Source organism: Felis catus, chromosome E1, assembly GCF_018350175.1.
Source record: "Felis catus isolate Fca126 chromosome E1, F.catus_Fca126_mat1.0, whole genome shotgun sequence".
NCBI lineage: Eukaryota > Metazoa > Chordata > Mammalia > Carnivora > Felidae > Felis > Felis catus.
In genome coordinates, this window is record NC_058381.1 from 17,519,600 (window position 1) to 17,630,078 (window position 110,479).

Genomic DNA, 110,479 nt, shown 5'->3' on the forward strand with positions numbered 1-110,479 from the left:
TGGGGTTTGATCTCATAAACAGTGAGATCAGTGAGATTGTGACCTGAGCTGAAATCAGGGGTCAAATGCTTAACTGACTGAGCCACCTGGGGCCCCTAAAATTGTATCTTTCTATACCTAGTTGCAGTATAGGTTTTTAGATTATAAAACATGGTTACTGGAGGTGCCTGGCTGGATTCTTGATTTCAGCTCAGGTCATGATCTCACAGTTTGTGGGATAGAGCCCTGCGTCGGGCTCTGCGTGCGGAGAGTGTAGAGGCTGCTTGAGATTCTCTCTCTCTCTCTCTCTCTCTCTCTCTCTCTCTCTCTCTGCCCCTCCGGACTCACTCTGTCTCTCGAAAATAAATAAAAAAAAAAAAAAAAAAGAAACATGGTTACTGTAGTTTTGTATGCTAGAATTTGTCTGTGTCAGACAGGACTCTATGTTGCAAATGTTAGAAAATCCAACCAGAACTGCCTAAACAAAAATATAAAACAAAACAACAGAAGTTTATTGGTTCACATACCGCTCAAACGGTTTCTTGCTTCTGATAGAGTTTGATCCAGGACTCAAACAATGTCTACTTCCTTGGTGATGACTCCATTTTCAGGCAGGCTCTCTCTTCTTGGTGCCAAGCCAGCTGTTAACAGGTCCTGGAGTTATGTACATCTATCTGGCAGAAAAGATTTCCCTGATAGCTGGAACAACAGTCCCAAAACTTAGGTCTTATTAGCCCTGCATATCCTGTCTTGGGACATATGCCCGTTACTGGACCAATTTGGGTGTTAGGGGAGTTAAGGGGAATATGAGATATGGTAATTGGCATGAGTTGTTATCCAAGAGTTGCATATGCACAGAAAGAGGAAAGTGAAAGGGAAAATATTGGATCAGCCATTATTTTAAAATATGCTTTCCATAGGAAAAACGCCATAGTCATCAACCACAATATTTATGGAGCTTCTAATTTTAGAAACAGCTTGGAGGTCATTAGACTGATTTTTATTGCTTCTGCTTGCTTGCTACAGGAAATTTATTAAGGAAAAAAAAGACAATCAATAATTGTCTTGATATTTCTTGGTAAAGTGTAAAATTATTTTTCTTTAAAAAAGATTTTGTTCTCATCATTTCCTCCAATCTTTCTGTTTTTCCGTTGTTTGGAATTTTCATTTCTGCCAGCAGGAATTTCATCTTACACAGGTCGAATACTGGGAGTGCTGTTAGTAGATTTCCGGGCAGTATTTTGAGTTCGGTTGGATTGCAGAATAAGGATGGCTTCATCAACTCGGGCATGGAGAGACTCAGGACATTTGAGCATATGAAGAACTTCAGCATCATCCATCTCCAATAATATGCCAGAGTTTTCTCCAGCCGGAGTTGGGTGAACAGATTGAATCAGAGGAACCAGCTTCTCACCCAAGATCTTCTGAGTAATAGCTGATGCTAACACAGATACATTCAACATATCATGACCTTGTCTACAAACAGGGTTAGGCTTCTGGATGGATGATGGTCTTTCTACTTTAAACTTTAGAGGCCTGTGAACACCTGAAACACCTGCAACTTTTTTGAATCCTTGAGTCAGACATGGTCTTGAGGCAGGAGTTAGAAGGTGAATAGCCAAGGTCTGGGTTGTTGGACTGGTGATCTGATAGGCTGGCTTGACTGCTAGAACTTGCGGTGGTCTGCAGGTGCTAAATGATGATTTAGGTGCTGCTGCTGCTGAGGGGATAACACCGCATATATTGGGATAGATGAGGTTTGGCCCTGACCACAGGCTTGCAGAGCTGTGCACTTCCGTGTTGTCTGAAGGACAATTGGCATGAAGTTACTTGATGTTGCTGCTGCCCGTGAGAGTTGATGATAGCATTACCTCCAATTCCCATAGTCTCCATTTTCTCCATTTAGTGCTTGGTGAGAGCCTGGCACTCCTCCTTGCTTTGTGCAATGGCCACATGCAGCGGTTTGGTGCTCACAGTTCTTCCATCCATTGCCATGATGGCTCGTTTGCTTCCTCGGGAGATGTAAAGCAAGTGAAGCTGAAGCCTTGGCTGCAGCCAGCCTCTCTAGTGACCTTGGCACTAGTGATTGTGCCAAAGTGGGAGAATTCTCTTCTTAGCCATTGATTAACAATAGCATCTTCAACAACTTTCACATAAAGATTAGCACCCTTGCACCTGGTGGGTTTACCGTTTTATTTGCTCAAATTTGTGCTTTAATTCAGATCGTCTCTCTGCTTCGTTCTGTGCCCTACCGGCATAAACTGGTTTCCATTAAGGATTTTTCAGTGTGTGCCTTTGATGGCTTTCTGAGCATTTTCAAAATTCTCAAAAGTTACAAACCCAAAGCCTCTGGAGTGTCCACTGTCATCAGTCATTTGGTGTCAATTTATGTATTATGTTTCAAAACCCTAAAGACTTCACCAAAAAAAAAAAAAAACCCATCAGAACTAGAAAATGAATTCAGTAAAGTTGCAGGATACAAAATCAATGTACAAAAATCAGTTGCATTTCTATATATTAATAACACACTATCAGAAAAGAAACTAAGAGGGGCACCTGGGTGGCTCAGTCGGTTAAGCATCCGACTTTGGCTCAGGTCATGATCTTGCAGTTCACAAGTTCAAGCCCCACATCAGGTTCTGTACTGATAGCTCAAAGTTTGAAGCCTGCTTCAGATTCTTTGTGTGTGTCTCTCTCTGCCCCTCCCCTACTTATGTTCTGTCTCTCTCTCAAAAATAAATAAAAGCATTTTAAAAATTAAAAAAAAAAACAAAAGGAAACTAAGAAAATAATCCCATTTGCGAATGGAATAAAAAGAGTAAAATACCTAGTAATAAATTTAATCAAGAAAGTGAAAGACCTGTACATGGAAAACAATAAAACACTGATGAAAGAAATAAGGAAGGCACAAATAAATGGAAAGATATTCCCTGCCCATGGATAGGAAGAATTAATATACCTAAAATGTCCATATTACCCAATGCAATATGCAGATTCAATGCAGTCACTATCAAAATTCCAATGGTATTTTTCACAGAAACAGAACAAACAATCCTAAAATTTGCATGGAACTACAAAAGATCCTGAATAGCCAAAGCAATTTTGAGAAAGAAGAACAAAGGCATCACAGTTCCTGATTTCAAACTATATTACAAAGCTATATTCATCAAAACACTATGGTATTGGCATAAAATGACACATAGATCAATGGATCAGAATAGAGAGCATAGAAATAAACCCACACATATATAGTAAATCAATTTATGACAGAGGAACCAAGAATATTAAATGGGAAAAGGTAGTTCCCTCAATAAATGGTGTTGGAAAAACTGGACAGCCACAGAAAAGAATGAAACTGGACTGCTATCTCACCCTATAGACAAAAATCAACTCAAAATGGATTAAAGACCTGAAACTATAAAATCCCTAGAAGAGGGATGCCTGGGTGGCTCAGTTGGTTAAGCATCCAACTTTGGCTCAGGTCATGATCTCACAGTTTGTGCCTTCAAGCCCCATGTCAGGCTCTGTGCTGACAGCTCAGAGCCTGGGGCCTGCTTTGGAATCTGTGTCTCCCTCTCTGTCTGCCCTTCCCCCTCTTGTGCTCTGTCTCTGTCTTGCAAAAATAAACAATTACAAAAAAAATTTTAAATCCCTAGAAGAAAATGTGGATGGTAAGCCCTTTGACATTAGTCTTTGTGATGATTTTCTGGATTTCACACCAAAAGCGAAGGCAGCAAAAACAAAACTAAACAAGTGGAACTACATCAAACTAAAAAGCTTTTGCATAGCAAAGAAAACCATATGCAAAACAAAAAAGCCATCTATGAAATGGAAGAAAATATTTGCAAGCCATATATCTGATAAAGGGTTAATATTCAAAATATATCAAGAACTCATAAAACTCAATAGCCACAAAACAAAACAAACAGGCAAACAATCCAATAAAAAATAAGCAGAAGTTCTAAATAAACATTTTTCCAAAGAAGACATACGGATAGCCAACAGGTACCTGAAAAGGTGCTCAACATCACTAATCATCCAGGAAACGCCAATCAAAACCACAATGAGATATCACCTCACAACTGTCAGAATGGCTGTTACTGGGGAACCTGGGTGGCTCAGTCAGTTAAGTGTCCGACTTCAGCTCAGGTCATGATCTCACGGTTCATGAGTTTGAGCTCGGCACCGAGGTCTGTGCAGACAGCTCAGAGCCTGGAATGTGCTTCAGATTCTGTCTCCCTCTCTCTCTGCTCCTCCCCTGCTCACGCTGTTTCTCTCTCTCTCAAATATAAATAAACATTAAATAATTAAGAAAAATTTTTTTAATCTTTATTTATTTTTGAGAGAGAGAGAGACAGAGCATGAGCAGGGGAGGAACAGAGAGAGAAGGAGACACAGAATCCGAAGCAGGCTCCAGGCTCTGAGATGTCAGCACAGAGCCCGACGCGGGGCTCAAACCCACGAACCGCGAGATCATGACCTGAGCCGAGGTCAGATACTTAACTGACTGAGCCACCCAGGTGCCCCAAACATTAAATACATTTTTAAAAAAAGAATGGCTATTACCAAAAAGAAAAGAAATAACAAGTGTTGGTGAGGATGTGAAGAAAAGGGAACCCACATGTGCATTGTTGGTGGGAATGTAAACTGGTGTAGCCACTATGGAAAGTAGTGTGGAAGTATGGAAGTTCCTTAAAAAATTAAAAATAGAACTACCATGTGCCAGCAATTCTACTTCTGGGTATTCATCCAGAAGAAAGGAAAACACTAGCTTGAAAAGATATCTGCACCCCCATGTTCACTGCAGCATTACTTACAATAGTCAAGAGATGGAAGCAACCTAAGTGTCCATTATGTATTAATAGATAAAGAAAACGTGACACAGGTGCACGCATGCACACACATACACACACACACAATGGGATATTATTCAGCCATAAGAAAGGAATCTTGCCACTTGCAGCAATGTGGAAGGACTTTGATGGCATTATGCTAAGTGAAATAAATCAGAGAAAGACAAATACTGTATGCCCTCATTTATATATGGAATCTAAAACAAACAAACAAAACAAAATTCATAGATATAAAATAAGTAAGTCCTTATTAGGTTGTGATATGCAGCATGGTGACTACCGTTAATAATGCTCTACTGTATACCAGAAAGTTGCTAAGAGAGTAGATCGCTTAAACATTCTCACCAGAAGAGGGGCGCCCGGGTGGCTCAGTCGGTTGAGCATCCGACTTCAGCTCAGGTCACGATCCCGCGGTCCATGAGTTCGAGCCCCTTGTCGGGCTCTGGGCTGATGGCTCGGAGCCTGGAGCCTGCTTCCGATTCTGTGTCTCCCTCTCTCTCTCTGCCCCTCCCCCGTTCATGCTCTGTCTCTCTCTGTCTCAAAAATAAATAAACGTTAAAAAAAAAAAAACATTCTCACCAGAAGAAAAAGAATTGTAAGAATGTGTGATGGTGGATGTTAACTAGAGTTATTGTGATGATCACATTGCAATATAGACATATATTGAGTCATGTTGTGCACCTAAAATTAATGTCATATGTCAATTGTATCTCATTTTTAAAAAAGCAGGCAAAATAATATTTCCAGAAATACAATTAAGATCTTCAGGAATTAGGAGTCAGAATATTTGCCCACTTGCCATCCACTCCTTTCACTTAGTGGCTACTCCAAGCTATTTTAGTTTCTGGTCCCATGTTCTAGGTTGAACTTCGATTTCAACCCATTCTTCTGTTCAAACTTACTTCTTTTTTTTCTTTTTACCTTCTTTCTTTCTTTCTTCCTTAGAGAGCACGTGTGAGCAGGGGAGGGGCAGAGAGAGAGAGAGAGAGGGAAAGAGAGAGACTCTTAAGCAGGCTCTACACTGTCAGCACAGAGCCCAATGCAGGGCTCCATCCCATGAGCTGTGAGATCAGGACCTGAACTGAAATCAAGAGTCCCAGGCTTAATTGACTGAGCCACCCAGGCACCCCAGAGGGGCAGGGGTAGAGAGAATCTTAAGCAGGCTCTATGCTCAGCACAGAACCAGATGCAGGGCTCAATTCCACCACCCTGGGATCATGACCTGAGCCAAAATCAAGAGTTGGAAGTTCGACCGACTGAGCCACCCAGAACCCTTCCGGAGACATTTTGACTGTCACAACTGGAGGGGTTGTATGTTACTGTTATCTAGTGGGTACAAGCCAAGGATGCTACTAACCATTCTAGAATGTAGAGGACGGCCCCCTGAAAGAAAGAATTATCCAGTCCAAAATGACAATAGTGCAGAGGTTGAGAAACCCTACAAATAACATCCTGTTATTATTACCTGTTTAAAGTGGCTTTATTTCATTGCCATGTTTATTTCCTTCACAGTACTTACCATAATATGAATTTATCTTATTTCTTTGTGTGTTAATTCTTTGCATGTTCCATTAAAACATGAGCTCCATGGTGTCCAGATCCTCATTTGCTTTCATCACTGCTGACTAAATGAATGAAGGAATTCCATGAACCTGTAACTACTCAGTTTCCCCAATAATTTAAAATTTTATTTTACAAATTAATCTAATTCATTACCAAAAAAGCATCTACTTTTATTCATTAATTCGACCATTATTTTGTTCTGAGTACCAACTATGTGCCAAGTAAGAAGCTAGATGCTGGATCTATAATAGGGAATAAGACATGGCCCTTGGTCTTAAAGAACTTATAAGTCAAGCACTGGCTGGGGAGGGTTACATATAAGTAAAAAGTCCATTTATAGTTTGGGACTGTGGGGAATTAAGGAGAATATATGGTCTCTGCTCTCAACAGGCTTCATTTCTTCCAAGGGCGGGGCTGTGGAATGAAAGATACAGATGAAATAAACAACTACAGATATCAGAAAAGAACACAAACAAGAAAAGCAAGATCCATACCAGCTATGGAAATCAGAGAAGGCTTTGCGGAAGAGGTGTTATTTGATTTGAGACATATAAAACAGATGAGAGGTTGATAAAATAGAAGGAGGAAATGGAGAAAAGGGGAGAGGGCATTCCAGGCAGAGAGAATAGCATGAGCCAAGGCACAGAAGCGTGTGCGCCAGGAACAAGTAGACGTGCTTGGCTAAAGCACAGGAGACCAGTGAGAGCTAAGGCTGGAAAGGGAATCTGGGTCCAAACTGGGTCAATTGACTATGAATACAAATGACCCAGATCTTGCCCACATTTCCGCTATTTCAGAGCAGCATTTCCTTCATGCACACCGGGAAAGGGAAGCTTAGAGAAATCGGGTGACTCACAAGTCATTAGTAGACCTTTATTGTTTTGACTGTCAGGATTTGGGGGAGGTTCCTGGCTTACCATCCCTCCCAGGACCTTGGTATGATGACACATGTGAAGGGACAGAGCTCCTGATTTATAATAAGGACACTTCCTGTCTCAGTGTATAAACAATGTATTGCCAGATTGAATTTGGCAGGGGGGGTAGATAAATAGGCTCGAAAACAAGTATTATTTTTCCTTTAATTCTGAGGTAAGATAGGAATGGGTGTACACTAATGAAGGAAGGATAAGGAAACAGGAGGGGGACCCAATAACGGAAAGAATAGGTCAGTTTGTTTGAGAAACAAGCTATGCTGAAGTATTTATTTGCAAAATTCCAGTTGCCATAGCAATTGGATGCTGTTCTTCCCACTGTTCCTCCTTTTATCCTTTGCACGGCCTTTAAAGAAGTCATTTCCTAGGCGGATGTAGTCCTTGCCGTTTATCTTAAAGCTTTGGGGTCATTTCTTGCCTTCTGCTTTCCCCTTTCCCTTTTAGCAGTCCAAATCCAGCCACTCATCTGGGAAGAACTGGATGGTACTGGCCATTTCAGGAGCAGGATCTTCAGTACAGAGGAGGTTTACTCAGCCAGATCCTAGTGGAAATGCCCAGCTGCTGCCTTCTGTAGCATCCCAGTGTATAAATAAGTGATAAGTATAGGGACTAAGTAAAATGTGGCATGGCTTGAGAAACACACACACGTACACACACACACACACACAACTTGCAGGCTATAGACACTATAGTCAAAACTCTCTAAAACCCAAGAGTGCCTGGGTGGTTCAGTTGGCTAAGCGTCTGACTTCTGCTCAGGTCGAGCCCCACGTTGGGCTCTGTGCTGACAGCTCAGAGCCTGGAGCCTGCTTCAGATTCTGCATCTCCCTCTCTCTCCGCCCTTCCCCCTCTCGTGCTCTGTTTCTGTCTCTCTCTCAAAAATAAATAAACATTAAAAAAAAATTAAAAACAAAAAACAAAAGCAAAAACCACAACACTCTAAAACCCAGAGTAAGGGGTGCATGGCTGGCTCAGTCTGAAGAGCATGCACGTGACTCTTGATCTTGGGGTTGTGAGTTCGAGCCCCATGTTGGGTGTAAACATTACTTAAGTAGATAAAACTTTAAAAATTGTTAAAAGAAATAAAATAAAATAAGACCCAGAAGAAGAATTATCCCTTATTGGAGGAAACAATAATGGTTATGAGTCACATTGTCTTATTCCCCTGGGTCCTCCCAACAACCCTGTGAACCGATTGTAGGTAATATTTACTGAGTGCTTACTTTGTGCCGGACACTCTTCAGACCCTGTGTTATCTCATCTAAGCTATCCCAACAACCTTTGTTCCAGATGATTATCATTATTTCAAAATTGAAAAATAACATAGACTTAATTATTGGATACAGATAACATGCCAAGGTACTGGGTAAGCATTTGGCATGCATTTTCCTGTGGCAAAGTGGTTCTATATTTTACTGAGGATCAAGGAAGTTAAATAGCTTGCCCTAGTCTATATAGGGCAGAATGGGAAGAAGCAAGATTCAAAGCTAGGCTTTCTTATTCCAAAGCCCATGAGCTTAAGCTCTCCAAAAATAGAAATGGAGGTTCAGAGAGTTTAAAAGTCTTGCCCAAGTTTACACAGCCAGCAAGTCTCAGACTGAATCCAGGTTGATTCCACAGTTGAAATGCTGACATTTCACAATAAGGAAGATAATAGCAAATAATTCAGTTCTTTCGTTTGAAGCTAACTCTGAGAGCAGAGCCATCTAACTGGGTTTGATTCTACTATAGTCTTTAAATATAGTTCCCTCTGGGGCACCTGGATGGCTCAGTCAGTTAAGCGTCCACTTTGGCTCAGGTCATGATCTCACGGTCTGTGAGTTTGAGCCCCGTGTCAGGATCTGTGCTGACAGCTCAGAGCCTGGAGTGGAGCCTGCTTTGGATTCTGTGTCTGCCTCTCGTTCTCTGCCCCTCCCCCACTCGCACTCTTTGTCTCTCTCTGTCTCAAGAATAAATAAACATTTAATAAATAAATAAATAAATAAATAGATAAATAAATAAATAAATAAAGTTCCCTTAGAAGTTAGTGGGTGAATCACTAGCCAGACTTTTTGGTATCTGGCTACTAAACTGTAAACTTACGGGGCAAATGCTTCCTATTCTAAAGGTGTTTACCAACTATTTAGGGGAAATAGACTTTAAAAAGGAGAGAAGGAAAGGAGGAAGGGAGGGAGGCAGACAGGCAGATAGGAAGAGAAGAAAGAAGTAAGGGCATAAAAAAAATAGTATAGGAGGCAAGATACAGTATTTTTATCTTTAACTTCTGGAGCTAGTGAAGATCGACTTTTACTATGTACATTTCGTAAGATGAGACCAGGATGGATTTTGCTACTAACTGGTGAGTGTTCAAACTCAGTGCTTTTCAAATTTTAATGTACAGATGAATCACCTGGAGGATCCTGTTAAATGCAGATGCTGATTGAGTCCTCTAGGGCAGGGTTGCGATTCTGTGTTTAGAAGATGCTGATGCAACTCTTTGTGGGTCACACTGAGCAGCAAGGCTCTAGCTTAAGTGGTATGATTTATTTTCATGTAAAAATGATGAACATAAATCTGTAGAAGAGAAAAAAGCCGAATTCACATTAAACTGTATTTATACTTACCTTATTACTTAATGATTGCCATGAGGATCTGCTTCCTCCAAAATAAAATTTCCACTGGCCTGTCAGAGCATCCAACACTTTTCACTATAGTTCTGCTTTGGGTTAAAATATGTCTCCTAAAAGTTTTATTCAAAGGCAAACATATGGGAGTGCCTGAGTGGCTCCATCGGTGGAGTGTGTGACTCTTGATCTTGGGGTTGTGGGTTTGAGCCCCACGTTGGGTGTAGAGATTACTTAAACAATCAAATCTTAGAGGCACCTGGGTGGCTCAGTCAGTTGAGTGTCCAACTCTTGATTTCGACTCAGGTCATGATTCCAGGTTTGTGGGATCCAGCCCTGTGTCGGGCTCCACGCTGAGCATGAATTGGGATTCTCTCTCTCTCTCTCCCTCTACCCCTCTCCCTGGCTTGCGGGTGCACACGGGCTCTCTCTCTCTCAAAAATAATAAGTAAACTTAAAAAAAAAAATCTAAAAAAAAAAAAAAAAGGCAAACGTGCCTCCCTGACTGTCTTCTTGCTTGCCTTCCTGTCCTTCTGACTCCCTCTCTTCCTAAATAATCCAGTCCAAAAGCCATTTGGTGGCGCTGAGCAAAGCAGGTGTCCACATAAAGGGCAGTGTCAAATGGGTGAACATTGTTGCAGTGGGAGTGGGGTGGGGAGAGTGTTTGCCTGGGGAGGAGGCATCATGGATATGGGTGATTAGCCACTTTGCAAAATGAGGGAGAATTAATTCAATAAGTAAATATCGAGGATATTTCGCTGTGGGAGTCACAGATACAGAAAGGGAGAAAACTAGAATGGCCCTCTAATATTATATTAGAATTGGACTTACAGTGTGAACTCAAGGTTTAACGTGTATAGAAACGGACATAAAAACAAATATTATAGATGCAAATGTCTGTGTACGTACATACACATATATGTACACAATATATACATGTAAACAATATTATATATTGTACACAACATAAATTCTATACATATATATGTATAAACAACCCTTAGCTTCTAGAGGGTCTGGGAACAGCAAAAACCCAATAGCAATGAGCACACAGTACCCATATCTTGGTTTCTAAATAGTACTCTCTGTTAAAAGATATCAGGGATGCTGGGAGAAATAGCTTATTCCAAGGCTGGGATATGGAAAATATAAAATAAGCTTGGAACATCTTACTCTGGCAAAAAAAAAAAAAAAAAAAAGTACTCAAAAGAATGATAGGGTATGTCAAAAGGACACAGAAATCAGCTCAAAGGGACTAAATAAATAAAACAAATAATGACAGTAATGTATTATACAGAAATCTGTAAGTCCATATTGATATAAATAAATAGATGAATAAACAAACCGGAGGACTAGAAAGATTTTCTTTACATTCAAATGCTAACTAATAACCACAGAAAGAAGACTAGAATGAGAAAATCACCATTTGGCAACCATTGTAGCCATAGTTAATTCAGCCAGGAAACATCGTGAATACTAAAATTAATGGGTGAAAATTTGATGAGGAACAGAATTTTCACATAGTCTCAAAATACTTCCCCATAAAATACTTAATTACAAAGTGAAAAAGAGAAACTTTAGGGTGGAGAAACCTGGCAGATACAGCATTAATCAAGTGATCAAAGTTACCATCACCAGTAATGGCACAAATTGAAATTGTGTACCATTTGATAGGATGCGATGAGAAAAAATACAATGTTACTTCTGTGAAAATTCTACCAAAAATGCATTACCTGAATCTAATTTTTTAATTGTTTATTTATTTTGAGAGACAGAGAGTGTGAGCAGAGGAGGGACAGAGAGACACAGAATCCAAAACAGGCTCCAGGCTCTGAGTTGACAGCACAGAGCCTGATGCGGGGCGCAAATCTATGAACTGTGAGAACATGACCTGAGCCAAAGTTGGATGCTTAGCCAACTGAGCCACCCAGGTATCCCTGCCTTACCTGAATCTAATCATTAGGAAACATCAGTCAAACCCAACTTAAGAGGCGGTCTACAAAATCATTGGCCAACAGTCTTCAAACGTGTAAGATATTAAAAGTCAAGGAAAGATTAAAGAACTACTATTCCAGATTAAAGGTCACAACTAAAGGCAACATAAAACCTTAGATCTAATCCGTAGCTACAAAGGACATTATTGGGACAATATGAATAGATTGTGAGTATTAGGTGGTAGTCACGTATCAGTTTTGATGATGGATTGTAGTTATGTAGGAGAACATCCATGTTTGTAGGAATTACATTCTAAAGTATTTGTGGATAATGGGACATCATGTTGGCAAGTTTCACCCAAATGAATTGGGGTGGGGGAGGAGTTAGTCATATTATTCTTACCAAAAAAAAAAAAAAAGTATACTTAGGATGTTGAAGTGACTTATTAAAGAGCTCTATTATCAATTAATAACACCTAAGTATACAGGATATTACTATCCAAACAGTATATTTTCTGGCTGTAGCCTAAGGGTGTGATGACATTAAATAATCACTATTTAGTAGTGTGGTTGACCCTGTTTGTTGCCTTCCCAACTGCTGCTCCCTTCTATTTTTTATTGCTAGCAGAACCCCAACTTTATTGAGATATGGACACCTCGGTCCTTCCTATCTCCAGGAGGTGAATTTTTATTTGGTCTAAGCCAATCATGGTTTAGGCATGGGCATGTAATATAATTCTAATCAATGATGCATGAAACAGGTATTTTGGGGTGAGAGATAGACCCTTAGGGAAAGATACAGACATACAGAATGAAAAGTTTCTTTTGATGCGGCCATGTCTACATGTGATACCCTAGAACTGCAGCAGCCATCACACAACCATGAGGAGATAACCCTGAGGATAAAAGCCAACACGCTAAAGATGACAGAGAAGGAAGGGAGAAAAAAACAAAACAAAAAAAAAACCATCAAACCTCCTATATCCATGATAATGTCATCTGCTGCTAAATTAAACATCTTAGTAACTACACTACCTCCTGTCTATTACGTGAGATAATAACTTTTCTTATTTATTTAATATTATTATTATCATTATTATCATTATTATTTTAAATAAACTCCAACCCCTAACGTAGGGCTTGAACTCAAGGTTCTGAGATCAAGAGTTGCATGCTTTACTGACTGAGCCAGCCAGGCGCCCCTAAATTTTCCTTACTTAAATCATTTGAGCTGGAGTTTTCCGTTGCTTGCAACCAAAAGCAGCTTAATTGAGAAAGACAGCCCAGAGGAATTTTTAGTCCCCAGATTTTCCAAGATGGACCTCGTTGCCCTCTGGCTAGGTAAACTAACATGTACCCCATTCCCACAAATTTGAATGGAATTTGAAGACCCCTCATGGAAAAAGACAGTTACCTGAACACTTATGTAGCTCACACATGAAACCTGACATGCTGTTTCTGAAAACCTAATGGCATTGCACTGGCTGGAATATAAGCCTTTGATTTAACACTTCCTACAATCTGGACTGTTTTGCTTACTAGACAACAAAAGTTTCTGTAAAGATTTATATGGAACATTCCATTCTTTAGCATATTCCCAATGATATATGCTATTGTTTATTCTTTCTCATCCCTTAATCTGTTGATAAAATTTTATGTAAGGGTCAGAAATTAAAATTTTGTAAAAATCTCTGTTAACTGCATACTAAATAGATTCTCATTGAATAAGCACATCTTTCTCTTACCCTTCCTTTGTAGTCATATACTATGAGTGCTTGAAAAAGTTTTGTGTTTCTGTCTTATTTTTTTTAATAATCTTCACTTGTTTTTTTTAAAAAAATGTTTAAGTTTAGGGGTGCCTGGGTGGCTCAGTTTGTTGAGCACTGACTTCAGCCTACGTCATGATCTTGCAGTCCGTGAGTTCGAGCCCCACATCAAGCTCTGTGTTGTCAGCTCAGAGCCTGGAGCCTGCTTCAGATTCTATGCCTCCCCCTCTCTCTGTCCCTCCCCTGTTCATGCTCTGTCTCTCTATGTATCTCAAAAATAAATAAATGTTAAAAAATGTTTTTAAATAAAATAAAATAGGGGCGCCTGGGTGGCTCAGTCGGTTAAGCGTCCGGCTTCAGCTCAGGTCACGATCTCGCGGTCTGTGAGTTCGAGCCCCGCATCGGGCTCTGGGCTGATGGCTCAGAGCCTGGAGCCTGCTTCGGGTTCTGTGTCTCCCTCTCTTTCTGCCCCTCCCCTGCTCATGCTCTGTCTCTCTCTGTCTCAAAAATAAATAAACGTTAAAAAAAATTTTTAAAAATAAAATAAATTTTTAGTTGATTTATTTATTTTGAAAGAGACAGAGAAAGCATGAGCAGGGGAGGTGCAGAATGAGAGGGAGAGAGAGGGAGACTCCCAGGCAGGTTCTCCACTGTCAGCGCAGAGCTGGATGCAGGGCTCAAACCCATAAAACCATGAGATCATGACCTGAGCCGAAATCAAGAATTGGACGCTCAACCAACTGAGCCGCCCAAGTGCCCCTAATCTTTACTTGTTTTATCAGATTTTTCCCAATGTTCAATTTCTGTCTTTTCGTTGCTCTTTTGGTCACTTGCTCATTCTTGGATTTAGAATAATATGGTGGTTAAAAGCTTGAGATAGGCTTTTCTTATTTGCTGTATGATCTTAAACAAGTTACATAACTCTTCTGGGCCTCAATTTTCAAATCCATCAAATGGGGATTCAGACAGCACCTACCTCACAGGGTGATTATTAGAATCAAGTGAGAAAATGAATAGAAAGATCTTTGTAGAACACCTATGATTTCATTTGGTAACTCATTAAATAATAGGAATGTAGTACTAAGGTATCACCTATACATCACCTTACATAACTTTCTGTAGGATTTTACTATTATAATTTGTTTAACTGTTTCCCTATTAATAGACTTTAGGAGATAATAGTGGTTGGAAGCATTTGGCTTTGGAGTTGAGCAGAACTGTTGAATCCTATATTTACCGCTATTTATTTATTTATTTACTTATTTATTTATTTACTTAAGATTTTATTTTAGGTAATCTCTATGCCCAACATGGGTCTTGAACTCACAACCCTGAGATCAGAGTTGCATGCTCCACTGACTGAGCCAGCCAGGCACCCCTAACACTTTTTATTAGAATGATCTTGGGAAAGTGACTTCGCCTCTCTGATCTTCAGTTTCTTCATCTGAATAATGAAAATCATAAACCTACAGTCGATCCACATTATTTATAGATTCTGTATTTGTAAATTTGCCTGGTTGCTAAAGTTTCTTTGTAATTCCCAAATCAGTACTTGTGGTGCTTTTGTGCCTCTTTGTGGACACGTGCAGAACAGTGAAAATTTATTTTTTATTTATTTTTAATTAAAAAAAATGTATTTATTTTTGAGAGAGAGAGAGAGAGAGAGAGAAAGGGAAGGGGAAGGGCAGAGAGAATACCAAGCAGGCTCTGCGCTGTCAATGTGGGGCTTGAACTTACAAACTGAGAGATCCTGATTTGAGCTGAAATCAAGAGTCAAATGATTAACCGACTGAGCCACCCAGTCGCTCCCAGGGCAGTGAAAATTTTGAGTTGTCCACCTTGCAAGTTCCCAGCTTGAGATCTGCCTTCTCGCTTCGGCTCTCACACTGTAAACATGTGTCCTTTTTGTGGTCTAAATAGTGTGGTCTAACACTAAATAGTGTTACATTTTTTTGCATTTTATGCTTTCTGTTGATTTCACCAATTAGATGGCCTCCAAGCATATTGGGGAAGTGCTGTCTACTGTTCCCAAGTACAAAAAGGCTGCCAAGCAGACGACGGAGAAAATACACGTATTGGATAAGCTTCATTCAGGCGTGAATTATAGTGCTGTTGGTTAGGATTGCAATGTTAAGGAGTCAGTATATATTAAATATGGTATCTTTAAACAGCAACACACAGAAAACAAAGTTACGTATTGTTGATCAGCTGAAAAAAATATTATGACCACAGGTTCACAGGAACCTAATCTGGCATCTACCTTAGTAGCATTGGTTTCCACATTATAGAATAACTACTGTAAATAATGAGAATTGTTATTTATAATAACTGGATAATTAAATAATGAGACTGGATTTCATAAGGCTGTTACGGCAAGGCTTAACGGAACTATTGCGTGCAAGCGTTCAGCATTATGCCTGGCACATGGAAGTTAAGACAAGTGTAAGATGGACGGGAAGACTTTGGATAGATTTTTGTCATTTTGATTGTGACACGTATCTAAGTACCACATGGTTAAAAGTAGGAATATATTTGAGTGAAAACCATGAAGATCTAGAAATTTCACAATGAAACTCTCAGGCTAAGCCACCGGATTCCCCTTAAGGTTCAAATAGACCATTTCCTTGTAAACAACAGTTTACTTTTACAAAAATAGATGACCTAGCTCATGATCATAATTAGCCTTCTGGAATTGAATGACAATTGCACATGAGTGACTATTGTTCCTTCTTCTCACTTTCCTAAACTGCTGGAGAGTTCCTACTCCTTTTTCTCAGAATGGGCATTTTAAGAGTGAAAATGCCACATTTTGTTGATGATTCCATTATAAATACGCTTAAGTAATACAATAAAAAGGGCAAGTATTTTACAGATGAAATATATTGCACTTTCACAAGCTCCAGAAGGAAACTCATAATTCTCATTTCAAGGATGTCGAAACAAGGCTCAGCAATAAAGTTGAGCAGCTAAGTGACAGATCTGAGTAAGACCTATGCCTCGTATCCTGCACTGTGCTGTGCAATTACTGAGATTAGAAACAGTGGAGCCTAGACATGCCTTTCCGTAAGAGATTGCACTGATCCTCTCTCAATTACCCCAAGGCTCCAAACTTTTTTTCCCCTACCTTATGGGCTCTGCATATGCCATTTTCTTTTCCTGGAACACTCTTCCCCATCTTTTCCCCTAACTCTTACTCATCTTCTGGGTTCCGGCTGAAATGTCACTTACTCAGAGAGGTCATGTTGAACCACTCCCTTCTCCTACCCTAAAATATCCCCTCCCCCAATTATCTTTCATAATATTCTGTACTCTTCTCTGTAATCCTCATCACAATTTGCAACTATATGTCCATTTGTATAAGTATTTGTCGTCTCCACTAGGCTCTTGGCCCTATGCGAGCAGGGACCCCGTTCTCCGCTGCAAATCCACTCCCTAGTACAGTGCCGCATGTATAACAATAGGCTCAGAAATAAATATTAACTGAAAGACTAAATGAATGAATGAAATGTCGTGTTTCACACACTACCTGGTGAAGATCGCTTGGAGTGGAAATGGATGTTACTAATAACACTTTAATGATTGGTGGTGGGCTTCAACATTCTCTACTCTCCCTGCCCCCCAAACCTCTAACCTCACCATCAAGTAGTATTTGTCCAGTACATCTTAATCTCCTAGTGCCAGACCTAGTCTCTGTAAATTTGGAGACTGGTTTTTGGAACAGATACACATACCAGGACTGATTCAATTTGTAGGATTTTAGTCTTAAAAATCCTTTCTGAAATAAAGTTCGATTTCATATTATTTTGGAGTAACTCCAGGCATTCACCATTCAATGTGAATAATTCAATATTATTCTGGAGTAACTCCAAGGCATTCACCATTCAGAGAAAAAGACATTTGTTTTGTTTTGCTAAAACTGAACTCAGACTATTTGAGAGACACTGCTGCATTTACAGATAATTTTGTGCATTTTAGGTATCTAAGAATGGATATTGCTTTTGGATGGTTATAATATATTCTTTCTATTTGTACTGATACCCTACAAACTTTTTATCATATATTTTAATTATAAATGATAACTTTTTTCTAATTGCAAAAGCAAGCATATTCTCTGTAGAAATTTTGGAAAATGCAGAAAAGCAGGAAGAGGAAATAAAAAGTATAAAGAAACAAATAAAAATCACCCCAAATTCTACCACCTAGAGATAACCATTGCTAACATGACACACACAGATATTATATATGACTTATTATACATAACATATAAACACATTATATAAACTATATATTAGTGTGCATATGCAATATATGTACATACATACATGTATAATCTGAATACTGTATAACCTCTGTCTCTATATAATACACACACACGTATATATTAGTTATCATTTACTGAGTATGCCAGTTACTTTGATTTCCTTTTTATACATTTATCTCTTGTAATCTTCTCAGTAGTTCTCCAAGAAGATACTATCATTCTCACTTTACAGGTGAGTAAATTGAGGATGAGAGTTAATTGTTGGCCTAAGGTCATCAGTTAGTAAATGGTAGATCTGAGACACAAATCTAGATCCAATTCTAAAGTCTATAATCAACCATTATGCTGCAGGACTGCCTGTCCATTTCTATATCTTCAATTAAATTGGAATTAATGTAGAAATAATGTTGATCTTGCTTTTTGTTATATTTTGTATGACATTCCATATACTTTGCTAACCTAATTTTTATTTACTTATTTTTTAATGTTTATTCATTTATTTTTTAATGTTTATTCATATTTGAGAGAGAGAGGGAGGGAGAGCACTAGCAGGGGAGGGGCAGAGAGAGAGGGAGACACAGAATCCAAAGCAGGCTCCAGATTCTGAGCTGTCAGCTCGAACTCAGGAAAGGTGAGATCATGACCTGAGCCGAAGTCAGATGCCTAACTGACTGAGCCACCTAGGCACCCCTTTACTAACCTAATTTTAATGGCTTTATGATATTCCAGAATATTACTGAAATAATAAGTGAATAAATGAAATACTGTTTATCATAAACAGTCAAGGATAGATTGGATAAATACTTTGATGTTTTAGAATTTTTCTGTCATCTTATTTTCTTTAAAAAAATATTTTTTAATGTTTATTTATTTTTGAGAGAGAGAGAGAGAGACAGAGACAGAGAGTGAGCAGTGGAGGGGCAGAGAGAATGGGAGACACAGAATCTGAAACAGGCTCCAGGCTCTGAGCTGTCAGCTCAGAGCCCGATGCGGGGCTCAAACTCACAAACTGTGAGATCATGACCTGAGCTGAAGTCAGACGCTTAACTGACTGAGCTACCCAGGCACCCCTCATCTTATTTTCTTAATCTTTTTTTTTTCATATTCTGCATAATTTTCTCTTTTTCTCGTCTCTTACTGTCTGGACTATGTATTCTTTGCTTTTTATTTTATTTTTTAATTTTTAATTTTTTAAAAGTGTATTTATTTTGAGGGGGAGGGGCAGAGAGAGAAGGAGAGAGACAACAAGCCCAAGTCAGCTTCACACCTCCTCACTGTCAGCACAGAGCCCTGTGGAAGGGCTCCATCCCACAAACTGCGAGATCATGACTTGAGCCGAAATCGAGAGTTGAGCGCTTAACTGACTGAGCCACCCAGGTGCCCCTCTTTGCTTTTTAAAGTCTGTTTGGGACGCCTGGGTGGCGCAGTCGGTTAAGCGTCCGACTTCAGCCAGGTCACGATCTCGCGGTCCGTGAGTTCGAGCGTCGCGTCGGGCTCTGGGCTGATAGCTCAGAGCCTGGAGCCTGTTTCCGATTCTGTGTCTCCCTCTCTCTCTGCCCCTCCCCCGTTCATGTTCTGTCTCTCTCTGTCCCAAAAATAAATAAACGTTGAAAAAAAATTAAAAAAAAAATAAAGTCTGTTTAATGATTTGGAAGTTATATATATCCTGTTTTTATTCTAAAATTATCTACACTTATTTTTACTTTATTATTATTTTTTTGCCTACCTTTAAATTAAAGAAAACTACCTCTTTTCAATATCACAGTGAAATCACAGCTCTTGATTTCTCCAGTGTAAGATGCAGTATTTAGCACACTTTATTCCCCCTCATTCTTTTTTTTATTAAAATTTTTAAATCTTTATTTATTCTTGAGAGAGAGAGAGAGACAGAGCACAGCAGGGGAGGAACAGAGAGAGGGAGACACAGAATCTGAAGCAGGCTCCAGGCTGTGAGCTGTCAGCACAAAGCCCGACACGGGGCTCGAACTCACAAACCGTGAGATCACAACCTGATCTGAAGTTGGACGCCCAACCGACTGAGCCACCCAGGTGCATCCCCCCAATTCTTTTTCTTTCTTTCTTTCTTTCTTTCTTTCTTTCTTTCTTTCTTTCTTTCTTTCTTTCTTTCTTTCTCTCTCTCTCTCTCTCTCTTTCTTTCTTTCTTTCTTTCTTTCTGTAAGGTCTATGCCCAACATGGGGCTTGAACTCCTGATCCCGAGATCAGACATCTCATGCTTTACTGACTGAGACAGCCAGGTGTCCTCCCCTCATTCTTTACCTCCCACTCTCCACCTCTCCCAGCTTGATTTTAGTGCAATCTGGCCCTTTCTACCTTGATTATTCTTCTTGGAAAAACAAATTTCTTTTTTCTTATATTCTGTATTTTCTCTCATTTTAGACACTCAAAGATCTTTTTTTAAAAATTTTTAATGTTTATTTCTGAGAGAGAGAGACAGAGCACGAGGAGGGGAGGGGCAGAGGGAAAGGTGACAGAATCCAAAGCAGGCTCCAGGTTCTGAACTGTCAGCACAGAGCCCAATGAAGAGCTCGAACTCACAGATCATGACCTGAACCAAAGTCAGACGCCCAACCAACTGAGCCACGCAGACGCCCCTGACACTCAAAGATCTTTTAAGCATAAGTCCTTTCATCCCATGACTTTCTTCTCTCTTCTTGAGTTCTAATTCAGCAGTATGTGTTTGAGCCATTTTTTCTTTCAGAACAGATAATCTGGGTGGTTTAATTTTTGAGACTTTAAGCCCAAGCACTTATTTTTGAGGCTCTCACAACTGCATGACAACTTGGCTAAGTCTACACTTAATTCTTAAATTATAAACATTTACCCTGAGAATTCTGTGGGATATGCTTTGACTTGTGTCCTACAGCGTTGCAGAATTCTGAGGCCAGCTTGAGTTCAGTTCCTTTGGAGATAAACTGTTTTGTTTTTGTTTTTCCCTGGCTGGATTCTTGAAGGCTTTTTTCTTTATCCTTGAAATATTTAATAATGTCACCTGGTTAGTCTAGATGTTGGTTTCTTTTCATTCATTTTACCAGCAGGCTTAAGTCTGGGGACAATTATTTAATTATTGTTTCTATTCCTACCCTGTTTCCCCCTTCTGAGATTCTTTTTTTTTTTTAGATCTTTTTTAAAATGTAATCTCTATCCTCCACGTGGGGCTTGAACTCATGACCCCAAGGTCAAGAATCGCATGCTCCACCAAATGAGCCAGCCAGCATCCCCCCACACCTCCCCTCCACCAGATTCCTAATGTAATCAGTCAGCTTATTCAACAAAGATTTATTGAGCAACTACTTAATGGTAGGCACTATTTTCTTTTTTTTTTAATTTTCTTAAATGCTTTTTTATTTATTTTCGAGAGAGAGAGACAGAGCGTGAGCAGGGGAGGGGCAGAGAGAGACAGAAACACAGAATCTGTGCTGACAGTTCACAGCCTGAAGCAGGGCTTGAACTCATGAACTGCAAGATCATGACCTGAGCTGAAGTCGGCCGCTTAATCCACTGAGCCACCCAGGCGCCCCTAGACACAATTTTCAGTAGTGGGGAAATACTATTAGGGAATGCAAATGCTTACATTTTTGTTGATTGGATTTCCTGAATCTGCTCTATATATTACCCGCTTTTGTTCTGATTTTTCTTTTTTTAAAAAAAATTGTTTTTAACATTTATTTATTATTGAGAGACAGAGAAAGACAGAGCATGAGCATGGGAGGGGCAGAGAGAGGAGGAGACACAGAATCCGAAGCAGGCTCCAGGCTCTGAGCTGTAACACAGAGACCGATGCGGGGCTCGAACTCACAAACCGCGAGATCGTGACCCACGCCAAAGGCAGATGCTTAACTGACTGAGCCACCCGGCCGTCCCTGTTCTGTTTTTTCAAGGGAACCTCGTACCTTGAGCTGTGGCATCTTTGTATATGTGTTTTTTAAGTAAACTGTGCCCCCAGTGTGGGGCTTGAACTCACGACCCTGATATCAAAGTCACATGCTCTACCAACTGACCCAGCCAGGCACCCCAAACTGAGACACCTTTGAATAGTCCTTTGGTTTTTCTCCATTTGCTCATCTTAACATAGAGAGGTCTATGTGTGTCTAGCTTTGGTTAATATTTAAGTAGGAATTGCAGTGGGTTCAGTTAGAGATTGAAATGGGTCTGAGCGTAAGGCTTGACTGTGTCTCCACCTGCCCTCACCTGGCCTTCAATCCTAAATAAGGGAATGCTCATGGATTTCTATTGGGGTGATAGTACATTTTACAGAAGTGGAATCTTGAACTGGCCCTTCCTTGTAATTGAGTCCTTTTATATTCTAACTAGCAGAAGTTCCTCAAAGTTTTTGGCACGTGGAAGACTTTTCTTCTATGTTTATTCCTTTGATCTTTTCTACGTAAACTTAAAATGAGGTGATTTAGAAGCCTTGTCCTCATAAAGACATTTTATTAAAGAAACCACAAAATAATATTTTTTCTTTATGTGAAGAGGGTGATAAAAAAATGCTCAAGACTCATAATTGTACGTAGTCTTGAAAGTTTTAGTAAAGGGTCTCAAACCCCGTGTGGGAGTCAGGAGGATGGAATTTGATGATTGTGATAGGTAATTTCACTTGTGGCTTTGAACAAACTATTTGAACGTCAGGTTCTCTAATCTCAGATCTCCTTACGTCATAGTGTGACAGGGAAAGCACCAGAAAAAAAAACAGATGTGGAATGAACTGCTCAAAGACAGACACTAAGGAAATCTGATTGTTTGTTGCTGTTTGAATGCTATTATAGCTTTGAGCACTTTCAAGCTAGCCCAAAGAGTGTCTGGGGGAGGGATAGCAAATGAGAACTGGTTGCTGGGAAGCTCAGATATGAAAAGCATTTCTGAAGTGTAGCTGGGAAGGAACGAACACTGCTTTGGACACTGTCATGTAGTGTAAGCCCCACGAGAGTGGTAAATGTGGACCCACACTTCTGTTAGGTCAAATTACTATTCAAGACTTATCTGAAATTAGTTTGCCCTTCCTCTTCACGAAAATGAAGGCCTCTTGGTGGGTGAATCATGCCTTAATAAATGACTTTAGTACTTCTGGCCAGAATAGACAGCACGTGTTGTCTATCTTTCCGAGATGATTTGGAAGTGTGCAAAAGGAAACATCGGTACAGTTACCTCAGAAACTTAAAGAAAATATCTTGTTGCCCCAGGCCAAACTTTCCGGCTTCTACCTGTTTACACTATTAATTCTTTCTGTATTTTATGATTCAATTTCTTTTTTTTTTTTTAAGTTTTTTTAAATGCTTGTTTTTAAGAGACGGGGAGAGAGAGAGAGAGAGAGACGGAGTGTGAGCGGGGGGGAGGGGCAGAGAGAGAGGGAGACACAGAATCTGAAGCAGACTCCAGGCTCTGAGCTGTCCACACAACTGTGAGGACAGCTCAGAGCCCAACGCGGGACTCGAACTCACCAACCGTAAGATCATGACCTGAGCCACAGTCAGATGTTTAACCAAGTGAGCCACCCAGGCGCCTCTATGATTCAATTTCTTTATGCAATTCCTGTAAAATTCAGTATGAAATTTCCTAATCATGGGAAAAAATATTGTCATTACTAAGATCCATAACACTGCAGCTGTTTCTGCACTATGGAGATAAATGGCCTTCTGTGTCATTTGTCATTTTCTTTTTTTAAGTAATGGACATGAAATGGAAGGATAAGAATTTCTCCCTTCTGGGCAACATTGTGCAAAATACACTTGTAACACAGAGACCAAAATAGAATAGGACACCTTAATTTATTCAACAATTGGTTCATCTCCTGCCACGTCCCAGACACTGCACTAGGAGCTAGAGATACATCAGTAAACAAGACACAGTTCCTGTCCTCATGTAGTGTCAAATCTAGTGGGGAAGACTAATCAAGTATTTTATTTTTTATTTTATTTATTTTTTTATTAAAAATTTTTTTAACGTTTATTTTTGAGACAGAGAGAGACAGAGCATGAACGGGGGAGGGTCACAGAGAGAGGGAGACACAGAATCTGAAACAGGCTCCAGGCTCTGAGCTGTCAGCACAGAGCCCAACGTGGGGCTCGAACCCACGGACCGTGAGATCATGACCTGAGCCGAAGTCGGACGCTTAACCAACCGAGCCACCCAGGCGCCCCCTTTTTTTATTTTTTTAAGTTTATTTTATTTTATTTATTTTTTTAATTTTAAAAATTGTGTTTCCATATTTATTTTTTGAGAGAGAGCAAGCTGAGGAGAGGTAGAGAAAGAGGGACAGAGAAATCCCAAGCAGACTCCGTGCTGTCAGCACAGAACATGATGCGGGGCTCAAACTCACCAACAGAGATCATGACCTCAGCCAAAACCAAGAGTCGGAAGCTTAACCCACTGAGCCACCCAGGGACCCCCCCCCCCACTTTTCTCTAATCAAGTATTTTTTTTTTAATGTTTTTACTTATTTTTGAAGGAGAGAGAGAGACAGAGCGTAAGCTGGGGAGGAGCAGAGAGAGAGGGAGACACAGAACCCAAAGCAGTCTCCAGGCTCTGAGCTGTCAGCACAGAGCCCCAAGCGGGGCTCGAACTCACGAACCGTGAGATCATGACCTGAGCCGAAGTCGGATGCTTAACCGACTGAGCCACCCAGGCGCCCCTCTAATCAAGTATTTTAATTGGGAGAAGGTGCCAGGAAGGAAATGTATGGGATAAAGTAAACACAAATAAGAGTAGAGGAGGAAAGATCTGCTTCAATAGGCCAGGAAGGGAATCTATGAAGTGATGCTGACATTCAGCTTTAGAACGAGAAGGAACCTGCTATGGGAAAAGCTGGAGGAGAAATAATTACACCAGAAGAAACAGAATGTGCTGAGGTTCCTGACTTGTGCAAAGAACTGAAAGGCACAATGGATGGTTATAATACAGTGGTTGAACAGAGAATGACATAACATGAGTTTGGAAAGAAATGCCATGATGGGATTTATATGTTAAGATTACCCCACCTATTTTGCTGAGAATGGAAGTAGAGAGACAAGTAGCTTAGACTAGGAAGTAGTACAGATGGAAAGAGGTAAATGCAATTCAAATATATTTGTAGGCAGAGTTCATAGGACTTGTGAATGATCTAACTGTGGGGGATTAGAGAAAGAGAGGAGTCAAAGAACCCAGAAACGCCTGGGTTTCTGGACTTAGTCACTGGTGAATGGCAGTGTCATTACAGATGGAGAAGCTCAGAGAGAAAGGGGCTTGGAGGAAAAAACAAGAGTTTGCTTTTGGACATGATAAGCTTGAAATGCCTGTGGTATAATGAAGAAGGTATAACAAGTAGGCAGTTGTGTGTCTGGAGCTCAGGGGAGAGGACTGAGGCCATACATCAGGAATAACCCTGATGGTTATTGTTTGAGTCTTGGAGATGGGTGAGATCTCCTAGGAAGACAGTGTAAAGAGAGAAGAAAAGAGAGCTGAAGATTAAGCCTGGAGAACTAGCCAGGTGAATAGTTGTGCTACTAAAAGAAATACTGAAGGAGATTGAGAGGAGCACGTGGTTTGAAGAGGAAATGGATGCTTTATCTGTGGAACTTGGTAAGTTTGGGCTACTGGCTGGATTCTTGTCATTTCTAGTGTGCCACTGGGACAAAATGTGTAGGTCCTCTTCATAATGTTAGTGCTGTATTTGTATCTTATTCTATGATTCAGTCTTAGGATAACTCTGAATTTTTCAGAATAAAACATTCCTAATCACGCCTGAATTCGAGTTTGGAAGAGGAGAAAACTCTACTAAGATCCATGACGCTGCAGCTGTTTCTGAATTATGGAGATAAATAGTTCTCTATGTCACCAGTCTTAGACAAGTGGCTATTTCTTTTTAGTATTGGGCATGAAATGAAAGAATAATTTGTTCAATGTTTAGCGAGTCCGCTTTACTGGTAGCCCACGAGCTGGGGAGAATGCAGTGGTTACTACACATATATTGAGCACCTACCAATGTGTTAGGCTCTGGGGATAACTCAAAGAATAAGACATACAGGACTTGGGGCTTACAGACTAATAAAGGAGATGGAAAAAAAAATTAATCTACAAACAAAATAACTACAAAGTGTGGCAAGTGCTGTGAAAGGAACAAATACAGGAAATAAGTGGGAGGTGGTACTTCGAGTCTAGATATTTAGGGAGATGTTCCTTGAGTAGGTGACATTTGCTTAAGTTGATTCCTAAGTCAGTCATACCAAGATGAGGGGGTGCGACTGGCCACTGATGATCCACCAAATGGTTTTATGCAGTGCTTGGTCCTGAAAAGTTAAGGCAGGCTGAATAGCTTACATTGAACTATTCAATGATGGCCCACCAAAAGTAGGGGGGTATGGGGAGTGGGCTGCTCCCATGGGGAGTATTTTATCATTGACATTGCTTGAAATTGCCTGCACATGGTAATAATAAAAAGTAGACTGACATTTAGTCAGTTTTACTATTATTTTAAAATTCTTTACAATGTCCTGTTGTGGGATGAATGGTCGCCTCCAAAAAGATGTGTACATGTCCTAATCCCTGGAACCTATGAATAGCATCTTATCTGGCAAAAGAGTAAAGATTACCTTATGTGAAAAGATAGGATTGAGGATTGAGAGTGTATATCAGATTATCTTTTAGTTAAACTGAAGGCAGGTATTAGACTGAGAAATTAAGTTCCCCAGTTCTTAAGGTAAATAGGTATATATATATATATATATATATATATATATATATATATATATATTTTAATGTTTATTTTTGAAAGAGAGAGAGAGAATGTGTATGTGTGAGAGGGGTAGGGGCAGAGAGAAAGGGGGACAGAGGACCCGAACTGGGCTCTGCGCTGAAAGCAGACAGTCCAGTGTGGGGCTTGAACTCACAAACTGTGAGCTCCTGACCTGAGCAAATGACAAAATTCAAGTGGTTAAGAATATTTACTAATTTACTAAGTACTGAACCAAAACTTGTGACCAGGCCCAGGGCTATCGTCCTGTCTTGAGAGGGCCAATGTAAGCTGCCAGGAAGGAGGCCTCCTTGGAAAATAGGAATGCAAATATAAAATGCCTTCATGGGCCAGGCAGGTAACTTAACTTGGGTTGAGTTACTTGGGTGTCAGCAAACTTAGATATAAGAAACATTTCTCCCAACACAGCATCAAATTCTACAGTGATAGCTCTATTAAAATATATACCTAGGGCGCCTGGGTGGCTTAGTTGGTGGGCATCTGACTCTCGGTTTCTGCTCAGGTCATGATCTCACGATTCATGAGATGGAGCCCCACACATCAGGTTCTACACTGACAGGGCAGAGCCTGCTTGGGATTCTCTCTCTCCCTGCCTCTCCCCCTCTCTCTCTCCCCCCCACCCTTAAAATGAATAAACTTAAAAAAAAAAAAGAATATTTACTAATGTAAAGATAATGAGGAACTTGTGTGTGCTATTAGTGTACTTTCTCACCTTAAAGGCAAGTCATATATAATATGAGATTATATTCAGAATATAGCTAGGTGATGACATCAAAGCAAGCAGAATAAGTTTGATGGATGTTTTTATCTCTGCAGTAGGCAGGCTCTGAGATGACCTTCAATGAGAGTGTGGTATTCATACCCTCCTGTGTTCCTCCCCCCTTCTGTGTAGGTTGAACTCACGTCGAATGAATAAAATGAAGCAGAAGTGATGGGATGTCCCTTCTGAGAATAGGTTACAAAAAGACTGTGGCTTCATCTCGAGGGCTCCCTCTTGTTCTATTGTTGATTCTTTTTATTTATTTTTTATTTTTTTTTAATGTTTTATTTTATTTTTGAGACAGAGAGACAGAGCATGAGCCGGGGAGGAACAGAGAGCGAGGTAACACAGAATCCTAAGCAGGCTCCAGGCTCTGGGCTGTCAGCACGGAGTCCTACGCGGGGCTGGAACTCACTGACCGTGGGTGGGATCATGACCTGAGCTGAAGTCAGACGCTTAACGGACTGAGCCACCCAGGCGCCCCCTATTGTTGATTCTGAGGGAAGACAATTGCTATGTCCTGAGCTGCCTATGGAGAGGCAACAGCCAGTGAGGAACTGAGGTCCTCAATCCAACACATCCTGAGGAACTGAATACTACCAAGAACTACGTAAGTGAGCTTGGAAGCAGAACCTCCCAGCAATTTCAGGAGAGGCCGTGAGCCGGCGCTCAGCTAAGCAGCACCTGAATTCCTGACCCTCAGAAATGATGAGATAATAAATGCTTGTTTTAAGACGACTAGGTTTTGGGTAAATTGTTACATAGCAATATGTAACTAACACAATACCAATCATATAACTTCTGAAATACTAATTTTAAAACACCAAAAGAGAATGGGGTGGGGGGAATAAAATTGATATGTTGTAGTTTTCATGTCTATTCTATTTATTTTCTTATAGCTTCTTAGACATTCTAATCATGCTGACTAGATTCCCTATTAGTGGTTAATTTCATCCAATTTATGCAGAGTCTTACCAGTTGTTTTTTCTCAGGGAGTGACCTTTTTAAAATTTTATTTTTATTTATTTTTTTTAATGTTTATTTATTTTTGAGACAGAGAGAGAGCATGAATGGGGGAGGGTCAGAGAGAGAGGAGGACACAGAATCTGAAACAGGCTCCAGGCTCTGAGCTGTCAGCACAGACCCCAACGCGGGGCTCAAACTCACAGAGGGTGAAATCATGACCTGAGCTGAAGTCGGATGCTCAACCGACTGAGCCACCCAGGCACCCCGATTTTTAATATTTATTTTTGAGAAAGAAAGAGAGAGGGGTGGGGGAGAATGGGAGAGGGGCAGAGAGAAAGGGAGACAAAATCTGAAGCAGGCTCCAGGCTCTGAGCTGTCAGCACAGAGCCCGACACAGGGCTCAAACTCACGGGCTGTGAGATCATGCCCTGAGCCAAAGTAGGACGCTTAACTGACTGAGCCACTCAGGTGCCCATATTTATTTTTATTTTTTAACATTTATTTCTTTTAGAGAGACAGCGCATGAGCAGGGGAGGTGCAGAGAGAGAGGCAGACACAGAATCCAAAGCAGGCTCCAAGCTGTCAGCACAGAGCCTGATGCAGGGCTCAAACTCACAAACCGTGAGTTCATGACCCAAGCTGAAGTCAGACACTTAACCGACTGAGCCACCCAGGTTCCCCTAGGGAGTGACCTTTTATACAACTTCTGGATGCATCTAATTATGGACTCCAACAAACTGAGTATACATACTGACAACTGCAGATGTATTGATTATTTCAAACTTAAATTCATTTCATCTACTGGGGACTCAAAAAGGAATCCAAAATGGCATATCAATTCTCTTGGTCTTTTGGGGGGGATTAATGTTCACAGGATAGTTGGATGTTGAATTCATTAATTTTTTTTTAATTTTTTTTCAACGTTTTTATTTATTTTTGGGACAGAGAGAGACAGAGCATGAATGGGGGAGGGGCAGAGAGACAGGGAGACACAGAATCGGAAACAGGCTCCAGGCTCCGAGCCATCAGCCCAGAGCCTGACGCGGGGCTCGAACTCACGGACCGCGAGATCGTGACCTGGCTGAAGTCGGACACTTAACCGACTGCGCCACCCAGACGCCCCGAATTCATTAATTTTTTAAAGATACTTTCTTCTTTTCACAAAAGGGATAAATGCTCAACATATAACATTTAGAGAAAATAGCGAAGCAAAAGAGAAGAAAATGAAAGTCAGCTCTGAGCCTGCTGCTCAGAGAGGACTGCTATTGAGACTGAATATGCTACTGCTTTTAGTTGACAGCATTTGCCTATCTATTTTTTTAACATTACTAATGACTTTTGTCACATTAAAAGCCTGAATTTTAATGGGTTTTTTTAAACAATTTTTTTTAAAGTAGGCTCCACATCCAATGTGGGGCTTGAACTCACGACCCTGAGATCAAGAGTCAAATGCTCTATGGACTGAGCCAGGTGCCCCAAAAGTCTGAATTTTAAACAGCTTCTTGGACTGGTGGCTTATTGCTATTAGCTTGTTCAACTTCAGCATCTGTCTCATCTGAAGCAGCTTTTTCAGAACTACCACCTTCATCATGAAGCCCCATGAGTTTTCCCAGTACAACTTTAGGGTTTTCAACATTTTCATTTTTCTAACAAATGTATCATGGAGTGGAAAAAACAATTGGGAAGTTTTTTCTATGTCTTTCCCAATGCTGTCTGGAACCAATATTTTTTTCAAGTTTATTTACTTATTTTGAGAGAGAGAAACAGACCATACAAGAGGATGAGGGGCAGAGAGAGAGAGGGGGGGAGAGAGAGAATCCCAAGCAGGCTCCCGGCTGTCAGCGCAGAGCCCGGTGTGGGGCTTGAACTCACCAACTGTAAGATCATGACCTGAGCCGAAGTCAAGAGCTGGACACTTAACTGACTAAGCCACCCAGTGCCCCTAGAATCCGTTTATTAACCACTTCTTTCAAGTCATTTGTCTGCACCTCTCAGGTCATGATTTCCATCACCTTCTTCTGGATTTGGCAAACCTACTGGTGCTTAGCGGGAGAGGTCTTCCAAATCTGATTATTGAGTTTTTAAGTAAAACCACCAACTGAATAGACAGAGAAAATAACCATCGATAGTCTTGACATCAACCTGAGCTTCAGTTATGGTCTGCCATTTTCTGACCACGGAGCACATTTGGCACTGGTAAAATCCATGCCATGGAAGTAAGGCAGTTTCTGCCCTGAACATCCTAGTAATTAGCTTGGATTTTCTAAATGCGACTTCATCATTCTGCAGATCAGCAAGGCTTCCTTCAAAAACTCGACCCTTGAGGCCATGAAATGCAATTTTCATTCCTTGAGTTCTCAAGACCAGTGTTTTTTATTTCTTATATTGAACACAGCTGGTGCTTTCACATCATACCAATATTTCTAGAAAATGGATTAGCCACTTTCTTCTTGGCAACCTTTTTGCTGCCTTTCTTAAAGTGCTTATTCTTGCCTAGTGCCATGGTGTTGCTCAGAGAGCCAACAGGGCTATTTGCCTATCCTTTCAAAAATTGGGGAAAACACTCTATTCTTGGTTAACTTGCTAATTGATTTCTCTGAAACTCAGTTTCTTTAATGAAATATATCTGAGAGTTTACCTTTATATATCGAATATTTAATAATTTAGTATCAGTAACATTTAATATTTAGTACCACTCACTAATATTATAAACACTATACTCAACAACTTTGTTTATATTATCTTACTTAAAGTTCACTACATTTTGTGAGTTAGGCATTAATATTACTTCCATTTTTCAGCTGAGTAAACTAAGGTTTAAAGAGGTTAAATAATTTGCCCAAACAAGGTCACTAATCTAAGCAGTTTCAGAATAGGGATCCTATCTCATTTCTGACTACAAAACTTATACCATTCTGCTGTAGCTTCTCCCTCAAACTTTTCTCATAATACTCTTCATAAAAGCAAACTGTCATTTTTGAAAACTTTCATATTTGGAAAAGTTGTCATATTCCAGTTATTAAAAGACTAACCTAATTTACCCATACCTCTGTTCAATTCCTTTGAAAGTTTTTTGAAGTTAGTGTCTCTAGGCAAAAATATTAAGATCTAAAGGAAATATACATGAATAAAATTATTTCCCTGCTGAAATAAAACAGTGGATGTTACCAGTGATTTGCCCCATTTTGAAACTGGAACTATCATCAGAGAGCCAATTTCCATTTATATAAAATGACATAATATTGTTTCTGATTATAATTTCTGTAAAGTTATAATCAATTGTTACAGTTGAAAACTTAACTTTTATCAGCTAAATTTCCTGCTGTTGTATAGTTTTATTATAATGAAATAAAGGGATAATCTGGGAAGAAAGTGCAGAGTTATGATCATGACATGTTAGAGTGGGAAGAAATTTGGAGGCCTCTTTACCCATTCTCCATAATTTAGACAGGAAAAAACTGAGGTCCAGAGACTTAAATATTTCTGTATCTCTTAAAGTTGTCATAGCACACAAAATGTAAGATTAAAGGTATGTAAAAAGTGGTTTCCATTTGACAATTAAGACAGGCTTGCAGATATATTTAACCAAGATGCAAAACTGTGTTAATAAGAGAAATGGATTGAAAACACAAAACAAGGGGCACCTGGCTGGCTCAGTCAGAGGAGCATGTGGCCCTTCATCTTGGGGATCATGAGTTCGAGCCCCACTTTGGGTGCAGATATTAGTTAAATGTATAAATAAATAAACTTAAAAAAAACAGAATGAGGGGTGCCTGGGTGGTTCAATGGGTTAAGTGTCCGACTCTTGATTTTGGCTCAGGTCTTGATCTCACCATATGTGAGATGGAGCTCCACATTAGGCTCCATGCTGACAGCGTGGAGCCTGCTTGGGATTCTTTCTCTCTCTCCTTCACTCTCTGCCCACCTCTCCCCCCTTCCCCCCGGCCTCTAGCTTGCTCTTTCGTGCTCTCTGTCTCAAAATAAATAAACATTTAAACAAAGCAAAATGAAACGAAACAAAGCAAACAACACCCAAATAACAAAAAGCATAATTCCTGGTACCTCAAAAGTGCCTAATTGGGGGCACCTGGGTGGCTCAGTTGGTTAAGCATCTGACTGTCAATTTTGGCTCAGGTCGTGATCTGACAGTTCATGAGACTGAGCACCACATCAGGTTCTGTGCTGACAGCGTGGAGACTGCTTGGGATTCTCTCTCTCCCGCTCCCCCCACCTCTCAAAATAAACAAACTTTAAAAAAAAGTGCCTAATAAATGTTTGCGAATGAACAAATGAATAAAAGGCTTTTTGCTTTCATTTTTCAAGTTCTCTGATAGTCCTTGAATTCATATTTTATATGTAATAATAATGTGTACATATAATTTGTTACTTTGCTTTTTGCACTTGAGTTATACTGCCAACATTTCTCCATATTATTATAAAGTATGACTATAATCTTTCAAAATACCTCTGAAGTTACAACACTTCTGAGCCAGATTCCCAAATGACTGTTAACCTGGGTACTCCTGGGTTTGGGGAGCCCTTCCTCATTAAGGAATAAAATACAAAAATATATTGCTTTAACAAATTTTACAAAATAATGAAAAAATATCTAGCTCTTTCAAAAGGCCATTTCTAGGGCCCCTCCAGGGCCTTAGATGGGCCTGTGCATTGAAGGGCTGTGAATCTTCATTAGCTTTGCAGTATGGATCTGCCTCTGTTAACCAGATACCATCTTCGTGGTGGTTATAACTTGAATGTTTTTCAGAGATGTACTAAAATTTTAGAAATGTACATCACACTTTGGTAGGGTTAGATATTCTTTCTATCCAGCCAACCTGGAAGCTATTTCAGTCCCTGCTATAAATTTGGTGGCTTTTAATTATAAGCAAGTCTCTTAATGTCTTCAGGCCTCAAACTCCTCATCTGTAGAATGGGCTTAACATCTACCTTAAGACTTACAGTGAACACCAAGATAAATACTTGGTACAGTTCCTGGCACATAGTAAATGCTCAATAAATATTAGCAACTGTGATTATAGCAATAGTTAAAACATTAACCTACCACACATAGGAACCTCCTATCTCCTTACAACTTCCCACATTGACTGTAGGTACAATATACTGTAAAATGAATTTCAAAGGATGGTGCAGATTCAATTTTTTATTACTTTAATTTTTAAAAATAATGTTATTATGCGGGGTGCCTAGGTGGCTCAGTTGGTTAAGCATCCAACTTCAGCTCAGGTCATGATCTCATGGGTTTGTGAGTTCGAGCCCCATATCGGGCTCTGTGCTGGCAGCTCAGAGTCTGGAGCCTGCTTCAGATTCTGTGTCTCTCTCTCTTTCTGCCCTTCCCCCACTCATGCTCTGTCTCTCCCTCTCTCTCTCTCTCTCTCTCAAAAATAAACATAGAAAAAACAAAAATAAATAAAAATAATGCTATTATGAAAAGTAATAACTACATAACAGAACATTTGGAAAATAGAGAAAAGGAAAAAGAAGCATCCATAATTTTACCAGACTTGGTATATTTTCTTCCTTAATGCAGATGCATTTTATTGAAAAAATGAATTAAGTATACTCTTTTATTTTTAAGTTTTAATTTAGAGAGAAAGAGAGAGAGTGTTAGCTAGGGAGAGGGGCATAGGATCCAAAATCAAGAGTCAGATGCTCAACTGACTGAGGTTAGCCCTACAATTATTCTCTTTGATATTATGGCATTATTGTTTTCAAATACATGGCAAATCTCAAATATTTCACATAAAACTTTTAGAAAAATCAGGTGGAAGAGAAGGTACACATTCTCCTGTTATATTTCCATACTTTATATTTTTAATGTTTATTTATTTTTGAGAGAGTGTGAGCAGTTGGGGGGGTGCAGTGAGAGAGGGGGACAGAGGATCCCCAGCAGGCTCTGCACTGACAGCAGTGAGTCCGATGCAGGGCTTCAGCTCATGAGCCTAACCATGAGATCATGACCTGGGCTGAAGTCAGACACTTAACCGACTGAGTCACCCAGGTGCCCCTTCCATACTTATTTTAAAATATTTATGTTTTTACAAGGTTATGATGCTAGTGTACATAAAATTTAATATTCTGCATTTTTTCTTAAACTATATCACAAGCCTTTCTCCATACTACTACATGCCACTAAGGCAACATTCACAGTAACTAAAGCACCTGAAAGCAAGACTTAATTTCTGAAAATTCATACAATATATGTGAAGAAAGTAAGTCCAGCTAAGGTGTGATAAGTCAGAATAAATGCTTTTGGTTTGCCTGCAACTGTAATGTGGAAAATGTAGAAAGAGAAGTTAGAACTCAGGAATTCTGGCCTTCCAACTAAAAGTCTAAGTTAGCAAAGAATATAAAGCCCTATCAACATAATTCTTTTTATATACACTTTTATTTCTTCTTTAATAGATGAGAAAGTGGTGGAATATTGCTCAATGGCAAAGACTTTTTGTTATGATGTTATTATTGGGGTTTTAGCTCTCAAATTTGGGTAAATGTACTCCCCACCACACCCCAAAGGGGTCTTTCTTCAAAATTTTGCAAGGCAAAGCCAATCCTTACTGTAAACAAGTCAAGAGCTGGTTATGGTTGGATTCAGTGACATATGCTGTTGTAAAAAGGCTTTTACCTTCTAATTATGCTTTTATGCTGACATTCATTAATTTCAGAGCACAAATTTTTCCTTTAAAGCTTCTTTATGCCTTTATTTAAAAAAAATTTTTTTTAATGTTTATTTATTTTTGAGAAAAAGACAGAGTGCAAGTGGGGGAGGGGCAGAGGGAGAGAGGGGCACAGAATCTGAGGCAGGCTCCAGGCTCTGAGCTGTCAGCACAGAGCCAGACATGGGGCTCAAACTCACAAACCCACAAACCGTGAGATCATGACCTGAGCTGAAGTCAGATGCTTAACCGACTGAGCCACCCAGGCACCCCTCTTTACTCCTTTAATATTGTCCTGCTATGGGAAGTCGAGCCACTTATTTATTTATTTATATTTTATTTTATTATTTTTTTTTCAACGTTTATTTATTTTTGGGACAGAGAGAGACAGAGCATGAACAGGGGAGGGGCAGAGAGAGAGGGAGACACAGAATCGGAAACAGGCTCCAGGCTCTGAGCCATCAGCCCAGAGCCCGACGCGGGGCTCGAACCCACGGACCACGAGACCGTGACCCGGCTGAAGTCGGACGCTTAACCGACTGCACCACCCAGGCGCCCCTTATTTATTTATATTTTAATGTTCACTTACTTTTGAGAGAAAGAGAGAGGCAGAGCATGAGTGGGGAGGGGCAGAGAGAGATGGAGACACAGAATCCAAAGCAGGCTCCAGGCTGTTAGCACAGAGCCGGACGCGAAGCTCAAACTCAAGAGCTGTGAGATCAGGATCTGAGCCAAAGTCAGATGCTTAACCGACTGAGCCACTCAGGCACTCCAGTATTTATTTATATTTTTAAGTAATTTCCACAGCCAATGTGGGTTTCGAACTCACAATCCCAAGGTCAAGAGTTGCATGCTCCATTGACTGAGCCAGCCACTTGCCCCCTAAGCCAGTTTTAAAAACTGTAAAATATACATTGAGGAAACTATCCATGTGCCCATTGCCAAATGAATGGATAAACACAATGTGGCATATACATACAATGGGGTATCTTTTAGCATTGAAAAGGAAGGAAAATTTGATTCATACCACAACAGAGATGAACGTCAAAGACATATTAAGTGAAATAATCCAGACACAAGAGGATAAATATTGTGTGGTTCCACTTGTCTGTGGTATAAGGTATCATGGACACAGAAAATGAAATATTGGTTAAAAGGGGATGGGGGAGAGGAGAGTGGAAGAATTGTTGTTTTATGGGTGCAGAGTTTCAGTTTGGGATGTTGAAAAACTTCTGGTGACGGACAGTTGTGATGGTTGCACAACAATGTGAATATACCTACTTCTAGTGAACTTAAAAATGGTTAAAATGGTAAATCATACACATTTTATGCTAAATAAAAAAAATCCGCTCAAAGAACATACACTGAGAATAGTGTATTATACATATACGTATATATGTATATATATATATATATGTTCAGTTTAAGAAATAATTATGAAGCAAGTATATGGATCATCGCCATCCAGGTCAAGAAATAAAATATTATCAAAGAGTACCAGTGTGCCCCTTTCCAACAAAACCCTTTTTTTTTCCTTCCTGAGTAATCACTGTCACAATGTTCCGGACTAACATTTGCTTTTAAAAAAATCAGGCTGTGATGTAATAATGCAGGATAAATTAAATCAACATTACAAAAGCAATAGAGTATTTTTAATTCCAATATTTTCCATACATGCAATTATTTTTAACTCAATAACGTTTAAAGTGCCCTTTCCCCTGTCTTTCGCTCTTGAAACCACATATTCTAAAACTTATCTTGGTTCTACAGTTGACCTCACCTGCAGAGTTAAAAACAACAACAACAACAACAACAACAACAACAAAACTACTTCACTGTAGATTTTAGATTTTCATTCCTCCCGCTCTCCCTTGCCTCCAACTACAAAGAAACAATGATTTAAACCCTTTGTGCCCTTTTAGAAAATTACACAGATACCCCATTGTGGAACCCTATAATCCCTTCGTGGAAAGGAAGAGATTAGCATATGAATACAAAGCAAAATGAATCCAGAATACAAAATGATCTACTGGATTGTGAAGCTCTTGTATTCTTTTTTTTTTTTTTTAATGCATTTATTTCCTCTTTTTGTATTGCCCCTTTAGTGGTCTCAGGGTTAAGGGAACTGAGCTTCCCCTCTGGTTACCCGGAAAAGGGTGAAAAAAAAAAAAAAAGCAAACAGATTCCAGGAGCTGCAAAACCAACAGATGACTCCCAGAGCCAGTGGAATTGCCAGTGGAATCGCCAGTGGAATCTGCTACACTCGACGTGAGTTTGCTTGCGGGCGAGGAGTGTAGAAAGTGCTGTTCGCAGAATGCGCGGTGAAGGAGAGAAAGCGACAGAAGAGAGAGCCATAGTGCTGACGTTGAAAGCCCGGCCCTGTGAGGTTGCACAGGGTAAGTGGCGTTGGCCAGGAGGCAGTGGCGAAGGGGAAGGAAAGAGGATTTGGGCTAGGGGCGGGGCCTGCGGCGCAGCCTGTCTCCTGATTGCTGGAGCGCCGCTGCCAATCTCGCAGAATCGCTCGGTTAACCAGTGCGCTGGCTAGACGCGCTCAGATATACTGAGTGTGCCCTGAGAAGCAGTCTCAGATCCTGACGGTGCAGCAGCCCGCAGCCTCAGCCAGGGAGTCCCAGCCGCTTTCAATGGAGGAGAAGCCCGGCCAGCCACAGCCTCAGCACCATCACAGCCACCACCATCCGCACCATCACCCCCAGCAGCAGCAGCAGCAGCAGCAGCAACAGCAGCAGCAACAGCAGCCGCACCACCACCACCATTATTATTTCTACAACCACAGCCACAACCACCATCACCACCACCATCACCAGCAGCCTCACCAGTACCTGCAGCATGGAGCCGAGGGCAGCCCCAAGGCCCAGCCAAAGGCGCTGAAACATGAGCAGAAACACGCCCTCCAGCAGCACCAGGAAACGCCGAAGAAGAAAACAGGTCTGGGAGGGAGGACGAGTGGGGGAAGGGGAATGGGGGTGGGGGGTAGAGAAGATGGGGGTGGGGCTGGATCTGGAAAGCGCGGACGCGGTCGGAGTGTATGTGTGTGTGTGTGTGTGTGTGTATGTCTGTGCCCTGCGGGTCTGGGGAAGCCCCCTTCCATTCTCCCAAAGCCCGAGCCAGGCCGCGGGGTTTGCAGCGCCCTCTCCTTCCCCTCAGCATGGGAGAGGCCCAACCAGGCCAGTATGACCTTCCCGGCCCCCGCCCGGGCCAGAGGGAGACCCGGAGGGTCGGCCTTGGAAAAATGGCCTCATTATTCCTTTCTCGTTTACCTTCGTGAGGCCCTGGAGGAACCTAAATTTGGTGGCCCTGAGTTGGGGTGAACATAGCTCCCCCCCCCACCAAAAAGCCTTCGGGGTGTTTCTCAAGAAGGCCTACCTAATTCCGACTCGGGTGGTGTCGCGAGACCCTTTTGCAGGCGGCGAGGCGAGGGTAGGTGGGCAGAGTTGAGGAAGTGTCCTCCCTCACCCGCCACCCCAAGCCCACCTGTGGCCTTGGGGTTCCCCGTCTGGGGGGGGGTGGCCGGGACCCCCCGTTTCTTGGGTTATTTCCACCTCTAGACGCCCCTTTTGGGCACCGGATCCGGCAGTGTGCCCTCGCGCCTCCTCCCGAGGCCGGCGCCCCGGGCCCGCTCCCCCCAGAGCCGGCGCGGCTGGAATGTTCTCTCCTCCTCGCGGGGCCGCTTCCTGTCCGCCATGTTGGAAGCCGATTCCTGTCACCGACTCCGGCCCACTGAAGAGCGGAGGGGGAAGGGTGTCGAGGGGCGCTCGGCGCGGCGGAGCTGGGGGGCTCGGGATCCCCACCGGCGGTCGCCTTGCCCCCCGCATTGCGGGGGCGCAGTCGCCCCCGGCCCGCGGCCGCCCCTCCCCCCGCCGCCGGCCGGGTTGTGTAACCCGGTGGCGGCCGCGCGGCCCCGGGCGGGTCCCTGGGGTGAGGGGCGGGGGCGGTTGGGGTGGGGGAGGGAAGCGGCCACGAGGGGAGCGGCCTGCACCGGGCCCCGCGCGCCGGCGGCCGCGTTTCCCGCTCCCGGTGCGGCGGGAGGCGCGGGCGGTCCGGGCGGGGAGCCGGCCTCGAAGTGGAGCCGCGGGAGGAGAAGGCCGCGGGCGGTGGCCGCGGCGCTCCGTGGGGCAGGAGGGCTGGGGGTGGGGTGGGGGGGATACATTTTGGGTAGAGGCGGTGCCTGAAGGCCGGGTGGGGTACCCAGCGGGAACCAGGCTCCCCGGTCACGAGTTTCTCTGCCACAGGAACCTCGTCTCCTGCCAGGTTCGCTCACGACTCCGCCTCTCAGGCTTTCACTTGGGCCCTTTCCTTCTAGCAGCTCATTTTTACAAAAAAAAGAAAAAAAAAAAAAAGGCTTGTTCGGGCTGCCTCCAGCCCCCCAGCATTTACCCTCTGGGCCTAAGTAGTGCTTTCAGGGAGAGCGATTAGGAAAATGATTGGATGGGGGAAGAGGGCGAGGTGTTTTTTGACCCCTATTTCTTGTCCTTAAGGAAGAACCGCGGTGGCCCATCCATGAGGTTGGTTCACTACCATCTTGTCTCGGACGAGGCTTTTTTTCCATGTTAAAAGGAAAGGTGTTTTTCTATTTTTAAACTGATACCGAACCCCAAATGCTTGGTTCTAACAAATGTTCAATTGAGGGTGAAAGTCATTTTAGAAAACATCTGAGAAGAAATGAACTTAAAAGTTTGTTGCCAGGCAGATTTTTACCAAATTGAAGGTTCTTTATAAAAATGAAGGGAGTAATAAGAAAATGGATGTTAAACCCAGGCTATCAAATTTAATGCAAGCAGTTACTGAGAGCTGGAGGAAAATTGCTTTAATTTAAAGACTGAAATTGGAATATCAGACTTTCCACTTTGGGGGGTAGGGACTGATGATGGCGTGCTGTAGCAATGAACATGTAAATATGTTCAGTATTTAATCTTAACGGATTTGGAACAGTTTAAAAACTATTAGAAAGTGTACAACACTAAATCTTTTAACTAGGTCTTTTTCAACTTAGAGATAAGAAAATCTTACTTTATTATCGTTGCTTGGAAGATCAAACAGTATTACTGTTCAGATTCGAAAATTTTATTTTGTTGTCTCTACGTATAGAAGCAGCCCCTGAACCATTCAAGGTGGCATCCTTCAAATCAGTAGGTCTTGTCCTGGAAGAGAATAAAGAGGGGAAACTGGGCTTAGCAGTTTTGAGAGAATGTAAACAATTTGGGATGAACAGTTTTTTATGTGTGGCCTGGTCACAATACTGTTGCTTCAACATGTATGATGCTAATTTACTAAGAAAACTTCGGAGGGTTTTTGAAATATATCTGTTGTATGTTGAAGTGGGCTTTTATGACCCATTACCCACAAACCTATAAAGAGGAACCTGTTTTCTTTATCCAGAAGAGGGCGCAAGAGAGGGCCAAATGTGTTCACTAATTTCGGTTTCTAATCCAAAAGCGAGATTTATCAGGACTCAAGTTTTGCAGTCCATTTGAAGTAGTATTAGCATGGCAAACCTAAATAATAAAAGTGCAAAGAGCCCTGTGATTTCTCTCAGTAATTCTGTGGTGGTCGCATTTCTCTTAAATACCTAAGTTTTAAAAAGAAAATGTCTCTGGTACACTTTTTGCATACCAACAAAGTTGCCATGGAAAAATTTTAAGTAGTTAAATGAAAAAATGTTTTTTTGTTATTAAAACTTGGAAGTATAGTGGCTCTGAGCTGTTACAAAATTGGTGATTTCTGATATCGGAGCCACTAAATACTAGTAATTTTAGGAAAGAATATCCTGGTTCACTTAAAAATCTTGGCTTTGGTCCAAGTCAGTTTGGACATTGAATTTTTTTGTGTTTAAGACTGTTTACTTACCTTTGAGAAAGTTATGACTAATGGGCTCAAGAGTACAAAACTTTGTTTAGCTTGTTAGCATGTTAAATGGTATGTTTTTCTTTTTGGTCTAGAGTTGTATACAGGTAAACTTGTATATGTTAACGTTGAGAGCTCCTGTTTAGGAACTTGCTGCTTCTCTAAAGAAAAAAGAACCTTTCAGAAAACATCCTACCTAAGCAGAGATTTCTTCTTTAGTAGTTTCTTTCTTCAGTAGTTGTGTGGTTAGAATTTTTCCACCAAAAGTTTGACTTGATTGACTGTCACAGCTCTTTTCAGCAGCCATTATATTCTATTATATTCTATTCTATTATATTTGGCGGGGGTGGGGGTGCCTGGGTGACTCAGTCAGTTGAGTGTCTGACTCATAATTTCAGCTTGGGTCAGGATCTCAGGGTTGTGGGATCAGCCCCTCATGGGGGCTCCACACTGAGGGTGGAGCCTGCTTAAGATTCTCCCTTTCCCTTGCCCAGCTCCACCATGCGAGCGCTTACTCTCTTGCGCATGCTCCCTGTCTCTAAAACAAATTTTAAAACAAAATTATTTTATGGTACAAGTTTTGTATGGTTCAGACTTAGGAATGATTATGCCTTAAGTATATTTTCTTGAATTATTTTCTGAAAGTTAATACAGTGGAATAAAATGCCTTTATTTGTTCATTTTTAGTGCCCTTTCTCTGATACAAAATGAGTGCCTTAAAATTAATAGTAAATCCTGTTGTGAATCTTCCCAGACTATGTTCTGTTCCATATCACATTCTTTTGAAGCAGTGATTCTGAAACTTAAAAAAAAAAAAAAAAACAACTTAGATTCCTTATGCTTTTTTTCCCTTTATTTTCAAATTTACATTTATTTATTTTGAAAGTGAGAGAAAGAGCACACAGGGTGCAAGCACAAGCCGGGGAGGAACAGAGAGAGGAAGAGAGAGAATCCCAAGCAGGCTTCGTGCTCAGTGCAGAGCCCAACTTGGGGCTTGAATTCACAAATTGTGAGCTCATGACCTGAGCTGAAACCAAGAGTCAGACACTAAACTGACTGAGCCACCCAGGCGCCCCTAGATCCCTTATGCTTTTAAAATGCACAAAGAGCTTTTATGGGTTATATCTATACCAAATTGGGAATTAAAACAAAATTTCAAAATAAGACTATACAAGTTCACATGCCTTTTAGCCTTCATAGGCTAAAGGACCACAAGGATGAACGAAAGTGACAAATGTAAATTAACTTGGTCTTATTGGACACCCTTCTGAAAGCTGCCTTAAATGAATATGTATCCTTCTATTTATCTGTTTCTAATGACCTCAAAATGCTTTTGGGAACATTTCATAAAAAGGTAGATAAGTAATATCTCTATTTTACTGGTAGGGAAATGGGAATGGTTGTTACCAATTGAATAATGTAGAGTGATGAACTTTATGGCAGTTGAAGGTCTTAAATTACGCTTGAACACGTAGCAGTTTTTAAATTAGATACCTTTCATTGTAGTTTTGTTAGTAATTATTACAGCATCACTTGTGTAGGAAGTATTACTTAGTGATAGAAAACCATGTTCCAGGCTGACTGGAGTTCAGGTTTCCAGTTATCTGACTTAGGCAAGTTAATTTCTCTGACAGTTTTTTTACCCAGATGTAAAATGAAGAAAATATATCTTAGAGGAGTTAGAAATATTGGTACATAGGTGGTCTAGTTTCATACATTAACAGTATGATCTAATGTCTGGGAATTAATTGTCAAAAGAGATTGAAGACTACTTTAGAAAAAGTTCACAATTGTTAGATTTTTGTTCAGCAGAATGCAGTAGAAACTGCTTGTGACTGCCAGTCGTTTGTGGTTTCATAGAAAGGGATTCTTTAATTTCCCTGAAATACATACAGTTACTGTATCAGTATAACTTGATTTGTGCCCAGAGGGTAGCTCTGATGTTAATTGTAAAGGAATTTTTATAGCAGCCTTGTGAGAACAGTGGGGAAGTTGATTTTGTTAGGTGAGAGATATTATGGCATACTACTTAAGAGGTCTTGTTCTTTCTGACCTCAGACTTCGGTTTGAATCCCAGCTGGTTCAGTTTCTTGCTTGGCAGACTTCTAATCGGTAATATGGGGTGACAAGTGTTCTCATAGTTGTGAAATAATAAACATAGTAAAGCTAATGCTCATAGCATAGTGTCTAGCACATAGTAAATAGTCTTTAAATGTCAGGTAGTACTGTAATTTATGTTTTGTAATTGTAAATCAAAACCTTTCTTTTTCCCCTTTTCTAGGCTATGGTGAACTAAATGGTAATGCTGGAGAAAGAGAAATATCTTTAAAGAGCCTGGGTTCTGATGAAGCTACCAACCCTATTTCCAGGGTCCTCAATGGCAACCAACAAATTGTAGACACTAATCTGAAGCAGACTGTAAAGGCCAACACCTTTGGGAAAGCAGGAATTAAAACCAGGAATTTCATTCAGAAGAACAGTATGGACAAAAAGAATGGGAAGTCTTACGAAAATAAATCTGGAGAGAACCAGTCTGTAGAGAAGACCGATACTGTAGCAATTCCAAATGGTGTTGTAACAAATAATTCTGGCTATATTACTAATGGTTATATGGGCAAAGGAGCAGATAATGATGGTAGTGGATCTGAGAGCGGATATACCACTCCTAAAAAAAGGAAAGCTAGGCGCAATAGTGCCAAGGGATGTGAAAACCTTAATTTAGTGCAGGACAAAATAATGCAACAAGAGACCAGTGTCCCAACCTTAAAACAGGGACTTGAAACTTTCAAGCCTGACTACAGTGAACAAAAGGGAAATCGAGTAGATAGTTCGAAGCCCATTTGGAAGTATGAAACTGGGCCTGGAGGAACAAATCGAGGAAAACCTGCTGTGGGTGATATGCTGCGGAAAAGCTCTGATATTAAACCCGGTGTGAGCGGCAAAAAGTTTGATGATCGGCCCAAAGGAAAACACGCTTCTGCTGTTACCTCCAAAGAGGACTCTTGGACCCTATTTAAACCACCCCCAGTTTTTCCAGTGGACAATAGCAGTGCTAAAATAGTTCCTAAAATAAGTTATGCAAGCAAAGTTAAGGAAAACCTCAACAAAACTGTACAGAACTCCTCTGTGTCACCATCTTCATCTTCATCCTCTTCGTCATCTGCTGGGGAAACTCAGACCCAGTCTTCAAGTCGGTTATCCCAGGTCCCAATGTCAGCGCTGAAATCTGTTACTTCGGCCAACTTTTCTAATGGGCCTGTTTTAGCAGGGACTGATGCAAGTGTGTATTCTCCAGGGGGTCAGCCACTGTTAACTACTGCTGCTAATACTCTAACACCCATCTCTTCTGGGACTGATTCAGTTCTCCAGGACATGAGTCTGACTTCAGCAGCTGTTGAACAAATTAAATCTAGCCTTTTCATCTATCCTTCAAATATGCAAACTGTGCTGTTGAGCACAGCACAAGTGGATCTACCCTCTCAGACAGATCAGCAAAACCTGGGGGATATCTTTCAGAATCAGTGGGGTTTATCTTTTATAAATGAGCCCAGTGCTGGCCCTGAGACTGTTATTGGGAAATCATCAGATCATAAAGTGATGGAGGTGACATTTCAAGGGGAATATCCTGCCACTTTGGTTTCACAGGGTGCTGAAATAATCCCCTCAGGAACTGAGCATCCTGTGTTTCCCAAGGCTTATGAGCTGGAAAAACGGACTAGTCCTCAAGTTCTGGGTAGCATTTTAAAATCTGGGACTACTAATGAGAGTGGAGCCTTATCCTTGGAACCCAGTCATATAGGTGATCTGCAAAAAGCAGACACCAGTAGTCAAGGTGCTTTAGTGTTTCTCTCAAAGGACTACGAGATAGAAAATCAAAATCCTCTGGCGTCTCCTACGAACACTTTGTTAGGCTCCGCCAAAGAACAGAGATACCAGAGAGGCCTAGAAAGAAATGATAGCTGGGGTTCTTTTGACCTGAGGGCTGCTATTGTATATCACACTAAAGGTAACTCATTTGTTCCTATATGAAGATTCTTACTGCTCAATTTAGTATATATTTATAAGCTATTGTGTTAAGGGTGCATTTTGGAAATTACTATGAGATTCTTCAAGACTTAGAACTAAATTAAGAATAACCATGGATAAGCAGTTGATAAACTATTCAGGGTCTTTGGAAATAGTACTATTTAGAAGGAATGTTCACTTTTTCGACTTAAAACATTTCTTTTCATATTTACAAGTATAGTTGACTTCCTACCTGTTTCAAATAGTGAAGAGGAATGGGGTGGTGCCTAAAGGGAGGACATTATATTTTCTCTTGTTATTTTTAAAACTTCTTTGAACAGATGTCCCCTCTTTTTTGCTTTTTATATCATACACTTCTTTATTAGCTCACTTGATTCTTCTAATTTGTGTAAAATGAGGAGGAGTCCAAAAAGATGGAGTGTCAAACTATTTTTTCTGGGTGCTGAATGGGAACTAGAAAATAATTTAGACAACTGCAGTGGCAAGCCCAATGAGCATTGTAGGAACCAGGCTCTTGGGTTCTGTACTTTTCATAGCCCCAAAGCCTATGTTAAGAAAGGAATCCGGTATCTTTCAAGTTCCATGAGAATACGTTTTTTAGAATATGGTTTATTTGTATCTTAAAGATTTGCTGTATGGTATAACTTCTTTAAATCCCTACAGCAAATAATGAGGTTTAATGAATGATGTTTAAAACCTCAGTGCTATTGGGAACACTTCCATCACTCCCTCTTCTAATAGAAATCTATACCCCACGTGTGCAGACACACACCTAATACATGCTGCACATTCCGATTTTTAACAGTGGCTCATTTAGGCAGTGACTTGGAACTGCAGGGAAGGGGCAGCATATCAGCTAAGTGGAGATGAGGTAATTCCCATATTTTCCCTGGAAGAATCACTGCCTCAGAGATGAATAACAAAGCTATTTATGTGACTTTTAAGCAAATTACCTCTCTTCATACCTTTCCTTATCTGCAAACTGGAAGACATTTAGTAAAATGAACAGATGTACTTTTTCTATTTTTCTTCCTTTAAAAAATGGGAGTAAGTAGTAGTATTGCCTTGTGGCAGTTTAGGGGCAGAAATCCTGGCAGATGAAATTACCTGTCTTTTTAGGAAAGTTAAGGCAAAACAATTGCTTAGTTTCTTAAGACTTGTGGTTAATTATAAGTTAAATCCTGCTGGGGGAGTTGGTGTTTTTGGTGTTATTTTCCGTGCCATCTGCCCTCCAGAGACCATTGGGAAATTTTACCTGTGTATTTTGTACTGGTGGTCATTGTGTGAACCTGAGAGGATATCTGGTTATGTTCTTCCACAACAAGCGAAAAATTCTGGGACAGGTTCCCTTAAATGGTTGGCTGGTGGTTTTATATAGATTTTTATTGTGAAGAATTGCAGGCCTTTTTTCAATGGGAAATTAATTTCTATTTATTACTAGGTATTCTGTGTGCGTTTTCCCTATAGATGGGCTAACTAGATGTGAAATCAGTAGTATTTAAATAAGCTAAATGCCTCAACGAGGATGCAGTTTATATTTAGTTTTGCTGGCATTACTGAAATACTTGCTTTAGTTGAGTGCATCAATTTGACTTTTATATTTGGATATTGAAATTAAATTGATATTGATTGCCCAGCCTCCCCCAACCCCCAACAAATAATGTTCAGTTCAGTTAGGTCCCAAAGTGGCAGGTTCTTTGAATTACTGCCAAATGTGGATGGTTCATTAGGTCATTAATTTCTCTTTTCTTTGAATTTGTTTTAAATCACAACCTTTTGAAGATCTGAAGATCTTTTTCATAAGTGAAGGCTGGCTTATTATTTTTAAGTTGTCTTAAACTCTAAAGGAGGTAATAATCATTTGGGCTTATTGGAATATCCTTTAAAAGGGCCACCTGTATTTTCTTGTACCTTCAGTGTAGTCTTTTCTTTAAATGTTCAAAAGTAATCTCTTGGTTAAAGTTAAGCTTAGAAATGGAAGTTCTCTGCATACTTCCCAACTTCAAAAATAAGTCCTTCAATTTTATTTGGAAATAGGTAAGAACGTGCTTGGTATCAGTTCTGTAGGAATACTGCATTTTTTAGGTTAAACATTATTTGCAGCCTTAGAAGTACTGCAGATTTTTAAAAAATCTGTTCAGTATAATTGAGGAGATGAAAAAAAGATACAATGAGGCATAAAAAAGGGATTGATGAGAATTCTAGTTCTTGGGATTTTTCTTTTACCTTTTGACACGTTATGGTGTAAAGTTTTAAGAAACAAGAGGGTTAATCTTTCTATTACCTGGGGGAATAGTGTACCATTACATAGCAGTATTAATATTGACTGAGATGTAGGTCCTATTTTCTTTTGATTTCAAGTGGCACTTAAGAGGCAAACTTTAAAGTGATACCTTTTTAAGTTGATTATGAAAAAAATTATATTCTAAGTTTTAAGTTGATTATAAAAGATTTATACTCTAAAGTGGAACCTGTAACAAACCCCAGTGGACTCCTCATCCAGCCTGAACATTTAAATAGCATTGTCATTCTTGTTTCACCTATCTACCTTCACACTTCTTTTGGTAGGAGTTTTCAAAAACAAATTCCGGGTATCCTAATATTTTGCTAGTTGACACTTTAGTTATGTTAGAGTGATGGCTTTTAATGCACATACCCAAGACAGAACTGTTGCCTTCTTTAAAACATTTACTTTCAAAGGCTTCTAACATTAGACCGTAACTTTTTGAGGTGAATCTTTGATTTTGAAATAATCATTTGAAGTCATTGATTTGAAAAAGTCATTTGAAGCCAAGTCTGTTGAAATAAGGTAGGTTGATGTGAGTTGTGTGTTTGGTCAAAGTGTTCGTTTAAATGGGTTGATTTATCATGCCTAATACTGCACTGAAGGTTATCAAGCATTCAAAAAGCATTTGTGTGTGTGTGTGTGTGTGTGTGTGTATTTATGTTAACATCTTGCTATTTTGGAATATTCATTAAAAAATAATTTGAGGGCCGTCTGGGTGGCTCACTGGGTTAAGTGTCTGACTCTTGGTTTCGGCTCAGGTCATGATCTCGCTTTTCCTGAGTTCAAGATCTGTGTTGGGCTCTGGTCTGTCAGTGCAGAGCCTGCTTGGGATTCTCTCCCACTCTCTTTGCCCTTCCCCTGCTCGTGCTTGCTCTTTCTCTCAAAATAAATAAACTTAAAAAAAAGATAATTTGATAGGTAAATTATACCCAGCATATAGAGATGCGAGGGAGATGAATATGGTAAGATATAATTCTTGATAGTTGAGGTGAGTTAACATCAAAGTTATCTAGTATAAAATATCCCTGAGGTAACACTAAGCTACTACATGAAATTTAAAAAATTTATTTCTCTGTTACTTCCATAGGTTATTGGCATAAATTATTTGATTCACTAGATCTAGGCTACACCCTGGAATAAAAATGTATTTTAACTCTAGGTGGTTCTAATTGCCTGCTAGGATTGGGAACTCCTGAGTCTAGAGAGCTTTCATCAGCTTAATCCTTTTTTTCTTTTCTCTGCCACAGTTGTGCAGTAATAAGAGTGTGTGTGTGTGTGTGTGTGTGTGTGTGTGTGTGTGTGTGTGTTTTCCTTTCCCTTAAGATGTACTTACAGGCAAAGTACTTTGCTTAGTTGAGGAAGATTTTGACAGGGTGAGTCTTTTTCTTTGAAGAGCTTAAGTAGAGGAGAAAACAATACACAAGTTTATAAGGCAAGATTTGAGTGTCATGGATATAAATAACTAGAAGCTTTCAATGGAGGGAGAATTTCTAATGGAATAAAGGTGGGAAGAGTAAGTGCAGGCAGGGTATGTTTTCATTGACGCAGCATCATTTAAACTGGGTTTTGATGGGTGGGGAAATGCAAAGAAGAGGAAGATAATAGATAAGTTGGAGAACCTGAGTAGATGTAAATGTTGGAAGGGATCCGCTTTGGATGTGGTGAGGAAATATAAAAGAGAAGGAAGGTAATAAGTTGCTGCCAGATCATCAGATCAGTCTGGAGGCAGTGGGGGAGCTGCTCAGTATCAGTGATAGGCTGGTGAGATGGAAGTAACTTAAACACAGGGATTTTAACACTGCTATTCCCAGTTCCTGTGTACCTGAAAAGATCAGTTGTCATTTTTAAGCCTGGGTTTCCTAATTTATAAGTATATCAGTCTTTGTTTCATTCTATCAGATTGTACTACAGTGTTTCAGAAATTGAGTTGAGGGGCACCTGGGTGGCTCAGTGGGTTAAGCATCCAACTCTCAGGTCATGATCTCACGGTTCATGAGTTTGAGCCTTGCACTGGAGTCCTTGCTGATAGCACAGAGCCTGCTTGGGATTCGGTCTCTCCCTCTCTCTGCCCCTCCCCTGCTTACTCCCTTACTCTCTCAAAATAAAAAATAAACTTTAAGAAATAAAAATAAAAGTTGAGTTAGTATTAAGTAATTGACTTACAGATCTGCTTTCTGGTAGGTTATTGTGGCCCATTTGTTGGGTATATTGAAAGCCATTTTTCTGATGAACTCTTGGAATAAATAGTTCAGGCAGAGAAATGACAAAAGGTTTTCCCTTTTGTATTTGCAGTCAATGTGAATGTATTTTTTACCTGAAAATAAACATTTACTTTTTAAAAAGAAGGTTTTTGGGTTTATGAATGAAGGAACTGGTAAAGACCTCTTATATGTACAGGGTGTGATGAGACCGGAGACAAGTTATGGTTAGTCCATAAAAGGGAGAGGGGGATTATGTATACAGTTTAGACTTTTGTTCATAGAATCTGAATACTAAATTTTCTCCTTTAAACACAATGCTGAAGAAATATTTTCACCTTTACTGCATTTTGCTCCATGATTGCTTATGGCATCACAGCTATCTTACAATCTTATTAACAATTGCCTGCAGATTTGACTTTGGTTTCAGCCCTAGTTCAATTTCCTAGATTGGGGAAGGGTCCTTTTTTCCATCCTCTCTCTAATATGGGACATATAGGAATGTTTGTAACAAGTAATTTAATATGGTTGTGAGATCCTTTCTTTTGCCAGTGACTTAACCATTTTAGTATCTATATAAGATGCTTGATGTTTCATTAAGTGTGTTTTATGAGTGTAATAATTATGAATTTACTTTGGTATTAGTCAAAAAGGTAGCTTACCAGGAATTTATGGAAGGTAAAATTTAATCCTCAGATTTTAGTAGTTTACCTCCTGAAGGTGAGGGAAGTAACCATCCATGCTATAACAGCAGAAATTGTCTATTAGTATCTTAGTAGTAGCAGTTTCATTCCGAGCAACTTGAATTTGATATTTTACCTTAAAAGTAAACGATTAGAATAAGTATAGCAGTAGAAATGAACAAAACCCCTCAAGCTCCAAGTTTCTAACGTATGTATTTAGAGATGGTCAAGACAGTTCTGTTTAGTCGTTAGCTCCAAATTGGGAATGTAAGATTGAAATTGATGGGGTGAAGAGTTCATTAAGCATCTCCTGAAAAGGTGATGACTTCTAACTAAGTACTTGAGTCAAATTTACTTGAAAATAAGCTGTTACCAGAGTGCCTGGCTGGTTCAGTTGGTAGAGCATGCACCTCAGTCAGTCCTTAGGGTCATGAGTTGGAGCCCCATGTTGGGAATAGAAGTTACTTAAAGTTTATTTTATTAAAAAAAATTAATGTTTATTTTTGAAAGAGTGCAAGCAGGGGAGGGGCAGAGAGAGGGAGACACAGAATCTGAAGCAGGCTCCAGGCTCAGTGCTGTTGGCACTTAAAAAACTGAGATCATGATCTGAGAGCTGAAGTCGACGCTTAAACAACTGGGTCACCTTGGTACCCCTTACTTAAGTTTTTTAAACATTTATGTATTTTGAGAGATCCCATGTGAGTTGGGGAGGGGCAGAGAGAGGGAGAGAAAATCCCAAGCAGGCTCTCTGCTGTCAATGTGGAGACCCAACTGACTTAGCCACCCAGGCACCTCTAAAATTTATTTTAAAAAAGAAAATAAGCTGTTAATTCTCTGGGTATAGTCAAAATGGAAAAGGAAAGGGTGAGAAGTTTCTGGCAGCCTTCTTTGCAAAAGAATAGGGAGGTACAGTGGACTGGTTGGGAAAGGAAATCAGAAGAGCAAAAAACATGGTGGTGAGATAGCCAGTAATCATCAAAAATTGGGTAAATCTGGAATAGAAGGGGGAAAAGTAGAATTTAATAATGTCACTACCCCTGCTGGATTTTACAGAATTTGATCTAAATGGCTTGAATAAGGATTGGAAGGCAAGATCCATAGTAAATTGATCTGGGGATACTTAATTATGGGAGTCTTCTTTTTGACCTTATATATTTTGTTTGTTTTTTTGGTGTGTGTGAGGGGGAACCTGTGCTTTTTAAAAGTAAAAATAATAATAAGCCTCAAGTTGGCTTTAACCCTCTTAGCTTGTCTTTTTCTTTGAAGAATTAAAAGCTGAAATTTTGACTGGACCATATGAAATGACTGTTTTTGTAGGTCACAGAAGGTTGAATATCAGTTTCAAATGGGCCTACCTAATACTACTTTGTTCTATTATTACTTCCTGATGACTGATTTACAAGTGGTATTTCATTCAAAATCAATATTCACATATGGCACCAAGCTCTGTGCAAAGCAATCGTGATAATTAGATGAAATAAGGATTCATGTCATTAAAGTCTAATAGGGAAACATACATGGAAAGAAATATATTACTAGTGTGATTGCTCTGTAGAAAAAATATATAAAATACATTTGGAACATAGAGAAACCCTTAAGGTGGGTGGTGGGGTCAGGGTAGGCTAGTCAAGACTCAGAAGAAGTGGGACCAATTTGTTGATGTACATCTGTGTCCAGTGCTAGAAATGTAATACAAGACAAACAGATTCATTCTCCCTGTAGGCAGTGAGAATCCACTGAAGTGTTTTGGTCACTTTCAGGTTTGTATTTTTATTTATTAAAAAAATTTTTTTTAATGTTTATTTATTATTGAGAGACAGAGCATGAGCATGGGTGGGGCACAGAGAGGGGGAGACACAGAATCTGAAGCAGGCTGTAGGCTCTGAGCTGTTAGCACAGAGCATGATGCAGGGCTTGAACTCATGAACTGTGAGATCATGACCTGAGCCAAAGTCAGTCGCTCAACCAGTTGAGCCACCCAGGCGCCCCTCAGGTTTGTATTTTTAGAGGAAAAGAATGTTAGCCATGGTGTAGAAGATAGAAGTTAAGGGCAAGAGAGGCCTGTTAAAAGATTACACTGCAGAATGTTCTGTAACATACCATTGCTTGAACCAGGCAGTGACATCTGGCTAGAAAAAAAGAGGGTGACTAGAAAGTTAAGTGTCTTAACTTTGAGTAAGGATTGCAGTAGTTGAACACTCCCTCCCTAAATTCTCTGATTTGCATTTCCTTAACAACCCACTTTCCTACTTTGTACATCTTCAGCATAACCTTCCTTATATCATTCTCTTTTCCTCAAAGGTTTATGTTCTTTTGGTCTCCTTTTCATGCTACTCAAACTCCTGGGTAATCTCATCCAATTCTGCTGCTGTGTGTTAAGCTCGAAACTTCAATTGCTTTTACTCTGAGTTCAGACCATGTATATTCAGCATCACCTTTCCCAATTCTTTGTATATGAAATGGAATTCCAAACCCTGATTGTTAGGTTATATAGATCCTGTCTCTAACATATCCATTTTTTCCTTTCCATCTCTAATACAGCTGTCCTAATTTCTTCACTTTTGCAGTAACATTTACTGGGCTCTTTTTCTGTACAGTAGTCCCACCTTATCCGTGGTTTTGCTTTCCGCGGTTTCAGTTGCCCACGGTCAACTGTGGTCTGGAAGCAGATGATCCTTCTGAATCGTCAGAAGGTCAGTAGTAGTCTAATGCTACATCACAGTGCCTATTGTCATTCATCTCACTTCATCTCATCATGTAGGCATTTTTTCATCTCACATCATCACAAGAAGAATGTAAGTACAGTACAATGTTTGAGAGAGAGCCCACACTCAATATAACCTTTTTTTACAGTGTATTGTTATAATGGTTCTATTTTACTGTTAATCTCTCACTGTGCCTAATTTATAAATTAAACTTTATCATAGGCATGTGGTATGTATGTATAGGAAAAAACTTAGTATATATAGCGTGTGATACTATTTGCAGTTTTAGGCATCCACTGGAGGGGAGGGTCTTAATGTATCTCCTGCAGATAAAGGAGAGGACTACTGTATTTGCCATTTCATCCATACTCTCTAGTTGAAACTTCAGTCATTACTAATATTTAGTACAATAATCTCAGATCTCTTCAGTGACTTCCTTCACCTATATGATTAAACAGTAAACTTTCCTTCATTTGTGCCTTTGTGCTGTCCCCCGAATAGCAGAATAGCATTTATCTGTGTGTAAATCTTTCATTCTTAGTGACTTTCAGCTCTGCTCCTGAATAGTGTTTTTTCTAAATCTTTTTGTCTTAGTGACTTCAGCCTTACTAAATTAATTGTGACCACTAAAGCATAGATCAGTAAACTTTTTATGTGAGTGATCAGGTAGTAAATATTTTAGGCTTTGTGAGCCATAGGGTCTCTCCTTGGAATTCTGGTTACTTGATTCTGCCTTGTACACAAAAACAGTCATGGGTAATATATAAAATGGAGGTGGCTCTCTTCCATAAAACTTTATTTGCAAAGACAGAAGTCAGTTTTGCTGACCCCCTGCTTTTAGAACACCTCATACTTCAATATCACCAAGCTTTGTCCATGCTGATGCTTCTACCTAGAAAAGTTGTATATTCTACGAAGTTTACAGAGGCAGAGCCTTTGTTTTTGCGTCTATATTCCTAGCCCCTAAATAGTACTTTTTAATCCACTTAGAATTTAGGATTTTTAGGTTATTGGACATTTATGGTAGGGAGCTCTGTAGAAAGTAATCTGCTTTAGAAAGTTGAATGTTAAATTTTCTTCAGTAACTATTTGCATAATTGGGTACTGGGATCCAACTCTAACAAAAACTGGGAAGTTAAAGACCAGGGGTGGGGAGCATTATTAAAAGTAGAAAGATTAATTACTGTGTAATGATTTTGTATAGTTGGATGTATCTTATTCTTCAACTTCTTTCTGTTGGGGTAATTAAAACAGTTACACAGAGTAACTCATTTTATATTTAGAATCTGCATTAAGACTTGTAATTTAAAAGAGGGCAAAATGTAATTTACTTCTTTCCTATATATTCTCTCTTACTAGCTTCTTGTTAGCCTTAGTAAGGTTGTTTAAGGGTAGCAAGTAAACATGCAAATAGTATTTGATTTATTTCCCTTTCTTTTTGATTCATGGAAACTTGTAATTCTAATCAAGGAAATCAAGTTGCTACTTGTTATAGAAGTATTTAATATTAAATAACTAGAAGGGGAATTGCATTCATTGTTCAGTTCAACACTTAAGATAATGCGGATTTATTTCTTGGCCAGAAGCTAAGTTGGCCCATGGCTGATTTTTAGCTAGGTCATATGGCTCTTTCCTCTTCTCAAAAGGCATAATCAAATTCACTATTCCAGAGCCCTGTTTGAAGGTAATAAAACTTTCTTACCAGAAATCATTTAAAATCTATATATTTAAAACCTAAAGCTGAATGTTCTGGTTTAAGCTAAGGAAACGTCTTCAATCCAATAAAGAAATTGGGTGACTGCAAATAGTTATTTTCATTTTTACTCTAACATTTATATGCTTGCCTTTAAAGTAGTATAGTTGGTACTGTGACAATCTTGAGTGTTGTCCCCTTCCCCCCCCCAAAAAAAAAGATGGGAGGGGAAGGGGCAGGTTGAGGTTTGTGGTGGGAAAGAGAAAAGCATATTTTACAGCTTAGGGGGCTAAAATGAAAAGTTTTTGTTTTTCTAAACATACAACTAAATAATATATTTTTACATTAAGCAAACTTAACAATGAGCATCAGGTAACTGATGCATACAGAACTTGGGAATTTGTTGCAAAATGTGAGATTTCTGTACTTTCACTAAAAAATATGTTGGTTGAATTAGTTTTTTTGAAGATAGGTCAACAAAGGAAAGGCTTACTTATCTTTGGACTTAAAGCTCTTCTGAGGTACAGAAATTTGTAGGATAACAGCTCTAATGACCATTTCAACTATTCCTAATTGTCTGACACTAGTAGAATTAGAAATTATATTAAAGTGATAGATATGAGTGCCATGACTAGAATAGCCTTTTCTGATTTATGTTCTTTTTTCCTGATAGATTGATTACAATTCTCTCTCCTTAGACCTAGGAGACTTCTCCTGCCAATCTTTGGATGGGCCTCTGCCCAGCGATTTAAAGCCCATAACATCCATCTAAGCTCTTGGACCAAGTGACAACTAGTGAAGTTCTTCCCGGTTTTTGTTTTATCAGGCACTTGTTGTGATACTTTGAATGCAATTTTATCTGGATAATTACTTTGATTTTTTTTTGAATAATTAACCCATTGGTCCAAACATCCAATTCTGATAAATTTTCAAAACTTTAAAAGTGTTTTTAGGAGTGAATATGATGAGGAGTACAAGGAAGTAGGGAGAATGTGATTCTACCATTCTTTGCCTCCAACCGTAAACATAAAAAAATAATTTTAGATTTATATACTTTTAGCCCTGGGGAGGGATTATGTTGTACCTTAACTGTAACCTATGTCCAGATATATCCTATCTTAATGAGCTTCAGTTTTATTTTTCTTTAACTGTAATTGGTCACTGATAAATTGTATAGAAAACAATTACACAGAATCCAGTAATAAAGAATAAAATCACTTTTTTGTCTTTTAAAATGGTAGTTGTATGGCCATGGGAAGAGCACTTACTCTCAGTCATAGTTATAGTTCATTCTTACTACTAAGTTGTCTTTATTTACATTGTAAATCTCTTAATAGGGTATTTCCTTTCAAAGTCCCAATTCTTAGGTGCTTGTGGTATAATAGTCATCTTCTGTCTTACGCATCAAGCCTTCAAATAAGCCATCTGTGAAGCTTTCTGGTATGCTTCCAGATATAATTTTTCTTGCTTTTTCTCTGTCACTACAGTTTGGTCATGTACATATTTTCTTTGCTGTGGGATATCAAAGTAATAAGCACTTTGTAGATAATCATATTTGAATGGAATTGGAGCAAATGAGGATTGTGTGTTACTAATAAAGGAGTATGGATTAGCATTTTGACCTTATGGGTTAAAAATAAGAGTAGGGAGGGGCGCCTGGGTGGCGCAGTCGGTTAAGCGTCCGACTTCAGCCAGGTCACGATCTCGTGGTCCGTGAGTTCGAGCCCCGCGTCGGGCTCTGGGCTGATGGCTCAGAGCCTGGAGCCTGTTTCCGATTCTGTGTCTCCCTCTCTCTCTGGCCCTCCCCCGTTCATGCTCTGTCTCTCTCTGTCCCAAAAATAAATAAACGTTGAAAAAAAAAATTAAAAAAAAAAAAAATAAGAGTAGGGGTAGGAGCGCCTGGGTGGCGCAGTCAGTTGAGCTTTTGACTGTCTGTTTCAGCTTGGGTCATGATCTCAGGGTTTGTGAGTTCGAGCTCCGTGTTGGGCTCTGTGCTGACAACGTGGAGCATGCTTGTGATTCTTTCTCTTGCTCTCTCTCTGTCCCCTGCTCATGCTCGCTCACTTTCTCAAATAAACTTAAAAAAAAATTAAAAAAGAAAATAAGAGTAGGTGTAGTTTGAAGAACAGAACCACTTGCCTATAGCAAAGAGTTAGGTAAAATTTTAATAAGGTGTTTTAAGCATCATACTTAATTAAATTTGGATGCTTCATTCAGAAGACTTGGGTAGCTCATTGGGTTATGTTGGGTTGCCAAAAAATACTTCAAGGGCACCTGGGTGGCTCACTCGGTTAAGCATCCAGCTTAAGCTCAGGTCATGATCTCATGGTTCATGGGTTCAAGCCCCATGTTGGGCTCTGTGCTGACAGCTTGGAGCTTGGAGCCTGCTTAAGATTCTGTGTCTCCCTCTCTCTACCCCTCCCCCATCCATACTCTGTCTCTCCTCTCCCCAAAATAAGTAAACATTAAAAAAATTTTTTTAACCTCGTTTTTAGTAATAATGAGCTATTATAGGAAATATTTTATCTATAGAATTCTTCTGCATATCTTTGCTATTTGTGTAGACAGAATTGCTCTCTCGGTAGTTTGATTTCAGATAATTATTGACTATCTATAATCAACCCTTAAGGTAATCTGAAGAATACTTCTTGAGAATTCCAAGAGAATAAGAATGTCATGTCTGAGATTTAGCAGAACTGTGCTATTTCAACCCTACCTCTATCTCGGCAATAACCAGTCTAGATTTTTTAGGTTTAAAGTGGAAAGCATAGCTTTAAACTTTGCTCTGTAAAACTTACTGTATAAAATAATCTGCCTGTTTTTTTGTTTTTTTTTCTTTGCAGAAATGGAATCTGTTTGGAATTTGCAGAAGCAAGGTAAGAATAGTTAGGTTACCTAAAATGTTAGTACTGATGACTAATTGGGTTATGTTTGGGTGGTAATAACATGGAATAGTTCACCTACCAAGTGAATAGTCTTTGTATTTTGAATTATTTATATCTGGGGAAACACTGTAAGTGAAACAAGAATATATGAAAATACTTTTTACTTGTTAGGTGAAGAAACTACATTTTTCCCTCCTGTGAAAGTAAGAACATAAATATTTTTAATCTAGGAAACCAACATGAATAAGTGTTTCCACTTATAGCCAGTCTTTATCTGTTTTGTGTGGTAGACAAGTGGTAGCCCAAGAACTGAAATTCATGGTTCAGAAAAATACTAGGTGTCTTAGAAACCTTATTTGGTCTGTATATTCTCTGAAATAATAGATGGTTAAAAATCTTGGGGCGCCTGGGTGGCTTAGTCGGTTGGGCATCCGACTTCAGCTCAGGTCACGATCTCGCGGTCCCTGAGTTCGAGCCCCACATTGGGCTCTGGGCTGATGGCTCATAGCCTGGAGCCTGCTTCCGATTCTGTGTCTCCCTCTCTTTCTGCCCCTCCCCCGTTCATGCTGTCTCTCTCTGTCTCAAAAATAAATAAACGTTAAAAAGAAAATCTTAAGAATAGCAAATTAGCTTCCTTTATAAACTACAAGATGTGAATAGCAAGAAGGCAAAGGGACTGAATAATCCACATCTGGAATATTTGGAATTTTCAAAAATTTTAAATTGGTTATAATTATTGTGTGCTTTTCCAAATATTAAAATGTGGTAGCTTTGGAATACCTGAAATAAAGTAAGTTTTAGTCTGGAGAACTAATAGCTAATACATTTGGGCTTTCAGAACCCTGTAGCTGAATTGCATCCTATTTCCCATCTACTTTGCTAGTTAATATAAATGAGAGATGTTATTATGTAAGCTAGAAAGTGGCAAGATTAAACGTAGGTTTCCCCGATTTCCCCCCAGCATTGTTCCTCCTTCCACCTCTCGTACTTAGGCCAGGTCTTTTGTCTAACACAGCTGTGGCCTGAATATAACTAGCAAGCTCTTAAATTATTTTGAGTTGCTTTCTGTGTGCTTTCTTGTTCAAATACAAGTGAAAAAAAGGTAGAACTAGAAAATACAGTTGGCAAAAGTAGACCTACCTATATTGACTGTAAGATGGCTATTAACTATTAAGAATGAGCATTATATTCATGGCAGGATGCTAGAGCATGGCTGTTGCAGTCCTAAAAAGGATATTGTATTATCTCTGCACTAAATTAGATTGACTCTTAAGCTGAGGTGAGCTTGAGATCTTTAATACTATTTTTGGGTCTTTATATACTTTTCCATTAGGTGACATGTTTTATTGGTTTCCTAATTTTTATTAAAAGTATGTATACTTTTAAAAATTCATATGATAGGCAGAAATGGTGTGCAATAGAATCATTGCCTCTCCAGAAGAGGGTGTAGCATACAGCTAAATAATTGGAATTCAGAAGAACAGTGGAATTTTTGCCTAGACATATTCTGACTATTTTATACTTTGAACCCAGGTGATCACAGGTTTTTGCTACTGGTAAGAATAAAGACTGGTGGTTCTATGTGAAATTTGGAGGAAGGAAGAAATAAGTCATGTTTAGAACTGAACGGATAGTTTTGCCAAACTTAACCTGAAGTTTTTGGTGCTAGATACCAACTGGAACAGTTCCTTACTAGACAGTCCACTATGGTTAAAATAAATTTTGGCCTCATTTTGCTAAGAACAAAAATAAGTAAATCCAAGTGTTTATTTTAGTATTAGATTATTGATTATTGAAGCTTTTTTTTGTTTTTGTTTTTTGTTTTTTGCTTTTTTCAAATGTACTGCTTTTATAATTGGGAGAAACACATTGAAATAACCCTTGTTAACTGAACTCAACCCCTCTCTAATCTGTAGGAGTTGAAGCCCTCACTGGTTAGAGGACCCTATTGCTGGATATGCCAGACTATTGGGTTGTGATCATACATGTGTTACTACAAAGAAGTGGTCTTTAAATTGTTTTCATAAAAAAAAAAAAGAGGCAGCTAAAATGATGATGGTTATTTGGAATTTGTTGTGGAACATGGGCATTTTGGGATTCCAAACCTTATATTTATTTATGTATTTATTTTTTAACCTTCTTTCCAGATCCCAAAAGGATAATCACTTACAATGAAGCCATGGATAGTCCAGATCAATGAAGGACCAGACTGCCTATTTGTAACCTTTCTGCAGCATTAGAGCCACCGTTCATGGGGGACACAAGGCTTTTATGCTCCTAGATCTTCAACGCAGCAGAGGAACCATAAGTAGAATCACAGGATAATATATACAAATATATATATATACATATATATATATAGTTATTTAAAAAAAGGCAACTGAAAGTAATTAGACTTCATAAGGAATCAAAATTTATTTCAAGAGACTACACATGGTTATTTAATCTCCGGTACTGAATAGTTTTTTGTTTTTTTTTTTTTTCTTTTTTCTTTTGTTAGTTTTTGTTTTTAAGTGTGAATGCAAGTGATTAATGAATACAGACTTATTACCAAGCGTGGTTCTAAAGTTCCTGCTGTCATCAACTTGGGCAACAAATGACCCACTGGAAAGGCAAATCCACTTAAAAGATCTCTGTATCTTGTTCTGTGACTAAAGTGATACACTAATCACGGGGAACCCAGAATGATTCAACATTTCCCCCACTCCTCCTTTGATCTTTTGGTTATACTTTGAGCCCTGCGAGAATGCTGGATAAATGCCTTGAAGTTTGCAGGGGTGTATTTTTTTTAGCGAATATGATTTGCATGTCTTGCCAGGAGTTAAGCAGCCTCTGTGGGGTGTTGGGGAAAATTTTCTTTCTTTCCTTTTATTTTTTGTGGGGTGGGGATAGGGGAGGGCATTGAAGTTCTATAATTCTGGAATAGTTGGTGGTACATAGTTCACTTGGCTTTGGTTACATATTGGACTTTAACAAGTGAAGCATCCATGAGTGTCATTTAAAGAAAAGTTACAGAACAAACAATTGGCTTTAGATATTTAATATGGAAAAATATTCCTTTGCCCATATTTTAATGTAATTGTATAAGTGGGAGCAAAAATATACTCTGCTTTTCAACTGTAGGTGCTCCAGACTTGCTCTCTGTCACTAACACTAAATGTGCTGTTTTCCTTGTTTTTCATTGAACATCGAAAGAGAAACTTCTGTACCTTTCTGTAAATTCTCTTTTAATTTCTCAGAAATATCTAAAAGGGGAAGAAAAAACTCCATGAAAACTAGAAGACTTTTCATGTTTTTAGCCAGTGAGGAGGTTTAAACCCTGCCTGCAGAAGGTGTGTTTCCATGCAAACTATACTTCTGAGCTTATTAGCTTCTAATTATATCTTAATAAATATATTTTATTACTAGAGCAAAATGGGTTTTTTAAGGAAAATAATGTGAAATTCTGGAAATTTTCTTTTGGGCAGAGAAGAGCATTAGCCCTGTCTTATCATCACATTGCCATCCTGTTGCACTGCAGCTTGTATATAGCATGCTAAAATAAATTTTTTTGTGTGTGTGCAGAAACTAAGGGTCCAATTTAAGATTGGGTGATGTTAGTGGCATAAAAACAAGTTCTCTGGCCTGACATAGCATCACATCACACACACACAGAAATTAGTATATCCATGTATGTCAAATACAGGTTAAAAAAAGCAGGGCATTTATATAGAGAGAGGTGTAGTCTTCTAATAAAAGTAGACTGGATCCCCTGGGGTATTTGGGGGAGAAGGTAACTACTTTGGCTCAAACCCTTTGCTTAAGAAATGTCCAGTTTTGAGCGACTGTAGTATGGATGAGTTTTCTTGTTTTGTTGATTATTTGAGACTTTTAACAAGTAGTTTGTGAAAGAAGCTGTTGGACTCAACTTAGAGTAGAGAAAATATCTTTAGTCTGGATTTCTGCCCTGCTTAGATTTTAAAAGTATAAGCATGGATTGCCAATTCCACTTGATGTAAACAAAACTTTTTATACATAATATATATATATATAATAACTTATTGTATCAGTCCAGGTTCAGAAACTTGTGGTAGGCCAGTTCCAGATAGTTTCATTTCACCTGTAAACTGTATCACTTTTACTGATATTGTAATTTTCAAATGTATAATATGTTTACAGATGTGCCCTGCATTTAGTCTGCCTTGTTCCTATTTTGATTTTTGTTGAGTCTCCTGCCTGCTTGCCAAAAGCTAGGATGCTTCAGGCCCGTGTACAATTGAAAGCAGAGGCATCCTTGAGCTTTAAAGCATTGAACAAACTGGAAAATGCAACATACCACATACTGAAGTGAAAGAAGTCTGTGTTTTTGTGTTTTTTTTTTTTTTTAAATAAAAATTTTCAAAAAGTTATAAAAAAAAGATATAAGGTTGATTAAAGGACAAAAAAAGACTCCAGTTTGTTTTATAGGTTTTAAAGTTCTGCTGTGTGTTCAATTGCCTTGTGTAACCACTTGTCGCCTTAGGGCCAGATTCCCCTGCACCCCCCTTCTTTTTTTAAAATGTCCATTTTGCTTGCCTGGAATTTAAAAGCTCTTCTGTCTCACAACTCACAAGAAACTTTCTGGGTTTGTGACATAGAGGTTGAATGAATATATATTTAAAAAAGAAAACAAAACAGCCCCTGTCTAAATTGGGCTTTTTAATTTAGAGGCAACACTTACTTAAAAAATATCTTTAGAAATCTCTTGTTGCTTTTCTACTTCCCTTCCCATAGCCCTCAGGCCTCCATGTTTAGAGAAGCCAAAAAGAATGTATCCCTTATCTGTTTGTCCAAAGGTTTTTGAGAGTCTCACTTCTAAATGAAACAATGCAACATTTCACCCTGATTTTCTCCACTGAAATTTCCTTGATTATATGGTTAGAGATATATAGTTAGGAATGTCTCTTTCTGGGAACCCTAGTGCCCCATCATATTGTCAGTATTTTTGGGCATTGGGTAATGGACTTAATTGCCTAGGTACAAGCAGGACTTTGGGACAAATCTCCTTTGTGCTGTTTGGTAACACTTAACTCTACTTGTTGCAGTCTTTCTCCTTAGGTCCTCACACAATTCCTTACAGAGCACTTATTAAAAAAAAAAAAAAATCTTAAGAGTTGATTTGTTTTCTGATTATTTTTGTGTAAGCTTCTAAACAAACTTCAGCTGTGATTAATTTAGCACATTTAAATAACATTAATGTGTTATTGTTTGGTATACAGAATTTTCCTTCAACTCAGAGTATTAGTACTGTAGCATAAACCAAATACAGTCTAGAGGGGATTTTTAACATCCCTCCATTATAAAGACTGAAAAAGGAGTGTGTGTGTGTGTGTGTGTGTGTGTGCGCGCGCATGTGCGTGTGTGTGTGCGTGTGTGTGTGTGTGAGGGACAGATGGAGATAGTAAAAATTAGTAAATGAATGTGTGTAAGACATTATATTAGTATTCAGAGAATGAACTTGTATTTATTTTGTGCCATTTGTTTTCATTACACAGAATTTAAAAGTCAGGTGGTTTTAATCTTAAAAAGGGTAGTATTTGAAAAATGGCACTAAGAATGAAATCATGACCTATTTTTTTAATAGCTATGAAGATACTAATTATGGGTGAAGATTTCTTTTTAAATCTGTCTTGATTGTAGGCTTTTGTGTCACATACCACTCTCTTGTAGATGTCTTGAATAATTCCCCTTCCCCACAAAAGACAGGGTGTATTTATCTTTCTCTTTATTCGCCCCACTTTGCTGAACTGAAGTTAATTGCATAGCCTTTCCTCTGACTTTCTTAGTAATGAACTTTCACATGAAGTATATTTACAGCATCTGTAGTTAGCCCTTCCTCCTCCTTTCTGGGAGGGGATAGACAACAATTAGGAAATTTGTTAATGCCAGTTTGTTTTCTCTCGGAATAAATGGCTGGAGAAGTTCTCTCCATTGTAGAATTTTGCTCTTCCCCTAATCATCTGCTTACACAGTCATTCAAAATCTGCAAAAACTTTATAAAGGAAAAAAAGTGCTGCATTGGTTTTTCAAATAACAGTTTCTAGGCAAAATCTGGCAAACCTCAGTTAGGAGTATTGTCCACAGTACAAAATGTGTTTTTTCACAAAACACTACATAGCAGCGGTAGTTTCATACTCGGTTGTTAATCTTGTGACTAACCCAATTGGAGGCATCTAGTGGTCTATCTTTTAATGAAAACTTTTAAACACAGGAAAGCCATTTAGTGTGAAATTTTGTGTCCTACCCAGTGGCCACAGGCAAGGAAAACTGGAAGAGGACTTTGATTTTAAATTCTAAATAAGGAGAGAATCATTCAGTCAAGGCTTTCTTCAGAGAACTAAATTAATAAAAGTCCCATTTCCAAGGATTAGGGGTATAGTTTATGCCACTGGGCCATATCAACACATGATCCTTGTATACCTATGCTAACTGCACAACAGGCTGTAGCAGAACAGATGCATGTTACGAACAATAATTTTTGTGATCAGGTCTGTTGATGTGGTACTAGTTGAATTAGATTCTTTGGGTGGGCTGTGTTCTTTAGCAGTCCTACCCATAACTTAACCTGCTGGGTTTTGAAAGAGGGTAGGATTTGCTCATCTGTTTTTTCCCCCAAGATTAGAGGGGCAGAGGACAAGACTAGAAGTATGTATGATAGCTGCTCGAAGTTTGCAGATACATGGGGTATCATTAGTTCTTAATGCTGATGTTATTTTTATTAATGTGATTAATCAGCAGAGCACCAGGATTATTTTATGGTGAGAAAGATGGGCTTATACTTCGAATATCTTAAAATGTCTCTTTTTAAATATACTTAAATGTGTTCACATGTTTGAGAGCCAGGACCACCCTGGGCTGGTTTTAAAGAATGATAAGTCATTGGCCCCCCTCAAATGCACTGCTTTACTGAGTTTTAAATTTCACACTGTTTTGCTACTCCATATGAATAAATAGAATTTTAAGTTGTCTGCACAATAGAAACACCCAGGGAAACATGAGCGGTATGTTGCTTCTGCATTACTGGGAGTGTCCAATAGCAGTTATGGGCAAGACACCTATGGAACAGCCATCCTCACATGCGATGGGATTGCTGATTCAGACTTCTCTATTTATCCATACAATTTTGCTTATGTCCAGAGTTCTAAAGCCATTTTATAATACTGCAGTATCCCTTTTCTACAGCCTTACTAAAATAGCTACAAACATATTCCAATGCAGTATCCCTTTTCTACAGCCTTATTAAAATAGCTACAAACATTTTCCAGTTCAGTTTCACTTTTGTTGTATATCAAAGTTACACTCTACAGACCAAGAAACCAACTTGAGGTAAATTATATAGCTTTCCATATATCCTTTTTTCCTCAGGTGCTAAACAAAGGCTCCAAAAAACGGATACTGCTTTAGTAATGTCTTTTATTCGTAAACATTTCTTTTGCTAGACATAAAGATTTGGTGTTAACAAAAATGGTTTTAATATGTAAATATGAATGAATGCCTTTAGTTTGCCCCTGTTTGTCATATTAGTCTTGTTTCAATTATCGTCTGTAGAGGAGGATCCTTTTGTAATCTTGAATACATTTCATTAGGAATTGTTGCATTTTTAGAGTGGAAATACAACTGTTTTCTGTCTTGGATTAATCCTGCTGCTGCTATGAGAAACTGAAAATCAAGAATGTGATGCACTTTTTACATTACTATATACCATACCTTTCTAAGTTGCTTTGAATACCTTTCCTGTAGCACAGCCACTAACAAAAGTGAATGAATTTAGAATTTTTCTTCAGGAGGGAATCAGTACAAATAACTATTTATGGTATTGGCCTATGAAGGGCAGTAACTTAGGAAAATAAAAATTCTGTTAGTATTACGCTTTTTGGCCTTAAAATGTCTTCTACTACTGAAAATCTTTTAAACCTTAGTTTTGTTTCTATTATTCCCTCTCTCTGCCTCAAAAAGAGGATTTGGGAAGAGTAGCTTAAAAGAAGTTTCATTGGTTGTTGCTGATTTATCTTTTAGGAAGAAAACAATTGTTTACTACATAAGCTGGGGACTTATTTTTTGTTTGTATTCAGAGGAGAAGTAATGCCATCCCGAGCCAATCAGATTTCGTGTAATCAAATCCATCAAAACTCAGCTATTCTGCTTCTCTAGTATATTTTTACTTAGCAAAGATAAACTTACATATAGTAGGAATGCTACTTGACAAGAGGAAAAGTCATTTCTCAAGCACATACCTAGACTTGGAGGAGACTGAACCCAAAATAATGGAGGAAGAAACACCAAATGGGGTGGAGGAATATGAGATATGTGGTCCAAAGCTATCTGGTTATATTTTGATGTTGCCAATATTGCCAAGCCAAAATTTTAATTTGCTTATTTAATATGTTTGTTGGCCAGAGATCTATTTTTATATCAATGTGCCTTGCATGTATATTAAAAAAGTTTGGAAAGGCCATGTAGTAATGCCTGAGATAGTTGATGGTTCTTACCACCACCTCACTAATTTTTATGCAGTATGAAATGCTCATTCTATCGCCCAACTGGTGCTCTCTGTTTAAAGTTATAGATCTTGTCACAAACTGGAACTGTTTTATAAACTGGGGAAGTGATTTAATTTACTTTTTGTTGTTTCTTTTTCTTAATCTGTTAGTGGCTGTTCTGTAGTGGGAAATAGTAAAAAGGATTCTTCACTCCCTTTATCCCCTCAGCACCTTCTTCAAGTAATGTGATGACACCATTTCTTGTGTGCTTTGAAAAAAGTTTCAGCTTGCTGTCTCCTTTAGTGTTATAAAAAAAAAAAAAAGTGTTATGAAAAGCATTGTTTGCAAAATCTAGGGAGATAATGGAGTCCACTTTAATTTGGAATTCTATGTGAGCTATGATCCAAGTTATTGGCTCTTTCCAACTTAAAAATTTTTATTGTTAAAGCACCTTGGCTTAGAAAATTTTAAATATTTATGTCTGCAACAATTGTCTCAAAATAATGAACTGTGCAATTCTTGTCATTAAAAAAAAAAAAAAAAAAAATCTGAATTCTCCCTAATGTGACTTGTTAGTTTCTCTGTATTTCCTGCCAGTGTAAATGTGAAAAGCTTTGCTTGCATTACGTTTTAGAAATGCATTTTGCACACTCGAATTCTGCTGAAGCTCCATGAAAAGGTTAGATCTAAGTAGATGAATAAAGCTATGCACATGTTTTGAAAGTTTAATTTGTGTGTCATTACCAGAAGTGACCTGTCCTTATTACTTTGCTGTTCTTAGCTTTACCATCCTTAGAAACATGGCTCAAAGTAATAGTTCTGGGCTAGCTCATCAGCGGAACTAGAAGAGAGGAAAACTGGCACCTATTTTAATAAACTCCAGTTTGAATGAGAGCTGGACTTGTATCTACTAAAGGGCTTTTCTTGAAACAGGGCAGTTTTATCAGCTTTACAAACTTTTGGATGCTCTTCCTCGTGGAAATTTTGGTTTATTTGGTCAAACAGAAATGGAAGGTAATTCAAACAAGTAAGAGGGAAGGACCTTTGCCACATGGAGTTCTGTGACAGTTCTGTCTTAAGCCTGGTTTAAAGGTAGGATAGCCTTTTTACCTTTATTGCTTTAGCACATGTTTGGTTTTACTGAGTGAATGACTTGAGATTAGAATCATTCAACTGTTTAAAGTTCAAAGCACAGGTTGTTTTAAAGATAATGTGTATCTTTTAAAAATTGCCCAAGCTGATTAGAATAAGTTTAGGAATTGGGCGAATTTGGTTAAATTGCTGCAGTCTGCATGTACTAAATAGCTTTACTTCACATGTATGTGTACTTAAAAGATTGTGTAGATGTACTGGCCAGGTTTGTCAAATCATCTTTTAAAACATTGTTTTGTAATCTCCTTAGGGCTTTTATAGAAGAGGCTAATAAGCTTAAGTAGAAGATAATGCTAGTGGTATTTTCCCCATGCTCCTCAATATAAAAGAAATATTTCTGATTTGTAAGGGTTTTCCTACCTATAGAGGAGGGTTACTTCTCTGTCATCAAGTATGCTCTTACTGTATGTTGTTGACTTTGAAAACCGCAAAATCCATCCTTCTGAAAGTGACAGTTAAAAACTAAATCTAGTAGTCAAGATTGGAAAAGTAACCCATGATGGCTGGCCTTAAAAGGCATAAATGGGGGAAGTGTAGCATCATCTTAGATGATATGGCTACTCCTCAGCATCTGTCACTAGTTCACTTATGTTCAGTATGTACTGAAGGAGCAAAATAATTTCTGTGTCTTGTGTGCATCAGCACTTACGAGCTGAGTTACCTCTTCTTGATATGGGGGAAAGGATACTTAGTGGACTACAGTTATGTTGGAGGGTGTTTTTCCTTCCCTCTCCCAATTAAGATTTTTTTCAGTGTTTGTTTTGCCCAGTCAAAAAAGATAGGCCTTTTCTAGATAAAAGAACAGTGGCCAGAAATTTACCCCTTTGCTAATTGCTTAGGTATTTGCCATAGCTGTTTCTGATGTCATGGAATCTGAGGAAGTGTCAGTTACACTATGATCTTCCTTTATTGATGTCTTACTCCATGTTCAGTGTTTTAAAAATATAAATTACAAACACTCTACATCCATACCCAGATTTACTTATTTTATCAGAAAAAAAAAACTTGAGAAATTTGTAGATCAAATTAAGAGACAATAAGTGTACATTGTTGAATAAAAAATTTTAAAGTTTCAGTGGTGTTTGCGTTATCTTTTGTGTACTTTAAGATTATTGCCTTGATAATGACAATTTTTTTTCAAAGGGTCAGATGTACATCTTAAGTGTACCATGACCGTATGTCATGGCTTTAAAACAAATCATACAGGTTATCAAAGTGCTTAGAATTGGCGTATTTACTGAAAAATCAGCCGTGTGAACAGCTGTCCTGGTTTTTTTTGCATGCCATTGAGCCATATGTTCTAATCGAAATAAGCCAAAATTGAGCTCAGCAATTAAGCAACTAGAATAAGTTGCCAAGATTCTGGGTTTATTTGTAACTTTATGTAGAAATATATGGCAATGCCTACTTGAAAAACTTCCTGAGTTTGTTTAGCATTGATTTGTCACAAGTTGAAAAAAATCAATGCTGACACCAACATATTAGAGTAGCTAATGAGAAGAGATGTGAGAACATTTACAAGTGTGTCTGTCACTATGTAGACTGATAGACTTCATATGTTTTTTTTATGTTCTTTGAGTTAGGATAATTGTATCTGGTCTGGTGAGTGACCTGCAAGGATACAAAAGGGAATTCGGAGTTTTACCGAAGCTTGTCTTTATAAATTCTCAGCCCCACGAGCGTGATTTATATAAAAGTATGGTAGTTAGTTCAGTCTACACAGTTGTTGTTTTTAATGACATTTATTGTGGATTTCAGCAGCTAACATAAAACTCATTCTAGTTTGCTTAGCAAGGTTTCTCTTACTTTGGGGCTTTTAATCCACTACTGTTGGATACGGCGAATCGATTGAATCTGGGAAGTCTGGGCGTGAGAACCCCACTCTCTCCAGTGTTTATAGTCTCCTCCGTGGTGGTCACATTCCAAGATATATTGATACCCACGGTATCCAGGATACTGGTAGCAGACCCAGCTAGAAAATCCAAAGCACATTAGGTTATTAAAATTAGGAACCTGGTCAATACCTGGCCAGGAGCCTCTTTTCTCAACACAACTGATTGAGAATGCTTGTAGGTTAAGAAAACAATAGGCATCCCAAATGTGCCAGGCACTGTTCATGAGCCTAATATGGCTACAGCTAGTTGAAAATGAACCTTGATCATGAAAAAATGTAAAAGAGTAGTCAGCATAAGTGCTTCCACAGAGGAATATTTGAGAGGGCCAACAACTTGAAATTTGAATATTAGTAATAACTACAATGTGCCATCCATACCAATTATGATCTAATGTATGAAATCTGATAAGATGTAAGCCTAGATGTATTAATATTCACAAGGCTTACAGTTGCAAGAGTTACTTTGAAATGTACCCCAACCCTGTTTTTGCACTTACGCCCCACATTGTATCTTCATGGAACCAACTTCGTTGTTGAGCCAACCCATGGCTTGCAAGGAGGGGTAGTCATCACAGATCTCCCATTGGCGTCCAATGAAGTTTTCCTTCTCAAAGATGGTAATCTTCGACTCCTTATGATTCTGTAACCCAGAAATTTTTAAAAACCATTTGGCATAAGCGTTATGGCTGTCATCTTAATTCTTTAATTACCATATTTTTCAAATCCAAAACACTTCTGGTTTACAGAAGGAAGTACATGATCATTGATTGTAAGAATATTGCAGGCAATATGGTGGTAAGAATTAATCCTGCCCGATCCAGTTTAATACCATAATATTTAAAATGTACAAATAATGGGCATCTGGGTGGCTCAGTCGGTTGAGCTTCCAACTTCGGCTCGGGTCATGATCTCAAGGTACCTGAGTTTGACAATGTGGAGCCTGCTTCAGATTCTCTGTCTCCCTCTCCCTCTGCCCCTCCCCTGCTCGCACTCTCTCTCTCAAAAATAAACATTAAAAAAAAAAATGTACAAATAACTGATGTGATACTTTGGGACAACAAAAGACATGAAGAAAATATAATAAGAGCAGGGAAAAAAGTACTTGCAGCAAACAGCCAACCAAGGGATTAATATTCACTAATGTGAGAAAAGATCACAGAAATTAATAGAACAAGTAAGCCTGTGTGTGTATGGTGTTGGAAATAACCTAAAGTCCAGTAGGGGATATAAACACTACACAAACATTAAGGCTGAGACTATCCCGTATGAAGTACACAGGCAAAACTAGCTGTCAGTTATCCTACTGCGCTGTAGAAGATCTGAGCTCTTGAGTATCCACTTCCCGCCACCCTTGCTTTTAGCTTAATGAAAATACCTCTTAGTGGGGAAAAAAACAAATGGCAAACTTGGACCAGTGTCTTCTCTTTTATACTTTTATCCTTCCTGCTGCATTTCAGCATAACTGATGAGAAGTAATACTAAATGTCAATCCATCTGTATACCCTCTCTTACCGCGTCCCCCCAACATGCACAGAAGTGAACATTTCAGAGACTCACAGCTGAACAGATGGGGCGGAAGGACATGAGGCGCTCAATGTGGTAGGCATTACTCCCGCTCCAGGCATCCCAGCGAGGGTATTCTCCTCTCTCCAGGATAAACTGTTGCCCACAGAAGCTGGTGTGCTCATAACCAACCCAGCTGCCAAAGACAAGTAGTGACGTTTGATCATGGTGTTCAGAGCCTGCATGGCCTCAGGGAGAAGGCATCTTTTGTTTTAGGTGTCAACCGTGGGGTAAACTATCAAGCCAATTCCAATAGAGCCATACGACGAAGTGATAATATTTATCACAAGAGGTGGGGAATGAGCTTGGCAGCTGCATTAAGCAAGTTTGTAGATGGACTATTTGTTTTGGGATTCTCCACTGAAAGGGTCTACTTCACTGACCTGAGAAATGTGTATTAGCAAAGTCAGTCTCAAGTTTTATTTCCTTTCTCTCCAGGTTACCTTATTCTCTACTTGGAGCTCCAGGTTCAGGATCTAGTGACTGACTATTGCTTTGGCTCCAGCCAAACCTATTGGCTTCTTCCTAAGGAAGCAAAGGGATGAACAGGCAGCTGATGGATTACTAGTCTCTTGTTTCCTTTTAACTTTGTGGGTTTTCTCCTACCGTCACACACCTATACCTTATTTATTAAAACACCTCAGATCAATTTTGTTACCGATGATACCTTAAAGTATTTTACTCCCTTTAAAGGGTTAACTCAGTTTGGTGGTGAGCAACTTGTGGAAGCCTATCCACTGCAGAGCCAGTTTTGCTTAGGCCAAAGGAGAGCCCTTTCCTCATGTTTTCAGGCGGATGGTAAAGGCCTCAACCTCCCTGCCAAGAGTCCGGAAGTAAGAGTCTAACTTGCCAAAGAAATTAATCATCAACAAGAAACTCCTAAAGACTCACTGGGAACTCATGGCTCTCAAGTTCTGGGGTTGAGTTCCTTCGCACATAGAGAAATTAGCCAGTAGTGGCTGCCCTGGGACATGCAGGAAAGGAGTTAGCTGTAAAGAGCTTCACAGTTTCCTCTCTATTTTCTGTAGACAAGAAAAACTAAAGGGTCTTGTGGCTATTCTGAGAAAATCCTAGGTAGCAGCCTATGGGCTCTAGAGGCACAGATCTAACGACTGTCACTGCCCCACCGCATGGTCTGCATGTTTTTACCCCCTCTCCAATCTAGCAAGCAACTAGGAACCTCCTGTTCCTTCTAGCTTTGTGTTACTAAATTACACATGTAGTGATTTCTTTTGAGATTACTTCCATAGGGAGGCCTGTCTCCAAGAAATGACTAGAGTCTGGGTGAACATCTTTCCACACCCCATCTGCAGAGACCACAAATAAGGACTATGGGGTCCATACTCACGCGCCACATTCCACCTTGAGAGACCGGACATTATCAAAACTGCGCTCAGAGACATTTGGGCAGGAGCTGGTGAACTCCATCCTCTTGCCCTGGAAATTCTCCTGGTCATAGATGGTTATCTGAATGGAATTGAAAGGGAAAGAGCTAGAATATGGTACCTCAGGAAGAACAGAGGCCCAGGTCAAGAGCTTAACTTCTGTCTGACCCTGTGTTTTCCATCACTAGCTATAGCCCAGGATGCCTGGTAGGGTCTCTTCTGGTATAGACAGGAGAGGAAGGAATTTGAGTTAATACCATTGGTTGGTGGTGTTTACATGCCCAGGGATGTACTGTGGGGTTTTGCTTAGGATGAGAATGGTTTGCCAGGGACAATAGCTAGCCCAGTGGACAGACCAAGGACTTGTGGAGTCATTCCACCATGCTCCCTGCAGAAGTGTGGCCCAGAGGCAAGGATTCTGGGTCCCAGGCCTTCCTGTGGATTATTTCTTATCTTCTCCAGCCACATCCTCGACAGAAATGGAAGGTATAAAGGGAGAGTTGTGATTAACCCCTTTTATACCTCGTACTAGAACCCGGCTCTTGAACCTTGGCTAGAGGACGACCCTCAAAGCTGTGAGCTGTCCTCAGAGTTGACCCAGTTGAAGGGATGTTGAGGAAAACAGTGAAAAGCTGAGTTTCAGCCACTTCAGGAAATGGTTGCAATCAAGTTCAGGTTGGGAGTCAGGAGTCCTGGTTTGGGATCTGGTGGGATCTCTTCGTTTCTGGGCCCCCGGTTTCTCCATGGCATCATAATCCACTCTGGGCTGCTCTATTTTAAGATGATTTTAGTAGTGTGGTGGAGAGGTGACCTAGAAAACTAGGTATCATTTGGGCTTCCAGGATCATCCTTCTGTCTAAATGGGGTATTCTGAAAGATCCATCCTGAGACAGCATCTCAACGGTGGGTAGGCCCTTCCCCTAAAACTGGCATTTTATTGGTCGGTCATTGTTGCGTGGAAAAAAACACAGCCCTGGGGCCTGCTCTGTGGCAGGATCTCATACTCTGCTCTGTGGAACTACTCAATATTCCATGTGATGGCAGGGAGCTTACCTTCCATGGCCCCACGGACCCCGGCATGGGGTTGGTTTGAGCCATCTTGGTGGTTGGAAGGGCTTCTGGAAGACAAAACACATATCAGTGACTTGGCCTCATGGGGAGAGGATGAGGTGATAGAGCACAGGAAAAGGAAAGGGGGCATCAGGTCCAACAGATAGACTTTGGTTAGGATCCTGGCTCTGCCTCTCACTAGTTGTTTTCCATCAGTAAAGCTTCTGTGTGCAGTTATTGAAAGGATTAGCAGTAATACAGGTGAAACACCACACAGGTGACATGACCTTTGATTAGTGTGGCTGTCGCCCTCTTGCCTGCCTCCAGGAACGCCCCTATGGGGGGCAGCATTGCCTAGGTCTCAAGTACCCCAGTATAAACTCCTTGGCAAGCATCTAGCCCAGACCCTCATATTACCAATGTGTGGTCCCCTCCCACCTGGCTCCACACAGCCTCCAGCCAACCAGCCATGCATGACCAGGCCACCATTCCCTCCCTCCGTCTCTGTCTTCTAGGCCTCCCTGGCCTTGGCCTGGCCTCCTCAGAGAGACATTGCTGCTTTTCCAGCCTGTGGTGAATTGCTTTCTTTCCTGATTTCTGGCACTCATAAGAGTACCGACCTTTCTATTGAATGTGTCCTGGGTGAACATCTCAATGGCAGGGTCTGGGTCTCCTCTGACTGATCAATATGGCACCGTGCTGAGCCCCAAGTCCGGGCAGTACAGGGTTGTGGGGGAGGATGGGTGGCATCGGAAAAGACTTATCGAGGGGCGCCTGGGTGGCTCAGTCAATTGAGCGTCTGACTTCAGTTCAGGTCACGATCTTGGGGTTTGTGAGTTCGAGCCCCACATCGGGCTGTCTGCTCTCAGTGCAGAGCCGGCTTGGGATCTTCTGTCTCCCTCTCTCTCTGCCCCTCCCCGGCGCATGCTCTCTTTCTCTTTCTCTCTCTCACTCAAAAATAAATAAACACTTAAAAAAAAAAGAAAAAGACTTACCGAAGGAAAGTGAGCAAGAAAAGGGGGTAATGATAGCCAATAGTGGCTCACTCTATGCCAGGCTCTGTTCTAAATGCTTGATATGCATGAATACATTTGAGCTTTGCACCAGGCCTATGAGGGAGGTACTATCATTATCCCCATTTTACAGATGAGGATACTGAGGCTCATAGAGGTTAGGTCGACAGAAAAGATGGTAGGAAGTGTAAAAGGAAGGAAAGATAGGAGGGAGGGGAGGAGGGAACGAGACAGGCAGGTTTCATGGCTCAGAACAGCCATTCACGGCCCTTCTTTGGGGCCAGTGTTAGGCCCAGGGACTGATGCGTGTAAACTCTGTGATCTATCTTTCCATTCTGAACCTCTGAGTAAGTATTTCCCAGCTCCTGCCCCCCATGGCTTCTCCCTGTGCCTCAGGAAGCTGCTCATTTCTTGGAGCCCCATGCCCCCTCCCAGCCATAACTGCTAGGCCAGTGGTTATTGCCACGTAAATGGCACTTGCCACTCCTCTTGGGGTGGCGAGAGCAGGCTGCCTCCCCACTCCCCGTGTTCCCTACTCTCCTCTAGCCATCCTCCGAGGCTCTGACCACAAGACAGAAAAAGCAGGGCCCCTCCTGGGCATGTCTCTGCAGGGGAAGGAATGGAAGGTCCAGGACACCTGCAGGGCCTTACTCACCCAGCTCCTGCTGCACAGTCTGGGTCTCCATCTGGTGCCACTTCCTCTGCGGCCCTGCCCTTTATAGCCCTGTGGCCGATGGCCTCTGGCCCTGTCAGCACTCTGCTTTCCCTCTGCTTTTGTTCCCCCTGATCCCCAGAGCTTTGGTGCTTCAGCCTGCTGGGCAGGCATCCCTCAGGCTTTTGTTTAAACTGGGGAAACAGAAATCCAGAGAGGCCCTGCTGCTGAGGGCGAGGCTGGGGGCTGCAGACCTTGGCTGCCGTGGTCTTGATCTCAGAACAGCCGCGAGGTGAGGACAGGCCCCCGTGTGAGTGCTTGTCCCCTACCCCTCTCCAGGCTCCTCACGCTACCCTGGGACCTTCCTAAGACCCCGGTCGTACCTGACACATCAAAACGCACCTCACTTCCCATACAGGATATACATTTTTGTTGTTAAAAAACAGGAAAGGCCTATAACAGTTCTGAACTTCATTAAGACAAAGAAAAGAAGGTTCACTGTGCTCTCAGGAATCTTTCTTATACTATATCTATATATAAATATGTAAGGGCTGGATTCAGTTATGGTTGACTCGTAGACAGGAATCTCTCCATAGCTATTTTATTAAATATTCCTTTTAATTTTGCACTTTTGTTTTAAAAATTTGGAGCCAGTAAATCTTTCTGGGCCGTGACTACGTTGTTTCAGGACCTTGGAAACCTCACAGGCCCGAGGTACTATGCCTATAATATCCTAAAGATTCAAATGATTTCTCTCTGGAAGTTCGGGGTATTTGGTGAGATTAGTGTAGGGGAATCATTGGCTTCCCCAGAAGCCCTGAGGGGAGGATGTGTGGCTCAAATAGCACAGCTGCTCTGAGGAGCAGAGGCTTGCAGTGGGTGAGGAGGGCTTTGAGGCAGGCAGACACAGGTTCAAATCCCAGCTCTGTTGGCTAGGTGATTCTGGGCAAAGTCACTCAGTGTCTCTCAACCCCCCAAAAGGAGATAGTATCTACCTGACACGTTATGGGGTTATTATTGCTTCTTACTCTACTCTCTTTCTGGTGACAGATACTGGAGAAAAATTCCATGGCAGCTTGGACAGAGGAAGAACCTCTTCCCAGTAAAGTTCTCCCAATCCCTCTGCCAATCTCTCTAGTCTGTGACTCAAGGTTCTTTGGAGCTGCTTTATCTTAGAACCAAAAACCAGGGAACAAGTTCTGATATATACACAAGTATGTGCAGATTTGGGCAGAACATTCCAAACATATAGGTCTGATGCTAAACACAATGTGCCACCCTGGATGTTTCTGCTGTTGGATTAATTGGTGATGTCTGGATCAGGGGCTGGCAAGGGACAGAGTTGACTTGGGGATCATGGTAGGTTCTGGCCAGCTGGTGACCATGCAAGGGCTTATGGAACCCACTGTCCATGGCTGGTGGTCCTTCCTCACTTTTGCTTCTCTTCCTCCGCGGAATTGGGGTCTTAGGGAAATACCTATTTGGTCATCTGTTCGTTCATTCATTCATTCATTCATTCATTCATTCCCTACCCCTTGGACTGGCTTAGGGACCCTGCAGTGGTCCCTCATGCACCCTGTACTTCTCTAAGTATTGCATTGATAATGCTGTAGGAATTACTTTAGAAACTAGAAATATTGGGCTCCAAGGAGGGAAACTGAGGCACTCAGGGCTCAAGTAGAGGACAAAACTTTTCACAGTATATTTTTCTGTACTTCTTGGGTTTTGAACAATGTGGGCACAATTTCTATCAAGATAATTCAAGCTATTTTTGAAAATAAAAAAGCTGATTGTTTAAGTATCTGCTTCTTCTATTAGACTTCATGCTCTATGAGGGCAGGGGCTTCATCCGTCTTGTTTGTCATTGTATCTTCAGTTGTGGGCATAACTCCTAACTCAATAAGTACATTTTGAGTGATCGGATAAATAAGTGAATGACATCCTCTGATGAGGTTTTGCAACTCTGGAGGCACAGAGGTAACTCTGATATAGTCCTTACCCGAGCGACAAACGACCTGCATATGTTGTCTTTGTGCTTCATACGCTCTCAGCACCTCAATGTGGGAGTTTTACACCCTATTTAAGGGTTAGTATAATGAAGACTGATTGAGCCCGCTTTTAATTTTTACAGAAAAGTGGGCTTTTATGTTTGGTCGAGAAGCTCAAACCCACACGCACAAAACTATCATGTGTGTATGGAAGGGGGACCAGGGTTACTGTGCAAACAGTTTACAAATACCCATTCAATATTCTTGGAGTCATGAGCAGCCCTAGCCTGTCTTCTCTCTGCTTTCCTCCACTACCTAAAATCCGAGAAAGCTGGAGAAGGATTGCCAGGAATCCAACTAACTGCTATGCTTTCCAAATATCACCCTATTATGATTTTTAACCACGTTCTAGAGAAGTCTCCCTCTGGCATTGCTTGGCACTGTGGCTTCACATGCCCCGTGATGGTTACAGCATGGGCACTTTGGCCCCCACCACCGTCTCTTTCCAGGAAAGTCAGGGAAGAGCCACTCTAGGAGTGGAAATGAGGGAGCACTTAGTTTGTAATTCTTTCTCCCAAGCTGGGATTGGGTCTCTCCTGTTCATCCTTTTTTTTAAGTCTATGTATTTATTTTGAGAGAGAGTGAGCATGAGCAGGGAAGGAGCAGAGAGGGAGGGACAGAGAGAATCCCAAGCAGGGTCCATGCTGTCAGCACAGAGCCTGACATGGGGTTTGATCCCACGAACTGTGAGATCATGACCTGAGCTGAAATCAAGAGTCAGACGTCAAACTGACCGAACCACCCAGGCGCCCCTCTCCTGTTCATCCTTAATAATAACTGCAGTTTACCGAGCATTTACTGTGAACCAGATAGCACTTCCCTTATCTTCGCAATAACCCATGAAGCAGATTATTATAATACCCATTTTACCGACGAGTTTACTGAGGTTCTGAGGGGCCACGTTCTGGCCCAGGGAACCCAGCAGCTCTTTGAATGCATGTCTGTCTGACTCCAAAGACCATATTCCTTCCTCTGGGCAGCCCTGCATCTCTGGCCTACAGTAGGATGATACTACCTATCTGACTCACTGCTGTCAGACGGAGGTAGATGTAAGTTTCAGGGCAGCGTTAGGGATTCAGCTCAATAAATGGCATCTACGTTATTGATTGTTCCAAAGCAGATACCGTCTCGTGCCAGATTCTCACAGAGACAAGTGGGACCAAGCTGCAAAGATCTTAGAAAAATTTATCCGATAAAAAAAGGCTTTCTTTGAATTTGGAAAAGCCCACGTTCATTCAGTTTTTCTTTTTTCCCACTATTTTTTTTTTATTTGATGTTAGCAGTACAGTCCGTCAAATCCTCTGAGGGCACCGCTGATCTACCGTGGACGTGGATTGTGAACTCTGTTCTCAGCCCACATACCCCTTGCAAGAGTCGGTGGGGAAATGGAGGAACGGGCTGTCGATTTGGAGGCGATGATGGCCCTTGGGGGCAACGAGGCAGCCCCCCTGCGTGTCACCTGGTCAGTTTGAACTTTGACCTCCTCAAGACTAGGGCTACCTGCCAAGCACGGTGGATGCTCAGGAGAATCTTATGGATGGCTTGGCCCCCTGGCCTTTCCTCTAGGCCCAGGGAGCCTCACAGGATGAGGCCCAGTGCAGGAGGGGTGAGGTCATGGGGCCCGGGCAGCCCCTGGACTCAGCACTTTGTGGCAAGAGCATAATGGGGCTGACCAGGCGGCTGAGCAGCACTTCTGTTGTTTGGGAATAAGCAGGATGGGTACAAAGCAAAGGGCCCAGTCAGCGTTCGGCCAGCACCTACCTCCCCCACAAGGGGCTGCTTCTGGGGGACCTGTTTTACCCCAGCCCCAGCAGGAGAGCCAGGGCCTGGCTGGGCCCGGGAAGGCCCAAGTGCTGGGAGAGAACTTGGGGACATCCTGAGCCTCCAATTCTTTCTGAGCCCTTGCTTTGGGCATCCGTTCCTCTGCGGCCAGGAGTAAAAGACACCCACCTGCTCGGGATGCTGTTGTCCTGAGGGCCAGGGCGTGGAGCTGGCTTGAGGGCCTTTCAGTTCCGTTCAGTCTCACTCAAGTCCTGGAGGCTGCCGGTCAAGTCTTTTCCTCTCAACCGAAACCCTTCAACATGTAGAAAATATGTACGAGGATGGGCCTCATCCTGCTGGGGGACGCCTAGCCCCCCTGTTCACCACAGCCCAGTGGTCCAACCCTGTCCCATTGAGGGTGGCCAGATTTAGCAAATCAAAGTATAGGATGCCCAGTTAAATATGAATTCCAGAGAAGCAGTGAATATTTTGGAGTATAAATAGGTTCCGAACATTTTTTTTAAATGTTAATTTATTTCTGAGAGAGACACGGAGCATGAGCGAGGGAGGGGCAGAGAGAGGGAGACACAGAATCCGAAGCAGGCTCCAGGCTCTGAGCTGTCAGCACAGAGCCCGACGCGGGGCTTGAACCCACGAACTGTGAGATCATGACCTGAGCCAAAGTCAGAGTCTTAAGTGACTGAGCCACCCAGGCGCCCCGAACATTTTTTTAATACTAAAAGTTATTTGTTGTTTATCTGAAATTCAAATTTAACCAGACGTCCTGCATTTTATCTGCCAAACCTAGTCTCCTTCCACCTTGGTCTGGAGCACCCCTCTGCCTCTCTGTGTCTCTTTCGTTCTCTGGAGAAGACAGTCAGTGCAAACTCTCACTGTCTTCAGGGAGCCTTCCCTGGCATCCCCAGACCCACATCTCCTAACAAAGAGGAGAATGGAAGAAAGTATGTCTTTAAGCGTTTTCCCAAATGTTATCTTTTTTCTTTTTTTAAAGATTATTTATTTATTTTGAGAGTGAGAGAGAAAGAGCATGAGCGGGGAGGGGCAGAGAGAGAGGAGAGAGAGAAAATCCCAAGCGGGCTCTGTGCTGACAGCACAGAGCCCGACACGGGGCTCGATCCCAGGAACCATGAGACCATGACCTGAGCTGAACTCAAGAGTGGGACGCTCAACTGAGTCACCCAGGCCCCTCTTTCCAAATGTTATCTTATTTAATCTTCCCAAATAACCCTGTGAGATATGCTCAACTATTTTTATAATAGAAAAAACAGACTCAGAGAGGTCATGTTTCTTACCCAAGGTCACATAGCTAGGAGGTGGCTCAGCCAGATTCAAACTCAATTCTCTTTGGTACCAAAATCTACACTCTTTACCATGTTGCTCTTACCATGTTACCTTTCACTTGTGTGAACAAGCATGGCTCATGGGGAAGAGCCACAGAAGCAAGTTTATTTCCATCTCCTCTGCTCCTGTACGTTCCTTCAGCGGCACAAGTTTCCCTCCCCTGTCCTGGATGTAAACTTGGGCAGTCTCATGAATTTTCTGGTCACTTTTAGGAAATAAAAACATGGATGGTTACTTTCAATCACCAAAGACCATCTTGATTTTCAACTAGAATATTCTGTCCACCGCGGTAACCAAAACTTCAATCTCCTTTCAGAGGAAAGTCTTCTCTCTGCCACCCTAGCTAGGACCTGCTTTAGGCAGAAAGCCTGCAACCAGGGAAAGTACACTCTTTTTCTTCTTCCACTTACGCACTGGTTTCTGATCCTCTCAGGGTTAGAGGGAGTGGGAGAGGAAGGAGAACGGGACACTTCTTCCTTGATGGTCCTGGGGTAAGATGGCTTCACATTCCGTACCCGGAAACTCTTCAAAGCTGCCTGTCTGGTGGGCACGTAGTGGTTCTTGGGAGGGCCCCCACCTGTAGTGGCCTTGACCTAGGTCTATGCATCTCCACTACGGCCCTAGATCCATTCTGACAAGGACTCATTGATCCTCCAGGACTTCTATCAGACTAAATCTGCTCTGACCCCATGCCAGATCTTTGTGAGGCATGACCCACCTTTGGGCCACGCCAAACACTTGTGCGTACTCTGCCTGGGAAAATTCTGGTGTGTAGGTGGATTCGTATTCAGCCTTCCCTGCTTTGTCTCCTCCCTCAGTGGTTGTCCAGCCCAACGTCTAACCATTGGAGTTTGAACTGGAGGGACACACAGCAAGCTTTCCAAGTGGATCTTGGAGCCCTCTCCTTTTCTTGAGGTGAAACTCTTTGACGCCTTCCCCTGAAGGGTGGTGGGGTTCACAGCACAGCTTTCTCCCAATACTGTCTCCAAGTTCTGTCTCTAATCTCTCCGACTCTATACATCCTCACGGTAAAAAGGGAGGGCTAAGAGCCACCAAATCAGTTCTCAAACACCTTCAAAATTTCTGCGGAGTGGTCGGTCCCCTAACTGTCACGTACGACTACTACTTTAACGTCTCAGCCCAAATGTCCACATCTGTGCATTCTGTTCTGTGCTCTCCTCATGCTGTTCGCCCACCTGTACTCCCTTTCCTCCCAGCGGGACATCTTACATCCTGTTTCATCAGCCATGACCTTTCTTCACTTCCTGCCCCTGGAACCTGCAGTACCTATAACACCACTATTTCCATAGCTCTCACCTCTTCACTACCCGCCCCGGCTGCTCACTGCTTCCTGTCCCGGGTAACATACTTTCACCCTTCTTAAGGATTTCATGTAGTCAATTAGTCCCTTCTTGTCTATAGTATTTTTTTTAATTAAAAAAAATTTTTTTAATGTTTATTATTTGAGAGAGAGACAGAGAGACAGAGAGCATGAATAGGGGAGGGGCAGAGAGAGAAAGAGAATGAGATGTAAAATCCGAAGCAGGCTCCAGGTTCTGAGCCGCCAGCACAGAGCCCAACGTGGGGCTCGAACCCATAGACCGCGAGATCATGACCTCAGCTGAAGCCGGCTGCTTAACTGACTGAACCACCCAGGCACCCCTATAATATTTTATTTATTTTTATTTTTTAAATTTATCTTTCTTTTTTATTTTTTTATTTTTTTTTCAACGTTTATTTATTTTTGGGACAGAGAGAGACAGAGCATGAACGGGGGAGGGGCAGAGAGAGAGGGAGACACAGAATCCGAAACAGGCTCCAGGCTCTGAGCCATCAGCCCAGAGCCCGACGCGGGGCTCGAACTCACGGACCGCGAGATTGTGACCTGGCTGAAGTCGGACGCTTAACCGACTGTGCCACCCAGGCGCCCCAATTTATCTTTCTTTTAAAGTTTATTTATTTTGAGAGAGACACAGAGAGAGCATGAGTAGGGGAGGGGCAGAGAGAGAGAGAGAATCCCAAGCAGGCTCTGCACTGTCAGCCCAGAGCCCCACATGGGGCTTGAACTCACAAACTGTAAGATCATAACCTGAACCGAAATCAAGAGTTGGATGCTTAACCAACTGAGCCATCCAGGCACCCCTGTAGTATTTTAAAAAGTAACTTCTATATTTTATTATAGAAGTATATGTAACTTAAGAAGTCATATATTAATAAAAGATATATAATACACGTTTGTTTGTTTGTTTGTTTTTACAAACTCACAAGCCCTACTCCCCAGAGGCTCTCATTGTCAGCTCTTTTAGTTTTTCTTTCATTGATTTTAGATGTTATATACAGATTTCCTACATTGGCAGAGAGGATTTTAGCTCTTTTCCCCTCCCCGTCCTTCTATAGATATATTACAAATTCTGCTTGCATCCATATTCCGTGAATCTGTTTCTGTGACTTTGTAGATGCTGTTTAGTACTGGACCAAGTAACGCACGATAACGTTTTCTTTTCGAACCGTGGTTTGCTTTTCCGTTTTCTCATAGATTCAGTTTTCCAGCATCTTCATGAAATACCTCTTAATACAATATTCTGCTCAACCCTGTCAGATAATCAACTGGCTCCATCTCTTCCCTTGGAAGCCTCTGTTGTCCTGCTCCAGTATGAAGAGCTTTCTTTCTTCTTCTTCTTCTTCTTCTTCTTCTTCTTCTTCTTCTTCTTCTTCTTATTTATTTATTTATTTTGAAAAAGAGAACATAAGCAGGGGAGGGGCAGAGAGAGAGGGACAGAGGATCCAAAGCAGACTCTGTGCTGACAGGCTAACAGCCGCAAGCCCAATGTGGGGCTTGAGCTCACAAACGGTGAGATCATGACCGGAGCTGAAGTTGGACGCTCAACCAACTGAGCCACCCAGGTGCCCCAAGAAATTTCTTTCTATGCTACTGCACAGGTACTGTCCAGAGACTTCTCTTGGCAAACACCCTGGGAATTTCCTGTGCTATGCTCTGGGATTGAATTCTGTATCTTTCTCTCTCATAGATTACTTTTTGGGTTTTTTTTTGTTTTGTTTTGTTTTGTTTTCATTTTTTTTTTTAGGTAAGCTCCACGCCCAACTTGAACTCATGACCCTAGATCTAGAGGCTCATGCTCTACCAACGGAGCCAGATGGGCAAACCTCATGGTTTACCTTTTTGAGTGGGTAAAGCACATTCACCAATATCATTCTGAGAAATGATGAACGTTTTAAGATCAAAATGTCTAAAACTGTATTTTTATATAGTCACATTTGGTTGAAGGTTTGACTGAATGTTGGAGTACTAGTTGTCTATAAATTGAGAGGGCATTTCCCCTTTGTCTTTTATGTGTGATGCCATTTTTTTTTTTTAGTTTATTTATTTTGAGACAGAGAGACAGCATAAGTGGGGGAGGGACAGAGAGAGGGTCAAGAATCCCAAGCAGGCTCCACACTGTCAACATGGAGCCTGACGCTTGAACTCATGAAACCGTGAGATCACGACCTGAGCCAAAACCAAGAGTTGGACACTTAACTGACTGAGCCACCCAGGCGCCCCATGTGTGATGCCATTTTGATTCCTGATCCTTTATATGAGAGTTTTTATTTTCTCTCTAGAAGCTTCTGGAGCCTTTTTTTTTTTTTTTTTAATTTTTTTTTAACGTTTATTTATTTTTGAGACAGGGAGAGACAGCATGAACGGGGGAGGGTCAGAGAGAGAGGGAGACACAGAATCCGAAACAGGCTCCAGGCTCTGAGCCATCAGCCCAGAGCCCGACGCGGGGCTCGAACTCACGGACCGCGAGATCGTGACCTGAGCCAAAGTCGGCCGCCCAACCGACTGAGCCACCCAGGCGCCCCTGGAGCCTTTTTTAAAAATCCCTAGTAATCTGAATTTCTTGAGACTGTGCCTTGATGAAAATCTTTCTCCTTTTTTTCCCATTTGGTAGATTCCACCTTCAGGAAACGTATGTCCTTCAATTATTAGAAATGTTCCTGTATTATTTCTTTGATCACTTTCTCACATCTGTTTCAAATGTCTCTTTGTCTGCAACTTCTGTTGGTTGGCTGTTGGACCTCCTGAACTGATACTCCGGTTTTCTGATAGATCTATTCTATTTTTGTCCCTTCGTGGTTTTGTTCTGACCTCTAAGAGATTTCCTTGATTTTAGCTTTTAATCCTGTATTCGTTTCCCATCGCTGTTATTGCAAATTACCACAAACACGGTGGCTTCAAAGGAGAGAACTTAGGACCTCACAGTTCTGTGTGGGGCCGTGTTCCTTCTGTAGACTCGGGGAGAATGTGTCTCTTTGCCTCTTCCAGCAATTAGAGCCCGCCTGCACTTCTTGGCTCAGGGTTCCTTCCTCTAACTTCAGAGCCAATAGCATAGGATCTTCAGATCTCTCTCTCTCCTTCTCGCTCTGCCTCTGCCTCTGATGTTCTGGCCTGCCTCTCTCACAAGGACGCTGTGACTACAGACCCAGACAATCCAGCCTGCTCTCCCCATCTCAAGTTCCTTTATCATATGTGCAAAGTTTCTTTGCCATGTAGGATCGCTGGAGGCTAGAAGGGGAACATCTTTGGAGGGCTATCATTTTGTCTACCACAAACTCTTTTATCAAATCTATCATTTTCACTATCACATTTTTATTTATGTATTTTTTGCTTTGTTTGAAAAAAATGTTTAATGTTTATTTATTTTTGAGAGGGAGAGAGAGACAGAGTGCGAGTGGGGTAGGGGCAGAAAGACAGAGGGAGACACAGAATCCGAAGCAGGCTCCAGGCTCTGAGCTGTCAGCACAGAGCCTGACGCGAGGCTCGAACTCACAAACTGCGAGATCATGACCTGAGCTGAAGTCTGATGCTTAATGGACTGAGCCACCCGGGCACCCCTCACTATTACATGTTTAATGTCCAGGAGCCAATTTTGTTATCTCTGATTGTTTCATTTTAAAAGCATTCCATTCTTGGGGTGGCTGGCTGCCTCGGTGGAGTGTGTGACTCTTGGTCTCGGGGTTGTGAGTTCTTGCCCCATGTTGGGTGTAGAGATTACTTAAAAATAAAGTCTTAGAGGGGCCTGGATGGCTCAGTTGGTTAAGCGTCCAACTTTGGCTCAGATCATGATCTGACAGTTTGTGAGTTTGAGCCCCACATCAGGCTCTCTGCTGTCAGCATGGAGTCTGCTTGATTCTCTGTCCCCCTCTCTCTCTGCCTCTCTCCTGCTCACTCTTTCTCTCTCAAAAATAAATAAACCTTAAAAAAAATCTTAAAAAAAAAAAAAAAAAAGGCAGGCAGGAGTGCCTGGGTGGCTCAGTTGGTTAAGCATCTGACTCTTGATTTTGGCTCAGGTCATGATCTCATGGTTCATGAGTTCAAGCGCCCAGTCAGGCTCTGTGCTGACAGTGCAGAGCCTGCTTGGGATTCTCAATCTCTCTCTCTCTCTCTCTCTCTCTCTGCCCCTCCCCTATGTGTGCTTGCTCTCTTTCTCTCTCGCTCAAAATAAATAAAAAAAAGTAAAATAAAAGCATTCTATTCTTGTTTCATAGATGCAATATTTTCATTTATTTCTCTGAGGACGTTGTACCTTCTTTGAAGTTTTCTTCTTCTCCCTACATTATCTCTGCTCCTTTTGGGTTCCTTTCCTTCTGTTTGTGTGTTTTGATTTTACTTTATATTGGAGGTTCTTCTCAAATGTGTTATGATCTGTGGATGTCCTTTCTTATTAAAGAAAAAGCTGGCTGGGGCGCCTGGGTGGCTCAGTCGGTTGAGTGGCCGACTTCGGCTCAGGTCATGATCTCGCGGTCCGTGAGTTCGAGCCCCGCGTCGGGCTCTGTGCTGACAGCTCAGAGCCTGGAGCCTGTTTCGGATTCTGTGTCTCCCTGTCTCCGACCCTCCCCCGTTCATGCTCTGTCTCTCTCTGTCTCAAAAATAAATAAACGTTAAAAAAAAAAAGTTAAAAAAGAAAAAGAAGAAAAAAAGCTGGCTGGAAGCAGATTGCAAAAAACGGATTAGAAGTGCTGGATGTTTGGGGCGCCTGGGTGGCGCAGTCGGTTAAGCGTCCCACTTCAGCCAGGTCACGATCTCGCGGTCCAGGAGTTCGAGCCCCGCGTCAGGCTCTGGGCTGATGGCTCAGAGCCTGGAGCCTGTTTCTGATTCTGCGTCTCCCTCTCTCTCTGCCCCTCCCCGGTTCATGCTCTGTCTCTCTCTGTCCCAAAAATAAATAAACGTTGAAAAAAAAATTAAAAAAAAAAAAAAAAAAGAAGTGCTGGATGTTTGAGTGAAGATTGTCAGCCGGTGGGTTTCATTATAGGACAAGAGGTGGCCAACTGGCTCTTTTGTTGGGATCAGTATCTACAGGTGTTTTCCTTGGGGTGCTTCAGTTTCTGCTGAGAATGATGATCTCTCTGGCTGTTCGTTTTCTGGAGCCGGGTGCAAGGGGTCAGGTGTAGAATGAACTCTCACTTCCTCTTACTGATGTCAGCTCAGCGGCTCACTTCCACCCTCTGTGCCTAGTGCGTTGTCTCCTGCAGTCCCTCGGATTCAAAGTCCAGACGGTCTTATCTCCTGAAGGGTTTTAACCGTGCTGTGAGTGGGAAGGTGGGGGAACTGAAACCTAGCTACTCTTTCTATAGATCATCACAAAGTCCTGCTTTGAGCCTCCTTGTAGAACCCAGCCTCCTGTGGGTATTTGGTGCCTCCAATTCCAGGCCCTTTTCAAAGCTTCTGCTCACTGCCCTCACTTAGAGTTGACTGTCCTTTTTGTTGCGATATTTACCATTTTCCATTCACTTTTTTTTTTTAAGTGGGCTCCACACACAACATGAGGCTCAAACTCATGACCCTGAGATCAAGAGTTGTATGCTCTACAGAGTGAGCCAGCCAGGTGCCCCCATTCCCTTTTTTTAAAGTAAACTTTTTAGGGGCACCTGGGTGGCTCAGTCAGTTGAGCATCTGGCTCTTGATTTCAGCTTAGCTAATGATCCCAGGGTCATGGGATTGAGCCCCTCACTGAGCGTGGAGACTGCTTAAGATTTTCTTTCTCTCTCTCACTCTGCACTTCTCCCCCATTCTCACTCACTCTCTCTTTCAAAAAAAAAAAAAAAAACAACAAGAAAAATTGTAGGTATACAGCAAAGAACAGAATAAAGTTCCTACTTTAAAAAAATAGTAGAGTAGGGGCACCTAGGTGGCTCAGTCAGTTAAGCTTCTGACTTCAGCTCAGGTCAGGATCTCGCAGTTCATGAGTTCAAGTCCCACGTCGGGCTTTGTGCTGTCAGCTCTGAGACTGGAGCCGACTTCAGATTCTGTGTCTCCCTCTCTCTGCCCCTCTCCTCTCTCTCTCTCTCTCTCTCTCTCAAAAATAAATAAACGTTAAAAAAAGAAAAAAAGGAGGGGCACCTGAATGGTTCACTTGGTTCAGTGTCTGACTCTTGACTTCGGCTCAGGTCATGATCTCACAGTTCGTGAGTTCGAGCCCTGAGTCAGGCTCCACGCTGACAGTGTGGAGCCTGCTTGGGATTCTCTCTCCCCCCTCTCTCCCTCTGCCCTCCCCCTGCTCACATGCGCTCTCTTTCTCTCTCTCAAAATAAATAAATAAACTTTAAAAAAATAAAGTAAACTTCAAAAAAATATCAGAATAGTTTTAGATTTACAGAATTATTGTGAGGACAGTAGAGAGAATTCTCATATGCCCCAAACCCAGTTTCCCTATTATTAACATCTTACATCAGTATAGTCCATTTGTCACAATAATGAACAAGTAGTAGCACATTATTATTAACTAAAGTCTATACTTACATAGATTTCCTCAGTTTTTCCCTAATGTCCTTTTTCTGTTCCAAGATTCCAGCATGGATACCTTATTACGTTTAGTCGTCATGTCTCCTTAGGCTCCTTTTCTTGTGTGTGTGACAGTTGCTCAGACATTCCTTACTTCTGATGACCTTGACAGTTGTGAGGAGTAAGTACGGGTCAGGTTTTTTTTTAATTAAAAAAAAAATGTGTGTTTATTTTTGAGAGAGAGAGGAGGAGAGGCAGATACAGAATCTGAAGCAGGCTCTAGGCTCTGAGATGTCAGCACAGAGCCTGACGCGAACCGAACCGTGAGATCATGACCTGAGCTGAAGTCGGATGCTCAACTGACTGAGCCACTCAGGCACCCTTCTGGTCCTGTAATTTTTAACCCTTCTCCTCCTGATTCTTTTTCCTCCGCCTATAAATATGCTTAAGGCTTCATCTCAAAACAAAACCCCAAGACCATCCAAGACTCCGCTTGCCCTCCTGGACATCACCCCTTGCTCCCACCATGGCCAGAGGCCTTAAAGAAGTAGTGATTATTTCAACATCTTCACCCCTCTCACTTTCTTTTTTTTTTTTTTAATTTGTTTTTTTATACATTTTTTAATTTTTTATTTTTGAGACAGAGAGAGACAGAGCATGAACGGGGGAGGGGCAGAGAGAGAGGGAGACACAGAATCGGAAGCAGGCTCCAGGCTCTGGGCCATCAGCCCAGAGCCCGACGCGGGGCTCGAACTCACGGACCGTGAGATCGTGACCTGAGCCGAAGTCGGCCGCTTAACCGACTGAGCCACCCAGGCGCCCCACCCCTCTTTCAATAACAGCAATGTTTATTTCTGTCCATGCCACTCTTCCAAAACTGCTTTGGCCAGGGAGACCAGGGACTTCCGTATTGTCACACCCAATGGACTTGTTTTTTCTCTACACTATCCATCCCGTTAAGCATATCTTTCTTTAGGGCAAAGTAAGAACCCAAGGAACTTAATAATTTTAAGGGGGAAAGCTCTAGTTTTACATCGATACACTACTGATAGTAAAGCTCATTATAAAACCTTACAAAGAAATAAATAAAACCTTACAAATTAATCTTAAAAAAAAAAAAAAGCATATCCTTCTTCAGGAACTCTCTTTTCACTTCTCTTCTGAGTCCCTGCTCTCTGCAGGTGGCTCAGAGCCTGGAGCCTGCTTTGGATTCTGTGTGTCCCTCTCTCTCTGCTCCTCCCCCACTCGTGCTCTGTCTCTCTCTGTCTCTCAAAAATAAATAAAATGTTTAGGGGCGCCTGGGTGGCACAGTCGGTTAAGCGTCCGACTTCAGCCAGGTCACGATCTCGTGGTCCGTGAGTTCGAGCCCCGCGTCAGGCTCTGGGCTGACGGCTCGGAGCCTGGAGCCTGTTTCCGATCCTGTGTCTCCCTCTCTCTCTGCCCCTCCCCCATTCATGCTCTGTCTCTCTCTGTCCCAAAAATAAATAAACGTTGAAAAATAAATAAATAAATAAATAAAATGTTTAAAAAAAAATCAAGATGTCAATACGGTTGGTTCCTTCCAGAGTCTCTGAAATAGAAACTGTCCTATGCCTGTCTCAAAGCTTCTGGTGGTTGCTAGCAATTCGTAGCAGTCATTGGCTTGGCTTGTAGGTGTATCGCTTCAGGCTCTGCCTCCGTCTGTTCTCCTTTATGTGTCTCTCTGTGTCTTCAGATGGCCTTCTGATAAGGATGCCAATCATTGGGTTAAGGGTCCACTCTAATCCAATATGATCTCATCTTAATTTATGTAATTCCACCTGTAATGACCATTTCCAAATCTCACAATTCTGAGATTCCGGGTGGACATGAATTCTGGAAAGACACTATTCATTACTCAACTCCAGTATTGAGTATTTGGTGCCTCCTAGACATCTCCAGTTAGATGGCTTCCAACCAATCCCTCAAACCCAATGTAACCAAGCTGTACAGATGACCTCTACTGTCACCCCTACCCTCAACCTGATCTTCCTCTGTTCTTCGCTGTCTCACAGATGGTACCACCACCCACACTTGTCCACGTCAAAAATTTGGTAATCGATCTTGCCTTCTCTCTCGTTCTTACCCTCATATCCAGCCTCTGGCTGAATCTCGCTAATTCTACCTCCCTAATAGTTCTATAAATCCCTGCTTTTCCATCCCCATTGTATCAGTTACTCTAAGTTTGTCTGCAAGTAATGGGAAACCCTAATAATGCAAACTGTCTTGCACAATAAGAAAATTATTTAGTTTACTTAGCAGACAACAATGCGGTAAGGTAATCTTCAGGCTTGGTTAACCCAGTGATGTTTCAATAGCCTGGGTTTTTTCCATCTCTGTTCTACTGATTTCAGTGCTGGCTTCATTCTAAGCCTGCTTGCTTTCATGATTGTTGGATGTTTTCCAGTAGCAATTGGGGCTGTGTGCTTCATTGTTCACATCCATCAGGAGAGAGAGAGAGACAGAGTGGCTTCCTGTGGCTTTCTGAAAGGCAAGGAAGAATTTTTCCAGTAGCCTCCAGTACCCAAACCTCATGACTTACGAGCCAGAATTAACAAGAGTTAACAATTTGTCATATTTCCTTCAGATCTTTTTCATTTTGAAATAAACCTTACAAATAAAATGGAAGATTTCTTTGTTCCTCTCCCCAGTTTTATTCTCCCTTCCTCGCTTCAGAGGCAACTACTATCCTGAAGCCAGTCTGTATGCCTCCCATCTATGTTTGTCTATTTTTCCTACATACTTATAAAACATATGCATAGTTTTTGTGTGTGTATTTTGTAAAAATATATATATAAATAATATACAGGCAAATTGTATACATGTAAATGTGCATGACATAAATTCTGCAAACCACCTTCTTTTTTTTTTAATTTATTTATTTATTGGGGCGCCTGGGTGGCTCAGTTGGCTGAGCAGCCGACTTCGGCTCAGGTCATGATCTCGCGGTCCGTGAGTTCGAGCCCCGCATCGGGCTCTGTGCTGACAGCTCAGAGCCTGGAGCCTGTTTCAGATTCTGTGTCTCCCTCTCGCTGACCCTCCCCTGTTCATGCTCTGTCTCTCTCTGTCTCAAAAATAAATGAAACGTTAAAAAGATTTTTTAAATTTATTTATTTATTTTGAGAGAGACAGAGACAGCACAAGAAGGGGAGGGGCAGACAGAGAGGGTGAGAGAGAATCCCAAGCGGGCTCTGTACTTCCAGCAGTGCAGAGCCCGATGCAGGGCTCGAACCCACGAGTGAGATCATGACCTGAGCTGAAAACCAAGAGTCGGACGCTTAACTGACTGAGCCACCCAGGCATCCCTGCAAATCACCTTCTCCTCTCAACCTTATATATTTTTGAAATCTGCCCATGTTGAGACATGTAAATCCTGTTCGCTCATTTTATGCACTGTATAATATTCCATAGTAAGAAAGTACAACAACTTACAATTTTACTTTGTGCTATTTATTTATTTTGACTTTGTGTCTTTGTGTTTTCTGTTTATCATGATTTTCTGTGCTTCTTCCCACTACCCTCACTCTTGCCTTCTGACTGACTTTTTCAAATCATCTTTTTTTCTCTCCACTGGTTTGAAAAGTATGCATTCTATTTTTAGTATTTTTATAATTACACTTAAAATTTTTTTTAATGTTTATTTATTTTTGGCACAGAGAGAGAGCATGAGCGGGGGGAGGAGCAGAGAGAGAGGGAGACACAGAATCTGAAGCAGGCTCCAGGCTCTGAGCTGTCAGCACAGAGCTTGATGCGGGGCTCGAACTCACAGACCGCGATATCACAACCTGAGCCGAAGTCAAACGCTCAGCCGAGTGAGCCACACAGGCACCCCTATAATTACACTTTTTAAAGTTTTATTTTTATTGAAGTAATCCCTATACCCAATGGTGCCCCTATGGTGGTGCCCCTATAATTATATTTTAATCTTTAAAAAAATTTTTTTAATGTGTATTTATTTTTGAGACAGAGAGAGATAGAGCATGAGTGGGGGAGGGTTAGAGAGAGAGGGAGACACAGAATCCGAAGCAGGCTCCAGGCTCTGAGCTGTCAGCACAGAGCCCGACGCGGGGCTCGAACTCGCAAACTGTGAGATCATGACCTAAGCAGAAATCAGACACTTAACCGATTGACCCACCCAGGTGCCTCCAAAACAGTTTTTTTTTTTTAACTTTTTATTTTACACTCTTAATTTTTTTTTTTTTTTTTAGATTTTATTTTTAAGTAATCTCTTCATTCAATGGGGGGCTCGAATTCATGACCCTGAGATCAAGAGTTGCATGCTCCACCAACTGGAACAACCAGGCACCCCATCACCCTCACTTTTGAATGTAAGGATAGCTGGGAATAAAATTCTTGATTGACAGTTGTTTCCCTCAGTATTTTGATAATTTTATGTTATTGTGTTCTGGAAACATCAGCAATGATGAGAAATCCACCATCTGATTCTTGTTCTTATGTAAGTAGTCTGTTCCCTTTTGTAGCTTTTAAGATTTTCTGTTCATCTTTGATGTTCCACAATTCCAGGCTGTATCAGATATGGACACAAAACATCTGTTCCGGACTTATGCTCCTTCAATTGGTGTGAACTCAGGTCTTTCTTCAGTTCATGAATCTTCTCCACTGCTACTGGTTTGTGTACTGCCTCTCTCTTCCATTATTTTCTATTTTTCCCCTCTGAACTCCTATTTGGAGTTTCTCATTCTAATACCCTATGTATTTTATTTTATTTTATTTTATTTTATTTTATTTTATTTTACATATTTTATTTTTAAGTAATCTCCACACCCAAAATGGGGTTCGAACTCATGAGAACAAGAGTTGTACACTCCACTGACTGAGTCAGCCAGGTGCCCCTATACCCCATGCTTTTTATTCTCCTTCCTTCCTTCCTTCCTTCCTTCCTTCCTTCCTTCCTCTTTCTTTCTTTCTTTCTTTCTTTCTTTCTTTCTTTCTTTCTTTCATAGGCTCCACACCCAAATGTGGGGCTCAAACTCACAATCTTGAGATCCAAAGTCACATGCTCTACCAACAGAACCAGCCAAGTGCCCCATATTCTCTCTTATTTTCCATTTCCATATCTCCTTGTGCCACATCCTGAATGATTTCCCCACATTTGTCTTCCAATTCATTCATTCACTCTCTAGCAGGATCTAGTTAACTGCTTAATCTATTAAATTCTTTTTCAAAGCCTCAATGTCTACATGGTTTTCATTTCTAGAATTCCTATTTGGTTCTTTTTCTAACCTACCTCTCCTTCCATATCTCACTTATCAAATGGATTCTACTTCTTCCTTTACGTATTTGAACATTTTGAACATATTTATTTTAATTTAGCTTTCATGTTTTATGAATTGAAACAATTTTTTTCAGATTGTCCTTTTACCTGTAAATCCTGGGTTACGAATTTTCTCATTCATTGCATCCGTCATCTCTCTATCATGACATTTACTTTTTTACTTATTTCTTAAGGGGGCACGGTCTTGTTCATTCTCTAGCTTTGGAGGAATTCCAGTAGGGGTTATTTTGTGTTTCTCTATGCTAGTTTCACTACTTCCAGACCAATTTTTGTTAATTTCTTGGACTGGGGTTCCCACCCAGCAAGCATGTAGCATGTCCTCAGGTGCTAGAGCTCTGACATTGGCAGTGTTAGAGCTCTGATTTTCCACCCACACAGTGATCTCGCTGTGTTCCATGGCCCCATGGTGCAGTGTTCTTAGAAACAGTTTTATCTGGGGGCACCTGGGTGGCTCAGTCGGTTAAGCATCTGACTTCGGCTCAGGTCATGATCTCGTGGTCTGTGAGTTCGAGCCCTGCGTCGGGCTCTGTGCTGACAGCTCAGAGCCTGGAGCCTGCTTTGGATTCTGTGTCTCCCTCTCTGTCTCTGCCCCTCCCCCACGCATGCTCTGTCTGTCTGTCTCTCTCTCAAAAATAAATAAACATGTTTAAAAAAAGAAAAGAAACAGTTTATCTGTAAGACAGCTCTTTTGTTCTTGGCTGTGAATGGAAACCTGGTTCAGGCTCATGGGACTAAGGCCACATCTCACATCCCCAGAGGGACATTCTAGTCCTGGTTCTGATACCCTATAGAACACTGGGCTTCCACTTGTGATAAGCAAGGGCTGAGTGTATTCTGTGACTGGTCATGAGGGACCATCAAGAATTTTTTAGGTAAACTTTTCATCGAAATCCCACATACTTACAGAAAAGCACCCAAATCAGGAGTGAAGTGCCTGATGAGTTTTTATAGACTGTGCACACAGTCTTGTATAATTGTATAATTGCCACACAGATCAAGATATAGAACTTACTGGCAGACCCCACCAAAGCCTCGTCATAACCACCCTGGGCACAACACTACTCTCCTCTGAAAGGTAACTACGATTCCAATTTCTAACAGCATTAGGTTCATTTTGACCATTTTGTACTCCATATACACGGAATTATACGGCACGTATTCCTCAGTGTCTGGCTTTTTCTCTCATCATTATGTTTGTGAGATTCTCCTACGTCATCGTGTGTATTTGTACCTCTCATTGTATGATAGTCTATTCTAAGAAAATATCACATTTTGAAAAGTCATTCTAGTATTAAAAATTTTTTTTAATATTTACTTATTTTTGAGAGAGAGCGAGAAAGACAGAACGCGAGCAGGGGAGGGGCAGAGAGAGAAGGAGGCAGAATCCCAAGCAGCCTCCAGGCTCTGAGCCCTCAGCACAGCGAACCACGAGATCGTGACCTGAGCCCAAGCTGACACTTAACCGACTGAGCCACCCAGGCTCCCCAAATTCATTCTAGTATTAACAGACACTTGTGTAGTTTCCACTTGAGGGTTATTATAAATAGTGTTGTTGTGACCATTCTTACATAGGTGTTTGGTTAAGGTATATACTCATTTGTTTTTTTATTGGTTTAATTTTATTTTTAATTTTGTATTTGAAGTTTATTTATTTTTGAGAAAGAGAGAGAGAGGGGCAGAGAGAGAGAGAGAGAGAGAGAATCCCAAGCAGACTCCATGCTGTCAGTGCAGAGCTCGATGTAGGGCCTGATCTCACAAACCGCGAGATCATGACCTGAGCGAGATCAAGAGTCAGACGCTTAACCAACTGAGCCATCCAGGCTCCCCTCTTTTTTTTTAAATCTTATTTATTTATTTTGAGAGAGAGAAAGCATGAGTGGGGGAGGGGCAGAGAGAGAGAGGATCCCAAGCAAGCTCCATGCTCAGCAGAGTCCAACGCGAACCGAACCAGGAAATCACGACCTGAACTGAAATCAAGAGTCAGATGCTTAACCGACTAAGCCACGCAGGCTCCCCAAGGTATAAGTGCATTTCTTTGGGGGAATCTACTCAGGGGTAGAAGTGCTGCGTCATACTATGCTCAGTGCTGTCAGTCACCTTCAAACAGTTTCCCAAAGTTGTCATCCTAATTTATGCCCCCACCAGGTCTGGAGCAGACTTCACGTCTTCACAAGTCCACACACATAGTAGAGAATTCGGAAAGAGATTTCTGTCCCTCAACTCCACGGGATTGAGAATTATCACTGTTTCCTTTCAAAGACTAAATCAAGACTGATATCAGAACTCCTGGCTTGTATCTTTTATACTTCATGATATATCATTGCTAAGTATATCAAAAACGCTTCAATTTTTTGAGCTTTTGCCATGTGCCAGGCACTGTTCTCAGAGGCCATTTCACCCTCATTACAAGCCTATGAGGGAGGTATTCGCATTGTTTCAGGTTTCAGGTGAGGCACCTGCTACTCAGAAAGACGGAATAACTGTTCCAGGGGCCCCAGAGCCAGAAGCCAGAGCTGCAGCAGCCTGACTACAAAGCCTGGGCTCTTCACGCTGCGCTGCAAATACGTGTCTGTGTTCTCGTTCCAGAGTGCGGGCTCAGCCTTTTTCAAAAAACTCTTCTGCAGCCTTTCTAAAGACCTAAACCGCAGAGCCGTGTATCGTCAAATAGGACTGCTCGGCCCAGATGAAATTCGCCCAACTGTAGCTTGAAATGAATGCCTTTGTGTCAGTCACCTTGAAGAATTCTGCTCCCAAAAGTCTTGTTTCTTTCCAGTCTGCCCTGGGCTCCACTGGCTCAGTGCTGGCGCATAGCGGTGCCCCAGTAATACTGGCTCAACAGAATTGTGGAAAAATTCACATCTGTGGTTTTTGACCAGGGGCCTCTGGAGTGCGGCTCCGGACCTCTAATGTCTGACCACCAGGGGGCACACGCCCGTCCCTAGAGCACCCTTACTCCTACTCTCCCAAAGCCAGTTCCTGGGGGACACTTCCTAGGGTCCTAAAGAAGGGACGGGCTCTGCCAGAAAACGCTGAATTTAGAAAAAAAGAAGCAAGGGAATTGGGTTGTTGGGGATGTGGTCCGATGACCACCAAATCATAATCCCCTAGCGTGCGTGGTTAAAATATAGGCTCCGGGTTGTTCACCCTAGACCTATAGAATCAGACTTTCTGGGGGTAGAGTCTGGGAATTGTATGGTAAACAAGGTTGCAAGGTGATTTCTTTTCTTTTTCTCTCCCCCCCACGCCCCATGCACATAGCTCTCTATTCAGACTACCTGTGTTCAAATATTGACTTTGTCACATGTTATCTGGGTGACCTCGAGCAAGTCAGTTAATCTAAGCCTCAATGTTATCATAATAGAAGATCATAAAAGCACACTTAACTCTCAGAACTGCCGGAAGTAATAAATGAGACAATCCGCGTAAAGAGCTCAGCATGGCGCCTGATGGTATCTTGGCACTTGTGAAGCTTAATAGACCATGATTATTGAATCATCCGGGGGGGGGGGAGTATGGTGAGGTGGCAAGAACATGATGGATGCGAACTGGAGGACGTTTGGGATACGATCTCAGGCTAGGCTTTGCTATGTGTCGTTGGGCAAGTGACTTCACTTCCCTGGGCCTGTCTACACATACATAACGAGGGAGTGGAGCTAACTGCTCTGTCAGATCCCTTCATGAAAACTTCACAGCGTCTGAAGATCCTCTTGAACACGCAGACACACACACTCCGCCTCCACAGCGCCAGTGGGTCTCACGGATTGCATTGCTAATTCTCTTCCCTGCTTTCTGTGAGGAGGGCAGGGCCATGCCTTCTTCACCCCAGGGCTTCAGAGCCTGGCCCACTGCCTACCACGTGGTGCCTGTGCAATAGATGTCATTTCTACTGGAGGAAGTAGAAATGCAAAGTGTGACACAGGTGTATGCGATAAAGATCATTTCTATTCCTGGTGGGTCTTTAAGAAAATGGCTGCTGGGGGTAGAGCCGAATGGGGTCGGTGTCTAGCATAGTGATGTGCCGTCCAGGGTAGAACTTCAAATATTTCAAGTATTTAATGAAGAATCATGGCACGTGAGAGCTGGAAGGAAACAGGTCCGGGGCATCCCTTTCATCTTTACAACAAAAGCAGAAAATTACGAGCCAGAAAGGCAGAGTCTCTTGCTCAAGACAACAATCAGGTGGTGGTGGAGATGGGAATATGGTCTGCCAGCTTCCACCCCAGCGCCCCACCTTGGCCCCGCTTCTTCCAACACTTTTTTTGTTTGTTTCTTTGTTTTGGAGGTGGGAGCATTTATTTATTTTTAAAATTTTTTATTTAATGTATTTTTTAAATTTATATCCAAGTTAGTTAGCATCCAACATGTTTTTTAAGTTTATTTATTTTTGAGACAGAGAGACAGACAGACAGAGCATGAGTGGGGGAGGGGCAGAGAGAGGTGGACACAGAATCCGAAGCAGGCTCCAGGCTCTGAGCTGTCAGCACAGAGCCCGACGACGGGCTCGAACTCACAGACTATGAGCTCACAGCTACCTCCAGCTACTCCACCTGGATGTCCCCCAGGCATCTGGAATGCAGACAGCCAAAACTGAGCTCACTACCCTCGTCTGGGTTGTCGGCTTTCTTTTTCTGTTTTCTCTTGCAGCAAATGGTGCCACTATTTGCTGATTCAATCAGTCAATCAATCAATCAATCAATCAATTAATATTTTTGGTGCCGCTATTTGTTATTCCATTACTCAGATTGGAAATCCGGGTGCCATTCTTGACTCCGGCCTCTCCCTCACCCATCATCACCAAAGCCTGCCAATCCCATCTCCTGCTCTCTCTCCATTCCATCCCTGTTCCCATTACTGGCACTTCAGTCCAGGGACTCATCCTGTTCAGGTGCCTTACAGACTCCGGTCTCACTGCTCTCTGCTCAATCTCGTCCCCAGCAGTCCTAAGCGTCACCTGCAGGCTGCAAAGTGCAAACTGGTCAAATATTCATTGGGGTCCTCTGCTCAATTGTAAGTGAATGACGATGAATGAGACAGACATGGCCAAGAGATGAGCAGAGCCAGGGTGATATGGACAGGTAAACGGGTAAATACAATAGATCATGGTAAATGTTATGACAGGGAAGAACGGAGTGAGGTAAGAACTTCAGAGAAAGACAGCCATGAACTTGGTGGGTTAAATGAGTGCCTCTGAGTGAGTACCCCTAATCCTGTGTGATTTCAATATCCACCCACCCCTGTGTCTTGTGGGCTGTACGTGCACCGCATATTGTGAGCGTGTCTGTGTACATGTGTGCGTCTGTTAGGATTGGATTCAGCTGTGAGTGGCAGATAACCAAAATAGTAGTGGCTTAAATAAGACAGAAGTGTCTTTTTTTCTCGGACTTCAAGTCCAGAACTAAGTGGCCCGCAGGCTGGCGCTGTGTTTTTAAAACAAGGCTGCAGATTCCTCAATACTCCTTCCATCGAGAAGTTCTCCTTCAATCTGGGTGGGCTTGTGACGGCTTTGACCAACGGAGTAGGCAGAAGTGATGTCAAGTGACTTCTGAGGCTCAGTTACAAAAGGCCGTGGAGTGTCTGTCCTGATCCCTGGATCATTTGCTCTTGGAGCCCTGAGCTGTCATATAAGAAATCCAACTCTCCTGAGGCCATCATGCTGGAGAGGCCACAAGCTTGGCATCTGGTGGGTGCTCCAGCTGACAGTCCCAGCTGAGCCTTTCAGCTGTTCCTACCAAAAGGCCAGACATGTGAACGGAGCCGTGTTGGACCCTCCAAGTCAACCCGTGCACCGACTGAAAACCGCCGGGCGACCTCGGTCAACGGCACAAGGGGAAAAAAATTGCCCACCTGAGCCCGGCTTCGAAGTTGCTTCATATGCATTAACCAGAACATAGTCACCCCTCCTGAAAAGAAGGCTGGGAAAGAGGTCTTTATTCTGGGTGGAAGTTGCCCAACTATAAATAAAAACTTCTATCACTATAGGAAAGATGCAATCTCATAGTAGGAGAAGGTTAGCAGTCTCTGTCACTGAGTGTGTGTGTGTGTGTGTGTGTGTGCGCGCGCGCACACCCATATCCAGGAAGCAGCTGGGCTTGGAATGTTCAGCTTTGGTCCCACCTGACCTGTTGCCTTCCAGGGCCAGGCTGCTGGCACCTGTTTCCCCTAATACCTATTTCCTGGTACCTACCTTCAATCCTGGGTGGATGAGGGGACCTGGATAGGGCAGTGATTTCCCAGCATCCTCCAGACAAGAGGGAAGACAGGCAGGAGGTGGCTCCAGCCTGGAACACGGGGCAGTGCTTCCGAGACTGGCCTGGGGAGCCCGTGCCAGGGGGGCCAAGACCTACAGTCTGGTCTTTTGGTACTTGGGAGTAACCTCCTTCCAAGCCAACTTCCTCCTTCGGCATAATGAAACCAGTTCACATCAACGTTCCATCACATCCTCGTGCAGGAGGTGCCTGTCGCACTTGTTCATGTACGACATTTCTCAGTGCTGGTGAAGGGGCAGCCTGAGTGACACTGGTCCTCCTCCTAGCGAGTCTTTAGGGTGCATCTGGACAATGTGTCTCAGTGGTTGCTGCACAGGCTTTGGAGTCAGAAAACTGGGTGAGAATCAGGCTCTCTACCTGTAAGCTGTGTGATCCTGGGGGCAAGGCTCTCTGAGGGTCAGTTTCCTTGTGTGTAAAATGGGGATAAGAAGAACTGCCTCGTAGGATTTTCATGATAATTAAGTGAAATAAGGATAGCGCTTCTCACAGTGCTTGACCCATAATAACTACTCTACATATAGTAGCTATTATTATTATTGTTGCTTGTTTGTTTGTTTGTTTTTGCTATTACTACAACCAAGCCTTGCAAGACTAAAACATCTCTGCCCCCAGGGGAAGAAGAATTGGGAAAAAGAATAGCAATAAGTTTGTACATGATTATTGATGTAAAAGTTTTAAGTTTGTATGTATTGATTTGAGAGAGAGAGAGAACCTGTGGGGGGGGGGGCAGGGAGAGTGGGACAGAGGATTCAAAGCAGGCTCTGTGCTGGCAGCAGAGAGCCCGACATGGGGCTTGAACTCAAGAACCTCGAGATCATGACCTGAGTCAAAGTTGGATGCTTAACCAACTGAGCCAGCCAGGTGCCCCTTGATGTAAATTTTTAGGCCCTTACCCATTTTTTTTTCTACCTCGAGATCATGACCTGAGTCAAAGTTGGATGCTTAACCAACTGAGCCAGCCAGGTGCCCCTTGATGTAAATTTTTAGGCCCTTACCCATTTTTTTTTCTACCTCGAGATCATGACCTGAGTCAAAGTTGGATGCTTAACCAACTGAGCCAGCCAGGTGCCCCTTGATGTAAATTTTTAGGCCCTTACCCATTTTTTTTTCTACCTCGAGATCATGACCTGAGTCAAAGTTGGATGCTTAACCAACTGAGCCAGCCAGGTGCCCCTTGATGTAAATTTTTAGGCCCTTACCCATTTTTTTTTCTACTGGCAGTTTAACACCTCATCCCCACCACTACCTTCTTTTCAAGGAGCTGGGTGTCCTGTGCTCATTGCCTCAGGGGATGATCCCTCCGAAAGAAAGTTGCTTTCCGGCCTAACTCTCCAGAAACCTTGGCTTCACGGGGAATAGAAAGTCTTCTGAGCAGAGACTGGCCATTCGAGGAAAATATCCTAAGTGATAGCTGGGTGGGGTAAGTTTGTTTATTTTTTTTTTTTCAACGTTTTATTTATTTTGGGGACAGAGAGAGACAGAGCATGAACGGGAGAGGGGCAGAGAGAGAGGGAGACACAGAATCGGAAACAGGCTCCAGGCTCTGAGCCATCAGCCCAGAGCCTGACGCGGGGCTCGAACTCACGGACCGCGAGATCGTGACCTGGCTGAAGTCGGACGCTCAACCGACTGCGCCACCCAGGCGCCCCAAGTTTGTTTATTTTTAAAATGTGTTTATTTATTTTGAGAGAGAGATAGAGCAAGCAAGTGGGGGAGGGGCAGAGAGAAGGGGGGAGAGAGAGAGAATCCCAGGCAGGTTCTGCACTATCAACTCAGAGCCAGACGCCGGGCTCGAACTCACGAACCATGAGATCATGATGTGAGCCAAAGTCAGACTCTTAACCAACTGAGTGGGTGGGGTAAGTTTAGGAGGGTGGGGCTCCCCCCAGAAACTAGAGAAGCTTCCTAGTGGTTTCCAGGCCAGGTCTCACCTCACCCCTCCGTATGAATGAGGAGGTAGGACCCTCAGGCCATCCACACCTGGGGAGGGAATTTCTCCCCAATCTAGAAGGCCAGGCCCACCACTAGCTCCTGAATGTTGGAGGGTGAGGGGATTCTTGCTGCTTCTATTATGCTAAACTCTGAATGAGGGATGCCCATTGTGTCCCCCAGATTATTCTGACTTCCTCCTGCAAGGCCCCAAGGCTGGGGATGAACAGCACTGTTCTGTGTGTTTCCTGGTGTGCATCCCTGAGCAGGAGGCAGATTTCTTTTTGCTTCCATATCCTGGTGACAATTATTCCTTTCCAGATTAAAGGGTGGTGGTCCTGGCTCTGAGGGTCTCCAGAATCCAGAGCCATGATAGGAGGGATTTCAAATAGACTGAAGGAATCCCTTGTTGACGGGGAGACGGGTAAGGCTCCAAAGCAGGCCTTTTCTTTCTTTTTTTTTTTTTAATGTATTTTTTTAAATTCAAGTTAGTTAACATACAGTGTAGTATTGGTTTCAGGAGTGGAACCCTGTGATTCATCACTTACATGTAACACCCAGTGCTCATCCCAACAAGTGCCCTCCTCAAGACCCATCATCCATTTAGTCCATCCCCCACCAACCTCCCTCCATCAACCCTTAGTTTGTTCTCTGTATTTAAGAGTCTCTTACAGTTTGCCTTCCTCTCTGTTTTTATCTTATTTTTCCTTCCCTTCCCCTATGTTCATCTGTTGTGTTTCTTAAATTCCAAGTATGAGTGAAATCATATGACATTTGTCTTTCTTTGACTGACTTATTTTGCTTAGCACAATACACTCTAGTTCCATCCACTTTGTTGCAAATGGCAAGATTTCATTCTTTTTGATCCCCAAGTAACATTTCATTGTATATATATATATATCACTTCTTCTCTATCTATTCATCCGTCGATGGACATTTGGGCTCTTTCGATAATTTGGCTGTTGTTGATGGCACTGCTATAAACATTGGGGTGCACGTGCCCCTTTGAATCAGCATTTTTGTACCCTTTAGATAAATACCTAGGAGTGCAATTGCTGGGTTGTAGGGTAGTTCTATTTTCCAACTTTAAAAAAAATTTTTTTAATGTTTATTCATTTTTGAGAGACAGAGAGAGACAGAGCATGAGTGGGGAGACACAGAATTTGAAGCAGGCTCCAGGCTCTGAGGTGTCAGCACAGAGCCTGACGCGGGGCTCTAACTCATGAACTGCGAGATCATGACCTGAGTTGAAGTCGGACACTCAACCTACTGAGCCTCCCAGGCGCCCCTATTTTCCAACTTTTTGAGGAAATGCCATACTGTTTTCCAGAGTGGCTGCACCAGTTTGTATTCCCACCAACAGTGTAAAAGTATTCCCCTTTCTCCACATCCTTGCCAACATACATTGTTTCTGGAATTGTTAATTTTTCCTTTTTTTTTAATTTATTTTTGAGAGAGAGAGAAAGCACAGTGGAAAAGGGACGGGGGGGTGGGGGGGGGGACAGAGGATCCAAAGTAGGCTCCGCACTGATAGCAGAGAACCTGACATGGGGCTTGAACTCTTGAACTGGAGATCATGACCTGAGCTGAAGTCGGGTGCTCAATCAAGAGCCACCCAATCGCTTCTCTGCCTTTTGGCTAAGATCAAGTGTAGTAAGACCCGCCCAGGCACCCCTCCTGTGTTGTTAATTTTAGCCATTCTGACAGGTGTGAGGTGGTATCTCATGGTTTTGATTTATATTTCTCTGGTGAGGAGTGATACTGAGCATCTTTTCATGTGTCCGTTAGCCGTTTGGATGTCTTCTTTGGAAAAGTGTTTCTTTATGTCTTCTGCCCACTTCATTGGATGATTTGTTTTTAGGGTGTTGTGTCTGGTAAGATTTTTATAGATTTTGGATACTAACCCTTTATCTGATATGTCATTTGCAAATATCTTCTCCCATTCTGTTGGCTGCCTTTTAGTTTTGTTCATTGTTTCCTTCACTCTGCAGAAGCTTTTTATCTTGATGAAGTCCCAATAGTTCATTTTTGCTTTTATTTCTCTTGCCTCCGAAGACATGTCTAGGAAGAAGTTGCTGTGGCCAAGGTCAAAGAGGTTGCTGCCTGTTTTCTCTTATAGGATTTTGATGGTTTCCTGTCTCACATTTAGGTCTTTCATCCATTTTGAACTTATTTTTGTGTATGGTGTAAGTGGTCCAGGTTCATTCTTCTGCATGTCGCTGTCCAGTTTTCCCAGCACCACTTGCTGAAGAGACTGTCTTTATTCCATTGGATATTCTTTCCTGCTTTGTCAAAGATTAGTTGGGCATACATTTGTGGATCCATTTGTGGGTTCTCTATTCTGTTCCACTGATCTATGTCTGGTGTGTGTGTGTGTGTGTGTGTGTGTGTGTGTGCTGGTACCATACTGTCTTGATAACTACAGCTTTGTAACAGCTTAAAGTCCAGAATTGTGATGCCTCCAGCTTTGTTTGGTTTTCCTTTTCAATATTACTTTGGCTATTTGGGGTCTTTTCTGGTTCCATACAAATTTTAGAATTGTTTGTTCTCTTCTGTGAAGAATGCTGGTGTTATTTTGACAGGGATTGCATTGAATGTGTAGATTGCTTTGGGTAATATAGACATTTTAACGATATTTTTTCTTCCAATCCATGAGCATGGAATGTTTTTCCATTTCTTTGTGTCTTCTTCAATTTCTTTCATAAGCTCTCTATAGTTTTCAGTATACAGATCTTTTACCTCCTTGGTTAGGTTTATTCCTAGGTATCTTATGGTTTTTTGCAATTGTAAATGAGATCAATTCCTTGATTTCTCTTTGTGCTGCCTTATTATTGGTGTATAGATATGCACCTGATTTCTGTACATTGATTTTATATCCTGTGACTTTGCTGAACTCATGGATCAGTTCTAGCAGTTTTTTGGTGGAGTGTTTTGGGTTTTCCACGTAAAGTATCATGTCATCTGCAAAGAGTGAAAGTTTGACTTTCTCCTTGCTGATTTGTATGCCTTTTATTTCTTTTTGTTATCTGATTGCTGAGGCTAGAACTTCCAGTACTATGTTGAACATCAGTGGCGAGAGTGGACATCCCTGTTATCTTCCTGACCTTAGGGGGAAAGCTCTCAGTTTCTCCCCATTGATCTTTCATATATGGCCTCTATGATGTTGAAGTAAGTTCCTTCTGTCCCTACTTTCTTAAGGGTTTTTATCAAGAAAGGATGCTGTATTTTGTCAAATGCTTTTTCTGCATCTATTGAGAGGATCATATGATTGTTATCCTTTCTTTTACTAATGTGGTGAATCACACTGATTGATTTGTGAATATTGAACCAGCCCTGCAGCCCAAGGATGAATCCCACTTGATTATGGTGAATAATTCTTTTAATGTACCATTGAATTTTATTTGCTAGTATCTTGTTGAGAATTTTTGCATCCAGTTTCATCAGGGATATTGGCCTGTAATTCTCCTTTTTACTTGGGTCTTTAGTTTTGGAATCAAGGTAATGCTGGCTTCATAGAATGAGTATGGCAGCTTTCCTTCCATTTCAATTTTTTTAATATTAAATTTTTAAATGTTTATTTAATTTGAGAGAGTATGATTGGGAGAGGGGCAGAGAGAGAAAGGGACAGAGGATCCCAAGCGGGCAATGCACTGACAGCAGTGAGCCCTATATGGGGCTTGAACTCATGAGCCATGAGATCATGATCTAAGCTGAAATTGGACGCTCAACTGACTGAGTCACCCAGGTGCCCCTCCAATTTTATTTTTTGGAACATTTTGAGAAGAATAGGTATTAACTCTGCTTTAAGTGTCTGGTAGAATTCCCCTGGGAAGCCATCTGGCCCAGGACTCTTGTTTGTTGGGAGATTTTTGATAACTGATTCAATTTCTTTGCTGGTTATGGGACTGTTCAAATTTTCTATTTCTTCCTATTTCAATTTTGGTAGTACATGAGTTTCTAGGAATTTGTCCATTTCTTCCAGATTGCCCAGTGTGTTGGCATATAATTTTTCATAGTATTCTTTTATAATTGTTTGTATTTCTGTAATGTTGATTGTGATCTCTCCTCTTTCATTTGTGATTTTATCTATTTGGGTCCTCTCTATTTTCTTTTTGATAAGTCTGGCTAGAGGTTTATCAATTTTGTTTATTCTTTCAAGGAACCAGAATTTAATTTCATTGATCTGTTCTACTGTTTTTGTTTGTTTGTTTCTATATCATTTATTTCTGCTCTAATCTTTATTATTTCACTTCTTCTGCTGGCTTGAAGCTTTATTTGCTGCTCCTTTTCTTGCTCCTTTAGGTATAAAGTTAGGCTATGTATTTGGGACCTTTCTTTCTTCTTGAGATAGGTCCGAATTGCAATGTACTTTCCTCTTAGGGGTGCCTTTGCTGCATCCCAAAGGGCTTGGACTGTCATGTTTTCATTTTTACTTGCTCCCATGTATTGTTTTATTTCTTCTTTAATTTCCTGGTTAATCCATTCATTCTTTAGTAAGATCTTTTAAATGTTTTTATTTTGAGAGAGAGAGAGAGAGAGAGAGAGAAAGCAAGGGAGGGGCAGAGAGAGAGGGAGACACAGAATCTAAAGCAGGCTCCAGGCTCTGAGCAGTCAGCACAGAGCCTGACACGGGGCTCGAACTCATGAACTGTGAGATCATGACCTGAGCCAAAGCCGAAGCTTAACCGACTGAACCATCCAGGTGCCCCATAGTAGGATGTTTTTTAACCTCTATGTACTTGAGGGCTTTCCAAATTTTTTCTTGTGGTTGATTTCAAGTTTCATAGTGTTGTGATCTGAAAATATGCATGATATGTTCTTGATCTTTTTGTACCTGTTGAGGGCTACTTTGTGACCCAGTATGTGATCTACTCTAGAGAATGTTCCATGTGTCCTCAGGAAGAATGTGTATTCTCCTGCTTTAGGATGAAATGTTCTGAATGTATCTGTTAAGTCCACGTGGTCCAATGTGTCATTCAAGGCCGTTGTTTCCATGTTGATTTTCAGCTTAGGTGATCTGTCCATTGTTATAAGTGGGGTATTAAAGTCTCCTACTATTATGGTATTATTATCAATGAATTTCTTTATGTTTGTGATTAATTGATTTATATATTTGAGTGCTCTCAAGTTGAGGGCATAAATATTTACAGTTGTTAGATCTTCTTGATGGATAGACCCCTTAATTATGATATAATGTCTTTCTTCATCTCTTATTTTGGTTTTTGTTTTAAAATTGAGTTTGTCTCAGGGCGCCTGGGTGGCTCAGTTGGTTGAGCATCCAACTTCAGCTTGGGTCATGATCTCGTGGTTCGTGGGTTCGAGCCCTGTGCCAGGCTTTGCACAGACAGTGCGGAGCCTGCTTCAGATTCTCTGTCTCCCTCTCTGCTTCTCCCCAGCTCATGCTTTCTCAAAACTGAATAAATGTTTTTTAAAAAATTTAATTGAGTTTGTCTGAGTATGTCTACCCTGACTTTCTTTTGACATCCATTAGCATGATAGAGCATTCTCCATCCCCTCACTTTCAATCTGCAGGTGTATTTAAGTCTAAAACAAGTCTCTTATAGACAGCATATAGACGGATCTTGTTTTTTTGAATCCATTTAGATACCCTATATCTTTTGATTGGACCATTTAGTCCATTTACATCCTGAGTGATTATCGAAAGATATGAATTTAATGCTATTCTGTTATCTGTAGAGTTGGTGTTTCTGGTGATATTCTCTGGTCTTTGTAGTCTTTGTTGCTTTGTTGTTGTTGTTTTTTTTTTTTCTTTCCTCCACTCAGACATTTCCCCTTAAAATTTCTTGCAGGCTGGTTTTGTCACAAACTCCTTTAGTTTTTGTTTGTCTGGGAAACTCTTTATCTCTCTTTCTATTCTGAATGACAGCCTTGCTGGATAAAGAATTCTTGGCAGTATATTTTTCCCATTCAGCACGTTGGATATCTCCTGCTACTCCCTTCTGACCTGCGAAGTTTCAGTGGACAGGTCTCTGCTGCTAACCTTATGTGTCTACCCTTGTAGGTTAACCTTTTGTCCCTAGCTGCTTTCAGAATTCCCTCTTTACCTTTGTATTTTGCAAGTTTCACTATGCTATGTCATGTATGTTTTTGTCGATTTTGAGAGGAGTTCTCTGTGCCTCTTGGACTTGAATGTGTTTCCTCCCCCAGATTAGGGAAGTTCTCAGCTATAATTTGTTCAAATAGACGTTCTGCCCCTTTTTCCCACAGAGCAGGCCTTTTCTATAAGGACTGATTCAATGGTATTTTCCCCCTGGAATCAGAGAGATGTACAGGCTTTTCTCCTGTGTTTTTCCACCCCTGAACCATGCTCGTGTCTCCTTTAGGGGCAGCACAGCAAAAAGGGCACAAGCTTTGGGGGCAACAGACCTAGGCTGATATCCTGGCTCTGTGGTTCAGTTTTCTCATTTGCAGAATGGGGATAATCTCCCTTAATGAGCTGTTGGGAAGAAGGACTTAAGTATGAATGTGTGTGAATGGCCTGGCATGAGACAGGTGGTTGCTGCCCCTCCTTTCCTGGAAGGAGGGTAGATTCTGAGAGATTTTCTGTTGGTTGAGGGACTCCTGGGGGCCCATCCTGGGACTATGTGGCACAGGAATTTGGGGAGAAACAGAAGAGAAACGTACTACCTATTTATTTATTTATTTATTTATCTTAATATTTATTTTTGAGAGAGAGAGAGAGAGAGAGAGAGAGCAAGGGGCAGAGAGAGAGAGAGAGGGAGACACAGATTTTGAAGAAGGCTCCAGGCTCTGAGCTGTCAGCACAGAGCCCGACGTGGGGATTGAACTCAGGAACTGAGAGATCATGACCTGAGCCAAGGTCGGACGCTTAACCGACTGAACCACCCAGGCACCCCCGTTACTGTCTTTTTAGTCCAGAAACTTTAGAGCTAATAATAAAACTTACAGCTAATAATAAAAATATAATAACCTTTAATGTAAGTTCCGTAGAGCCAATTAATATCTACAAAATGCTTTCATTGGTTTTTGAGGATCCCTGCATCAGAAACCAACCATAGGGGAACCTGGGTGGCTCAGTCGGTTAAGCATCTGACTTCGGCTCAGGTCACGATTTTGCAGTTTGTGGGTTGAAACTCCTCATCAGGCTCTCTGCTGATAGATCAGAGCCTGCTTTGGATTCTGTGTCTCCCTCTCTCTCTTCTCCTCCCCTGCTCATGCTCTCTCTCTCAAAGATAAAGAAACATTAAAAAAAAAAAAGGAAACAAAAAAAAAAAAGGAGAGAAAGAAAGAAACCAACCTTAGGCCACAGATGATAAATATAGTTTTGACATGAAAGTTGGTTAATTTTTTTTTCAAGATTTGATTTTTTTTTAATTTTTTTTCAACGTTTTTATTTATTTTTGGGACAGAGAGAGACAGAGCATGAACGGGGGAGGGGCAGAGAGACAGGGAGACACAGAATCGGAAACAGGCTCCAGACTCTGAGCCATCAGCCCAGAGCCTGATGTGGGGCTCGAACTCCCGGACCGCGAGATCGTGACCTGGCTGAAGTCGGATGCTTAACCGACTGCGCCACCCAGGCGCCCCTTCAAGATTTGATTTTTAAGTAATCTCTACACCCAGTGTGGGGCTCAAACTCATGACCCCATGATCAAGAGTTACAGGCTCCACTGACTGAGCCAGCCAGGTGCCCCTGGTTGACGTTTTTAAGTTAAGGCATAAGATGAAAGCAGAACAATGAAGGTTCTTGTCTGAACTTCAGGCATTAGTCAGTGATTTCATCGGTTAGTCAATTTCTTTGCTGAATTGCGTTGTAGTTGTCAAATACTGGAAGGCTATTTCTCCAGATTGTCATGCTTTTCACAATGTAACTGCTATAGACATGACGCACTATCGAGTTTAATCTGCATTATTAACATTTTCTCCTTCAATACCTCAGGTCTAGACCATCAACCAAACAACAGAGCAAGCCCTGTTTTGCAGCATTTGCTGACTTCTGCGGTGGGACCAGTGTGACATAACTGAACACAGAGTTGAGACGGGACATGCCGCAGCACACCAATCCATATGCGCGTTTCTACCATACGGTGCAACGGCTGTATATAACCTCAAGAGCACAGATGATAGTAACACGGGGTAAAATAATTAGGAAATTGGGGGTGCAACTGGGTGGCTCAGTTGAGCATCCAATTTCGGCTCAGGCCATGATCTCATGATTCAGGACTTTGAGCCCCAAGTTGGGCTCTGTGCTGACAGCTGGGAGCCTGGAGCCTACTTCAGATGCTGTGTCTCCCTCTCTCTCTGCCCCACCCACCCCTGCCTCCCACTCTCACTCTCTCTCTCAAAAGTAAATAAATATTAAAAGAAAATAATTAGGAAATCGGGAGTTTTGTTTTGGATATAATCTATTTAATTATTTTTAAAAAAAATTTTAAAGGGGCAGGCACCTGGGTGGCTCAGTTGGTTAAGCGTCGGACGTCGGCTCAGGTCATGATCTCACGGTTCATGAGTTCGAGCCCCGCGTCGTGCTCTGCGCTGACAGCTCAGAGCCTGGAGCCTGTTTCAGATTCTGTGTCTCCCTCTCTGCCCTCCCCCACTCATGCTCTGTCTCTTTAAAATGAATAAACATTTAAAAAATTTGAATATAATCTATTTAATTTTAAGCTTAGATAATTCAATTTTTTAAATAATGGCTGTGCTCAACAACTCACTCTGGAAACTTGATAGTCAGCTCTTGTGAGCTGGAACCAGCTATGCTGGCTGCACAGGACATCAGGCGGTCCTCGTAATCGGGAGAAGTGGGCTAGGTGTGGCTGAGCGACATCACCCCTACCCTAAATGGGAAACCACTCACCAGATCCGGGCAGTTCGTGTGCGTGGTATGGCGTGTTGTCAGATCATCCGATTTTTATGTGATTCTTTTGACTTTAAAAGATTGGCAACAATCGGGGCGCCTGGGTGGCTCAGTCGGTTAAGCGTCCGACTTCAGCTCAGGTCATGATCTCGCGGTCCCTGAGTTTGAGCCCCGCCTCGGGCTCTGTGCTGACAGCTCAGAGCCTGAAGCCTGTTTCGGATTCTGTGTCTCCCTCTCTCTCTGACCCTCCCCCGTTCATGCTCTCTCTCTCTCTCTGTCTCAAAAATAAATAAATGTTAAAAAAAAATTGGCAACAAATCAAGACACTTTAAAAAACACAGAGCTAGCCAAACAAAACACATTTAGGTGCAAATTCGGCCTATGGGCTCTCATTTGTGACCTGCGCCTTCACAATGTGCCTCATGGGCTGTCCTTTTGGGAACCCCGTGAGCAGGGCCAGGAAGAGAGAGTGAGGTGAGTGAGGCACTAGCCCCAGGCACAAAATTTAAGAGATGATGAAACAGCCAGTAATCAAGCTAAAGAATATCTTAATGCAATGTTTTAAAAATTAAAACTAACGCCAAAAAAAGTCTATG

The 110,479-nt window shown here is 41.4% G+C and overlaps 2 protein-coding genes, 1 long non-coding RNA gene and 1 pseudogene across 4 annotated transcripts; 1 reads left to right on the plus strand and 3 right to left on the minus strand.

The window, feature by feature from the left end:
• Window positions 1-6,351: 6,351 nt before the first annotated feature.
• Window positions 6,352-39,096, minus strand: LOC123382123. 2 transcript variants are annotated; one of them, XR_006590034.1, is made up of 3 exons: window positions 38,423-39,096; window positions 9,717-9,880; window positions 6,352-6,457 (listed from the first exon to the last, which is right to left on the minus strand). It is a non-coding gene; the product is annotated as an uncharacterized LOC123382123 (long non-coding RNA). The 2 variants fall into 2 exon arrangements; XR_006590033.1 differs by lacking the exon at window positions 6,352-6,457 and adding an exon at window positions 6,466-7,895 and having other exon boundaries at window positions 38,423-39,076.
• LOC101093218 lies at window positions 29,491-32,051 on the minus strand (annotated as a pseudogene).
• NUFIP2 (nuclear FMR1 interacting protein 2) lies at window positions 37,542-68,102 on the plus strand. The gene is made up of 4 exons (XM_003996466.6): window positions 37,542-37,984; window positions 43,182-44,906; window positions 57,336-57,368; window positions 59,525-68,102. The coding sequence occupies exons 1-4, from the start codon at window positions 37,681-37,683 to the stop codon at window positions 59,575-59,577; spliced, it is 2,115 nt and encodes a 704-aa protein (XP_003996515.2). The 5' UTR covers window positions 37,542-37,680; the 3' UTR covers window positions 59,578-68,102.
• A 651-nt stretch (window positions 68,103-68,753) lies between these two features.
• Window positions 68,754-74,635, minus strand: CRYBA1 (crystallin beta A1). The gene is made up of 6 exons (XM_003996467.4): window positions 74,588-74,635; window positions 72,923-72,987; window positions 71,833-71,951; window positions 70,479-70,620; window positions 69,419-69,561; window positions 68,754-68,999 (listed from the first exon to the last, which is right to left on the minus strand). Exons 1-6 carry the CDS (start codon window positions 74,616-74,618, stop codon window positions 68,852-68,854), a joined length of 648 nt encoding a protein of 215 aa, XP_003996516.1. The 5' UTR covers window positions 74,619-74,635; the 3' UTR covers window positions 68,754-68,851.
• Between the last annotated feature and the right edge of the window lie 35,844 nt (window positions 74,636-110,479).

What these genes read in the sequence shown, in the direction of transcription:
- NUFIP2 (XM_003996466.6), top strand. Translation starts at nt 37,681, where the DNA reads ATGGAGGAGAAGCCCGGCCAGCCACAGCCTCAGCACCATCACAGCCAC. An exon ending in TATTGTATATCACACTAAAG is followed by an intron (nt 44,907 to 57,335) that starts GTAACTCATTTG and finishes TTTTCTTTGCAG; the next exon opens with AAATGGAATCTGTTTGGAAT. An exon ending in TTGGAATTTGCAGAAGCAAG is followed by an intron (nt 57,369 to 59,524) that starts GTAAGAATAGTT and finishes CCTTCTTTCCAG; the next exon opens with ATCCCAAAAGGATAATCACT.
- CRYBA1 (XM_003996467.4), bottom strand. Translation starts at nt 74,618, where the DNA reads ATGGAGACCCAGACTGTGCAGCAGGAGCTGG. An exon ending in GACTGTGCAGCAGGAGCTGG is followed by an intron (nt 72,988 to 74,587) that starts GTGAGTAAGGCC and finishes TTTGTCTTCCAG; the next exon opens with AAGCCCTTCCAACCACCAAG. An exon ending in ATGAAGATACAATGTGGGGC is followed by an intron (nt 69,000 to 69,418) that starts GTAAGTGCAAAA and finishes TGGATTTTCTAG; the next exon opens with CTGGGTCTGCTACCAGTATC.